Source organism: Xiphophorus couchianus, chromosome 23, assembly GCF_001444195.1.
Source record: "Xiphophorus couchianus chromosome 23, X_couchianus-1.0, whole genome shotgun sequence".
In the NCBI taxonomy this organism is placed as follows: domain Eukaryota; kingdom Metazoa; phylum Chordata; class Actinopteri; order Cyprinodontiformes; family Poeciliidae; genus Xiphophorus; species Xiphophorus couchianus.
This window is the reverse complement of record NC_040250.1, coordinates 11,418,339-11,557,572: the sequence shown is the minus strand read 5'-3', so window position 1 is coordinate 11,557,572 and position 139,234 is coordinate 11,418,339. Positions and strand designations below refer to the sequence as shown.

The 139,234-nt window shown below is 35.1% G+C and overlaps 16 protein-coding genes and 5 long non-coding RNA genes across 25 annotated transcripts; 4 read left to right on the top strand and 17 right to left on the bottom strand.

Moving 5' to 3' along the window:
- Positions 1-1,927: 1,927 nt before the first annotated feature.
- Positions 1,928-2,271, top strand: LOC114138714 (uncharacterized). The gene is made up of 2 exons (XR_003594275.1): positions 1,928-2,133; positions 2,208-2,271. It is a non-coding gene; the product is annotated as an uncharacterized LOC114138714 (long non-coding RNA).
- Positions 2,272-6,637: 4,366 nt separating this feature from the next.
- Positions 6,638-7,907, top strand: LOC114139443 (uncharacterized). The gene is made up of 4 exons (XR_003594447.1): positions 6,638-6,678; positions 6,751-7,089; positions 7,359-7,715; positions 7,799-7,907. It is a non-coding gene; the product is annotated as an uncharacterized LOC114139443 (long non-coding RNA).
- Positions 7,908-30,257: 22,350 nt separating this feature from the next.
- Positions 30,258-30,540, top strand: LOC114138876 (uncharacterized). The gene is made up of 2 exons (XR_003594336.1): positions 30,258-30,388; positions 30,490-30,540. It is a non-coding gene; the product is annotated as an uncharacterized LOC114138876 (long non-coding RNA).
- A 5,083-nt stretch (positions 30,541-35,623) lies between these two features.
- LOC114139637 (titin-like) lies at positions 35,624-40,004 on the bottom strand. Its single transcript, XM_028009674.1, has 6 exons — positions 39,962-40,004; positions 39,497-39,823; positions 37,913-38,263; positions 37,707-37,829; positions 36,135-36,181; positions 35,624-36,042 (listed from the first exon to the last, which is right to left on the bottom strand). Exons 1-6 carry the CDS (start codon positions 40,002-40,004, stop codon positions 35,938-35,940), a joined length of 996 nt encoding a protein of 331 aa, XP_027865475.1. The 3' UTR covers positions 35,624-35,937.
- A 1,766-nt stretch (positions 40,005-41,770) lies between these two features.
- LOC114138711 (uncharacterized) lies at positions 41,771-44,113 on the bottom strand. The gene is made up of 3 exons (XR_003594274.1): positions 43,595-44,113; positions 43,442-43,496; positions 41,771-43,086 (listed from the first exon to the last, which is right to left on the bottom strand). It is a non-coding gene; the product is annotated as an uncharacterized LOC114138711 (long non-coding RNA).
- Positions 44,114-48,573: 4,460 nt separating this feature from the next.
- On the bottom strand, positions 48,574-52,024 carry LOC114138825 (uncharacterized). The gene is made up of 6 exons (XM_028008250.1): positions 51,199-52,024; positions 50,730-51,056; positions 50,080-50,436; positions 49,848-49,973; positions 49,359-49,420; positions 48,574-49,274 (listed from the first exon to the last, which is right to left on the bottom strand). The coding sequence occupies exons 1-6, from the start codon at positions 51,272-51,274 to the stop codon at positions 49,152-49,154; spliced, it is 1,071 nt and encodes a 356-aa protein (XP_027864051.1). The 5' UTR covers positions 51,275-52,024; the 3' UTR covers positions 48,574-49,151.
- Positions 52,025-60,499: 8,475 nt separating this feature from the next.
- LOC114138717 (uncharacterized) lies at positions 60,500-63,534 on the bottom strand. The gene is made up of 6 exons (XM_028008107.1): positions 63,471-63,534; positions 62,987-63,316; positions 61,490-61,840; positions 61,250-61,369; positions 60,891-60,952; positions 60,500-60,783 (listed from the first exon to the last, which is right to left on the bottom strand). The coding sequence occupies exons 1-6, from the start codon at positions 63,511-63,513 to the stop codon at positions 60,661-60,663; spliced, it is 1,029 nt and encodes a 342-aa protein (XP_027863908.1). The 5' UTR covers positions 63,514-63,534; the 3' UTR covers positions 60,500-60,660.
- A 4,177-nt stretch (positions 63,535-67,711) lies between these two features.
- Positions 67,712-70,463, bottom strand: LOC114138716 (uncharacterized). Its single transcript, XM_028008106.1, has 6 exons — positions 70,372-70,463; positions 69,878-70,204; positions 68,564-68,911; positions 68,340-68,474; positions 67,992-68,053; positions 67,712-67,904 (listed from the first exon to the last, which is right to left on the bottom strand). The coding sequence occupies exons 1-6, from the start codon at positions 70,412-70,414 to the stop codon at positions 67,788-67,790; spliced, it is 1,032 nt and encodes a 343-aa protein (XP_027863907.1). The 5' UTR covers positions 70,415-70,463; the 3' UTR covers positions 67,712-67,787.
- Positions 70,464-73,492: 3,029 nt separating this feature from the next.
- LOC114138718 (uncharacterized) lies at positions 73,493-75,617 on the bottom strand. The gene is made up of 6 exons (XM_028008108.1): positions 75,550-75,617; positions 75,133-75,462; positions 74,692-75,030; positions 74,487-74,609; positions 74,359-74,396; positions 73,493-74,271 (listed from the first exon to the last, which is right to left on the bottom strand). Exons 1-6 carry the CDS (start codon positions 75,605-75,607, stop codon positions 74,149-74,151), a joined length of 1,011 nt encoding a protein of 336 aa, XP_027863909.1. The 5' UTR covers positions 75,608-75,617; the 3' UTR covers positions 73,493-74,148.
- Positions 75,618-78,050: 2,433 nt separating this feature from the next.
- LOC114138828 (uncharacterized) lies at positions 78,051-80,324 on the bottom strand. Its single transcript, XM_028008253.1, has 6 exons — positions 80,258-80,324; positions 79,764-80,090; positions 78,772-79,125; positions 78,476-78,604; positions 78,332-78,378; positions 78,051-78,243 (listed from the first exon to the last, which is right to left on the bottom strand). Exons 1-6 carry the CDS (start codon positions 80,298-80,300, stop codon positions 78,115-78,117), a joined length of 1,029 nt encoding a protein of 342 aa, XP_027864054.1. The 5' UTR covers positions 80,301-80,324; the 3' UTR covers positions 78,051-78,114.
- Positions 80,325-83,086: 2,762 nt separating this feature from the next.
- On the bottom strand, positions 83,087-85,158 carry LOC114138831 (uncharacterized). Its single transcript, XM_028008259.1, has 6 exons — positions 85,095-85,158; positions 84,626-84,955; positions 83,808-84,161; positions 83,512-83,640; positions 83,368-83,414; positions 83,087-83,279 (listed from the first exon to the last, which is right to left on the bottom strand). The coding sequence occupies exons 1-6, from the start codon at positions 85,135-85,137 to the stop codon at positions 83,151-83,153; spliced, it is 1,032 nt and encodes a 343-aa protein (XP_027864060.1). The 5' UTR covers positions 85,138-85,158; the 3' UTR covers positions 83,087-83,150.
- A 2,839-nt stretch (positions 85,159-87,997) lies between these two features.
- Positions 87,998-90,136, bottom strand: LOC114138751 (uncharacterized). 2 transcript variants are annotated; one of them, XM_028008149.1, is made up of 6 exons: positions 90,057-90,136; positions 89,586-89,918; positions 89,148-89,489; positions 88,930-89,055; positions 88,813-88,847; positions 87,998-88,734 (listed from the first exon to the last, which is right to left on the bottom strand). In XM_028008149.1, the coding sequence occupies exons 1-6, from the start codon at positions 90,127-90,129 to the stop codon at positions 88,606-88,608; spliced, it is 1,038 nt and encodes a 345-aa protein (XP_027863950.1). In that variant the 5' UTR covers positions 90,130-90,136; the 3' UTR covers positions 87,998-88,605. The 2 variants fall into 2 exon arrangements, with proteins under 2 accessions (XP_027863950.1, XP_027863951.1); XM_028008150.1 differs by having other exon boundaries at positions 89,586-89,957; positions 90,057-90,128.
- A 3,533-nt stretch (positions 90,137-93,669) lies between these two features.
- Positions 93,670-95,528, bottom strand: LOC114138752 (uncharacterized). 2 transcript variants are annotated; one of them, XM_028008151.1, is made up of 6 exons: positions 95,461-95,528; positions 95,000-95,329; positions 94,567-94,908; positions 94,333-94,463; positions 94,212-94,249; positions 93,670-94,128 (listed from the first exon to the last, which is right to left on the bottom strand). In XM_028008151.1, the coding sequence occupies exons 1-6, from the start codon at positions 95,501-95,503 to the stop codon at positions 93,987-93,989; spliced, it is 1,026 nt and encodes a 341-aa protein (XP_027863952.1). In that variant the 5' UTR covers positions 95,504-95,528; the 3' UTR covers positions 93,670-93,986. The 2 variants fall into 2 exon arrangements, with proteins under 2 accessions (XP_027863952.1, XP_027863953.1); XM_028008152.1 differs by having other exon boundaries at positions 94,338-94,463.
- Positions 95,529-99,538: 4,010 nt separating this feature from the next.
- LOC114138713 (uncharacterized) lies at positions 99,539-102,078 on the bottom strand. The gene is made up of 5 exons (XM_028008103.1): positions 102,034-102,078; positions 101,591-101,917; positions 100,697-100,873; positions 100,578-100,621; positions 99,539-100,504 (listed from the first exon to the last, which is right to left on the bottom strand). Exons 1-5 carry the CDS (start codon positions 102,074-102,076, stop codon positions 100,379-100,381), a joined length of 717 nt encoding a protein of 238 aa, XP_027863904.1. The 5' UTR covers positions 102,077-102,078; the 3' UTR covers positions 99,539-100,378.
- A 2,721-nt stretch (positions 102,079-104,799) lies between these two features.
- LOC114138712 (uncharacterized) lies at positions 104,800-107,001 on the bottom strand. Of its 2 annotated transcripts, XM_028008102.1 has the most exons (7): positions 106,936-107,001; positions 106,655-106,788; positions 106,462-106,545; positions 105,531-105,887; positions 105,304-105,423; positions 105,125-105,177; positions 104,800-105,021 (listed from the first exon to the last, which is right to left on the bottom strand). In XM_028008102.1, the coding sequence occupies exons 2-7, from the start codon at positions 106,701-106,703 to the stop codon at positions 104,893-104,895; spliced, it is 792 nt and encodes a 263-aa protein (XP_027863903.1). In that variant the 5' UTR covers positions 106,704-106,788; positions 106,936-107,001; the 3' UTR covers positions 104,800-104,892. The 2 variants fall into 2 exon arrangements, with proteins under 2 accessions (XP_027863903.1, XP_027863902.1); XM_028008101.1 differs by having other exon boundaries at positions 106,462-106,788; positions 106,936-106,995.
- Positions 107,002-110,788: 3,787 nt separating this feature from the next.
- Positions 110,789-111,947, top strand: LOC114138781 (uncharacterized). The gene is made up of 2 exons (XR_003594298.1): positions 110,789-110,840; positions 111,310-111,947. It is a non-coding gene; the product is annotated as an uncharacterized LOC114138781 (long non-coding RNA).
- A 22-nt stretch (positions 111,948-111,969) lies between these two features.
- Positions 111,970-115,081, bottom strand: LOC114138780 (uncharacterized). 2 transcript variants are annotated; one of them, XM_028008200.1, is made up of 6 exons: positions 114,749-115,081; positions 114,245-114,571; positions 112,729-113,082; positions 112,482-112,610; positions 112,303-112,352; positions 111,970-112,204 (listed from the first exon to the last, which is right to left on the bottom strand). In XM_028008200.1, exons 1-6 carry the CDS (start codon positions 114,789-114,791, stop codon positions 112,076-112,078), a joined length of 1,032 nt encoding a protein of 343 aa, XP_027864001.1. In that variant the 5' UTR covers positions 114,792-115,081; the 3' UTR covers positions 111,970-112,075. The 2 variants fall into 2 exon arrangements, with proteins under 2 accessions (XP_027864001.1, XP_027864002.1); XM_028008201.1 differs by having other exon boundaries at positions 114,651-114,784.
- Positions 115,082-118,185: 3,104 nt separating this feature from the next.
- On the bottom strand, positions 118,186-120,874 carry LOC114139636 (signal-regulatory protein beta-2). The gene is made up of 6 exons (XM_028009673.1): positions 120,829-120,874; positions 120,376-120,690; positions 118,914-119,261; positions 118,671-118,787; positions 118,502-118,548; positions 118,186-118,411 (listed from the first exon to the last, which is right to left on the bottom strand). Exons 1-6 carry the CDS (start codon positions 120,872-120,874, stop codon positions 118,283-118,285), a joined length of 1,002 nt encoding a protein of 333 aa, XP_027865474.1. The 3' UTR covers positions 118,186-118,282.
- A 4,849-nt stretch (positions 120,875-125,723) lies between these two features.
- Positions 125,724-128,551, bottom strand: LOC114138827 (uncharacterized). Its single transcript, XM_028008252.1, has 6 exons — positions 128,513-128,551; positions 128,043-128,369; positions 126,448-126,819; positions 126,201-126,329; positions 126,035-126,084; positions 125,724-125,934 (listed from the first exon to the last, which is right to left on the bottom strand). The coding sequence occupies exons 2-6, from the start codon at positions 128,302-128,304 to the stop codon at positions 125,812-125,814; spliced, it is 936 nt and encodes a 311-aa protein (XP_027864053.1). The 5' UTR covers positions 128,305-128,369; positions 128,513-128,551; the 3' UTR covers positions 125,724-125,811.
- Positions 128,552-133,470: 4,919 nt separating this feature from the next.
- On the bottom strand, positions 133,471-134,868 carry LOC114139635 (uncharacterized). The gene is made up of 3 exons (XM_028009672.1): positions 134,560-134,868; positions 133,789-134,145; positions 133,471-133,607 (listed from the first exon to the last, which is right to left on the bottom strand). Exons 1-3 carry the CDS (start codon positions 134,843-134,845, stop codon positions 133,471-133,473), a joined length of 780 nt encoding a protein of 259 aa, XP_027865473.1. The 5' UTR covers positions 134,846-134,868.
- A 37-nt stretch (positions 134,869-134,905) lies between these two features.
- On the bottom strand, positions 134,906-137,892 carry LOC114139634 (uncharacterized). The gene is made up of 5 exons (XM_028009670.1): positions 137,886-137,892; positions 137,023-137,373; positions 136,756-136,884; positions 136,628-136,671; positions 134,906-136,515 (listed from the first exon to the last, which is right to left on the bottom strand). Exons 1-5 carry the CDS (start codon positions 137,890-137,892, stop codon positions 136,396-136,398), a joined length of 651 nt encoding a protein of 216 aa, XP_027865471.1. The 3' UTR covers positions 134,906-136,395.
- Between the last annotated feature and the right edge of the window lie 1,342 nt (positions 137,893-139,234).

Here is a 139,234-nt window from a genome sequence, read left to right as displayed (position 1 = left end):
GCCACCTTTCAATCAAGATGCAGGGTTCCTTTTGTAGAACAAGTTCATTTTACTGGCATTTTTATGATCCCTCTATGAATGCTGTTTATTTGGTGAGTAAATTAAAATGTCTCTGATACAACCTGTTCAAAAAATAGATTGATTATTAATTTATCACATATTTAAGTGGCTGTAGTGGTTCAGGATGAAAGTTAATTCTGTATGTTTATTAAACAGTGGACTAAAGTCTAAGCTAAAATCTTCTAAATAAGAACTAAAAATATCTAGAAGCAGGGATGTTCTTTTGTTGCATTTTAATGCTTCAAAATAAAAATAAATTAAATACAAAATTACTGGATATGAAAGGATCATCACCACAGTAAAACATAGCGATGCCTGGCAGCTTCATACTTTGGGGATGTTCTATCTCTGGAAATGCAGATTTAGTGAAGTGGAGGCAGACCCGGCTGCATAGGCAGGCATTGGGGGGCATTGCCCGTCCATAGAGTCAGCAGTGCCCACCCTGGACTGGAAGCTGTTTTTTTATTATTATTATTTTTATCTCAGAGTGGCCACCTTTCCGTTATTCCTATCTCAATTTGATACAGTAGGGTCTTCCACATGTTATTAACATGCAGGCACTCTCTGTGGAAGTCCCAGGCCACAGGGATGCCAGATGTTCACAGTTGTAAGCCTATTATATACAGTTTAGTTTCTGACTGTCTCCTTCCTTTCCTCTGTCTTTGATGGAGAGAATCTCCAGTATTAAAAACACAAACAGTTACTTTGGCTGCAATATTTTTATTATTTAAAAACCAGCCACGGAAATTATTGTTCCTCGAATCTGACAAAAGCCACTGTGGTTTGATCTTTAAAAGGTTTACATTTTTAAAAGCAGGTCCAAACTTCATAGTATGCCTTACACTAGTAAATCTATTAATGGTCGCATTATGTAGTAACGCCACAATATGCAAAAATGTAATAAAATCTGGCTACGAAATGTAGTAAAATCACTTTTTGATGCAAAATGTAATAAAATCTTTGAACACATTTTGTAGTTACTGCTGCATTATGTGATGACATTTTTGTTCTGATTATTACAGAATTCTATTTTAAAGCGGTTTTATTTTGACGGCAGATTTTATTATATTAATAAATTGTTGCATTACTGCCTAATTCAGCAGAACAAAGAGCCATGGAAAACAAAATGCACGTTATTTTTGTCAAGAATTGATCTTGACAAATGTGCTGAAATGAGGGATGCAATGTTAACTATTTATCAAGGAAAGCTCTGCAAAAACGTTTGTACTCTTGACATGTGCAGATGGGTGTGAGATGGTATATAAAGTCAGAATCTGTGCGAACTTACAACAAACTGAAACAGAGTGTAAAAATTCTGGACCAGATAGCAGTGAGATCCAGAACTTCTGGATCTCATTGTTTCTGTTCTGTTCCTGAAGTGCACTGGCACCAATTGGCAGCTTTATCTCATCATTACTAAGTCTTTTCTAGAACTAAGGACGTCTGCCTTAGAGCAAGAAAGTCATGAGTTTGAATCTTGGTCTGGGCTCTTTCTGTTCCTTCATGTTCTTCCTGTGCATGTGAGGGTTCTCTCTGGGTACTCTGGTTTCCTGCCACAGTCCAGAAACATGATTGTTAGGTCAATTGGTCTCTCCAAATTGTTCTTACATGTGAGCATGTGCTCATGTAGTCAACTAAAATACAGAGATCCACAATAGAAAGTAGCATGACATTAAGAAATACAAAATATGTTTCAGTGTCTGCGTGTTTCTGCATTCGGTGAAATGACACAAACGAAGGAAATAGTGGAAATTTCACTGTTAATGTGTCTAAGTGTGTAAGCGCAACATTTTTTTAAATAAGTGTGTGAAAATAGAAGATTGAAGTGATATGCATTTCTAAGAAGTGGAAAAAAAAGTGTGGCAGGAAGAGCATACAACATTTACTACTTACAATCACAGAATCTATATTTTGTGACAACCAATGAGAACAATATGTTAATTTGTAACCTCAAAGACATTAGTACTGCGTGAAGCACCACCCAATACTATTAAACACCAGCAACTCTACTACCAACAGACAGGGTCAAGATGATTGTGTTATTGGTGACATTGCTTCTTCTTCATCGGGGCTGTAAGTTTTTTTAATACCTTTCTATTCATGCCTAAATAAATACATGTTATAATTCTTCTTCTTTTTTTTATTAGACACTGTTGTACCATTGATGCCGGTTCAGGCCGGAGAATCTGTGACCTTCCAATGTGCTCTGCCTAGTGAGTTTACGGAAAGAGATATCTACTGGTACAAGCAAATTACAAACGATTCTATGAGGCTGATTTCGAAAGTGTCATTGAGACAAAAGAAAAATACCCATAAATTTGAGCCGGAGTTTAATAACTCAAGATGGAAGGTGAATAATGATCAAAAGTTTAGCTATCTGACATTGCTGAATACAGCCTACAGTGACGAAGGTCTCTATCACTGTAATCTCATTTCGTGGACAGGGAGTTCCAATTGGAGTTGGACATATTTGATGGTGACAGGTAAAAAATAATTTATTTTTTAAATTTCTGCTTCTAAAGCTTCGTCCTAAGATATTGTAGGAAACTGAACAATATATACACTCAATAGAAACATACTGTATAAGCAAACCATTCAGACTGAATTTTAAAATTTACTTACTATATTTTTGTAAGTATGATATTCAAAACATTGACATGTATTAAGTGTCTCACTGAATCTGTCCATTAATTTACTTTTAAAATTTTCTTCTGTTGTGCAGAGAATACTGTGAGGATATCAGACAACACTGTCATTCAGCAACTTGCAGTATCCAATCCAGTCCGCCCAGGACACACGGCTACCTTTCAGTGTTCAGTTTTGTTTGACTCTGAGACGATGGCTTGCTCTGAAGATTTCAGGATGTTCTGGTTCCAAGCAAAATCAAATAATACCTATCCAAATATGATCTACACAGACGGAAACAAACATCATGAATGTGAGAAGAGATCTGACTCTGAGAAGAGTTGCATGTTTAATTACTCAAAAGTTGTCAACTCCTCTGATTCTGGGATATTTTACTGTGCTGTGATGTCGTGTGGAAAAATATTATTTGGAAATGGAACCAGACTGGAAATTGGTAGGGTTTTATCTCTGATATTTTAAATGAAATTACAAAAAAATTGTTTTAATCAATTACAAATATATTTTTTTCTTGTTTTCAGTGGACAACACAAGTTTTGAATTTACTGTCCCAATGATCGTATCCTGCCTCGTCTCTTCTGTGATTTTAAATATTGTTCTTATTTTTTTATCGAGCTCTGAGGGCAGGTCACAAAAGATCTCATGGCAAGTATTACAAAAATTTTAGATTATTGTTATTATTGTCTGTTTATTAGTTTATCTGGAACTATGTTTAGAAAACACTGACATAGCTAAAAAAAAAAAAAGTTTTACATCTGTAGTCCCTGTGGATTTGCCAATTCAGTGTATAGTGCTTTTTATTTCTTACTTGGCCACAATGTAGCACAACTGCAATGATAATTTTTCATTAAGTTTGAAATTGTGCATTTGCTAAATATGTTTTTAGGTTGCCTTTGTCTGCACATAATCTCTGAAACTTGATAGTCAAATTCGTAACTAATACTTCTATAAATTAGAAGTAACTAATTTGCTTCCGTGTCTAACCCTAAGTATTTTTTTTCTTTCCAAAACAGTCTTATAAAATGCTTGAAATTACACTTATATATATTTTATAGCGTAGCCTAGCCTTTATTCATGTCAGCTTAAAAAGGGGCTAAAGCTTTTGACACTTGTTACTTCTTTAAAATATGTTCCTCTTACTTCTGCATTTTTGCTCAGTACTATTACTTGACTTGTGTCACCATCCAACAGATTAAAATATCCTAATTAAATGGAGTGTATAACCTTCTGATTTTTTTACATCAGGGACGGAAATCATCACCTCACAGGAAGCATTGCTCAGCTTGAGACAAAGAATACTTGATCTTGTAAGTAATATGGATTCATGAAAACCAGTTTTTTCTTTGGTTTTCTTTTGTTCATATTCAACAGCTAAATGGACTGATTTTATTTTCATCTGCTTCACAGTCTGATGGTGGAAACAAAAAGTATGCTGCCTTGGATTTTTCTAAAAATGAGGAAAAATGTGGAAGCACGAAGAAGAAAATGGAAAACATGGAGTGCTATTACTCTGAGTGCATTTACTCAGAGATTGTCTTCTAAACATCCATAAACATTGACCTGACAAATCATGCATAATTGCTTTTTATGCCAAATGTTTTATGCATTTGGTAGTGTATATGCGCAATCTTAGAGGACATGCATTTCACCCTTAATTATACGAAATTATCTGTATTCTTAAAGTGTCACTGACATAATAAAACCACTTATGCAATTTAAAAAGATGAACTACTGTGTTTTCATTCTGTGCACACAAAAGCTTTTAATAAAAAATATTAATAAATATTCAATAATAAATATTAAGTTGTGAGCAATTTCAGCAAAGACTTGAGCAATTTGTCTGCAGTTTTGGAGGACGAAGCTATGGAGTGACGACGACGAGGGAGCTGGTTCTACTGAAGGACTGCAGTCTTTTTCTTTGAGCCATATTGTTCAGGAAGCAACGATGACTTCTGTGTTTCTTAGGAAAAAGGGTTTAACAGTGAAAGGTTAGGTTAGAGTCATCTGTCATCTCCAAATCATCTGAATGGGAATAAACAGGTCTATGAATATAATAATTATTCATGTTTAATCTTGGTTTAATTCAAATAATCCACAAACTTTAAAGTAAGTGGTTCAAGTTTTGGGTTTGTTCATTAACCAGCCTTTGTCATGTTCTGTGTTTTCTTTGTGTTAATTTCGAGTTTTCTGTGTCCTTGAGTCTCTTCGTTGTCCTGTCCTCCCCTTGATTGTTCCCAGGTGTGTCTCGTTCTGTGATTATCCGCTGTGTATTTAACTCCACCTGTGTTCCTTGTTCCTCGTCCGGTCCTTGTCAATGTTTCGTCAATTCGTTGTCAATGTGTCCATGTGCATGCTGCCAGTTGTTTGGACTGTGCTTTTTCTTCATTAAATTTCATTATTCATCTTACCTGGGTCCTCTGCGTCTGCCTCACCACCCCTCACCGCACCACTTCATGACAGCCTTCCCATTCCTCCAATTTTCAAATCTTGAGTTTGATTTCTTTTTTACTTCTGATAACTGTGGAGTTTTTCCGTTACGTTCAGAATAGAGAGATTATCAATCAACGTCATGTTGGGTCTTCATGATGCCTGCAGAAATACAGACTATTATTATTACTACATCAACTATTTACAATTAGGCTAATAAAATATTTACACCTTGAAGCCAGCACAGATCACCTGTGTTCAGCTGGTGTTCTGACGATCTGTGCTAGAAGCGTTACGGTAGAAAAATCTGACAAGGTACCACAGATCATCAGAAAACCAGCACAACTCCTGCATGCAGCTTTGCAGCGTCTGATGCAGATATAAGAGATTTTGCTTTTAGTGCAGCGTCTTTTTACAGCACACTACATCCTGTTCATCTTGCACTTTTAATTTCTGAGGCAGTTGACCGTCTGCCTTGATGACTGGAGCTGTATACTTATTTTTTATGCTTTCACTAGTGATTTTCATATGTGAATTTCATGGGAGACATATTAGGGGCCATTTAGGACAAAAATTATGTTTTGTCTCACATGCACACACAAAAGACTAAGATTGCGCATGTACATTATTAAAATATCACACACACACACACACACGTCCCCCCCTTGTCTCCATTTTAAAAGGCCACAGAAGTTGTTTTCAAATTGGATATTAGATAAAAAATTGTATGTGTGTGATATTTTAATAGTTTATATGCTCAATCTTAGTCTTTTGTTTGTGCATGTGAGAGAAAGATTTTAAGTGTATGTGACATTTTAGTAATGTATATGTGCAATTTTGATATTTTGTGTGTGTGTAGGAGTCTTTAGTAGTGTGTGTGAGACAAAACATAGTTTTTGTCCTAAACAGCCCCTCACACTTTACTGTTGGATTCTTCTTCCTCAAAAATGTTGGAGTCATTGTTGCTTCCTGAACAATATGGCTCAAGTAACAGGGTTGCAGACCTTCGGTAGAACCAGCTCGCTCTTCTTCATCACACCATTGCTTCTTCCTCCAAAACTTCAGATTAATTGTTTAAATCTTCGTTGAAATCGCTCACAACTTTCTCCGCTTTTGTTTACCCAGCCTTTGATCTGGGTACACATGTGTACCCCGCCTAGTTGTTTAAGGTTTGATTTACACTGATTATGTTACAAGCTGGCACTGGCAATTAAGCCAGTTAATGCAGACAAAGTGTTAACATCTGTAAGCATAAAACCTTTTGATTTTTTTTAAGTCGTGTGTAAAAATAGAAGATTGAAGTCATACGCTTTTCTAAGAAATGGAAAAAAAACTGTGTAGCAGGAAGTATGTACAACATTTGCAATTTGCAATCACCAGATATGGTTTTTGTGACAACCAATGAGAATAATCTTACGCTGTGACATACAGGATATTAGTACTAAGGAAGCACCACCTACAGTATTTAAAAATCTAAGAAATTCCTATCAAGAGACAGATTCAAGATGATCGTATTATTGGTGACATTCCTTTTTCTTCAGCGGGGATGTGAGATTTTATTTTTATCATACTATGTCTTAAAAATCTGCTTTTTTGTTTTAATGATTTTCTTTTCTTCAGATACCATTGTACCAATGAAGATGGTCCAGCATGGAGAATCTGTGAGCTTTCAATGTGATCTGCCCACTGAGTTTAGCGAAAGAGTCATCCACTGGTATAAGCAAAGACCAGGCGATATGCTGAGATTGATTTTGAAAGTGATTATAAGACAACAACAACCTAAAATCCCTGAATTTGAGCCAGAGTTTTCTAAGTCAAGATGGGAGGTAAAAACTAATCAAAAATTTAGCCGTCTGACATTGTTGAAGGCAACCTACAGTGATGATGGACTCTATCACTGTGCACTCGCTGCTTGGAAAGGGAATATCGAATGGAGAGGGACATATTGGATGGCTATAGGTAAAGAACTTTTTTTTCTAAATATTTGTTTCTAAAACTTCGCCTTTTGGACATAGTAGAACTGTAGGAAACAGAATAATATGCAGTCTTAAAAGAAACATAGCATAAAGCATATAAGGAACTATATAGCATTTTAAAATTCACTTTAAGCAAAGTTACATTTGTATAAGTATGTCTCACTGAACCAGTCTATTCTTTGTTTAACAGAAAACTTACAGGTGTATTTGACATACTCTAATTGACTTTGAAGCTTTTCTTCTATTGTGTAGGGAATGCTGTGAAGATGTCAGACTGCACTGTCATTCAGCAGCCTGCAGCATCCAATCCAGTCAGTTCAGGAGACACGGCTACCTTTCAGTGTTCAGTTTTCTTTGACTCTGAGACGATGGCTTGCTCTGAAGATTTCAGCATGTTCTGGTTCCAAGCTAAATCAAATAATACCTATCCAAATATGATCTACACAGACGAAAACAAACATCATGAATGTGAGAAGAGATCTGACTCTGAGAAGTGTTGTATGTTTAATTTCTCAAAAGTTGTCAACTCCTCTGATTCTGGGATATTTTACTGTGCTGTGACCTCATGTGGAAAAATATTATTTGGAAATGGAACCAGACTGGAAATTGGTAGGGTTTTATATCTGATTCTTTAAATTAAATAATACATTTAAAAAAGATCAATTACAAATAATATCTTTTGTTGTTTTTAGTGGACAACACAAGGTTTGGATCTATTGCCCTGGTTACTTCAGTATCCTGCCTGGTTTTTTCTTTGATATTAAATGTTCTCATCTGTTATGGAGCTTTGAGGGCAAGGCACAAAAGATCTCATGGCAAGTACTACAAAAACTTTTGATTTTTGTTATTTTAGTTTATTTATTTGGGACTATGTACTGAAGACATTGCTCTGATACATATATATAGCTCATTTTCCATCTGCATCCTCTGTAGATTTCCTGATTTGGTGTAAAGTTTGTTTTATTTGTTCATGGAAGGATCTTGGCATAATTGCAACAATAGTTTTTGATGCCAACTATGAAATTACGAATTTGTTAAATATGTTTTTGCATTGTTTTTATTTGCATTCATTATCTGTGACACTTGGTAGTCAAATTTTTAACTACACATAAGTAACTATTTTCTCCCTATCTCTAAACTTAACTAATTTGTTTCTTTCTAAGACTGTCTTTTAAAATGCTTGAAAATTTGCATGAAATTTACAGCAAAGTCCAGCCATTACTTATATAAAATTAAACAGGCTAAAGCTTTTGACACTTACTACACTAACTACACTTCCTGCGTTACTTATCTTAAAGTATGTTCACCTCTTTTTTCCGCATATTTGCTCACAACTATTTGTTGACTTATGTCACCATAGAAAATAACAGATTTAAACATCCATAGTAAATGGATGGAGTGTTCAGAAAAATCTGATTCAGATTTTTATGTGTCAGGAATGGAGAGCACCACTTCACAAGAGACATCGCACAGACAGCGACAGAGAATACCTGATCCTGTAAGTAAAATGGCTTGATAAACAATAGTTTTTTGATTTGGTTTCCTTTTATTCATATTCAACAGGCAAATGTGCTAATTTTATTTTCATCTGCTCCACAGGCTGACGGTGGAAACATAAACTATGCTGCCGTGGATTTTTCTAAGAGAAAGGAAAAACGTGGAGGCAAGAAGAAAAACCTGGAACCGCAGGAGTGTTTATACTCTGACATTAAAGTCAGAGTATAAACAATGTTTATTGATTCATATCAATAAATATCGATATGAAAATTCAGACATATGACATATGTCTTATTAACATACAGCGCTTGTCTTTTTGAATTGTTGTTTAGTGTTAAGGTTGTAAACATTGTAATGTTTTTGTAATCATCTGTAAACAAAAAAAAAATTTGAAATGAGAAATTGCCTTGTATAAGTGTATAACTTACAGAATTATTCCTCACAAATATATGAGGGTTCAACAATGTGTCTCTATGATCACCTTTCTGCTGAGAAAACATTTTGAAAATTGCTGATAAGATGATTAAAATGTTTTTTCTTGTTTTGCTTTTTGCTGCCTTGGATTTTATCCTCTGTACATGTCCCAAATAGTTGCATTATAGTCCAGAAGTAGTTGAATATTATGATTGAATGTTAAAGAAATTACAACTATTTCACATTAATCTTCACAGCTCATATTACTGACTTTGATTTTCTTCAAGATTAGATCAGAATTTAATTATTTTTAAAAAATGGAAATACAATATTTATTTTCTGTTTGCAGAATAACAGTGGAAACAATTTGCTGTATGTCATAGTATATGCGCAGTAAATAAATCTCATTTGATGCTCACCACTATAGATTGACTTAAGCTGTTTTTTAGTCCACATCTGTATTGTTTTTTTTTCTTATTTGTCTGATAAAATATTTTCACCATGACATTTTTTGTTTTTACTTGCTATGCAGAAACTCTTTGAAATTAATAGAAATAATGGTTTCTTCATTACCACTGAAGCTTGCTGCTTTCACCAAAGAAAACGACACCTCATAAAAATAATGAGATAAGCTGTCATAATTATGAGAAAAGATCTCGTAATTACAAAAAATTATCTTGCAATGACAAGATTTATAATAAGCGTTATCTCGTATTTATGAGATGGCTGTAAAGGTGCCATTTACTGCCCGCTACGGAAGAATCGAGAAACAGTGATCTCAGTTCTTAGCTGCCACTGCTTCGCAAAGGCAGCTTCTGTTGCCAGAGACTAACAGAGGTTCTACAAACGGGATCAAATCAGATGCAACGACTACTGTCTTTTTTGTGGGTGAAGCCATTGCTGAGCTGTGGCAAACAGGTTGTCATAATTTTTAGACATTTGTTAGTCAATAATTACTTTAAAATTAAAATTTTTGTACTTTTTTACAAATAAATAATGTTAGATCTATAAAATAAGGTGACAGCATGTACTTGAGATGGAATCAATGTACTAACTAGCGCTTTGTGTTTCCATGTATGGTGAGCGATACAAGCCATGCCGCAAATAGTTGGTTTTCAAGGGCATTGATGGTTACTGTAACTTTTTACTCTCAGAAAATGAATATCAATCAATTAGGCCTACTTCGTAAACGCCACAATATGCAGAAATGTAATAAAATCTTACTTGAAAATGTAACAAAACCACTTTTTGATGAAAAATGTAATACAATCCTTAAACACATTTTGTAGTTACTGCTGCATTTACGATGATATTTGTATTCTGATCATTACAGAATTCTTTTTTAAAGCACTTTTATTTTGAAGGCACATTTTATTATATTAATACATTGTTGCATTATTGCCTAATTCAGCAGTACAAAGAGCCATGGAAAACAAAATGCAAGTTACCTTTGTCAAGAATCGTTCTTGACAAAGGTGCTGAAATGAGGAATGCAATGTTAACTATTTATCAAGGAAAGCTCTGCAAAAATGTTTGCAGTCTTGACATGTGCACATGGGTGTGAGATGGTATATAAAGTCAAAGTCCGTGCGAACTTACAACAAACTGAAACAGAGTGTAGAAATTCTGGATCAGATAGCAATGAGATATTCAGTAATTAGTGAATGTGTTCTGTTCCTGAAGTGCACTGGCACCAAATGGCACCTTTATCTCATCATTACTAAGTATTTTCTAGATCTGAGGACGTCTGCCTCAGAGCAAGAAAGTCAGGAGTTTGAATCTTGGTCTGGGCTCTTTCTGTTCTTTCATGTTCTTCCTGTGCATGTGAGGGTTCTCTCTGGGTACTCTGGTTTCCTCCCACAGTCTAGAAACATGATTGTTAGGTCAATTGGTCTCTCCAAATTGTTCTTACATGTGAGCATGTGCTCATGTAGTCTACTAAAATACAGAGATCCACAATAGAAAGTAGCATGGCAATAAGCAATACGAAATATGTTTCAGTGTCTGCGTGTTTCTGCATTCGGTAAAATGACACAAACAAAGGAAATAGTGGACACTTCAGTGGTAACGTGTCTAAGTGTGTTAGTGCATAATTTTTTTAAAGAAGTGTGTGAAAATAGAAGATTGAAGTGATATGCATTTCTAAGAAGTGGAAAAAAAAGTGTGGCAGGAAGAGCATACAACATTTACTACTTGTAATCACAGAATCTATATTTTGTGACAACCAATAAGAACAATATGTTAATTTGTAACCTCAAAGACATTAGTACTGCTTGAAGCACCACCCAATACTATTAAACACCAGCAACTCTACTACCAACAGACAGGGTCAAGATGATTGTGTTATTGGTGACATTGCTTCTTCTTCATCGGGGCTGTAAGTTTTTTTAATACCATTCTATTCATGCCTAAATAAATACATGTTATAATTCTTCTTCTTTTTTTTATTAGACACTGTTGTACCATTGATGCCGGTTCAGGCCGGAGAATCTGTGATCTTCCAATGTGCTCTGCCTAGTGAGTTTACGGAAAGAGATATCTACTGGTACAAGCAAATTCCAAACAATTCTATGAGGCTGATTTCGAAAGTGTCATTGAGACAAAAGAAAAATACAACACATAAATTTGAGCCGGAGTTTAATAACTCAAGATGGAAGGTGAATAATGATCAAAAGTTTAGCTATCTGACATTGCTGATGTTGTTGCGCAACACCCCCCCCCTCCTTTCTGTCTCTACTCTCTCACTCTCGTACTTCCTCTTCTGAGAGGGGAGATGTGCTACCAGCTCTCCGTCTAACGGGTCCGTTGAGTTTCCTAAATCTGCTGGGATTTACCCTGTCCAGAACTGAAGTAAACTCTGTTTAAGCTGGTTTCGAGAAACGATTCGCCTGGTTATCTGACGGCCTACATCCAGGTGTCCCACCCTTCTTCCCCCTGTGAATTAGCCAGACTGAGCAGCCTACAGCCAACTAGTTTCACAGAGCACACCTGTTAACGGTCGCTCGTTCTCTATTTTACAACTTGCATTTGTTATTGAACCAGGTAGGTTTTAGTGACTCGGGCGAGTCCCAAGGATGAGGTTTTAAATATGGGCTACCAGCAACCTAAAAACATTTTCCACCTCTTCCTCTCCAGAATCAAACATCACAGCTATTTTACAACCATCAAAGAACTTTAAGGTGACTCATTAACTGAATGTCCACAACATCTTTAGATTTTCTTTATGCTAAATATTTTATTAGTAAGGCATTTTTGCAAGGGTCAGTACAGCTTAATTCAGTAGCAGAAATAATCAAATAAGTAAAATCAATCATCTAGTCTATCTTTCCCTACTGCTGATACTGAGTACTAAAAAAGGGAACCTTTGAGAGAGACGGACGGAGTTTGGCGTTTCGAACCCCAGACCTGGCTTGATGATGAAGAAGGTGCTGCAGCAGGAGGAAGATGTTGATCGGCGAAGGCCAGGATCTCCGCAGGTCCGATGAGCTTCTTCTCCGCATGGATGCTGAGGTCACACAGGACTTGGTGCTGGCAGGAAAAAAGGCACCAGTTCTTCTTCCTTGTCTTTGTCTTCATCTTTGTCTTTGGGGTCATGACCCAGCCGATGAGAGAAGTGCGATTCGAAGCCACAGATTGTGGGCCAGACGGGTTGGTCTCCATGTGCAGGACAGTCTCCGGCTCCGTGGCCCCGGCTCTTCTTCAGCTGCAGAGTTCTTTGTCCATCTCGATCTTGGCTCGAAGCTGCCCGGAGGATCCAACAAAAGGTTCCTCTTTTGCACCCACCTTATATAGGGGGTATCTGTCTGCTTAGACAGATGATCTCATATCCGTCACTGTCTTAAGAGACATCATGTCATGATGTCTGTGCCAATGTCTCAGGGCTGCTCAACCTCCTGTTTCCATATAAGGTGCTGATCATCTCTGCTCTCCTGTTAGTTCCCCTTTTTCCCTTCCTGTCACCTTTCACCTACCATCTACCTCCAACATATCAGTGATGTTTAATTGCAGTTTTACAACCTTTTACACCATTTCAAGTTCAATGTCAAAATCACATTTATATCACATTTATTTTCTTTAGCTTCTCTGATTTAGCATTCATTTATAATTTTATAACCATAACTTATATCACATTTATTTTCTTCAGCTTCTCTGATCTATCATTCATTTATGATTTTATAACCATAACTTATTAGTTACTCTTATTATGATCTTAATGTGAGTTATTACAGATGTTTTCTGAAAAGAAACCAAGAATAATCTACTATTCTAATTATTTGATACCAAAGTTACATTTGCTTGTTTTTCTTATAAGTGTTCTCACAAATATAAGTGTAAGTATTATTACAAGTAAATCAATATTAATATAAGTATTTTACTTTGAATCTTATCAAATTACTCAAAATGTTTAGATTTAATTTTTTAAAACTTTCATGCTTTAAAATAGTCTCAACTATTTTTATAAATCTGCAGGCTGGAAACTTCCTCTTTTTCCAGGAAACCTGCTTTTCCTGTTTAATGACTCTCTCTGACTGACTATGATTTTTTATGATTAGATAGAAAAAAGTAGAATTAAAGCAAAGTTTGCATGAGACAAAAACAACACACACAACTAGATTTATTTTATTGACACTTAAGTCTACTGTTGGGCCTTGATGTCACTTGAGTGATTCATTTTAAAGATAACTTTATTTATTATTACTGTTAAACTAACTTTATTGACACTTAAGTCTACTGTTGGGCCCTGATGTCACTTGAGTGATTAATTTTAAAGATAACTTTATTTATTATTACTGTTAAACTAAAATCTCCAGCATGGGGAAGTGGGATGAGCTCGGATTTTCTTGACACCCCCCTCCACGAGGTCAGACCTTTCACATGCTGGGAGTCCATCACCCTCCTGCAGTTCGCCGTCCTCATCCACTAGAAAGAGAAGAGGTTCGTCTGGGATGTGAAGATGCAGATTCTTCATCCTCAGTTTTCACAGAGGGCTCAGTGTAGTCATCAAAACTCCACTTCTCTTGACACCCCCTCTTTGGAGTTTTGATTTCCCCCATGAGGTGATGAATGTCGAAGAAAACTTGGATCGCTCTGATTCTTCTACAGGAACCTTCGCTGGATGAACTGTCGGTTCTTCAGGATGTGGAATGGTTCTTTAGGAAAGATGGGCTGAGACAGAAGGCCTCAAAAAAAAACACTTTTCTGGCTGTTCAGCAGAGCAAAGCAAAAAGCATAAGCATCATGACGCTTTATCCGTAATCATGATCCTTTTCCATTTTAATCCATCAGGTTGTGACAGGAGTTCTTCTTTAGCATAATCCAATTTCTTCACGGCCCTCCCAGTCCAAAGCCTTGAAGTTGTTCTTTGAACGGCAACCTTCCTGTAATAGTGGCCAGTCTAATATAGGATGGCATGGTGCTTGATTCTCTGGCCATCTTCTTGTAATGTTCTGGTTCGCTGTAGCTAAGAACTGGCTTGAGCACTGCTTCCTCATGGACCCCTTTCTTCATCAGTAGTACTGTGTTGAAGTTCAGTACTTACTTTACAAAATCTTGGGCGTTGAATCTCAGCTTGATCACCGTAGTTGCAGGCCGATCTTGAGCTTTAATCCAAACTCTCTGCCCTGTTTTCAGTGACACTTCAAGCTGCAACTTCCCTTTTCCTTCTCTAAGCAAAAAGGAGAAGTGTCTTCGCCTCCCTGCTTTCTGTGACGTGAACGGAGTTCCTCTGCAGGGGAAGACCTGCTCTTCTAGCAGTTGTCACTGTGTCCATCAGCACCAAGAGGTACTTCTCACCTCTCTTTTCTGTTATCCCCATTGGCTCTGCTACATCCATGCAGACTGAACCCCATGGGACTGTGCTCTTGATGAACAAACCTTCCATCCGCTGCCCTCGGCGACCTGCGTTGTATTGACCACACACTTCACAGTCCCTCAGCACGCGTTGGACTTGTTTCACTGGGATCCAAAGATCTTGCTCCTCCAGCTCCTTACGGGTAGGTCGCACGCCTGCATGTCCAAGGGCCTCATGCACGCTCCGCACGACCTCGACCACGTACTCTTCTGGGACCTCCCGTCCTCTGGGAGTACTGTCCCACTTCTCGGTACCGACAAAGACGATCTTCCTTTGTTGGACATAACAGTCCACTTCATCATTCCCACGCCAATGAGCTCCCTCATGCGTGTGTGCTCTTTGATGCTCAACTTCTATCTCCAACTGCATTTTTAGCTCAGCAATCTTTTTCCACAAATCTTTGTGTGCCACGGGCTTGCCCTTTGCAGTCTCGAAACCATTTTCTTCCCAAATGGCCAAGTCCTCTCTAAGGGCCTGAGCACAGTAGTAACTGTCAGTTACTAACCTGGCACTCTTGATTTTCCTTTTCACCAGCTCCAGCAATCCTTCCAGTACTGCCGTTACTTCTCCGGCTTGAGCACTACCGGGAGCTTTTCCTTTCTGACGGCATTTCTCTCTGCCATCCTGCTTCAGAATAAATCCCCAGTATGCCGACTGGTCGGACCCCTTTCTGGATCCATCGGTGTAGATTGTCCATTCCGGTTGTTCTGGCTTCTCAGATGTCTCTTACGGTCGTTTCTTACTGGTGGGTTGTGCTGGCCCAATTTCAAGCTCCAGGTCCAGCAGGATGTCTTTAACCATGTCTGCGTCTGTGTGATGATGTCAGCTGCTGGTGTTTGTTCCTCTGTTGCCGGATGTCTTCTCGATGGCTGCAGTGGAGGACGCGGTGTGCTTCCTCATCCATCGTCGGCTGATGATACTTTTCTCTCCAGCAAGACTGAGCCAACTTTCCTTTGTCTCGGGTTGATGTTTCAGTTCCTCATTCTTGGAACCAACTTCCCCACTTGCTTCAGGTCTGAGTCACAGTAGCTGTGCAGAAAGCTGATGCAGTTCTGTTGAGGTCTCCTCATTTTCCAAACGATCTGGACGGCCGGCTTCCTCCGGTTTCTTCCCCAGATTTTCCTCCTCGAAGTGATCATCCATCACTCCGTCTCTCTGTCGGTTCGAGTTGTCTATCCCCCAAAGCCTCTCTTTAGCCTTCGAGCAGGGATGGGTCTAGACTATGTTGGCTACTAGCTTCACTGTCTGGATCCGGTCATTTATCCTCAGTAGAAGCTTTCCCTCACCTGTATGCTATACAGTTACTGCAAGGGTTGTGACTGACGGCCTTATCAGTCACCATTAACTCTATTCCTTAAGAGTTAACAAGCCAAGTGAGCTATTCAGATCCTCACATCTGTTTTTACTAACTTGGCCATAGGGCCCTCCTACTCCGTTGGACTGGGCCCCACGTTGGGCGCCACTTGTTGTTGCGCAACACCCCCCCCCCCTCCTTTCTGTCTCTACTCTCTCACTCTCGTACTTCCTCTTCTGAGAGGGGAGATGTGCTACCAGCTCTCCGTCTAACGGGTCCGTTGAGTTTCCTAAATCTGCTGGGATTTACCCTGTCCAGAACTGAAGTAAACTCTGTTTAAGCTGGTTTCGAGAAACGATTCGCCTGGTTATCTGACGGCCTACATCCAGGTGTCCCACCCTTCTTCCCCCTGTGAATTAGCCAGACTGAGCAGCCTACAGCCAACTAGTTTCACAGAGCACACCTGTTAACGGTCGCTCGTTCTCTATTTTACAACTTGCATTTGTTATTGAACCAGGTAGGTTTTAGTGACTCGGGCGAGTCCCAAGGATGAGGTTTTAAATATGGGCTACCAGCAACCTAAAAACATTTTCCACCTCTTCCTCTCCAGAATCAAACATCACAGCTATTTTACAACCATCAAAGAACTTTAAGGTGACTCATTAACTGAATGTCCACAACATCTTTAGATTTTCTTTATGCTAAATATTTTATTAGTAAGGCATTTTTGCAAGGGTCAGTACAGCTTAATTCAGTAGCAGAAATAATCAAATAAGTAAAATCAATCATCTAGTCTATCTTTCCCTACTGCTGATACTGAGTACTAAAAAAGGGAACCTTTGAGAGAGACGGACGGAGTTTGGCGTTTCGAACCCCAGACCTGGCTTGATGATGAAGAAGGTGCTGCAGCAGGAGGAAGATGTTGATCGGCGAAGGCCAGGATCTCCGCAGGTCCGATGAGCTTCTTCTCCGCATGGATGCTGAGGTCACACAGGACTTGGTGCTGGCAGGAAAAAAGGCACCAGTTCTTCTTCCTTGTCTTTGTCTTCATCTTTGTCTTTGGGGTCAGAACCCAGCCGATGAGAGAAGTGCGATTCGAAGCCACAGATTGTGGGCCAGACGGGTTGGTCTCCATGTGCAGGACAGTCTCCGGCTCCGTGGCCCCGGCTCTTCTTCAGCTGCAGAGTTCTTTGTCCATCTCGATCTTGGCTCGAAGCTGCCCGGAGGATCCAACAAAAGGTTCCTCTTTTGCACCCACCTTATATAGGGGGTATCTGTCTGCTTAGACAGATGATCTCATATCCGTCACTGTCTTAAGAGACATCATGTCATGATGTCTGTGCCAATGTCTCAGGGCTGCTCAACCTCCTGTTTCCATATAAGGTGCTGATCATCTCTGCTCTCCTGTTAGTTCCCCTTTTTCCCTTCCTGTCACCTTTCACCTACCATCTACCTCCAACATATCAGTGATGTTTAATTGCAGTTTTACAACCTTTTACACCATTTCAAGTTCAATGTCAAAATCACATTTATATCACATTTATTTTCTTTAGCTTCTCTGATTTAGCATTCATTTATAATTTTATAACCATAACTTATATCACATTTATTTTCTTCAGCTTCTCTGATCTATCATTCATTTATGATTTTATAACCATAACTTATTAGTTACTCTTATTATGATCTTAATGTGAGTTATTACAGATGTTTTCTGAAAAGAAACCAAGAATAATCTATTATTCTAATTATTTGATACCAAAGTTACATTTGCTTGTTTTTCTTATAAGTGTTCTCACAAATATAAGTGTAAGTATTATTACAAGTAAATCAATATTAATATAAGTATTTTACTTTGAATCTTATCAAATTACTCAAAATGTTTAGATTTAATTTTTTAAAACTTTCATGCTTTAAAATAGTCTCAACTATTTTTATAAATCTGCAGGCTGGAAACTTCCTCTTTTTCCAGGAAACCTGCTTTTCCTGTTTAATGACTCTCTCTGACTGACTATGATTTTTTATGATTAGATAGAAAAAAGTAGAATTAAAGCAAAGTTTGCATGAGACAAAAACAACACACACAACTAGATTTATTTTATTGACACTTAAGTCTACTGTTGGGCCTTGATGTCACTTGAGTGATTCATTTTAAAGATAACTTTATTTATTATTACTGTTAAACTAACTTTATTGACACTTAAGTCTACTGTTGGGCCCTGATGTCACTTGAGTGATTAATTTTAAAGATAACTTTATTTATTATTACTGTTAAACTAAAATCTCCAGCATGGGGAAGTGGGATGAGCTCGGATTTTCTTGACACCCCCTCCACGAGGTCAGACCTTTCACATGCTGGGAGTCCATCACCCTCCTGCAGTTTGCCGTCCTCATCCACTAGAAAGAGAAGAGGTTCGTCTGGGATGTGAAGATGCAGATTCTTCATCCTCAGTTTTCACAGAGGGCTCAGTGTAGTCATCAAAACTCCACTTCTCTTGACACTGAATACAACCTACAGTGACGAAGGTCTCTATCACTGTAATCTCACTTCGTGGACCAGGAGTTCCAATTGGAGTTGGACATATTTGATGGTGACAGGTAAAAAATAATTTATTTTTTAAATTTCTGCTTCTAAAGCTTCACCCTATGGGGAAAAAATATTGTAGAAAACTGAACAATATGTAGACTCAATATAAACATATAAGCAAACCATTAAGATTGAATTTTAAAATTTACTTACTACATTGTTGTAAGTATGATATTCAAAACATTGACATGTATTAAGTGTCTCACTGAATCTGTCCATTAATTTACTTTTAAAATTTTCTTCTGTTGTGCAGAGAATACTGTGAGGATATTAGACAACACTGTCATTCAGCAGCTTGCAGTATCCATTCCAGTCCGTTCAGGACACACGGCTACCTTTCAGTGTTCAGTTTTGTTTGACTCTGAGACGATGGCTTGCTCTGAAGATTTCAGCATGTTCTGGTTCCAAGCAAAATCAAATAATATCTATCCAAATATGATCTACGCAGACGAAAACAAACATCATGAATGTGAGAAGAGATCTGACTCTGAGAAGAGTTGTATGTTTAATTTCTCAAAAGTTGTCAACTCCTCTGATTCTGGGATATTTTACTGTGCTGTGATGTCGTGTGGAAAAATATTATTTGGAAATGGAACCAGACTGGAAATTGGTAGGATTTTGTCTCTGATTCTTTAAATTAAGTAATACATTTTAAAAAAATGATCAATTACAATTAATATATTTTGTTGTTTTAAGTGGACAACACAGGTTTTGAATCGATTGCCCTGATGATTATTGCCCTGGTGACTACAGTACTCTGCCTGGGTTTTTCTTTGATATTAAATGTTGTTCTCATCTGTTGCGGAGCTTTGAGAGAAGGGCAAGAAAGATCTCATGGCAAGTATTCCCCCCAAAAAAATTTGATTTTTGTTATTTTAGTTAGTTGTTTTTATATCTGGGACTATGTACAAAATTCATTTTTTAAATAGATATAACTCTTTATCTGTATTCTCTAGATTTGCCAACTTGTTGTGATGTTTGTTTTACTTCTTCATGGAAGGATCTTGGCATAATTGCAACAATAATATTTGATGCCAACTATGAAATTATGAATTTGTTAAATATGGTTTTGCATTTTTATTTGCATTCATTATCTGTGACACTTGGTAGTCAAATTTTTAACAAATCATAAGTAACTATTTTGTCCCTATCTCTAAACTTAACTACCGTATTTTCCTCAGTATAAGGCACACTGCATTATAAGGCGCATAGAATAGACACTACAGTAGAGGCTGGGGTTACGTTATGCATCCATTAGATGAAGCTGCGCTAAAGGGAATGTCAACAAAACAGTCAGATAGGTCAGTCACACTTTAATAGATTACAAACCAGCGTTCTGACAAATCCGTTCATTCCTAAAATGAATAAACGGCTGTTTTATTATTTTCCCCGAGGTAAAGTAAGTGACATGGTATTTTCTTGACACAGTTTATCTTTTAACAATAGCAAGGTATAACATATAGTGGAGGGGAGCTTTTCCTCGATTCAGTAAACACATAAAAAACAGTCTGATACTGTTACGGTAAATCAAACATTAGTGCAATCACAATATATATCCACGTCCGCACCATTGATTCGTTCATGTTAAATTCTGTCGCTGCTGCTCTATTCCCGTGTTCTACTGTGTGACTGATCGCAAACTCTGCATCGTAAGCGTGTCTCTTAATAGGAGCCATTTTGGGGTCTTTACACAAACACACAATTGCTTAGGGATATATGACTGCTTTGCGCAGTCAAATATCCCTAAGCATGTCCCGCACGCTTCTTCTACAGGGGAAAATAAAGTTGGCGGCTGCTTACCGTAGTTGCGAGACCTATTGTGGCTCAATATTGGTCCATATATAAGGCGCACCGGATTATAAGGCGCATTGTCGGCTTTTGACAAAATTGAAGGTTTTTAGGTGCGCCTTATAGTGCGGAAAATATGGTAATTTGTTTCTTAATAAGACTCTTTTAAAATGCTTGAAATTGTTCATGAAATTTACAGCCAAGTCCAGCCTTTAATTATAACAAATTAAAGAGGTTAAATCTTTTGACACTTACTACACTAACTACACTTGCTGCGTTACTTACCTTAAAGTATGCTCACCTTTTTCTTCATATTTGCTCACATCTATTAGTTGACTTATGTCACCATCGGAAATAACAGACTTAAACATCCAAAGTAAATGGATGCAGTGTTTAACCTTCAGATTTTTATGTGTCAGGAATGGAGAGCACCACTTCACAAGAGATATTGTACAGACTGCGACAGAGAATACCTGATCCTGTAAGTAAAATGGCTTGATGAACAATAGTTTTTTGCTTTGGTTTCCTTTTGTTCATATTCAACAGGCAAATGAGCTAATTTTATTTTCATCTGCTCCACAGGCTGATGGTGGAAAGAAAAACTATGCTGCCATGGATTTTCCTAAGAGTAAGGGAAAAAGTGGAGGCAAGAAGAAGAAAATGGAACCGCAGGAGTGTTTATACTCTGATAATAAAGTCTAAGCATCAATAAATATTGATGTGAAAATTCAGCCATATGACATATGTCTTATTAACATATAGTGCTTGTCTTTTTGAATTGTTGTTTAAGGTTTGGGTTGTAATCATTGTAATGTTTTTGTAATCATCAGTAAAAACAAAAGAATTTGAAATGACAGAAATTGCTTTGTATAACTGGATAACTTACAGAATTATTCCTCACAAATATATGAGGGTTGAACAATGTGTCTCTGATCACCTTTCTGCTGAGAAAAGAAATTACTACTATTTCACATTAATCTTCATAGCTCATATTACTGACTTTGATTTTCTTTTAAGTTTAGATCAGAATTTAATTTTTTTTTTTTTAAAACTGCAGATCCAATATTTGTTTTCTGTTTGCAGAATAACAGTGGAAACAGATTGCTGTATGTCATAGTAAATGCACAATAAATAAATCTCATTTGATGCTCACCACTATTGATTGACTTAAGCTGTTTTTTAGTCCACATCTGTATAGTTTATTTTCTTATTTGTCTGATAAAATATTTTTATCATGATTTTTTTTGTTTTCACTTGTTATTCAGGAACTCTTTGTAATTAATAGAAATAAAGGTTTCTTCCCTACCACACAAGCTTGCTACTTTCACCAAAGAAAATGAAACATGGAGTGTTTTTACTATGAGATTAAAGTCTAAGCATCAAAAAATACTGATGTGAAAAATCAAATGTATCTGCTTTTTATGCAGAATATTTTAGATTGCATTTCACCCTAATCTATTTAAAATTATTTGTTTTCAAGGCATGTTACTTTTTTAAGCTGCATATAGTAGCAAAAACTGTATTTTTGAAATGTATGTTTTTGGTTTTTGCCTAAATTAGTTGCTTTATAGTTACTTCAACATGAGTAGTCAAAGCAGAACCCAGAAGTACTCAAGCATTATACTTCCATGTTAATAACATTCATTTGTATTGATAATCAGTTTGTGATCTTCAATTGTCTGTCATATTAGTTATTAATAAGTTAATAACTAGGTACAGGTTTTGCACTTGTGTATTATAATCCTCACAACATTGCTTGTTTATGCATTTTAAATACAATTTTTATAAACCAATAACAGTGATGCCATAGACAGGTTACCGTTGATGCATTGAACTCGACATGAGGGAGTACACATTAATAACAGGGTCATGCAATAGTCCTCTGAACTTTTGTAACTCAGCGTGGAGTGTGCATGCCACCTTTCACTCAAGATGCAGGGTTCCTTTTGTAGAACAAGTTCACTTTTACTGGCATTTTTATGATCCCTCTATGAATGCTGTTTATTTGGTGAGTGTGTTAAAATTTCTCTCTCATACAACCTGCTCAAAAATAGATCTCTTATTAATCTGTCACATATTTAAGTGACTGTAGTGGTTCAGGATGAAAGTTAATTATGTATGTTTATGGATTGAAGTCTAACCCAAAATCTTCTGTATAAAAACAAAAAATATTCTATGAGCTCATGATATTTTATGTCCAGTTAGCTTTTTGAAAATTGAATGCATGCAGTAACAAAATTACATCTCTGACAATATAGGTGGTGATTCAACACAATTTAAAAAATAATCTGAGGCTTCAGAGATGTCCTTTTGTTGGATTTTAAGCCTACAAAGCCATGTGTTATAATGGATATCAAAGGATCATCACCAAAGTAATGCACAGCGATGCCTGGCAGCTTCATACTTTGGGGATGTTCTTTCTCTGAAAGTGCAGATTTAGTGAAGTGGAGGCAGACCCTCACCTTGGTTTAACACCTGTGCTGCACTGACAGACATGCTGCTGCTGTGTAGAGACGGGTGTGTGTTAGAATTATGGCAGCAAACCAGGAAAAGGCAAAGACATTTGCACAGTTATTCCCTCAAACTAACTGAGCGAGTTGAGTTATGCTGTTGGATGCAGATAATGTTAGCTAAATGATTAGTAGATAATTGCAATGTGTCACATTAAGCTTGTTAACAAATATAGACTATTAATATTGTTATCAAAGTTCAAAAGTGAGTAATAGTGGTTACATTTACTTGAGTAATTTTTTGGAGAAAATGTACTTATAACAGTAGTTTTACTGTACTTTACTTTTTTTCTTTCAGTTGAGTAAAATTACATAGATTGATTTTGCATTTAAAGAAATAGACTTCAGAGATTGGAAACAGTAGATTCTTAGATTTCTGCAATGTGTGCGCTAATGTTTATGCAAATTTGAGCATGACTATTCAACATTTGACACATGTCACTCTTTACATCCTTATTGTTCATTTTGTAATAGTAAACATGGTTATTTGAAAGGTTACTTGAAGGTTTGTTCATGTGTTTATAGTAAAGTAAAAGTTTGTTTACTTTGTCACCCTTCCCCCCCAAAATAAGTCAATCTCCCCCGACCTCCTGCTGAACTCTTCTGGAGCTGGGACTGAGTGGAGGGAATTATAAAACAGTCCAAACACCATGAAATACAGCAGATCTGTGGTTTTCTGGTGACCAGTGAAGTGATGGTGGTAAGCAATTGTTCTGTGTGTTCAGAAGATTCAGTTTTGGGTCTCCGCAGCAAAACCAGAACTGAATCGAACTGAATTTTGGTGGGAAGAGCAGAAGGCGGCAGTGAACACTGTGGGGTTGCAGAAGTGAAACTGACACTGACACAACTCCAGACTCAAACTATTTTTCCCGTTTGGATTGCAGGTGGAACACCACAAAGAACTGAAAGGGAGAATGACAGGCTTGAAAGGTTTTGTAGAAGAAATAGCAATGATTATGCAGCATGAACTGAGTGTTGTATCTTATTTGGTTCTTGTGAAAAAGAGTTCATTTGGAATAGGTGCAGTCACTTATCGTCAGGTAAATGGGGTGGTGGATGGTGTGCTTGCCCTTTCAGCTTCTCAGTGGCAGGCTAAAGACATATAGGCAGTTGTGTGCTTATGAGTGGAACTGTGAGAGCTGAAGTGTTTCCTAAAGACAAGTTTGAATTATCTTTAAGTTGATGGAGGAGATAAGTGAATGAAGGAGGAAATGGATGAAATACTCCATCTTGTTGCTGGAAGAGAGTCCAGTATCAAGATGCCTGCTTTCACTATAAAATGAATAGCAGTCTGGAGACCTTACTTTTGTTCAGCTACTCTTTTATGCCGCCTCCTAATGAGCTAATGCTAATCTATTCACGCTATGAACAAAATGATTGTCAGCTCTGATGGCCGTGGCCAGGCAGGATGACCAATCAGATTTCAAGGGTAGCTGGTGAAAATGAAAATGTAGCTAGACATATTGTCAAGTTATCATGTGCCATAGTGATAGAGGTCCACCTAAAAATGTTGGGTGCCGCAATAAAATCAAAAAATACTTCAGTATGTGTCAGTTTAAGCATGTGCACAACAATGTTGCAGTTTTTCATAAATTTTTCATTTTGTGTTTTAATCAAGTTATACTGAGAATAGAACATGAAAAGAAATCTCTACACTTTTATCATTTCAGCAAATTGCAAAACATGAAACCAGTGTAGACTTTTCATATTGGCTTTACATCCAATTATTATTTAGACCTACAGAGCTGCTATAGGAGCCCTGTTGCTGTGGCTCTGAACAAGTATTAGTAGTTCCAAAACAAAACCGCAGATGATACTTCAGTGTTACCATCTGTAAGTGTAAAACCTTTTGATTCTTTTAAAGTTGTGTGTAAAGATAGAAGATTGAAGTGATATGCTTTTCTAAGAAATGGAGAAAACTCTGTGGCAGGAAGTATGTGTGACATTTTCAATTTGCAATCACCAAATATGGTTTTTGTAACAACCAATAAGAATAATCTTACGCTGTGACATACAGGATATTAGTACTAATGAAGAACCACCCACAGTAATTAAAAACCCAGCAAAATTCCTACCAAGACACAGGGTCGAGATGATCGTATTATTGGTGACATTCCTTTTTCTTCAGTGGGGACGTGAGTTTTTATTTTTATTATACTAGCTATGTCTTTAAAGCAGTTTTTTTCATTTAATGCTTTTGTTCTTTTCAGATACTCTTGTACCAATGAACATTGTTCAGACTGGAGAATCTGTGACCTTCAAATGTCCTCTGCCGAGAGAGTTTAATGAAAGAGATATCTACTGGTACAAGCAAAGACCAGGAGATGCGCTGAGACTCACTTTGAAAATGTTGAGAAAACAACAACCTACAACCCATAAATTTCAGCCAGAGTTTCCTGACTCAAGATGGAAGGTGAATAATGATCAAAAATGTAGCCGCCTGACATTGTTGAAGGCAACCTACAGTGACGAAGGATTCTATCACTGTGAACTCATTGCGTTGGCAGGGAATATTCAATGGAGTGGGACATATTTGATGGTGACAGGTAAACATGATTTTGTTTTGTTTAATTTCTAAATATGTGCTTCTAAAACTTCACCTTATGGACATAGTGGAGCTGTGGGAAACAGAACATTATGTAGACTCATAAGGAAGACATAACTTCATTTTAGTAAGTATAACTTTCAATATATTGGCAGGTATTAAGTGTCTCAGTGAACCAGGCTATTCTTTGCTTAACAGAAAACTTAAAGGTGTATGTGACATACTCTAATTGACTTTGAAGCTTTTTTTCTGTTGTGTAGAGAATGCTATGAGGATGTCAGACAACACTGTCAATCAGCAGCCTGCAGTATCCAATCCAGTCCGCCCAGGACACACGGCTACCTTTCAGTGTTCAGTTTTCTTTGAATCTGAGACGATGGCTTGCTCTGAAGATTTCAGGATGTTCTGGTTCCAAGCAAAATCAAATAATACCTATCCAAATATGATCTATTCAGACAGAAACAAACATCATGAATGTGAGAAGAGATCTGACTCTGAGAAGAGTTGTATGTTTAATTTCTCAAAAGTTGTCAACTCCTCTGATTCTGGGATATTTTACTGTGCTGTGACCTCATGTGGAAAAATATTATTTGGAAATGGAACCAGACTGGAAATTGGTAGGATTTTGTCTCTGATTCTTTAAATTAAATAATACATTTAAAAAATATATCAATTACAAATAATATCTTTTGTTGTTTTTAGTGGACAACACAGGTTTTGAGTCGGTTGCCCTGGTGACTACAGTATCCTGCCTGGGTTTTTCTTTGATTTTTAATGTTCTCATCTGTTACGGAGCTCTGAGGGCAAGGCAAAAAAGATCTCATGGCAAGTATTCCAAAGAATTTGATTTTTGTTATTTTAGTTTATTTGTCTGGGACTATGTAAAAATGCATTGTTTTAGATAGATATAACTCTTTTTCCATCTGTATTCTCTGTAGATTTGCTTATTTGGTGTAAAGTTTGTTTTATTTCTTAGCAGGAAGGATTTTGGCATAATTGTAGTAATTTTTGATGTCAACTTTGAAATTAGGAATTTGTTAAATATGTTTTTACATCAACTTTATTTGTATATAATATATGTGAAACTTCAGATTTTTTTGTGTCAGGGATGGAGAGCACCACTTCACAAGAAACCCTGCACAAGTTGCGACAGAGAATACCTGATCCTGTAAGTAAAATACATTGATGTACAATAATTTTTTGCTTTGGATTCCTTTTGTTCATATTCAACAGCTAACTGCACTAATTTTATTTTCATCTTCTCCACAGACTGACGGTGGAAACGAAAGCTATGCTGCCTTGAACTTTTCTAAAAGTAAGGAAAAACATGGAGGCAAGAATAAAAAAATAGGACGGCAGGAGTGTTTTTACTCTGAAATTAAATTCTAAGCATCAATAAATATTGATGTGAATAATTGGACAAACCTCTTCATGTAGAATATTTTAACATATGTTTCAACCTATGCTAAAATGCTACACTGTAAGATTTTATGACTTATTAAAATATGTTGCTTTGCTTGACAGTTTTTATAAACGTATAGCGCTCTTCTATTTGAAATGTTGTTTGTATTTTTACTTTTATTATTAAAACGATCCACTCCTGCTGTAATCATTGTAATGTTCTTGTAATAATCTGTAAAAACAAAAGAATTTGAAATGAAAGAAACTTACAGAATTATTCCTCACAAATATATAGAGTTTAACAATGTGTCTCTGTGATCACGTTTCTGCTGGAAAAACATTTTGAAAATTAGGTAATTACTGGTAAAAAGATGATTAAAATGTTTATTTCTTGTTTTGCTTTTTGCTGCCTTGGATTTTATCCTCTGTACATGTCCCAATTAGTTGCATTATAGTCCAGAAGTAGTTGAATATTATAATTGAATGTTAAAGAAATTACTACTATTTCACATTAATTGTCACAGCTCATATTACTGACTTTGATTTTCTAAGTTTAGATCAGAATTTAATTATTTAAAAAACATACCAATACAATATTTTCTGTTTGCAGAATAACAGTGGAAACAATTTGCTGTATGTCATGGTGTATGCGCAATAAATAAATCTCATTTGATGCTCACCACTATAGATTGACTTAAGCTGTTTTTTTAGTCCACATCTGTATTGTTTATTTTCTTATTTGTCTGATAAAATATTTTAATCATTTTTTTGGCTTTCACTTGTTATGCAGAAAGTCTTTGTAATTAATAGAAATAAAGGTTTCTTTCCTACCACATAAGCTTGCTGCTTTCACCAAAGAAAATGACACCTAATAATAGTAATGAGATAAGCTGTCATAATTATGAGAAAAGATCTCGTAATTACAAAAAATTATCTTGCAATGACAAGATGTATAATAAGCATTATCTTGTATTTATGAGATAACTGGAAAGGTGCCATTTACTGCCCACTACCGAAGAACTGAGAAACAGTGATCTCAGTTCTTAGCTGCCACAGCTTCGCAAAGGCAGCTTCTGATGCCAGAGAGTAACAGAGGTTCTACAAACGGGATCAAATCAGCTGCAACGGTATCAATGTCTGCGTCTTTCTTAATTCAGTAAAATGACACAAACGAAGGAAATAGTGGAAATTTCACTGTTAACGTGTCTAAGTGTGTAAGCGCAAAATATTTTTAAATAAGTGTGTGAAAATAGAAGATTGAAATGATATGCATTTCTAAGAAGTGGAAAAAACTGTGTGGCAGGAAGAGCATACGACATTTACTACTTACAATCACAGAATCTATATTTTGTGACAACCAATGAGAACAATATGTTAATTTGTGACCTCCAGGACATTAATACTGCTTGAAGCACCACCCACTACTATTAGAACACCAGCAACTCTACTTCCAAGACACAGGGTCAAGATGATTGTGTTACTGGTGACATTGCTTTGTCTTCAGTGGGGACGTGAGTTTTTATTTTTATTATACTAGCTATGTTTTTAAAGCAGCTTTTTTTTATTTAATGCTTTTGTTCTTTTCAGATACTTTTGTACCAATGAACATTGTTCAGACTGGAGAATCTGTGACCTTCAAATGTCCTCTGCCGAGAGAGTTTAATGAAAGAGATATCTACTGGTACAAGCAAAGACCAGGAGATAACTTGAGGCTGATTTTGAAAGTGCTGTTGAGAAAACAACAAACTACAACCCATAAATTTGAGCCGGAGTTTCCTGACTCAAGATGGAAGGTGAATAATGATCAAAAGTTTAGCAATCTGACATTGTTGAAGGCAACCTACAGTGACGAAGGATTCTATCACTGTGAACTCAGTGCTTGGACAGGGAATATTCAATGGAGTGGGACATATTTGATGGTGACAGGTAAACATGATTTTTTTTTCCTTATAATTTGCTTCTAAAACTTCAACTTATGGACATAATAGAGCAGTGAGAAATAGAACTATATGTGGATTTATAAGCAATACCTAAACCACTTACATTACATTTTAAAATTGAATTGAATAAAAACTGCATTTTAGTAAGTATAACTTTCAAAACATTGACAAGTATTAAGTGTCTCAATGAATCTGTCTATTCTTTGTTTAACAGACATATTACAGGTGTATTTGACATACACCTGACTTTAACTTTGAAGCTTTTCTTCTGTTGTGTAGAGAATAATGTGAGGATATTGGACAACACTGTCATTCAGCAGCCTGCAGTATCCAATCCAGTCCGTCTCGGAGACACGGCTATCCTTCAGTGTTCAGTTTTCTTTGAATCTGAGACGATGGCTTGCTCTGAAGATTTCAGCATGTTCTGGTTCCAAGCAAAATCAAACAATACCTATCCAAATATGATCTACGCAGACGGAAACAAACATCATGAATGTGAGAAGAGATCTGACTCTGAGAAGAGTTGTATGTTTAATTTCTCAAAAGTTGTCAACTCCTCTGATTCTGGGATATTTTACTGTGCTGTGACCTCATGTGGAAAAATATTATTTGGAAATGGAACCAGACTGGAAATTGGTAGGATTTTGTCTCTGATTCTTTAAATTAAATAATATGTTTAAAAAAATTGTCATACAAATAATATCTTTTGTTGTTTAGTGGACAACACAGGTTTTGAATCTATTGCCCTGGTGACTACAGCATCCTGCCTGGTTTTATCTTTGATATTAAATGTTGTTCTCATCTGTTACGGAGCTTCGAGGGCAAGGCAAAAAAGATCTGATGGCAAGTATTCCAAAGAAAATTTGATTTTTGTTATTTTAGGTTATTGTTTTATTTCATCTGGGACTATGTACAAAATTCATTATTTAAATAGATATAACTTTCTATCTGTATTCTCTAGATTTGTGTGATGTTTGTTTTATTTGTTCATGGAAGGATCTTGGCACAATTACAACAATAATTTCTGATGCCAATTTTGAAGTTATGAATTTGTTAAATATATTTTTGCATTTTTTTATTTGCATTTATTATCTGTGTCACTTGGTAGTCAAATTTCTAACTAAACATAAGTAACTATTTTGTCCCTATCTCTAAACTTAACTAATTTGCTTCTTTCTAAGACTGTCTTTTAAAATGCTTAAAATTGTTCATGAAATTTACAGCCCAGTCCAGCCTTTAATTATACCAAATTAAACAGGCTACAACTTTTGACACTTACTACAAAACTACACTTACTGTGTTACTTATCTTAAAGTATGTTCACCTCTTTTTCTTTTCTTTTTAAACATCCAAAGTAAATGGATGGAGTTATAATCTTCAGATTTTTATGTGTCAGGAATGGAGAGCACCACTTCACAGGAGACATCGCACAGACTGCGACAGAGAATACCTGATCCTGTAAGTAAAATAGCTTGATAAACAATAGTTTTTTACTTTGGTTTCCTTTTATTCATATTCAACAGGCAAATGAGCTAATTTTATTTTCATCTCCTCCACAGGCTGACGGTGGAAACATAAACTATGCTGCCGTGGATTTTTCTAAGAGAAAGGAAAAGCATGGAGGCAAGAAGAAAAAAATGGAACCGCAGGAGTGTTTATACTCTGACATTAATGTCAGAGTATAAACAATATTTATTGATTTATATCAATAAATATTGATATGAAAATTCAGACACAAGCGCTATGTTTTTTAACATACAGCACTTGTCTTTTTGAATTGTTGTTTAGGGTTTGGACAGTGAATCATGTCACTATTAATAAATGAATCATGTTAATAGTAACATGATTCACTGCTATTGTAATCATTGTAATGTTTTTGTAATCATCTGTAAAAACAAAAGAATTATCTGGGACTATGTAAAAAATTTTTTTTTTAAAATAGATATAACTCTTTTTCCATCTGTATTCTCTGTAGTTTTGCCCATTTGGTGTAAAGTTTGTTTTATTTCTTAGCAGAAAGGATTTTGGCATAATTGCAATAATTTTTGATGCCAACTTTGAAATTATGAATTTGTGAAATATGTTTTTACATTGCCTTTGTTTGATTATAGTACATGTGAAACTTGGCAATCAAATTTGTAACTAAACATAAGTGACTATTTTGTTCACATTTCTAAACTTAAGTAATTAGTTTCTTACCAAACCTGTCTCTTAAAATGCTTAAAATTGTTCTTGTAATTTACAGCCTAGTTCAGCCTTTAATTATCTCAAATTAAATGGGATAAAGCTTTAAATGCTTCTTACTTACCTTAATGTATGTTCACTTTTTATTTCTGCATATTTGCTCACAACTATTACTTGACTTGTGTCACCATCGAATATAACATATTTAAACATCCAAAGTAAATGGATGGAGTTATAACTTTCAGTTTTTTTTATGTCAGGGATGGAGACCACCGCTTCACAAGAAACCCTGCACAGGATGCGGCAAAGAAAACCTGATCCTGTAAGTAAAATAGAATTCTCTCCGGTCCAGTGCTTAACTGGTTTGAATCCTACATAAAGAACAGGGATATCTTTGTTTCAATTATAAACTTCTCATCAAAGAGGTCAAAGGTCACGTGTGGGGTACCCCAAGGTTCAATCCGAGGACCCCTCTTATTCAATATTTATATGCTCCCACTAGCTCAGATTATAAAAGGAAATAATATTAGCTACCATAACTATGCAGATGACACACAGCTCTACATTACGATGTCACCAGGTGACTCAGAGCCCATCCAATCACTGAACAGATGCTTAGAACAGATAAATGTGTGGATGTGCCAAACCTTTCTCCAGGTGAACAGAAACAAAACTGAAGTTATTATTTTTGGACCTAAAGAGGAACGATCTAGAGTCAATGCACAGCTTCAGTTATTACAACTGAAAACCAGCGATTAGGCCCGAAACCTGGGAGTATTGATGGACTCTGACCTGAACCTCCAGAGCCACATAAAGACAGTTACAAAGTCGGCCTTCTATCACCTGAAGAACATTTCCAGGATTAAAGGACTAATGTCTCAGCAAGATCTAGAGAAACTCATCCATGCGTTCATCTTCAGTCGTATTGATTATTGCAACAGCGTCTTCACAGGTCTGTCCAACAAATCAATCAAACAGCTGCAGCTGATCCAGAATGCTGCTGCTCGCGTTCTCACTAAAACCAGGAAGATAGAGCACATAACACCAGTTTTAAAGTCCCTACACTGGCTCCCTGTAGCTCAGAGAAAAGACTTTAAAATACTGTTGTTAGTTTATAAATCACTGAACGGCTTAGCACCACAATACATTAAATATCTGCTGTTATTGTATGAACCTTCCAGACCTCTCAGGTCTTCTGGTTGTGGTCTGCTCTGCATCCCCAGAACCAGAACCAAATGAGGAGAAGCAGCTTTTAGCATCTATGCACCACAAATTTGGAACAAACTTCCAGAAAACTGTAAAACAGCTGAAACACTGACTTCTTTTAAATCTCAACTAAAAACCCACCTGTTTAGAATTGTATTTGAAATGTGATCAATTACAAATTTATTGATGGAACTTGACTTAATGTCGTGTTTTGATTATTGATTCTATGTTGCTTTGTGTTTCTGTGTTTGTAATGATGTAAAGCACTTTGAAATGCCTTGCTGCTGAAATGTGCTATACAAATAAAATTTGATTGATTGATAGAATGATGTACAATAATTTTTTGCTTTGGATTCTTTTTGTTCATATTCAACAGCTAACTGCACTAATTTTATTTTCATCTTCTCCACAGACTGACGGTGGAAACAAAAGCTGTGCTGCCTTGGACTTTCCTAAAAGTAAGGAAAAACGTGGAGGCAAGAAGAAAAAAATGGAACGGCAGGAGTGTCTTTTCTCTGAAAGTAAAGTCTAAGCATCATTAAATACTGACGTGAATAATTGGACAAACCTCTGGTAGAATTTTTTTTTTTTTTTTTACTCCTCCAGGGGGTCTTTTTGTGGGCTCTAGTGTCCCTTATATGACAGTGGGCTGACAGGAAACAGGGAAGGAGAGGGGGGAAGACATGCGGCAAATGTCATCGGGTTCGACTCCCGGACCCGACGACATTTGCCGCATGTCTTCCCCCCGCGTCCTCGACGGCCGCTTCGAGGACTGAAGGCCTCCAAATACGGGTCGCGCTAACCCCTACGCCACCACGGCACGCCCCTCTTGTAGAATATTTTAACATATGTTTCAACCTATGCTAAAATGCTACACTGTAAGATTTTATGACTTATTAAGATATGTTGCTTTGCTTGACAGCTTTTATTAACGTATAGCGCTTGTCTTTTTGAAATGTTGTTTGTATTTTTACTTTTATTATTAACACGATCCACTGCTGTTTGTAATCATTGTAATGTTCTTGTAATCACCTGTAAAAACAAAAGAATTTGAAATGACAGAAATTGCTTTGTATAACAGGACAACTTACAGAAGTATTTCTCACAGTTATTGAAGGTTTTAACAATGTGTCCAAAAACCAGTTAGAAAATTAGGTAATTTCTCATAAGAAGATGATTAAAATGTTTTTTTTCTTGTTCTGCTTTTTGCTGTCTTTGACTTTATCCTCTGTACATATCCCATTATATGCATTATAGTACAGAAGTAGTTAAATATTATAATCACATGTTAAGGAAATTACTCCTATTTCACATTAAGCTTTACAGCTACCCATCTTACTCTGAATCTTCTTTTCTTTTAAGTTTTGTTCAGAATTTAATAGATTTTTTAATTGTAAATGCAATATCAATTTCCAGTTAGAAGAATAACAATGGCAACAGCTTGGTTTATGTCATGTGTATGCACAACATAGATTCTTATTTGATGCTAACTGGTATTGATTTATTTGACTGACTCATCAGAAGAAACATTGCAAAACAAAAGATTTGCAAAAGTATCGCTGATCATGCAGTCTGCAAGTTCATTATAAAACTTTCACCATTATTTTAGTTCAAATATTTTTTTTCTATGCAAAAATGCTTTTTGAAGATGGCTCAAAGATTAAGATTCAACACAGTCTCTGATTCAAATGATATCTCAGATTGTTAATACGCAAGGCAGCTATTTCAAATTGTTTTCTGACATAAACCAGTGCCACAGTTTATTAATATATTTTCAGTGCAACAAGACTATGTGGTTAATGTATGAATCCTTTACATCTTAAATAAATTTGTGTACTAAGGCAGTTTTAGCTATTTTAATTTTATAGTGTGAAAATAAAGGGAATGATGTGAGAAAGTTTTTATTAACTGGATAAGTTAATCAAAGTTAATCAGAAATTATAGTACCATTCAGGAAGCTTCTTCATAAATATCCATTTTAAACCAAAATTATTAGTAGAACCAAACTAACTTTTTAATTTAAGATAAATTGATGTTTTGAATTTGTGCTGGACAAAATGGCATTGATAATAATTTTACAATTGCATCAGTTTTCCAGCCTATGAAAGCTAAAATCATTTTTACGCCTATATTGAAACAAACAAATGAAGTATAAATGCCAGTATTTGGCAGCCGAGAACAACCAAAAAAGCTGAGCGTAATGTTACATATTGTATCAATGCACAACACAGTGGCAGTCAAAGTATAAAGACATAACAAAGGCTATGGTTTAGATATGTGGTAACAAGGTGAAGACTTACAGTATATAGCGAATTGTTTAGTGAGGAGGCAGAGGAAATTAGTAGCAACTTGCTGAGAGATTTAAAAGCATTCAGTGACAAGTTTAATCTCTCTATATAACCACAATTAAAACCGGTAGTAGACGTCTGACACATCATTGTGATTTGTACGCAAAAGCTGAATGGCCTCCTTTAAGTGTACGGAGAAACAATCATTTAATGATCCTGATGTATAAATCTTTACTCGGTCTAACCCCAGCATATTTATCCACTCTCCTACATAGAACTGTCAGTTCTCGTTCTCTTCGCTCCAATAACATTATTCTTCTGCATGCCCCACGCTTTCGAACTGAAAAAAGGAAGCAGGCATTCAGTGTGTTGGACCCCACAGAGTGGAATCAGTTGCAGTCTGAACTTAAGATGTCGGAAATGATTTCACTGGACTTATTTTGAGCAGTTCTTAAAGATAGGCAACAAGATTCTATGAAACAGTGTCATTGTTTTTAAATTGTTTTTATTGTTTTATACTTGTGCATATGTATTAATTGTTTTTATCTTGTAACCAGGTTGCTATGTATTGCAAATTTTTTGCTCAGGTCCCTCTTGAAAATGAGATCTAGATCTCAACGGGGTTTACCTGATTAAATAAAGGAATATGAATGAAAACAATGATGACAGACTGCCTGTCTTCTGTAGGCTGACTGTGTAAGCCTGCAACGTTTCAGGAACTGGTGAGAAAAGAAAGTAAATTGTGATGCTTAACATTTATTCCTGTTTGCACTTAGTTTATTCACCAAATATATGTATTTCAAGAGCTAAATGGAATTAATGTGCATTGTGTTTCTCTGGTCATACTCACATAAACCCACTCCCACCCATCAATGTACACAAACACTGATTCACAGATCAGCAGGCAACTTGGGGTGGAGTGCCTTGCTGAGGGGCACGTCAACATCTGACAGGAAGAAGCTGGAACCCACAACCTTTGCACTGAGGTCATTTACACACCAAGAATTGCAAAGCATTTCAGCATTTTCTACTTTAATGTCCTCCAAACTAAGATTTGTAAAACATATTTGTATTTCTAAGTTACATTGTTGAAAAAAAGCATTAAAATGTATGACAAAAGACAAAAAAAATAAACCTACGAAAAACAGTAGTTATATACATCTATTTTCTAAAATATAAAAGAAAAATCATAACTTCACACTTTTTAACAAATTAATAGCATAAAGAATTTTAAAGATAAAAAAGCTCCAATATATATGTTTAAATTGCTTTCAGACAATGTATTTACATGACATCAAACTGAATCTCTACATAGAGAAGAAGTTGTATTTAATATTTAACTTGTGAGTACACACTTTCATCCATTGGTTTCTTCTTTCCTTTCCCTCCTGAGAAATGCAACGCTGCATAGTTCACATCATTTTCAACATCATCCTGCACAAAATAAATAAATTGCAGTAATAATGCTCATGTTTCCACAACAAAAAGGTCAAGTAAATAAAAATGTATTAGATATGTTTACATACATTATTATCTTCTTGTTGGCCCAAATCATCATGTCTTGATGATGTGTCTAAAATAAAAGGACACGTAAACCATATTTTTTCCACAAGATCCAATACTTCACTGAAAAATTGTATCTTATAGTTCTAAAATTGATATCTCTAAACACTTCCAAGTCTTTGAAAATGAAGGTATGAACTGTGAAAAGGTATTCACAGTAAAGACTTTTCTTATTTGTGCATTTTTTTTCTAGCATATATATGTATGTATATACACTGCCTGGCCAAAGAAAAAGTCGCCACCTGAATTTAACTAAGCAAATAGGTACAAACCTCCTATTGGATAAGTACTGCATAGGCGACTATCTTTCAGCTGGCAACAAGTTATTTAACCCCAGCTGATGCAATGAGTAACTCCTCATTTCTTGAACAACCATGGCAAAAGACACATCCTGTGGTCGTGGAAAAGACGTTAGTCTGTTTAAGAAGGGTCAAATCATTGGCATGCATCAAACAGAGAAAACATCTAAGGAGATTGCAGAAACTACTAGAATTGGGTTAAGAACTGTCCAACGCATCATTAAAAACTGGAAGGATGGTGGGGAACCATCGTCTTCCAGGAAGAAATGGGGTCGGAAAAAAATCCTGATTGATCGTGATCGGCGATTACTTAAACGTTTGGTCAAATCAAATTGAAGAAAAACAACAGCAGAACTCAGGAGTATGTTTAATTGTGAACGCAAAAGCATTTCCACACGCACAATGCGAAGGGAACTCAAGGGGTTGCGATTGAACAGCTGTGTAGCCATAAGAAAACCTCTAATCAGTAAGGCTAACCAGAAATAAAGGCTTCAGTTTGCTAGGGAGCATAAAGATTGGACTCTGGAGGAATGGAAGAGGGTCATGTGGTCTGATGAGTCCAGATTTACCCTGTTCCAGAGTGATGGGCGCATCAAGGTAAGAAGAGAGGCAGGTGAAGTGATGCACCCATCATGCCTAGTGCCTACTGTACAAGCCTGTGGGGGCAGTGCTATGATCTGGGGTTGCTGCAGTTGGTCAGGTCTAGGTTCAGCAACATTGTGTGCCCAAAGAATGAGGTCAGCTGACTACCTGAATATACTGAATGACCAGGTTATTCCATCAATGGATTTTGTCTTCCCAAATGGAACGGGCATATTCCAAGATGACAATGCCAGGATTCATCGGGCTCACATTGTGAAAGAGTGGTTCAGGGAGCATGAGACATCTTTTTCACACATGGATTGGCCACCACAGAGTCCAGACCTTAACCCCATTGAGAATCTTTGGGATGTGCTGGAGAAGGCTTTGCGCAGTGGTCAGACTCTCCCATCATCAATACAAGATCTTGGTGAAAGATTAATGCAACACTGGATGGAAATAAATCTTGTGACACTGCAGAAGCTTATTGAAACAATGCCACAGCGAATGCGGGCTGTAATCAAAGCTAAAGGCGGTCCAACAAAATATTAGAGAGTGTGACCATTTTTTGGTGGCGACTTTTTTTTTGGCCAGGCAGTGTAAGATATATATATATATATATATATATATGAATTAGATTCAATAAATAACACTTACCTTTAATATGTCTTTTGGATTTTTTATGGGTTTGGTGACAGATGATGGTAATATGTAAAACAACTGAAATCAGGCAAATTACTACTGTAACCAGAATGATAAATGCTGAGTCTGATAATTTCTCTAGAAAAGAAAAGGAACAAATTGGTTTTTAAGGAATAATTTTGATTATTAATACAATTTATGTAAAACATCAATATTCTTACCAGCTTCAAAAGTAGTCCCATTTCCAAATAATATTTCTCCACAAGTGGCTATAGCGCAGTAGTAGGTCCCAAACTCTGAGCTGCTGACATTGTGAAAGAAGCTATAAATACATTTCCTGTCATGTTTCAAAGTACAGTCGTCTTGGTTGATTCCATCCGTGAAAATGACTTCAGGGTGAGATTTATGTGATCTGGCTCTGAACCAGAACACACTGAGGCCTCCTAGACAAGACCTATTCTTAGAGTGAGAGAGAACTGAACACTCCAGGGTTGCAGAATCTCCCAGTCTGGCCGTATTTGCTGGTTGTGACCGCTGCACAATTGTGTAGTTCATTGCTTTGTCATCGTTTCCTGCATAGTAAAAGAAATGTTTAGCAACATTAATGGTAACACTCAAGAGTGAAGCTTTTGAATATTCAAAATGCATCTAAAAATACAATCAGACTGTAAGCTGGCTTTTACTGTTCATGTAATGCACAGATTTTTTTCTTTTTTCAATTTTACACAAACATAGTATACATTACATTCTTTTTGTCTTGATTTGTGGTAATAGATAGTGAGGTAGACGCAGTGGAGCCAGGTTGTAGTGAGAAAATCAAGATTTAATGGCGATGAAGGTTTACAGAAAGTCCAGGCAGCACAGGTGAGCATTAAGGCAAGGTACTCTAACACTGGTAGCAACTGGCACTAAAATTAACCAACAAATACTGAGACACAGACGCAGGTGGGGTTAAATGCACCAGGAGTAATCAAGGGGAAACAAGAGGCAGCTGGAGACAATCAAGGGGAAGGCAGGACAATACGGAGACTCGACTGAACACAGAAACCTAAATTAACACACAGAAAAACCAAATTCTCACACTTTTGCAATTGCAAATTCCTAAATATTGTTAATTTATTTTTATTCAAACAATTAATTTTCTAATAGGCAGCTAGAATGGTATCTCTCAAAATAAAAGAAAATGACTAAATTTTGAAAAAATATATAGTTTTGTTTACATGCCATTAAAAAGCAGCATATAAAACCATGTGTCAAACTCATTTTAAGGTCTCAAATGTCCTCAAAGGGCCAATTGTGGCAAAATGTTTTGGTAAACTTACCATTAGCTAATAATTATTTATAATAATATATGAAACTGCTGTCTCTGTATTTGATAAGTATTTCTTAAAACTAAATAATATTGAACATCTTATAACATTTGACAGTATACAGATAAAAATTGCTTAGATTTTTTCAAAGTCTCTATTTGTGTGTCCAGCCAGGGTTTAGAAGACCACATAAAAAGTCATGGCCGCCAAATGGCCAAATCATGAACTATTCATTTTTGAGTATGACACAAGTTATATAAAACGTTCTCTGTTACCAAAACTTTTTTATTATCGCTGATGTTTCAACAAGTATTTTGACAATTTATCTTTGGTGATGAACTCCTCGTCTTTGAGGTTGTTATATCCTTTTGCCATCATCATAATATTTATCTCTGTCTGCAGATTCTCTATCAAGTCAGGGTTCTCTAGGTGGGCCACCATAAAATGTTACCATTACTTCCCATCAGAAGAAATATGTTGGAGTAAAATGAATACCTTTTATTGACAAATAGGTCCCTCTCCAGGTATTCTCAGTCCAGTCAAGGATTGCACAGTGATAGATTCCCTCGTCTTCTTTAGTTGTCCTCAGAATTGTCAGACTGGTGATTTTCTCATAATATGTTGTCTTCAGTCTTGAGGCCGACACCCCCGGTCCATACTTAGGGTCGGTATTTTTACGCAGCATTGTAATCACTTTCAGAGTATCACCTGCGCTCTGCTTGTACCAGTGGAGACTTTTAATACCAAACCATTCATTTTCCAAAGCACACGTCAAAGTTACAGGTTCACCGAGTTGAACTGTGATCACTGGAACCAATGTACCTAAATAAATAGATAAATAAAAAACAAGAATGAAGTAAAAATTACAAAGAATACAAGATTAAATTATACAGAGGAATGTAATTGCTAAAATATCTAACATACATAATAAAATATCTATTTACTTTAAGAAGAACTTACATCCCTGACGAACAAGGAGCAGTGCAAGCCACAAGAAAATCATCTTCACAATGTCTTTATTTGGACAGTTGATGATATTTAAATGAAAAAAGGAGGCGTGGTATTCAAAATGTTCATGCATCTGATTGGTTATACCAAAAAATACCCTGAAAGTTCATTTCCTCTGCTACTAGCTCATCCTTCTATAACTGCAATGTTTTCTATTCACTATTCTTACGATCTTATAAAATATGGGGGATGAAGGCATCATTCAGAGGCAAAAACAAACTGTTACAGTTCTACAGTAAGCTCATATTTTATTCATTTTTTAAAACATCTAATCATAATTTTAACATGATTGTTTCACATGTGAAACTTTTTTAAACCTACAATTGATTTAGTTTTGATTCTAATTCACAAACATAACATGATTTGCAAAGAAACCATGTAAATGTGTTTATTTGGGGGAGTTTTGTGTGTGTGTTGATAGGTTTATTTTGTCATAACCTGCAAAGAATCAGCCAGAGACAGAGATTAGGTTTCTTTTAATTTCTTTTCTGCAGAATAGGAGAATTGAGAACAGACGCGACGAATCGCTGTCAAACACTGTCTGGACTCAATTCTGCTAGATCTTTCTTTGCATTTCTCTTTATTGTATAGAAAAAGGAGGTTGGGCTTCTTCACACAGAGAATTGACCAACCGTCTTCACATTCTGGACCCTCCTATGGATATGCCCTTACAAGGGCATGCAACTGACCACAACTAATCAGTTACATATGGAACTAATAACACATGAATGTTTAACGTTTTTAGCTTCCAAGCAACCATCCTAAACAAAGTTAATAATATACTACAAAAGAAAGAGAAGTCAAGTAAATATAAAAAGAAGAAGAATATGAGAGTAATAATATAAAAAGAATAATATGAAAAGAATAATATGAAAAGAATAACTTGTAAAATAAACTCATGAGTAAATGAACAGGAGGATAATTTTTCTAACAGTGTGTTTGGTAATGCTCTTGAAACTCTTCTTGAGTTTTGATCTAGTCTTGACCCTTAAATTTAAATCTTTGATAACATCAGTATGTTAGTTCAATCTTAGAGGCTCTTCTATCTTTACAACTGCAAAATTTGCCAATGTTTCAGATCTAAGTTATAGGTTAACAGATCAGCTCCACAGATAACAGTTAACATGTTATCTGTGGAGCTGATCTTTCCTTTTAGCAGACCGAAACACCTCTGGTGACATATCTTCAAATCATGTCTTTAAATCTGGAGCACAGTCTTGGCTCTGAGTGTTGTGGTACTCTTTTACAAGTTGAAAATTGAAAGAGGATTGAAATTGGTGGCAGTCTGTCAGAGCCGTGTAAAAAGAAAACAAAAAAATGAAATATATAGAAAATGTAAGTCATTGACCAAGTTTCAAGTGTTCATCCTAACGTACCAAGTCAATTCTCAAGTCAAGACAGGCCACTGTGAAGTCAAGTCTGAAACTTTGAATTTTACATCTTTTGGAATTTCTCTTTTCAGCAGTGTTGTGTAATAGAGTTACACAACATTGTGCTTTTTTATAATTATTATTTCTAATTCATTTTATATTGAGAATTTGTGAATTTGATCTTATTCAGTTATTTTTATTTGTTGTTTTGCCTGCGGGGGTCGCCTTTCTGCACTCTGCCTCGTTTGTGTCTCCTTGGCTTCTGTAGTTCATTCCAGCCCTCGTAGCTCCTCCACTTCCCTCTTTTCCCTCACAGTGTTGTTCCGCGCTGCTGTGAGTAAGTCAGAGGAAAGTTCGCTGCTGCGATATATGTTTGTTTTATGTACGGATGTTGTTGTTCATGTTGAGGTCTCTACCATATGTTGTTTGTTAGTGTGTTATTTTGCAGTTTTGACCATTAGTGGGTTTTTATAAACAGTTTTTAAATAATGATAACTTTTTTTTATTTTGGCACGAACAACCGGTGCTAGTCCAGCACAGCTCGGTCGAACATTGTTTTTATTTTCACATTTAGGGCTGGAGTGCAGGGAGAGGAAGTTGAAGAGGAGGTTGATTTATTTTTACTCTTCTTCCCCAGGTATGTGTTTTTATTTTAAGTTATACTTTTTATCTCTGTTTATTTAACTCTGTCCCACTGTATTGTGTTGTTGTGGCCACCAAGTGGCGTTTTTCTCCTCTCCTTGTTTTTAGTTTATGATTTTTGTGAGGAGATTTTTTTTTTTTTTAGTTGACTTTTGTTGAATCTGACGGAAAAAAATGTTAGTACCCAGCGTTGTTCCTCGCTGCTGTGGGGCTGGAGTGCAGGGAGAGGGAGTTGAAGAGGAGGTTGATTTGTTTTTGCTCTTCTCCCCCAGAATAAAAGATCTCATTGAAACCTGGCTAAATGACTTCTAGAAATTAATTGATGCCACCCATTACAGTTGCAAAAATATAAACATCAATAATAGACAAAGTGTTCTTTTTTAAATCTGTATTTATCTCAAGTCAACAAGAAACATATGCAAATGAACTTAAAGTATAAAAATAATTGTACTTCTATATTGTACAGTTCAGCTAAACTTAGCAGTAAGAACAGTCTCATTTAAACTTACATTTTTCAGAATAAACTGAATGAAAATGCAAAGGCAGAACTACATGATTAGATTCAATGCACTGACTGCATGAAAAAATACATTTATTCTCTACATTTCTTGACACAGATGTATTCAAATACATAAATTAATCTACTGATGGAACTGGACCCCCTTTATCGTTATAATGGAGAGGAAAGAGATTATTTTTCCTAACTATAAGTTAAGAACCCGTTTTCTAAAACGGACTTCAGTTCTAATTCAGGTTTGACTCAATATCATTCACATGAGGATAATTTCCTACACAGCAGTTTGTTATAATGTCCCAAATAAAAACTTGTCCAAAATTCCAGGATGAAACAATAAAAGTGAAAAATGTCAGTCTGTGGTCTCACGCTTAACCAACTGTGTGTGAAGATGTGAGTGATACAGGCCTACCACACCGCAGGGTGCAGCAGGACTCCGAATGGAAAAGAAGGAATCCAGTTCTTTCTCTAAGTCCAGGTGGGAAGGCTCGCCATCAAATTCACAGGAGGAATCCACCTCAGGAACAATCCAGCACTCCAAAAAACCTGACCTGTCAACAGACAGGACCAGCAGAATGATAGATTTTTTTATTAAGCTGTACTAGCTTTAATCCTTAAATCATGTTTCTGTAGACATCATATTATACATTGTTTTGTTATCAAATTGCTTAAATTTGCAATAAACCAATTATCTTTTACCTCAATGCAGTATTTCACTGCATTATCAATTCACTTTTTTGTAAATTGCAAAATAATTTTTCAAACACAATATTAAGCATTACATTTTACCCAAAAGCAGTAAAAATTTACATTTGAATAATTAAATAGTTCAAATGAAGGCTATTATTCAACAACAATGTGATAAACAGAACAAAAACCTGAACGAAAGGGACAGAATATCCTCACCGATCTCAATGCGACACGTTTGGGACAACAATATGGTATCCGGACACGCAGGGCACTAGATAATGTAACAAGGCATATTTTCCATGGTTTAACCTCAATAATATGAACTTTCATCGTGAATAAAGTAAGAATATACTATATTTTAGTCTTTACCTTCAGCTGAACGGATAATAAGCTGAACTTCCAGGAAACCAATAGCCAATAAGAGCTAACGAGGCTAACAAGGTAGCTCTAAGTGCTCGGCAGAAAAACTGAAGTTCAGTCTTTTTAACTCACTTCTCTACTTCCAGCTCAGAAGTTGGATGATAAACAGTAATTCTATTTGCAAAAGGGTTTGTTTCGAGTTAGTATCTAGTATTTTTCCGTCTTAAACAACACAAACTCTCACGCTGAACAGCTTAGCAGTTTCTTCCTCATGTCGGATCTCTCCTGCACACACAAACATGCTGCAGACAAGGGGAAGAAAGGCGGGACCTACAGCGGCAGTCTGCATTCTGATTGGTTGATACACACTTAAAACTAAACTTCCTATTGGTTAGGTAGACTACCTAGCTTCCATAATCTCTGTTTCTTAAAGAGGCATCCCCATTTTATGTGGGTTATAGGTGGTTGGCTGCAATGTGGACTGGTACACTTGACAAAACACAGTAGAACACAAACATATGTAAATGCTGTACCCAGAGGTGGGGACTCGAGTCACATGACTTGGACTCGAGTCAGACTCGAGTTGTTAAAATCACGACTTGAGACTTGACTTGAAAAAATGCTCAAAGACTCGGACTTGACTTTGACTTTCATGCCATTGACTTGGGACTTGACTCGACTTGAAGCTGTTTACTTGAAAAGACTTGATATTTTTTACTCAGTCTTAAAATTTAAAACACATTATTTATAAAGTGGCGTCATTAATTAATTTCACTCATTCCGTATCAATATGCGCAGACCGTCACTATGGTTTTCCTCTCTCCTTATGTATGTATGTGTACGTAGCTGCAGCACAACCAATCAAATTAACAGGATTTGGACGTTTAAAAAAACGCGGCAAAGCTACAGAGCTCAGGGAACGAAATACGAAGTAACCGCTGGAATATGCTTCCGCGAGTAATTTCTTTTGGCTACGTAGGTTATGAACTTTCGACTAAAAAACGAACTGCAACTTGTAAAACATGCAAGAAGAGAATATCGGATGGAAATGCCACGACGTCCAACTTTGTCCGGCATTTGAAGCTTCACAAAGATCGGTAGGTGGCACTTTTCTTTTGCTGTAAGATAGCTGACTTTAGCTAACTTCGTGTTAGCATGTGTACTCCGGGTTAAATTGGTGATTATTTACCATAAATCCGGTCCTTCAAATGCCTCCACAAATAATGTGCACCGTGTTAGCTCAGGAAGTCGGTGGATAGTGAGCGGGGCTCTGGAACAGAAAGCAGATTCTGGACCTGAACACAGGGAACAAAGTCTCTCTGTCCCATCATGATGATGAGCCGGGTCTAGTATCATCTAAGGATGGTTGGTGTATTTGAAGACATCTACGTTGGGAAATTATATTGACAATATATTGTTTTGACAGGTCAGAGAAAAGAGGAAAAAACTGCTGTTATGGTTCTTTGTATTGTGTTGTGGAAATGTCAGCATTTTCCTCTTTTTTTATTGAATATCAAGTTTAACAGAACTGGGCAATAAAGTGGTCCAATTTAAAAATGTTTTTTATACTTTGTGTTCAGCTACACATGTTCTATCATTTGAGATAAATACATATCTTAAAACGAACAAATGGTCTATTATTTGAATTTTATGTATAATTGCAAATTATAAAAAAATAAAATAAAATAAAAACGACTCGAAATGACTTGAAATTAAAGGTTCCTGACTTGAGACTTGACTCGACTTTTGCCTGTCTTTACTTGAGACTTGACTCGGACTTGAGGACAGAGACTTGAGACTTACTTGAGACTTGCAACACAGTGACTTGGTCACACCTCTGGCTGTACCTACATCACTACTTTCTGTAGTGTAAAGAAATTAGCCAAAAATCCAGCCAACTTGCATGAAAACCTTGTGGAAGGATAACTACAATGTTTCTGTAAACATCATATTATACATCAATTTGTTATCAAATTGCTCAAATCAATGCCAAGTACTAAGGACATGAATGTATATGTAACCCAGGTAAACATAGCCCTCACTAAATATAAGCCTTTTCATAAAAATAGCTATAAAATGCATAAATAGGAAATAAATAGAGAATAAATAGGTCTTAAAATAGTTAAAAATATAAAAAATTATAATTACCAACATTAAGAATGCTTTATTTCATGTTATGATATTTTATTTGGTTAAAAAAAAATCTGTATAGAACAGTTTTATTTTGTCAGCAGCTAAAACGGTCAAGTTGAGTAAAATCTCTTATTCTGAAGGGCCACATTGATGTGTAGCCCATGTGACTTGCTCCAGCCAACCGGATTGCTACGTTCTCTGGCGCTCGAAGAAGAAGCAGAGAGAGCGAAGAAGAAGCTAAGTGTTGTGCTGTGAAAGAGAGAGAGATAAGAGAAAATAGACGATTAAAAAGTCTACCTGTAAAATCTATTATAAAACAAAAGGTTAAGGGAAGATGGCAAAAGCAGTGGGAAGAAGAAAGAACTGGTAGATGGCTTTATTGTATTCAAAGGACAGTTGGTGCAATGAGGGCAACAGAAAGAAGTAGAAAAGAAGAAAACATTATATCCAGATTACGTTTTGGTCATACAGGTTTAAACAGTACACTATTTAAAATGGGGAAACATCCATCAGGTAATTGTGATCTTTGTCTTCAAGAAGAGACAGTAGAACATGTTTTATTATTATGTCCAAAGTACTCCGAGGAGAGAAGGAAATTAGAATATAGGCTTCTAAAGAATAAGTTACAGTTAAAAATATCAGATATTTTGGGATATTCTTCTTCCTCTGAATATTTATGTTATTTCATAAAATTTCTTAAGAAAACTAAACTGATAGAAAGGATTTAGTGTTTTTTTTTTGTTTTTTTTTTAAGTTGCGTTCTGATCCACACTCCATACCAGTAGGTGACGGTAATGCACACCATTAAGTTGCTTGCCAACCGCCATTAAAAACAAAAAGAAGAAGAAAAAGTCTACCTGCTGACTGGAAACTTTTTCCATCTTTGGAGGAGAAGCTTTCCGCATTTTTTTTACTGACTGCATTCGGAGTGTTATATGTCACAGAACTGGACTTAGTGAGTTAAAAAAGTATTTTATTTTCTGTGTTTTATGTTAAAAACCCGTGGAAGTAACGGATGAGCTGGTGTGGGTGAAGCATGTTTCCTCCACACACACGATGTTCAGCCGCCAAATCAGCGAGTATATTATTTTATTCAGTACAAAGCAAAGTTAAACGAACTTTTGTTATGCTTTGTTGGTTATTAAACCAGGCCTTTTAAGGTTCTGCTGGAAATTGGACCGGGAAATTCCGAGTCGATGGTGAGTTGGATTCCGTTGGTGAGAAACAAGATGGCGAGCCGTAACCCAGGAGCCCTGTAACCGCCGTCTAGCAGGAGCTGCGCCCTCAACTGGACCTTGCAAATCATCCAAACTGGTATGACCTGCCCATGTTTTCCTGCTGAAATAGCACTGGATTCAGAGAAACGGGATTAACCCTTCAGGATCATCAGAGAGAAAAGACATTGATTTGAAGGACAAGTTATTTGGTCTTTTGCTGGATTGTTTCTGTTGTGTTTTATTGTTTTTCTTTTCTTGACACATTCAATATTCATTGTCGGTGTGTGGAATCTAAAATTGTCTGTTGGGCTATAATAGAAACAAGAATTGGTTAAAACAGGAAATTAAAAACCCTTAACTTCTTAAAAGAACTCTAAATAACTAAATTAGATTTTAAAAAGATTAGAATAACCAAACTGTAAATTAAATAGATTAACAGTATCAACTTGTACTTAAATAGAACTATAACCTAGGTTTAAAATAAATAGTATCCTTTAATACCTAACACTAGGTTTAAATTTTAAACAGGGATTAAATATTCTGAAAGAAACAGGGAAACTATTTTGGATTAAATTTTGTGTCATTGTACGTCAACTGTTTGTAATATTGTTGTGTCTTTTCTTTTTCAACAAATAATAAGCCGGCAGTTTGAACTTATTTCCTGGTCTGTGGTCATTAATACACTTGCACTACTATTTCTCTACTCCCGTAGCCGAACCTAGCACTGGTCTGATTGTCTGTTTTATTAACTGTACGCACATTGTGAGTGTTACATATACTTTGCTCACTCTTTATTCTGGCCTTTACCAAATATAAATCATGTTGGTAACCCTAACTGGCCTGAAACGGGGGGGGGGAAGTTGTGTATTTCTGCATAATGTATATTAATAGTGTGACACAGTGACTGTATGTCATCATTTTGGTTTAGCTATCACTCACCATATATTGGTGAGGGTCAGAAGTATGACATTATCTTGTAAAAGGTCTTAGTTTTGTCTTTCAGAAATGTTTTTATGTAAACGTGGATTGCTGTGTTTTATTACATGAAATAACAGAAAATGGTGTTATTTAATCTGACAGTTATGTGCTCACATACATCATCGGGTCACCTTCCATAAGTCAATTAAGATTGCATTCACACCAGTCTTGTTTGGTCCACTTCACTCAAACTCTAGTTTGGTGCTTAGATAGTCCAGTTCATTTGGAAAGATGCAAATACATAACCAAACTCTAAAGCAGACCAAAAAGGTGAATTCTGGCCTACGTAAAAATCTACGTCTCGACTTGGTTGAAATAAACTCCGCGGTTCAAATGCATATGTGACTGCAAGAGGACCAAAAGCAGGAAGCGCAAATAATTGTGGGTAAATACAACCAAAGCAAAGACTCACATGTCTAACGCTAGAGGGAGAAATGACTTGTGGTTTTTTGCCAAAGACAAAAGAGAAATCTTACAACGGCTATAATCTAACGCAGCTCCATTTTTCTTTATATTTTGTGAAGTAAAAAGTTGTAGTCACTGTTGTAACAGGCCCTTTAAGTACTTGAATGTACTTCTGCACTAATGTGCATTTTTGTTTAATGTAATCTGGTATTACTTATCATGTTAAAGTATGTCCAGGAAAAAAAAAAAGTTAGTCAAAAATAAGTCATCCTTTATTCTGAAACCAGAAAATAAGTTGTGGGTCACTGCTTAAAAAATGGAAACAATACACTCACAATTTTATTTAATCAATACATACATACATAGTCATAGCAATTATAAATGTTTATGATTACTATATGTCAAGCTTACTTATATAGCACATCTACAAACAACAATAGCTGACCAAGGTGCTTTACACTGTAAGAAATCAAAAACTCAAGCAAAATAATCAATAAAAATTTTTTTTGCACAGATATGTGCTTCTTAAGTAGAATTGCAAGCCACAAAAATGTCACAAAAAATGAGCAGATATTTAAAGTTATCAATGGTTTGAGCAGCTCTGATTTTCAAAGGCACCTTGTGGGTCACCACAGAAAAAGCTCTGTCGCCTCTGTTTCTCACTCTGAATCTGGGGTTGCCTATAAGCAGTGTACCATTGGATAGAAGAGCTCTGTCTGGATTATGACAGTGAAGCAAATTTAAAAAAAACAGCCACTAAATGAAAATTGCACCTTTTTTTTACACTTTCTGACTGGTTTTATTACCGGTAGTTCTCACACAGACTTTCCTATTCAAACTTTAACTTGTGCATATACACCTTCCTCAGTATTCGACTGCTTCTTCTTCGTCCATCGTGTGCTTTTTCTTCCAGAGAATTGCAAAGCAGCATAGTCCAGATTCTGGTTATCGTTGTCCTTTACAAAAAAACAAATAGATCAATATATAGTCACGTTGCTACATGAATTTGTTGGAAATTATTTAAATTATCCTTTACTTACAGTGTATTCTCCTGATTCAGTCATGTTATCATGTGTGGCTGGTGAAGAGGTGCTTTCTGTCCCTAAATATAAATAAAATCACTGACCGCACGTCACTGGGTACCACATTGCAAAACAAATTTACCTGCTTACACAATTTGGTAAAACATTTTTCAGAGTATAATGCACCATTAATTGACAGTTCTAGGTTTGGGAAATATATATATATTTATAAGAAACTATTTCTTGACTATATATATATATGCTACTGCTCAAAAAAATAAAGGGAACACTTTAAGTGTTAAACACCTGTTTAAGTGTTCCCTTTATTTTTTCGAGCAGTATATATATATATATATATATAGTCAAGAAATAGTTTCTTAACTACTTCATCTCATATTTAAGTTATACTTGAAAAACCCAAGCAAGTTGAAAGTTTTAGTTATTCAGTTTGAGTAATAATGACTATGAAGACATTTCACCTATTCAAATTCAATAAACAAAACTTACCTTCAACTTTTTTGCATGCTGTCTTTAGGGTTTGGTAGCAGATCAAAATAACATTTACAATGACCGAAATGACCAAACATGTTATTATTATCACCAGCACATTATTTTGTGGGTCTCTTGTTTGGTCTATACAAAAAAAGACAGAAACATACTGTCACCTTTAAAAAATACTCTTTTAGTAATACTTTCTATTACTTTATTAGCAACAATTTTTTCTATTCTAAAATCATACCAGGTTGTTGATTCTGTTTTGCTCTAGTTCCAAGAAAAATCTCCCCACATGAGGCCACAGCACAGTAATATTTCCCAGTATCAGACGCTCTGATGTTCTTGGAGAACACGCACCTCCTCTGGAAATCGAATTTCTTTTGACATTGATCATTTCTATCTCCATGAACATAGATGACATTTGGATGAGATTGATCTGATTTGACTTTGAACCAAAACACACTGATGTCTTCTGGACACGCATTGTGGTTAAAGTCAGACATCACTGAACACTGAAGAGTCAAAGAGTTGCTTTCGTGATCTGGAGTTAATGCTTTTGCCTCTTGCACAATTTGGTACTTTGGTATATTTTCAGAGTTTCCTGAAGCATAGAACACAGATTTTGTTAATTTTAACTATTCTGACATAAGACAGACATTTATTGAGATGTTGGTTTGTTATCTAATAATGCTAGTTAAGACAATATCATAATATTCCCTGTATGAAAAAAATGTTAAACCAGGGAGAAATGCTCTTATGAGGTATATGAAGCTACAGAAAATACATTTTTTTAAAACTCTTGACAATATCTTTTTAATATATTCTCATGTTTAACATGGTAAAAATAAGTATTTGAACACAGAGTCTAGCTTTCAGCAATTATTTGAACTTTACCTGTTAATAACAAATAGGTCCCATGCCAAGAATTCTCTATCCAGTCAATAATCGCGCAGTGATACATTCCTTCATCTTCTTGAACGGTTCTTAGAATTGTCAGACTTCTGAAGCCTTCATTTTTTGATGCATTCACTCTTGAGGCAGAAAATTCTGGCCCATAAGCAGGTTCTGCGTGCTTTCGCAGCTTTACAATTAATGTCAGCGTCTGTCCTGCATTCTGTTTGTACCAGTGAAGCTCATTATTGTTCAGCTTTTCAGCAGGAAGCGAACATGTAAAAGTTGCTGGTTCACCCAGAGGAACTGTGGTCACTGGTACCAAGGTATCTACATCGTATTTTAAAAAAGAGAACAACATGATAAACAAGGGAGTCACAAAAAGCCACAAGCCCTAAGGTAATAGGGCAACTGAAATCCCAAACAGGTACAAATGAAAACGGCACATATTTATCAAAGTATAAGAACTTACATCCTTGGTGAAGAAGAAGCAGTACAACCAATAACTGAATCATCCTGACAATGTCTTTGTAGGAGCAATTTTTCATATTTAAGTTACAGAAGGAGGTCTTATGTTCCTTAGAGAGATCTGATTGGTTATCTCAAAATATACAATGATAGAGCATTTCCTGTCACAGTGGTCTCCCCCCCTTTAAGGTCCGTTGTCATAAATTCTTGAAATGTAATGATGAAGCTTCAAGTAATTCTCACAGCAAGTTATAAATACAAGAACAATTTTGTTAAGACATTGCCAGGTAATTAAAGTCACTACTTAAATCTGGACGCCCATATGCAGTCAATTAATAGAGATGACAGTCATTGCATTTCAATCAATACTCTGTAACAAGGGGTAATACCTCAACTTTTCAATTTCTGGACAAGAGAAACTGTCTTAGTGTAGCTCATTTAATTACTTTTTCAAGCTTTTAGTTAGAAAAGTTTGACTTTTTCATTTTAATAAGAACCTATGAGTAGAATTAGAAAAAACTATTTGGTCTTGTCAAATGTGAAAATATTTATCATGTAAAATGTAGGCTAATTGGTCATTTTTAATTTTTTTAAATATTGAATATTTTTTTCTGAGAAAGACTGTCGAGTTGTAGCAATGTTGTTGCTCAGTGTTGCTTCCATGTGTTGATTCTGTGATTGGAGCCTCTGATGGAACTGACAAGATCTTTACAGATGATGTTGTGCTTAGTGTTAATGCTCCTGCTTTGTTTCAACTCCCTCTTACTGCTTTCAATTCAGTTCAATTCTGTTTGTTTATGTCAGAATAGTTTGTTAGGAACGACTATACACACGACTGTACTAATCACGTTTTAAAATGCTACAAAATCTAAAGTCCTTTTGTCAGATGGGTTTTTACCTCCTCACCCCAAACACGTATTTTAAGTTTATTTTACTCAAGTGTCTTTGAATATTTATTTTTTTAAACAACAACAAGGTCCAACTAATTGTCCAGTACCACGGACAGTGCCATCTCAGAAATTGGATTAAAATACACTGGAAGCCATTGTAAATATCAGTAAGCTGATATTTAGTGTTAGCAGCAAATCTCTAGAATTAGATAAACTTACACTTTGTGACCATTTCAACAAACTTTGAAATTACTACTGAAATCAACACATTTCTTAAATTTTCACTTTTAAATTACTAGGCTTCAGTAAAGCATTTGCTTGTCTTCTTTTTTTTTTTTTTTTGTCAGTCTGCCTTCATCTGTTCAAAAGACATGACCCCTGGCCCTGGTTTCCAGCCTGGTTTCACTTCAGCTCTTTTAGATCTTGATATGTAAAAGAGGTAACCTGGAAAGAAGAAGCCACACAAGCAGAGACTTGAACTTCATACCTGATGTTTACACAAGAAAAGAAAGTACTTGCTTCTGAAGCCCGCTCAATGATTCAAATAAGTTCTCTTTTGATGTCAAATATCATTTGAAGTCTAAAAAAAAGATGATAAATCTTTGGTAGTGGTAAGAGATCGTGGGGCCAGTGTGATTTCAGATTCTTTATTTGAGATTGAGAAAACAAAGGGTAATTGTTTCCAGCTGGCAACTTTTACCTACATGAGTATGACTTAGGGGGGATTTCCTAAGCAAAAGTCCCTAAAGGACTGAGCTCTATGTAGGGATCATCATGCAGGCCTTTTGAATGCACTCAGTGCTTTAACAATAGCAGATAAATTGTTTTTTTATCATCCTTTACATAAGATGCTGCTGGTCAGCTTATTTTTCAGATCAGAGAGAATCTAAGCATTATGTGGTGCCTCTCCTTTTTAGTGATGAACCTTTGAGTTGCTTCAACACATAAGTTATGGGACAAAAGTGGAAAATGGAGGACGTGAAAAATATTTCGCCCTGTATCCACTGTGACATAACCGGATAATTTGGCAACTTCAAATATTAATCAAGTCACCTATTGACTTTCGCTTTATTTAAGCAACATTTTACACATGAACCTCTACACTGTATAGACAGCTATTAGCCATGTCTTATTTTTTAGATTAATGTTTATTGATAACCAATTACAGTTCTATGGTTAATCCAAAATGTTAATGAACCTCAAACACAAATATTTAAGAAAGGAAAATGGATGTTTTAGTCTTCTGAGAAAAATATTTGTATGTTCACAATTTTTGTGAAGCCATTGTTGCACAGAATTATTAAATAACAAAATTAAAACTACACATTTTTCTATCTCACTTTTTAATTATTTTAGAACTAGAAACAAATACCTCAAAGCTTTCCAATAAATATTTGACATTTTGAGCAAAAATCAGTGACCAATATAGCCATCCTTCTTTTCACCAACACCTATAAGCTTTCCATTCATGTCAGTTTCTTGTTCTGTTAACAATCGACTTTCTGTGCAGCAGCAACCACATCCTCCCAGACAGTTCAGAGAGGTCGATTGTTTTCCTTCACTATGAACACCCTGCTTCAGAACTGCCCACAAGTTCTCAGTTGGGTTCAGGTCAGGTCAGTAAGGGAGACTTTACTAGCAAGCCATGCAAATGAATACTGAGACACCTGTGATGGAACATTGTCATCCAAAACAATCATTGTCTTTTTGGAAGATGCAAACTTCTTCCTGTACAACTACTTGAAGAAAGTGCCTTCTGAAAACTGGCAGTAAGTTTGAGAGTTGATTTCAAACCAGTCTTCAACCTGAAAAGATTCAACCAGGTCATTTTTAATATTACCAGTCCATACCAGCACCCCACCTCCACCTAGCTTCTGTATGACTCCCAAGTGGAGCTTTGTTCCCGTTTATCCAGCCCATTCATCTGGTCCAGTAAGAATCATTCTCATTTCATCCATAAAGTCCTGAAAAATTTGTCTTCAGATATGTCTTGGTTCAGATTAGACAAATCAGCTGATGTGTTATGTGCAGTAGTGGTCAGGTTTCAACCTTTCTTACCTTGGCAATATCTCTGGGGGCTGAAGATCTTGCACTTCTAGGTACTCCAGGTAGGTTGTAGTTATGGAATATGATGGAACTGGAGGATACATGCTCCTGGACGATTCATGCTTCAAACTTCTCAAATCCTTTGGAGTTAATTTGTGTCTTTTTTCTCAACACTTTTCTTGCAACCTTGTAGACTATTTGCCACAAAACATGTGATAGTTCTGTGATCAGACAATTTCAAAAGTGACACATCCATCTGAGATAATTGTTAACTTTTCAGAATCAGTTAAATGTCCTTTTTGCATCATTTTGCCTAAATAAAAGAGGCTGCCAAATAATTATGCACTTTGATATAAAATGTTGACCTCCCTAGGCCACATGCTCCCTCATTCACAGATACTCTTCACCTGCTATGCTTAAATCCATTAAGCCTGGGGTTAGAAAATACCCCTTTACTAGGATTATGGTAAAAATACTCACTTGCCTAGTAAATGTCCACACAGTGTATTTTAGCTTGATTGCATCAGGTTACAATGATATTTTCACATTTCCCAAAGGAATGTTCTACCATTTTCCTTGTGTTTTTCTTAAGAAAATAGTTTCAAGATCAAAACCTTGATCATGAATCTTATCAGTTCTTACTGTAAATGTTCTTTTTTTACGTATGAAAACATTTATTGAATGACAAATAGAAAACAAATACATAACACAGTCGGTACATTTTTGTTTGCATTAATTTGTTATTTTTAGAAAAATAATTTTGGTCACAAAAGAATTTAGGCTAGCAAAGAAATTCAGAAATGACATAAAAACCTGGACAAAATTTTGAACAAAGAATATTACATTTCAAGTATCCTCCAAGTAGGCAGCTCTATTAAAAGACAAAAAAAACTTGTACTATAAATATTTTCTTATAAATACAAAACATATTTATTAAAACATCAATTGATATATAATAGATCTTATTTTATTCACACTTCTCTCTATTTTACTAAGCACTATGATCTAAACAAGTATCTATTCAATTTTTAGTTACAGGCAACACCAAAGATCTCGAGTCCAAAAACTTTGATTCGTGTGAACTTTCTCTCTCTATGGCTGTTTTAGGGATCCACTTTCTGGTTTCTTATGCTGAAGACAACCACAGAGTACATCTGTCCATATTCAACCCCCTGGTAAAATAGAAAAGATTGGTCAAAATATATAAATACACAAAATTTAACTATTAAAATTAAAATATAAATTTTAATGCTTTACCTGTCTACAACTATAGTAGTTGTGTAGGTCAACCCCAGCTGTTTTTCGGAATAAAAATATATATTAGTAGGATTGATGCTCTTTTACACAGAAATTAACGGTTGACTTGTATTACCTTTGTTGTCCATATACTTGCTTGTGCTAATGGAGAATAACACAACAACTGTTGAAATAAGACTTAAAGCTAAAACCATGCAGAATGGAAGAACAACTTTGTTGGTATCTTGGAACCACAAGCTGAACCCTAAATCATCATTTAAGGAGGGGGGAAACTTGAGTTACAATGAGTAAAAGCTAATTGCCTTTGTAATTACTGTCACATTATCTGTTGCAATACACATCATACATAAAATATAAATTTATCATATATCAAACTATACAATTACCTTGAACTTTGGCTTTTGTTTCCTTTCCAATAAATATTTCTCCACATGTGGCCACGGCGCAGTAGTAAGTATCACTGTCAGTGGAACTGATGGTTTTAGAAAAGGCACATCTCCTCTGAGAGTCATTTCTCTTATTGCAGTCATCATGCTTGTTTCCATCTACATAAATTGTGTGTGGATGGGAGTTGTGTGATCTGGCTCTGAACCAGAATACACTGAGGTCTTCTGGACACATCTTGTCAGGATTAGAGAGGACTGAACACTGTAAAGTCACAGAGTCTCCTGGAAGGTGAGAATCTGCTGCCGTCAACTGTTGAACTATAGTATGCTTTGGTGTCCTCTCAGCGTTTTCTATTTAAGAAAAAAACACTAATCAAAACTTTTTTAGTATCTTTAAACACATTTTAGAAAATGAAGAACAAAGTCAAATTGAAGACATGTTTACTTACAGTTTCTCTCTTTCTTGTTTTTTCTTAAGTTCTTGGTCTCTGAGTGGCTTTAATTATTTAAAATTTTCATTCACCAAGTGATGAAGTTGCTTGTTTAGTTTTGGCTGTAGCTTATGCAATTCAAATATAAAACCTTATTCTGATTGTCCCAATGTTTTTAGAGCAATTACAGGTGAGCATATAGAATTGTGGCTGTATTGGGAGTGATTATCCAATCTCACCAGGTAAAATTATATCTCTTCCCTCTGATAATAAACTTATTGAGAAAGGTGATATTTCATCATAAGTGACAGAATTGGTCAAAGTTGCTGAAACAGCAACAATTATAAGTGCTTATATTTTTACATTACCTTTTAAATACAAATAGGTCCCATGCCAAGCGTTTTCTGTCCAGTCGATGATAGCACAGTGATACATTCCTTCATCTTCTGGAACTGTTCGGAGTATTGTCAGTCTGCTAACAGTCTCATTTTTTGATGCAGTCATTCTTGAGAAAGAAAATGTCTGCCCAAATGCAGGGTCTGCATGCTTCCGCAGCCTCACAATTAATGTAAGAGTATCCCCTGTACTCTGTTTGTACCAGTGGACTTCATTGTTGCTCAGCATATCTGCAGGAAATGGGCATGTAAAAGTTGCTGGTTGACCAAGGGCAACTGTTTTCACTGGGACCAACATATCTGCATTTTGGAAAGAAGTACGACATCATAAAAAGTAAGATTAGGTTAAAGAAAACAGACAACGTCAAAAGATATGTAAAATATAGACATTTGCTGTCATTAATCTAACAGTAATTCAACTAGATGAAAAATTTAAATGAATGTGGGTTTAACTTACATCCCTGAGGAAGGAGAAGCAGTGTAACCAACAAAAGAACCATCTTGACACTACCTTCTTTGACAGACTTGTTCTTGCCTAAGTTAGAGAAAGAGGTGTGGTGTTACAGGATGTCTTTGTTTTTTGGGGGGTTTTTTTTGTTTTTTTTAAATATCTAATCAAAGAACATTTGTCGCCACAATCGCTCTTCCTTCTTCCTGTTCTTTGTCTTGGTTATTGTACTTTAATGACCGTAAACATTTTACGGTGACATTTTATACAATGTCACCAAAACATTGTATAAAATTTATACCATGTCACTATATTATCTCATCTCATGCAGATGTATTAGTCGTAATTTGTCTGTAATCTGTGCAGGCAAATTATTTTGTTTATGCATCACTGAACATTTTTAGATTGCGATAATCAGAGCATATAGGAAATTGCTCATATTTAAAGGGTTATTTATAGACAGACACAAGAGTCTCTCCATTTTAACCAACAATTTGTTAAACTAATTAAACAAGAAGGTTGTTGGTTTAAATCCTGGTCTTAGTGTTTTTCTGCATGGAGTTTGTGTGTTGTCCTGCTGCATCCCTGGGTTCTCACTGCATACTCCAGCTTTCTCAAATAGTCCAAAACCACAATTGATTGCTCTAAATTGTCCTTACGTATATGTGCAAGTGTTGTAGTTGTTTGTCCTGTGTGTCTCTGTGTTGCCCTCTAAGGCAGTGACAATCTGTCCAGGGTGTATTTTGCCTCTCGTCCAATAACCGCTGGGGATTATTACCATCATCAAGTGCTCAGCATTTTAGGATTTGTAAGATAATCACTGATCATCTGACGGTCAGCAGTAGTTGGAGTAAATACTCTCCTAAATATCGTTTTTGCCAAATGATACTTACCTAATGTCTTCATTTGTTCTAAAACCCAAAGTTACAAAAAACCATGTACATCTGAAACTTACTTCAAGCTCCCAACAGGTAAATCCAATAGCACATGCATTGGCTTTTACAAAACAAACATTACATTAAACAATAGTTTATCAATGTATTTTCAACATTTCTCTGTGTTTGGGTCACAAAAAGCTAATAAAACATAGATATTGAATACAACACACATATACTGAACAACAGCATTCAATACAGCATCTTTATTGGTAGCAGACAAACAAGTTTTCTTCAAAATTTTCATCTTAATAATGATGTTTGAAAGCAATCACCAGGATGATAAGTCAGCAAACCAATAATTCCTGATGATTTTCTCAACCAATTTAAAGGCATCTTGTTAGAACTTAATTGATTTTCCTATTTACTATCATTTTTTTTCTTTATGTATTAATATTTTCAAATTTGTGTTTTTATGAAAGTAACTTTGAATAGCTAGCTGTAGGTGTATACTTATTAATACATATTTGATTAGGCCACAAGGCTGTCATTTTTTAATTACATTTTTCTGATGAAGAATTAACAGGTGGTGTAGACTTTTTGTAGCAGAGTAGTCCTACATGTCAGTACATCATCAGGTGGCTTCAGCAAGTTACATGTTTCTGTAAAAGGACTCAGAAAACAATACAGCAATGTTATATTAGAAAACATAATTTGTATATTTTAATACTTCAGTGTTTTCAAAAGTAAGTACAGTGTGCACCACTTCTAAGCTGGGATTGTAGATGCATGAAAGCTGAAACTGCAACCCTCCCCCCTGAGATCAATGTTGTTTTTTTCTTTTGACAAAGATGGCTTCCTTAATCCCTCTTTCAAACTATTCTCTTTGTCTTCAACCTGGACATAATGTAATCCCAGGTGTGGTGCAGTTGGCACAGTTGCCATGCATTGGCGTTTTGCTAATGCATGGCACGACGCTGGCACATGCTAAAAATAAAACTCTTTGGTTTAACCTGACATGGCCAGACTATCTATGAAGTTTCCAGCGGAAGCTTTATGACGACCCTTCCCCACCATTCTACTTCTTCCTTTTGCACACCATGTGCTTCAAGAGACAGAGCACACTGCCAGCATTCAACAATAAGGAGGTGTTTGTGGTGGAAGCTCCATTCGTGCACCAATTATTGAAACACATATATCTGTATCTGATCAAAGGTTTCACCCTCAACCGGCACACATGTTGACAAGTGAAACAAGTAACCTGGATACAAAAACCACAAAATAGAAGACTTGGAACTTTAGCCTCATGTTTGGACAGCAAAAGAAACTGTATCTCGTAGAAGCAGGACTTGTGCTTGACATAAGCCACATACAGTTGCATTGGGAGCAACATCTGAAGAGGGTGCTGCTGCAACAACTTACAAAAAAATCATAGACTGAAATAAATATCAATAATGTGCTGTCCTGAATGGTTCCATTTTCTTGTGCTTTGTCAAAAATACAAATTATGAAAATATAAACAAAAATCTTTCTTCCTTCACTATTGACATCCTGATGCTTCTCGTCTTGCTCTCGATCAAATTTGCCAAAAAGAAAATTCCACCTACCTACCGATGTGCCATAATCAGTTAATCCAAAGGAAGTAGGTAAAGAAATGTTTAAACCAATTAGGTTGTGTTTAAATAAGTTTGAAAACTGTTAGTGATTGCATGTTCCTGTAGAGCATGTTCCTTAAGTTGCTGTAGATGACTGATGAAACACTACTAATAAAAAGCACATGGCCAAACTCTCAAAGGATTGGCTGTAGGACCACTCTGAATATCCTGGAGTGGCCAATCCAAAGTCCAGACTTGAATCTGGTTGAACAGATCTTTGGAGAGGTTACAAAATGTCTGCACAGACCAGCCCCATCCAACCTGAGGGAGCTTGAGATGTACTGCAAGAAGAATGAGCAAAGCTGCATAAATATAGGTGTGCTGACTAAGCTTATGGTATCACATTTAAAAACACTTGAGGCTGTAATTGCTGCCAAAGGTGGATCACTCAAGCATAAAGCAAAGGCTGTGAATACCTAAATGAATGAGATTTCTTGATTAGCTATTTTTAATAAATTCACAAATCACTCAAAAGCAATTTTCTACATTTTTATAATGGGAAATTTGTGAGTAAAATTTTAAGGAAAGAGATTAATTTAAAAGAATTTGTAGTAAGGCTAATATGACAAAATGTTGAAAAAGTGAAGAAGAATGCTTTCTGGATGCACTGTATGTTACTACTTATTGCATTTCTATAAGGTTGCAGATTGTAGAGGAAATACAAGCAGAGCTGTTTCAGTGTGAAACAAATATAATTATTTCTTTCTTATTACAATCAAGATGTTTTTTAAGGCCTATGTGAATTAGGTGGAAAAGATTAATTTAGTATGTTAAAAATTACCATCTATCCACCATCATATCAACTTTTATACTTATGTTTTGGACAACAAAAGATGTTAGTATTTTCTTTTATTAAAGAAAAAAATGTATCTATAACTAAATATCTAGCTGAAATAATTTTTAAAGATGAAAAAAATACAAGTAAGAAGGTAGAAACTTTTAATTCTGTGAAAAATACTGCAAATGGCAAACATATGCGTTTATTGTATTCTTTAGGGTATAAAACAAAAAGAAGAAAATATTTTCATTTTATTCACTGGGAGATTTTGCTCCCTGAAAAGATTACAACCACATATTTATATTTTAGTGTTTCACTTGTGAATACACACTATCGTCGGTCTCCATCTGTCTCTTTGGGATTCCTTTCATCCTTTTAGCTCCAGAGAAACGTAATGCAGCATAGTTTAATTCATGTTCCTCTTCATTCTATCAAGCAAATGAAGGATTTATCAAACATGTTATTACCATACCAGATGGGTGGTTAATATTTCATTACACCTCAACAGTTAAATTGATTTTGTATTTTTACTTACAGTAAAATCTTTTGACTCCCTGCGGTTGCTTTGTTTTGCTCGAGAACAGGACGCTTCTTTCCCTGAGTGTCCGCAGAAGAGAAATAAGGTCATGTACTTAACCCAACATTTTGAAGAGCATCTACAGTTTAATTAGATTTTTCATAACTAACACAATAATTTTAACAGTACAAGCTGCTTTACCAGAAGCATGTTATTTCACACTGTGATAACGGAATGCCTAACTAAAAACATGTTAACCAGATTCTGCCACATTAATTTATAGTATTCTCCAAAACCATTTAAGAATATTTCTTGAAGAAATGCCCTTTTTTATTTCCTTTTATCTATTTTTATGAAATGTGTCATTTAGCACTTACCTTTAACAGGTTTACATGATGATCTTGGAATCTGGCAGCAGAAAAGTATATTTATAATAACAGAAATTACCAAGCAGGTAATTGTTATCACCAGGGTGACAAAGTCATCTTGAGATGTAGCTATAGATGAAAGACACATAAATAAAGTTTTAGCTTCTGAGGAAAAAAATAAAACCATTGTTTATCTACTTTCATCACTTGCTTACATTAATGTTATTAAATGTAAACACAAAATCATACCAACATCCAATTTTGTTCCATTCCCAAAAAATATCTCTCCACATGTGGCCACAGCACAGTAGAAAGTCCCATCAGATGCGTTGAATGTTTTAGAGAAGTTGTACACACATATCTGCTTAGAGTCCAGCTTCTCTTCACATTTATTTTTTCTGTTTCCATCAGTGTAGATGAAGTTTGGAAAAGATTTGTCACCAGCTCTTATCCAGAACAAATTCAGATCTCCTGAACATTTCTTGTTGTCAGAGCCAGAGAGGACCGAACACTGAAGAGTCACTGGGTCTCCTGGATGAACTGGATGCGATATTGTTGGCGTCTGAACAACTGTATAATTTGAAGACACCACAGTATTTCCTAAATAAAATTAAAAAAAATTGTTAGACACTACAATTCAAAAGTGCAAAAATTTTTCTTGATAAGTCTTAGCAAACTGTTCAGAATTTTTTATTGATCAGATCCATTGGGATAGTTTTGTTTGCACTATGATTAATACCTTAGTATGTGGTTAGTAGGTGACAATATTGAGAACATATTAAAGCACTTTTTCTTTCAACAGATTGAGTGTTACTTATTGAGTTGAACTCAACTTGAAATTAGATTCCTCTGTTGATTATCATTAATTCCTTAATCACTTACTGAAGTTGTTTAGACAAGCTACACATATTCTTTAATTTGTTCGTTTTGATACACTTTTATTATGTAAACCTCTTTGAACTTCTTTGCTACTGAAATATGTGTTAGAAATATATTAGACTTGAATTAAGATTTAATAAGCTTACCAAATAATAGACTTGCCTTCACTATGTGAAGATTACTTCCATTGAGAAGAAACATGTTGGTCAAATTAGGTGATTAATTTAATGATAAATCTGTCAGGATTACAAAATGTAATGTAAGTTTAAATGTATTATTGTAAGCAGAAATTACAATTTTTAAAAAGTCAAAATCAAGAATGCATTTCACAAATACAAAAAAAACTGTTATGATGGATCACTACATTTGATTACTTCTACCATCTGACATTGGCATTTACGTACACTAAAACTTGGAAAAGGTTAGGAGCAATCTCATCCATCTAGCTCCCTTTTCAGTTGACCTCTGGGAGATGCTAGAGGTCTATTGAGAACCACAGCTGATTTTTGAACAGTATATATAGTGTTGCCTTAGTCAATGACTAATCCCTGTGCCCACGTTTGCTTTTTGCTTCCTCACTTTATTTTACTTTCTTGTGCATTTGTAAAGTAAAACAATTAATAATTTTCAATAGTTCACCCAACAATATATCTATTCTACATACTGATTCATACTGAGGATTGATGACTAGGTGTTTATCTTTAAATCTTTAAAAGAAGTAGCTCAAATGTATGTGACAAACCGTGTTTTGGATAACCTTGTACTGGATTATTTATTAAGATGTCTTTTAATATTTATATAGATCAAAAGAAAAAAAAATATTTATAAGTATTTGTCTTGTTGAAGTAATTTTAATAATTAAAATACCTTGTATTAGCAAATAGGTCCCTTGCCAAATGTTCTTGTTCCAGTCAATCACAGCGCAGTGATACATGCCTTCGTCTCCTTCAGTCGTCTTAACAATCGTCAGATTGCTAATTTTCTCTGTATATGTTGCAGTCAGTCTTGAGCCCAAAAATTCAGGTCCATAAGTAGGCTTGGTATTTTCCATCAGCTTCAAAATTAATTCCAGTGCATTTCCTGCACTTTGTTTGTACCAGTGAAGTTCACTACTGCTGCTCGTCTTTTCTTCCGGAAAAGAGCATTTCAAAGTTACATTGTCTCCGAGCTGAACGATGGTCACTGGAACCAAGGCATCTGCAATATGAAGAATAAAACGTGTTAGCATTGTTTGCTATTCAGGACAAACAAATAAGACACAACCTGCAGAAAAAGATAAAATATGAGGATATATAGGTTCAAATTCTTACGCTCACAAAGACTCAGAGGTTTTGTTTGTTATCTAACTTACATCCTTGGTGCAGGATGATCAGTGCGAGCCATAACAGTTTCATCTTTAAGCTGTTTTCACTGAAACACAAGGTTTTATTCCAGTGACAAAAGGAGGAGTGGTTACGAGACCATCTGATTGGTTATCTCAAAATGCCATTTCCTAAGGCCATTTCCTGCTGCAGAAGTCTTTGTCTTCTAGGGGCCAGGCTTTGTAATTATAGTAATATTCATTCAGTTGTCATGTTGATGGTCAATAATTGAACAACACTTCAAATTGTGTTGTTTTCAAATGGAATCTGTTTAAGTTAGATTTTGACCTGAAAATCTTTTAATTGATGCACATCAGTAGCAATAATACAAAGGGGCTATATATGGCAAAGTGAAAGCCAATTCAGTTATACAGATGTTCTAACAGATGTATAGTGATGTACTTTAGCTTTTTAAGTATTTCACAAACCCTCTGCAACTACACCATTTAGATGAAGATATAAATACAGATATTCATCTGAAAACCGAGTGACATTCTGAATGCAGCAGGAAAACACTACTTACTTACTTCATCCCGAATTGACATGTTTCAAAAAGCTGTGATCTCTCAGGCTACACTTTACATCATGTGCATTGACCTATTTAAAGGTGCAGTCACAGAGGGTGATGAGGTTTACAACAGGCAAGCTCCACTGCAGTAGACATTTTGTTTCTCCTTTCCTTTATATGACTTTGTTTCTTCTTTTAGATTCTGAGTTCATAAAACTATATTAGAAAAACTATACTTTATCAAATCAGTTTTACAGTATTGTTTGTGCGTTTTAAATTCTTGCCTGAAAACAGCAGACGCCACAGTAATCTGCATAAACTATCTCATGTTCTCTGTGATGTGCCTTGCCTGACTCCCTGGTATTCCCTGTTTTAAGAAAGCCTCAAATCTTTAAAATATCTTGCTTTTTGTGAACAATACCAACAGACAAATTATAAAGTAGCATATATACTTCCAAATTATTCTGATTTGTAAAATGGTGCATCCAACAAAGACCTGAAAGTCATTTGCTGGAAAAAATCTCAAAGCAGAAATAATAGTAATAAGTTGGTTTTGTGTTGCTAATAAAGTTTAGCAACCAAAGTTTTATTGTTTCCAAGCTCACACACTCTAATCTTTCCTAAAACAGAATTTATGACATTGGACTTACAGAATTTATATGATCAAAGTCAAAATATTGATATACACCCATCTGATGTATCTTACTGCTCTCATTCACATGTGTTGCCACCTGTGCTGTTGCAAATATATGCTATTTAGGTATTTGTTTGTACGTGGTATGATACTTATGGTTTTGTAATTTCTTCATCACTTCACAAAAACCAAGATATATCTTGCACTGTATGTTGGACTTTCCAAAAATGAATCATATGCTGATTTAAATGAGGAGAGTTCAGGGAATTTCTATAAAACTTTAAATTTATGTCTTTTAAAGACTGATGCACAACATTTTAGTGCATGTTTAATGTAATCAGGGGTGAAACATTTACAGTGTTCTACCTTGTCAGAATAAGGAATTTTATTTTTGCTATGAGAGTACAGTCTTATTTAGTGTTAATTTTCATATTTCATGTATGATGTATGTTTAATGTCCTACACAAGTAGTTAAATATTCAGCAAGTGCCCAAAAGTGACCGAATAGTCAGAAGCTCCAGAAGCACTAACCATTCAGCTAAGTTGAGTTTATTTTTTCTCAGAGTTCCTCTCTCTAGCTCTCATTGAAGGCGGACGTTTTTTTCCTCTGCTCCCTCTCTACTCACCTTCACCCTACTTGCTCTGTTTTTATGTTTTTGTGCTGCTTTTTTGGAGTCTCTCTTTGCATATTCACCGAATCTACAAATTACGGATCTGGTCAACTGGCCTCTCAATGCAATTGATCACATTTTCAGGACAGGGCAGAAGAGAGTCCACTTGTCTTGCTGGGGTATATTGGTGTGATACACCCCAAATTTATTTGGATTCATGATAACAGGGTTTTTGCTGTTTGGAGTTATTGGATACCTGGCATATTGACAAATTTGTGATGGATTGTGCAAACAAGGAGCAAACACTCAGACTGACATGCTGTGGGACAGATGCGCAAGTTGGATGTGATTCTTGCTGAGATTTGCAGGCCAGCTGTAGACCCTAGGACTCACTATCAGAGAGGAATCGATGTTGGAGAAGTTGCTAGTTTTGGCCCTGTGGAAAGAACTGTACTAATTTGGATGATTGGAATCAACAGAGATGTACCGGTGAGTCTTTAGAGCAGATTGAAATTTTGAAGTCTGACCAATCTAAATATATGACCTGTATCTGAACTGGCTTCCGTGTGTCAGCTTTGGGTGGCTGGCTATTTCAAATCTCCTGGATGATTTATAAACATGACACTACTTTCCACCTCACTCCTGTCTGAAGACATCCGTGTGACTGTGGAACAGAGCACTCCCAAGGACCTACTCTTAGATAAGACCATCACATCAGAAACTGTTGCCTGGGAGAAGTACTGTACATGGCTTGTGGCCATACATATGCTTACACATTCACAGTAACAAGATACACGCCATGATTTTTAGGATTTTCACTGGCTCCATGTCTGTGCCTTATCTCACTAGATGTGCCATATTCTTCCTGATGCTGTCATTTCATCTCACTTATTATTATTAGTTAGAACAAACTTTAGATTTAGAGAAACTCCTATTAGTTTATCGAGGGAGGCTCCTATTATTTTATAAAATGTGGAGTACTTATTCTTGTTCCTTAGAGAAACTCTTACTAACTCATAATTGTGAAGTACTTTTGTTGTTGTTTTGTTTTTCTTTTGCTTTTCTTCTGTTTTTTTTGTTTTGTTTGTATTTCCTCTAATTCATATAAAACACTTTGAATTGCCTTGTTGCTGAAAATGTGCTATATAAAAAAATACCTTATCTTACCTTACCTTACCTCAGAGAAGACAGAGCTGCATAGCATGAGGATAAGCAACAATTTTGTCAGCTAACTGATGTGTGATATGATGGTGAAATGCGGGTATGCATGGTTGTGATATTCAAGTGGCTTATTTTGACAGACAAAAACAAAAAGGTGTGGGAGCATCTTATAGTACCAGATGCACAGAAAGGTGATGTTATTTATTGAAATCCAATGTTGTTTATTGAAATCCATTGAAATATAAACCAGAAAACAAGTGTGGTGAGAATGTTATAACTTCTACATTAGCAAACACAACAACAGGACAGTACAGTACTCTTAAGATTGCATTAAACAGATTCTAACAATATCCTCAAATTGCATGAATATGCAAAAGAAACGCCATATAAATGGTATTTAGAAGGTTGATGAAAAGTAGCAAATTTCAAAATAACTTCCTTAATTTCTCCAAAAGGTTACTCTCTTGCCTGTGATGGACTGGTGACCTGTCCAGAGTGTACCCCGCCACTTGCACGAAATGTCTCGCTGGAGATAGGCACCAGCACTCCTCCTGACCCCACTAGGGAGAAAGGTGTAAGAACATGGATGGATTGTATTGTATTGTATGGATGGAAATGGGTTGATGAATGGATGGATGGACGGATGGACGGACGGACGGATGGGTGGGTTACTCTTGCTTGAGCTGGTTTTTGACTTTTTTGTACATCTCATGTTGAAAAGTTACTTGTGTTTTGTCTAATTTTAAATGTACCAAAAACTACAACAAAAATACTTGGTAAGATTGTGTTGGGGCGTGCTGTGGTGGCGCAGGGGGTTAGCACGCCCCACGTTTGGAGGCCTTAGTCCTCGACGCGGACATCGCGGGTTCGACTCCCGGTCCCGACGACCTTTACCGCATGTCTTCCCCCCTCTCCTCACCCTACTTTCTGTCTGCCTACTGTACAAAAAAACACGAGCCACTAGCGCCGCAAAAACTCTTCGGAGAAAAAAAATGGGAAAAAAAAAAATAAAAATTGTGTTACTGCAGTGTCGTCCACTGAGGTGTTTTGCACAGCTGATGATTAAACAGAAGTAAATTATCCTTATTTATGTAATAGCTTTTACAAATAAAAACCGCAAAATATATGTGAAGGTGAGCACAAATATAAAAATTAAAAAGACAATGACCAGAATAAATTATACAAATGGCAGATTTAAGGGTGAAGTTTTATCAGCACTCTTAATAAAATAGTCAAATGAAAGAACTACAATTTTACTTACAAAGAGTAACAAAAGCAAAACTTGACTTTATGGCAAAATCAAAGAACAAACACACATTTTTGATGCTATATTTTTTATCACTCATTTTCACTAGATGGATATTTTAAACATCCCGCACATATAAACAGATTTTCAGAGTTTAACTTGGGAATACACACTGTCCTCAGTCTCTTTTCTCTTCTTTCCTGTTGTAGCTTTCCCAGCACTGAAGTGTAAAGCTGCATAGTTCAGATCCCATCCATCTTCATTCTGTACAGCAAATAAAAAGATCATTACAAGGCATGCTGATAGAAACTATTTCAGTAGGTGTTCACTTGAGATTTTAACTTGACTTACAATTTGATCGCCTTGCTGACTCAAGTTCCTCCATCGTTCTTCGGAAGAGGTGCTTTCTACTTCTAATTATGAGGAAAGAAACAAGAATAATCTGAATCTGACTTAATCTGATTATAAAACTTTGTTTTTACACTCATTGACACTTTTAAAAGAAACATTTAAAATGTCGGTTTTTCTGTCTAGAATCTGAAATTTGGCCGGCTTATTGTACATGATTATATGATTACAAAAGTGTTATTGAGTGTGAAAGTTTAGTATTATAAATTGATCAAGGGGATGTGTGTACTAAACAGGGCTTTACTAATGTTTCTCGTAGTTTTTAAATCCCAGAATTTCGGTGACATTTACCTTTGAATTGTTTACATGCTGCTCTTGGAGCTCGGTAAAAGATAAAAACAGCATTTATAATCATGGAAATAATCAAACAGGTCACAGCTATCAATAGTATGGGAAATTCAGGGTCTCCCATTTTGTCTTTTTGCTCTGTGAAGAAAAGACAAAAAAAATGTTTTTTCTGGACAAGATAATGGTTGAAAATGTATTCTTCAATGGAAAATATAAAATCATACAACCTTCCAGCTTTGTTCCATTTCCAAATAATATCTCTCCACATGTGGCCACAGCACAGTAGTAAGTCCCATCATCTGAGGAGCTGATTTTTCTAGAAAAATTATAAACCCGTCCAGTCTGATCATCAATTTTCTTCTGACATCTGTTAGTTCTGTTTCCATCTGTGTAGATGATATCCGGGTGAGATTTATCTGATCGGAACCAGAACACACTGAGGTCTTCTGAACAAGAGTTGTTCTCAAAATCTGAGAGGATAGAGCACTGTAGAGTCACATAATTGTCTGGACGGTTGGAATCTGATACCATCTTCTTCTGTACTACTCTGTAGTTTGACGTTCCCACAGTGTTTCCTGTAGATTATTGTACGGCATGTTAGAAAATGCAATATAGATTTTTGACATATTCTAGATTTAGAATTAAAAGAGAGCTTTGAGGACAGATAAGATATACAGAAAAAAATACATATTGTATCGAGTTCTCGCTAACATCTTGGAGTTTGAGCTCTCCACCATTTCTCTTTTCTAATTAATGTGTATCATGTTTCTTCTGAAGGCAACTCTCATTATTTAGCTCAGAACAAATCCAGTTCAATTAAGTAAAAAGCTAAATATTAAGATAAGGTAAAACTATAAAGTTTGTAAAGTTAAAAAACTAAATTTACTGGGCCACCAGAGGACTGTGATAAATAAATGGGGACAGATCATCTCAAGCGCTTTCTCAATGACCAAAATATAGAATTTAAAAAATTACAGTTTTACAATTTTTTTTTATCTTCAACACAAGATAAATAAGCTATTTTTATATTTTTACTTCATTTGATTAAAATAAATGTTTCCTTTCACCAGTCCTGGCCAAAGTTTGATATGAAATGTGTGTTTTATTGAAACTAGAATTTATTTAAAAATAATATATATATATATATATATATATATATATATATATATATATATATATATATATATATATACATACATATATATATGTATATATATTGTTTTTTTTTCTAATTTCTCTTTCTCAAAAATCTTCTAGGGATTACTTATTCACCTAAAATGCTAACAGTTGCAGTAGAAGGCATTCTGGCTTAGTGAAGTAATTAATCCTGGACTGTAGCGTAAAACATAACTTACTTTTTTTTCACTTTAAAGAAGGCATAAACATGCTCATTTTAATTAGATTACTTTAGCATTGCAAAATCAAACATAACTGATCCGAAATTTATATGTATTCTTGTATTAAAAATCTATAAATCTCTCAGGCAGTTTTGTAAATGTTTTGATATAATAAAAAGCTAAATACCTTTTAAAATACATTACCTTTTATTAACAAGTAGGTCCCCCGCCAAACATTTTGGCTCCAGTCGCTAAAGCCACAGTGATACATTCCTTCATCTTCTTGAGCTGCTTTTAAAATGGTCAGGTTGCTCACGTTGTCAGTAAGTACAGCTTTTACTCTCGAGTCAGAATAACCTGCTCCATACTCTGGGTTTGCAAGACTTATGAGCTTTACAACTGCTTCCAGAGAATGTCCTGCAGTTTGCCTGTACCAAAAAAGTTTATTACGTCTGTCTTTAGTATCGGGCAACTTGCATGTAAGTGTTGTTGTTTCACCAAGATGAGCTGTGATCACTGGAACCAAACCATCTGCATTAGATAGAAAGATAAGAACTTGTAAAATAGTTGCTCAAATAAAGTAAAAGCACTCCACAGTGTTCAATAAGACCACACAACTGGAAGCAAGAGCAGTCATAAATATAGCAGGCATTCAAATATTTACATGACAAATTTAAATGAATGGATATTTAACTCACATCCTTGATGAAGGAGAAGAAGTGTGACCCATAACAGAATCATTTTGAGACTGTCTTTGTTTGGCCACTGGTTCAAATTTAAGTAGGAGGTGGGTTCTGATTCCTGGCATCTGATTGGTTGTCTTAAAATATACCATTTTTGAGGCGTTTCCAGCAACACAAGATTTTTCCTCACATAAATGTTGTTCATTGTTGTAAAATTTTGTGTAATTTATCTTGTTCTTTAATATTCAAATCATTGTGTATAAGATTTGATCTTAACATCTGCACAGGATGGTGTTTTACAGAGTTTATGACCAAGAACAGCTTTATCTCATATGATAGTCATATAGTAGTTATCTCTAGACCAGCTATAACAATAGACCAATGAAGAAAATGCAGACTGACTGTACATAAAAAATATGATAGACTGATAACAATGTTAAACAAAATAACGTACCTTCATTCTTAAATTGACCTTTATTCAGTTTGAGGCTGACGGTATTCAAAAGAGAAGACAAAATATGCATAAACAAATTCTGCCTTCTTTCTGCAGACAAAAATATCCTAATCCAAAAAGATCATAAGGCACAAAATCACGTTCAAGTTTGATCAGATCATTGTAATTTATATTTTAACGAATAGTTACAACCTTAACATTTTGTGTGTTGGGTTGTGTGTCTTTCCTTGTGCTCCTATTTAGTCTTCTTGAATTTGTCTGTGCAATAGTTTTTGTTATTAATCTCTTATCTCTATCAAATGTTCCTTTTTTGTACCTTTACTTGTGGCACATTCTCCTGTTTTTTTTATGATTCCGAAAAACTCATCAGATGTTATTTTTAGATGATTATTGTTTTGTCCCAAACCTCTTCTGGAAAAATCAATGGCTTGAGGAGGACGTAAGTGAATTTTCTGGGACTGTCAGGCACTTTGTGTTCTACCAGGATGGATCAGTGACGGCAGGTTGTCAGGCAGGTGGAGCTCGATGTGGAATCCAGTTAGGAGCTTTTATGTGTAGCAGTGGCAGGACAATTTTTAGAGGAATCCAAAACCAAAGCAACAGGACGACGAATGGAACCAGGAATCTAAAAGGAGGAAATTGACAGAGGAACCAACACTTGAGATCAATAACACAAAGCAAATGTATCTTCAGGTCTGATTACCACTGTAAGTGAGTGAATCATACGGTGAAGGACACAGGAAAAACACTCCTTTGACGTTTGTATTTCTGCTGCATTTATATATATTTTTTGCTCTGTCTGCTTGTGGGGTTGTCTTTCAGTCAGTTGCCACAGCAACAAATTTGTAGAGCCAACAGCGAGAGAGAGAGAATGAGAGAGAGAGAGAGAGAGAGAGAAAGGAAGAATAAAAGTGGCTTTGAGTTGTTATTCACTTGTTCAGCATTGTTTTCCCTTTGATGTGGCTCACTGTGGCCATTCTACTTTGAGTTTGAGGCATTTACTTAAGTAAAATGAGGCTAGATATTTGTGTTTGCCATAGTTAACATATTGATGAGACTGTCTCTAAAAAAAATAACACTTTCAACCTGGATTGATCTGCTGTTGAAAATTATGTGACACAAATAAAATTGAGTATCTGGTATAATCTGAAACTTCTGGAACCTGCTATAGGAAAAATATCCCAACCTGAGAAGATATGTTTTCATCTTGACACTGCTCTTTGGATCCATTTATTTGTGGATTTGTATTTTCTCACATGACGATCATCAAATCAAAGTACAAATCTAGCATGACTGATTGACACCTGCTGGGCTGCCTGAGGCTTGCAACAAACTCCTAATCCTCAGACTATGAGAAACTACTTCCTCTCAGTGTCAGAATCCCACTAACAAGAAACTGCACTAAGTTTTCTATCACTTTAAAATATCTGTTGTAACTGGGATATATTTGCGTATAACATATGTCAATAAAGTTTAATTTATATTTTTCACATCTGTGATATGATAGCTCTCAGAAGACTATTGAGTTGTAGCTCTTGGTTCCCAAAGGGTTGGGAACACCTGTCTTTGTGTAACTTGCTGCCGTCTACCATACCTATCTTATTAGCATTATAACTTTCAAAACAGCCACTTTTTTGCCGTTTCATAAATGTTACCTTGATAAATGCCACAACAAATAAGGAGTTGATCTATTGAAGTTGTTTCTTTGCACTTCAAGTGATGCTGGAGTCTTCACCTTTGACATATATGTGTCACATACAGTTATGTAGTGTATCAACTGTATAGGTACTGTTGGACAATGTCCAGCAGAGTAGTAATTATTATTATTATTATTATTATTATTATTATTATTATTATTATTATTAGAGCACAAGTGCAGTGGCATCAAATTTGAAATGATGTTTTCCATATTTTTCACAATTTACAAAACCTTGAATGATCTTGGAGGTCATGGACACTGTAAGGCACCTCTAGTACAATCTGGTTGACTCTGTTAAAATCCATCTGGTAGAGTTAATCTGATATTTATCATTTGATAGATTTATTTTACATAATGGTTTATAGGAAAAAACATAAAATGAAAACTGAGCACATGACATGACTAATGGAAAAGTACTAAGAGTTTTGATGTTTTCGTTTCATTTCACCAGATGTGTACAAGGTCCAACCAACGATACCCGTTCAAAGTTTTACAACAAGTTAATGGAGATTCAGAAAATCTTAGTTATTATCTTATATGACTAATATATATATATATAAAAATTTTAAAGCTATAAATTTATAGCTTTAAATTTATATAAATTTAAAGCTTAAATGAAGACAAAAGGTATAGCATAAAACTTTTCTGCAGTATGCTTTATGTACTACGTCTTGTGTTTTCTGCATTCTTCAAAGCCGACATTTGAACACACAATTCCACTTTATAATTATTGTCTTTGAAATGCATATGTAAATGGTACTGCAAATAAATCCAGTTCATTTTAAAAATATTTTTAGAAATAATTTGTAATCAACTTATTAAAACGTAGCCATGGACACTAACTAAGCATTTATCAGAAAATTCTTCATATTCATCATCCTTTAAGTGATCATCAATCCCTGCTAATCATTTAGTCTATAAGCAATGAAAACAGATTTGTAATAATTTAAACAATGTCTTGTACAAGAATTTCAAAAAGAACAAAAATTTGACAAAAAGTTTTATTTTATGCGTATTTCCATAAAGACAGCGTACAAAAATCATGACATATACATTAGTTTTCCACAAAACCAAACAAAAATATCAATAGCAATGCGTTGATCTTTTAAAGAATAACTGCACTCTCTTGGGTCACTGAAAGTGGTCACAAAATCTTAATCATTCAACAATGGCGATATTTCAGTCTGAATTACATGTAGACTATCTTTTATAAGTGAAATTAGTGATTAAGAACTTCAGATCAACAGAAAAAAAATCAATGCAAACAACATAAAAAGCAAAATATATAACTATAAACCATATTTCAAAACATACCTTTGAAGATTTATTGCAGGCTACAAAATAAGTTCAGATTTTTGGTTATGCTACTCGCTGCTAAATTGTAATCTAATCTTTACTTTTAAATTTTAACATTAAAGAATTCATAGCATAATAGTCATTGGAAGAGTCAACATTGCATAAAAACATAATGCGCATTGAATAAACTGTGAAAATATATACAATGTTCTGTATAAGGATAGCTAGTTTGAATGGTGTAAAAAAAATCCTCTGAACTGGATACACTCGTCATTTTTCCGAGTGTTCACAAAAACAATGACTAGCATTACTTGGCTAAGTTAATGAGGCATTACTGAATCCCTCAATTCCTGACATGTGTGTAGATTGTCTCCTCATGTGTTGCTTTTATTTTCCGTCTTTCCGCTTTTCCAACATTGGTCTTGGTGAACGCTGGGGCAGAATAAACCAAACAGTGTGCATCTCTCTGTAGAAAGTTTTTTAAAAAAGCATAGGAAAGTATGTTAATTTACATATAAGCACTAAACACATGTTTATGTCTTTGCTCTTTTACCTGTTCTTTCTGCTGAGTACCACATTCCCTCACGGCATCTGTTAAACATGTGACAGAATTTCTCATAAATATGTAGAACCAATCATTTACTTCTACAGATCACCTTGAAAGTGATGTGTGAAACATACCATTGCAAGAATGTGAAGCTTTCTTCATCAAGGTGTAAATGAGGCACATAATGACAACTAGACATCCACCCACAGCCACGCACAACAGCAGAAGTATTTTAGACTTCCAAAAACTGAATTGTTCTAGAAAAAAGTACAAATAACTATTCTTGTTATTATCCGAGTTATTTTTATTCATCCCAACCTAGAAACGTTTTCTACATACCTTGAACATCCAAAAATGTTCCATTTCCGAAAAATAACTCTTCATGCGTGGCCACAGCACAGTAGTAAGTCCCAGCATCAGAGGCTGTAATGTCCTTGGAGAAACTGTAGACACACGTTTTAGGATCCAGACATTCATTTCCACTTTTTCCATCAATGTAAATTAAACTGGGATGAGACTCATCTGGTCCAGTTTTGAACCAGTACACCCTGTGGTCAGTTTTGCATTTTCTGCTCTCACAGTCAGAGAAAACCGAACAGCTTAGAGTCACCAGGTCTCCTGGAAAGACAGGGTAAAGTAGAGGCTCCTGAATTACAGTAGCGAGATCTGATTCTTGGCCTGGAAAATACAAAAAAAAGCAGAAAATAAATACATTTTACATAACTACCGAATAGAAAATTGTCTTCTAATATTTATGTACAAAAATACTGTTTTATGCACCTTCAATCTTCAGAAGAAATCCATTCACAAATATCAGCTTTAATGATTCAACTTTGATGCAATAGTAAAGGCCAGTGTCATTCTGCTGAGCTTCTTTTATATGCAGAACAAATGTTCCTTTCTCTTGTTTTGATGTAAAATGACGAATTTGGAGAACCCTTTCATAATCAACAGTTATTGTTTGTCCAAGAGATTCAGGCCAGTTTCCGGAAGAAAATTTGACCCAAAACAAATTTTGGGATTGACTGGTTGGCAGGCGAGGACATGTCAGGGTCACGTTTTCACCCACTTGAATAGTTTTTGTCTCCAAATTGTAACCATTTATGACACCTACAAAAAAAACAAAAAAGTCATGTATACGATCACTGAAACTCAAAATAATCTTACAGTTTTGATATTTGTACATTCTGTACTTACGTCTGTCTCTGAGCAAGAGTAGGAAATAAAATATGACCACCATTTTCATTTTAATCATCAAACAGCCGCGCAGAAAGATGAGCAGAACATGGATGGTTCAGCCTAATATAACAGTGAAAAGGGGAGGGGGGAGCGCGGAAACAGTCTGATTGGCCTTTTAACTCTGACTGCCACCACAGTGGAAATTATCAACCATGTTTCCAACTGAAGCTTACAAAATAACACCTACTTCATGTAATTTTTTCATAGTGCTGGTCTTATTGAAACAAACAGCATTTTAATCTAGGGGGTCTAACCAAAGCTACAGGGAGCTTTACCTATTTAATTGGCTTAACCTATTCTTCAAAGATTGCATGTAGGTTTACTCTCCATTAGCATTTTTATCAATGCTGATAGGTGAGAGATGGATGGGTACTCACTATGCAAACATTTTTATATAAGGGTATTAAAATACAGGAAAGGTAACTTGATGTTGACTTATTTGTTCATAGCTTTCTTTCTGGGTTCATTTTCCATTTACTCATGTATGATGATAGAGAGGATTAGACTACCATGCTACTTTTCTCTCTACTGTTGTGGAGAAAGTAATTTAATGCATATAATAGTGTAAACCGTAAAACCACTTGGTGTCATTTTGTCTGCTTATTGCGGAAAAAGCAAAACCCTGTAAAACTTATTTAGTTTTAATGTTGGTGAACTTCCTGATGAAGTTTGGATCATTTATTTTGAAGGGACAACTTCCTGTTTAACTGCTAGCACAAATGGAACTTAACAGTAATCAAAAAACAAGTTGTGACAGAGCTTATGAAATGTGTCTTGTTATGAGCAGCCCACTTGACAGAAACAAAAAGTATATTCATGATGTAAATAAGTACATGCTTTCAAACAGTGTGACTTAAACTGTGCATTCATTTAATTATGTCCCATAACTAAAGTTATTTTAAGTTGTAAACTTTTATTGCCATTAAACTTAAAAAGCTACAGCCTATGTGGCTTTAACTGATTACAGCACCTTTGCTTCTCTATCACCCATTTCTCTAATCCCATGACTACGGCAGTAAAGCTCATGGGAAAGCATTTCTGTCAAACTTAGAACATCAGCGTTCTTCAGAAACACAATTGAACATTAAAAATACCCACATGAACAATTATAAAGATGATAATAGAATAGGCAACTATCATAATGTTAAAATAATAATAATAATACTCAAACTTCAACAGGAATCAAGTTAATGCATCCTGATAAAAAAAAAAAACAGAAAGAAAACAGAATCACTGACAACACACATTGCTTTCTGGTTGGTGTGACTGAGGCACCAGGATTAACTAAGTCTGGCTATTAGTCTGGAGCAGGCTAACAGTACAGTATGAATCGCCATGGTAACTCATGTAATTCTGCTTTTATGAAACTAAGTCGAGGCTAAATTCAACCAGGAAATCTGGAGAAGCCCGTCTTAATCTACTGACCTGGTTTTGTGAAACAGCCATGTGATTTATGAACTCTAAAGAGGTCATACAAATTAAACTGGCAGATTTACTTTCATGGTTGTGCTTCAGCTGCTGCAGAACCTCATTAAAGGCTACAAAAAACTTTACTCTGACTTTGTTGTTTGCCATTCTTGCTTTCTTGTTGTGTTTACCGCTAACCACGTGTGGAGGCTTTATCTGCATGCCACACACTCCACGTTTACCAAAACGTAAAGGTCTGGGAAATTAAAAGGAGCATTTTTACCTGTTTTAAAGTTTCTGTGTGGATGAAAAGACTGCTTGTTTTAGAAATAAAAAAAACATTGCAATGTGGATAAGACTTAAAGTTTTTATCTGAGCATGAACAGATGATTCAGTTGCAGTTGGAGTATATGATGCAAGAGGAACATGTGAAACTGTGAGTTTTGTGGTAGAACTGACTGTGAGGCCACATATTCAGTGGTGCCTGATGTGCTACAAAAATTTAATTTGGAGGCAGCTACCTTAGATTCCTGTAAAATCAAAATGGAAAAATAATAATTTCTTCTTTGAGAGTTGTAGCTGCAAATGGCCCATATTCTGCTGATCACCTTTACATCGTCATTGTGGAGAACAATTATCTATTTTCACTTTCTAAAAGTAAACAGTGCAATACTGTTAATTTTGCTGTGCAGCAGTTCAGAACAGAATTCTGTTAAATAAAATCATTTTCCTTTTGCAAACAGCTTTATTTTTTATGTTTTAAACAAAGCAAAGCACACATTTGCAATTTAAATGATTTTATTCTGTAACAGAAAACCCAAGCCCTATTGAGGCAAAAACATGCTTGTAAGTCAACAAAGAATAATAAATATCAAACATGATTTTACTTTATTATGCATATCAAGATATTTTTTTCAGAATTTTACAAAAATCATTAGTAAGATAGCAAAAAAAGCATTTAAGAATTAAAAAATGGATCGATGACCAGAAATTACGAAATGAATAAAACAGGAAAAAAACATTATTGAAAAACTAAATAGATTTGAGTAATCCATTGCAAAAAAGAAGTCTTTATTTATTCCTTTATTTAGTTTAAGGTTAAAGCAAACAATTTCCTCAATTTAATCCAAAAGCTTCAACAGCGGCGTAGATCCTCTCTTTCTCTGCTTCTTTCTTCAGTCCTGCCCAGTCAGACTTTATTGTAGTAAAGATGGCTGCAGAGTAAATCCATCCATCCTTACATCTCTTAGAAAACAAACAATGTTATAATTCACTCAGTTTTAAAACCTGATCAAACATTTGACCTAAGAAAACCGTCTTGGGATTTTTTTACCTCTTGAGGTTTCTGTCTGCTGATGTTTTTCTGCAACTCTGAATCAGCTGGAATACAAAATAAAACAGAAATTAATTAATATTGATTCAGCAATTTATTTTGATTAAATGAACTACAGTAACTGCTTCAAGACTGCTTTCTTACCTGTACAGTGAACGCATTTATTTTTCAGGCTGAAGTAAATAAGAAGAGCGATCACAACCAGACTTACTGCCAGAGCAGCAGAGAGAAGAATAACGACTTTTCTAGCATCCTGGGACCACAAGCTGGATTCTGAAACATCATTAAAATAAAAAACAAAACAACTACAAGTTAGTAAAAAGGACATGTTTTTTAACGTTCTGATTATTTTTTAAAAAGAAAAGTAATATTTTACATTGAATGGTTCATCTGGTATGGTATACCAGATATGGTATAAAGAAATCAAATTATCCAGTTACCTTTAATATCAATATTGGTTCCATTTCCAAAATATATCTCTCCACATGTGGCCACAGCACAGTAGAAAGTCGCATCAGAGGCATTGACCGTCTTAGAGAAGTTATACACACATCTCTGCTGAGAGTCCAGTTTCTCTTCACATTTGTTTTCCCTGTTTCCATCAGTGTAGATGTAGTTTGGAAGAGATTTGTCTCCGGCTCTTATCCAGAACAAATTCAGATCTCCTGAACATTTCTTGCTGTCAGAGCTAGAGAGGACCGAACACTGAAGAGTCACTGGGTCTCCTGGATGAAGTGGTTTTGATATTATTGGCGTCTGAACAACTGTGTATTTTGAAGACACCACAGTGTTTCCTATGCACAACACAATTCTTTGTTAGACACTGTAAATTAAATTTGGATAATTAAGAGGAGAAGAAAATGCAATAGGATCTAGTGTTCAAAACTGTGGTGTATATTTTTCTCACTGAATGAATGCGGCTGAATTATCTTACACTGGACATGATAGACTTTATTTAACATGAACTTATTTACATTGATAGAAAACAATTTCTCACAAAATGTGTTTACATTGCTGATAAATATCTGTGACAGTGTGAAAGAAATATTCCTTACCTGTTTCCTTTCTCAGCATAAAGCTAAGACTTAGTACATTAAAGTAATTATGAATAGACCAAAAACTCTTGATATCTTTGAAATGAAATGACATGAAACCATATGTAACTATGTGACAAGCTGTGTTTTGTACTGGATTACATGTTAAGATGTTATATGTTAAGCATTTGTCTTGTTGAAGTAATTTTAATAATGAAAATACTTTAAAGAAGGCATAAACATGCTCATTTTAATTAGATTACTTTAGCATTGCAAAAACAAACATAACTGATCCAAAATTTATATATATTCTTGTATTAAAAATCTATAAATCTCTCAGGCAGTTTTGTAAATGTTTTGATATAATAAAAAGCTAAATACCTTTTAAAATACATTACCTTTTATTAACAAGTAGGTCCCCCGCCAAACATTTTGGCTCCAGTCGCTAAAGCCACAGTGATACATTCCTTCATCTTCTTGAGCTGCTTTTAAAATGGTCAGGTTGCTCACGTTGTCAGTAAGTACAGCTTTTACTCTCGAGTCAGAATAACCTGCTCCATACTCTGGGTTTGCAAGACTTATGAGCTTTACAACTGCTTCCAGAGAATGTCCTGCAGTTTGCCTGTACCAAAAAAGTTTATTACGTCTGTCTTTAGTATCGGGCAACTTGCATGTAAGTGTTGTTGTTTCACCAAGATGAGCTGTGATCACTGGAACCAAACCATCTGCATTAGATAGAAAGATAAGAACTTGTAAAATAGTTGCTCAAATAAAGTAAAAGCACTCCACAGTGTTCAATAAGACCACACAACTGGAAGCAAGAGCAGTCATAAATATAGCAGGCATTCAAATATTTACATGACAAATTTAAATGAATGGATATTTAACTCACATCCTTGATGAAGGAGAAGAAGTGTGACCCATAACAGAATCATTTTGAGACTGTCTTTGTTTGGCCACTGGTTCAAATTTAAGTAGGAGGTGGGTTCTGATTCCTGGCATCTGATTGGTTGTCTTAAAATATACCATTTTTGAGGCGTTTCCAGCAACTCAAGAATTTTTCTCACATAAATGTTGTTCATTGTTGTAAACTTTTGTGTAGTTTATCTTGTTCTTTAATATTCAAATCGTATATAAGATTTGATCTTAACATCTGCACAGGATGGTGTTTTACAGAGTTTATGACCAAGAACAGCTTTATCTCATATGATAATCATATAGTAGTTATCTCTAGACCAGCTATAACAATAGACCAATGAAGAAAATGCAGACTGACTGTACATAAAAAATATGATAGACTGATAACAATGTTAAACAAAATAACGTACCTTCATTCTTAAATTGACCTTTATTCAGTTTGAGGCTGACGGTATTCAAAAGAGAAGACAAAATATGCATAAACAAATTCTGCCTTCTTTCTGCAGACAAAAATATCCTAAACCAAAAAAATCATAAGGCAGAAAATTACGTTCAAGCTTGATCAGATCATTGTAATTTATATTTTAACGAATAGTTACAACCTTAACATTTTGTGTGTTGGGTTGTGTGTCTTTCCTTGTGCTCCTATTTAGTCTTCTTGAATTTGTCTGTGCAATAGTTTTTGTTATTAATCTCTTATCTCTATCAAATGTTCCTTTTTTGTACCTTTACTTGTGGCACATTCTCCTGTTTTTTTTATGATTCCGAAAAACTCATCAGATGTTATTTTTAGATGATTATTGTTTTGTCCCAAACCTCTTCTGGAAAAATCAATGGCTTGAGGAGGACGTAAGTGAGTTTTCTGGGACTGTCAGGCACTTTGTGTTCTACCAGGATGGATCAGTGACGGCAGGTTGTCAGGCAGGTGGAGCTCGATGTGGAATCCAGTTAGGAGCTTTTATGTGTAGCAGTGGCAGGACAATTTTTAGAGGAATCCAAAACCAAAGCAACAGGACGACGAATGGAACCAGGAATCTAAAAGGAGGAAATTGACAGAGGAACCAACACTTGAGATCAATAACACAAAGCAAATGTATCTTCAGGTCTGATTACCACTGTAAGTGAGTGAATCATACGGTGAAGGACACAGGAAAAACACTCCTTTGACGTTTGTATTTCTGCTGCATTTATATATATTTTTTGCTCTGTCTGCTTGTGGGGTTGTCTTTCAGTCAGTTGCCACAGCAACAAATTTGTAGAGCCAACAGCGAGAGAGAGAGAATGAGAGAGAGAGAGAGAGAGAGAAAGGAAGAATAAAAGTGGCTTTGAGTTGTTATTCACTTGTTCAGCATTGTTTTCCCTTTGATGTGGCTCACTGTGGCCATTCTACTTTGAGTTTGAGGCATTTACTTAAGTAAAATGAGGCTAGATATTTGTGTTTGCCATAGTTAACATATTGATGAGACTGTCTCTAAAAAAAATAACACTTTCAACCTGGATTGATCTGCTGTTGAAAATTATGTGACACAAATAAAATTGAGTATCTGGTATAATCTGAAACGTCTGGAACCTGCTATAGGAAAAATATCCCAACCTGAGAAGATATGTTTTCATCTTGACACTGCTCTTTGGATCCATTTATTTGTGGATTTGTATTTTCTCACATGACGATCATCAAATCAAAGTACAAATCTAGCATGACTGATTGACACCTGCTGGGCTGCCTGAGGCTTGCAACAAACTCCTAATCCTCAGACTATGAGAAACTACTTCCTCTCAGTGTCAGAATCCCACTAACAAGAAACTGCACTAAGTTTTCTATCACTTTAAAATATCTGTTGTAACTGGGATATATTTGCGTATAACATATGTCAATAAAGTTTAATTTATATTTTTCACATCTGTGATATGATAGCTCTCAGAAGACTATTGAGTTGTAGCTCTTGGTTCCCAAAGGGTTGGGAACACCTGTCTTTGTGTAACGTGCTGCCGTCTACCATACCTATCTTATTAGCATTATAACTTTCAAAACAGCCACTTTTTTGCCGTTTCATAAATGTTACCTTGATAAATGCCACAACAAATAAGGAGTTGATCTATTGAAGTTGTTTCTTTGAACTTCAAGTGATGCTGGAGTCTTCTCCTTCTCCATAAAATGAAAACTGAGCACATGACATGACTCATGGAAAAGTACTAAGAGTTTTGATGTTTTCGTTTCATTTCACCAGATGTATACAAAATCATTAGTAAGATAGCAATAAAGCATTTGAGAATTAAAAAATTGATCAATGACCACAAATGAAGCCTAGGCGCAAATTCAAACTGGAAGACTCTTTTATCCCCACCGGGATCCGTTAATTGAAGCGACCTGCCCACAATCGTCGACCTATCAACGCCGGACCAAGCCACGTCACGTCCAATCATCGACCAAGTCCCAGCTGATAAGGACCTTCATTCATGGCGTCCTTTGCTCTCCAGCCGAGCTCAACCCACCACCACCCCTTCTCCTCCATTCGCCCGGTCCTGAGGCCCGCACCTTTCTTCAACCTCCACCACCAGTGCCGGGCCCTGAGGGGATGACATTCCTAACAGCATCAGGGATGCTCATCTGAAGCCTATCGCTAACGCTGCGATAACCGTTATCCCCAGCCGGGGCCCGAGCGCCAAAGACTTTAAATTCTGTTTGTCAATAAACTCTCCTAATTGTCTTCTCATCTCCATCTGAGTCTCTCCAGATTGAAATTACAAAATGAATAAAACAGGAAAAAAACATTATTGAAAAGCTAAATAGATTTGAGTAATCCATTGCAAAAAAGAAGTCTTTATTTATTCCTTTATTTAGTTTAAGGTTAAAGCAAACAATTTCCTCAATTTAATCCAAAAGCTTCAACAGCGGCGTAGATCCTCTCTTTCTCTGCTTCTTTCTTCAGTCCTGCCCAGTCAGACTTTATTGTAGTAAAGATGGCTGCAGAGTAAATCCATCCATCCTTACATCTCTTAGAAAACAAAGAATGTTATAATTCACTCAGTTTTAAAACCTAATCAAATATTTGACCTAAGAAAACCGTCTTGGGATTTTTTTACCTCTTGAGGTTTCTGTCTGCTGATGTTTTTCTGCAACTCTGAATCAGCTGGAATACAAAATAAAACAGAAATTAATTAATATTGATTCAGCAATTTATTTTGATTAAATGAACTACAGTAACTGCTTCAAGACTGCTTTCTTACCTGTACAGTGAACGCATTTATTTTTCAGGCTGAAGTAAATAAGAAGAGCGATCACAACCAGACTTACTGCCAGAGCAGCAGAGAGAAGAATAACGACTTTTCTTGCATCCTGGGACCACAAGCTGGATTCTGAAACATCATTAAAATAAAAAACAAAACAACTACAAGTTAGTAAAAAGGACATGTTTTTTAACGTTCTGATTATTTTTTAAAAAGAAAAGTAATATTTTACATTGAATGGTTCATCTGGTATGGTATACCAGATATGGTATAAAGAAATCAAATTATCCAGTTACCTTTAATATCAATATTGGTTCCATTTCCAAAATATATCTCTCCACATGTGGCCACAGCACAGTAGAAAGTCGCATCAGAGGCATTGACCGTCTTAGAGAAGTTATACACACATCTCTGCTGAGAGTCCAGTTTCTCTTCACATTTGTTTTCCCTGTTTCCATCAGTGTAGATGTAGTTTGGAAGAGATTTGTCTCCGGCTCTTATCCAGAACAAATTCAGATCTCCTGAACATTTCTTGCTGTCAGAGCTAGAGAGGACCGAACACTGAAGAGTCACTGGGTCTCCTGGATGAACTGGTTTTGATATTGTTGGCGTCTGAACAACTGTGTAATTTGAAGACACCACAGTGTTTCCTATGCACAACACAATTCTTTGTTAGACACTGTAAATTAATTTTGGATGATTTAAGAGGAGAAGAAAATGCTATAGGATCTAGTGTTCAAAACCTTGGTGTGTATTTTTCTCACTGAATGAATGCGGCTGAATTATCTTACACTGGACATGATAGACTTTATTTAACATGAACTTATTTACATTGATAGAAAACAATTTCTCACAAAATGTGTTTACGTTGCTGATAAATATCTGTAACGGTGTGAAAGAACTATTCCTTACCTGTTTCCTTTCTCAGCATAAAGCTAAGACTTAGTACATTAAAGTAATTATGAATAGACCAAAAACACTTGATATCTTTGAAATGAAATGACATGAAACCATATGTAACTATGTGACAAGCTGTGTTTTGTACTGGATTACATGTTAAGATGTTATATGTTAAGCATTTGTCTTGTTGAAGTAATTTTAATAATTAAAATACCTTGTATTAGCAAATAGGTCCCTTGCCAAATGTTCTTGTTCCAGTCAATCACAGCGCAGTGATACATGCCTTCGTCTCCTTCAGTCGTCTTCCTAATCATCAGATTGCCTATTTTCTCTGTATATGTTGCAGTCAGTCTTGAGCCCAAAAATTCAGGTCCATAGGTAGGCCTGGTATTTTCCATCAGCTTCAAAATTAATTCCAGTGCATTTCCTGCACTTTGTTTGTACCAGTGAAGTTCACTACTGCTGCTCGTCTTTTCTTCTGGAAAAGAGCATTTCAAAGTTACATTGTCTCCGAGCTGAACGGTGGTCACTGGAACCAAGGCATCTGCAATATGAAGAATAAAACACGTATTAACATGTTATTCATAACAAACAAGACACAACCTGCAGAAAAAAATAAATTATGAGGATAGTTAGGTTTCATTCTACAAACACTCAGAGGTTTTATTTGTTATCTAACTTACGTCCTTGGTGCAGGATGATCAGTGTGAGCCATAAAAGTTTCATCTTTAAGCTGTTTTCACTGAAACACAAGGTTTTATTCCAGTGACAGAAGGAGGAGTGGTTACGAGACCATCTGATTGGTTATCTCAAAATGCCATTTCCTAAGGCCATTTCCTGCTGCAGAAGTCTTTCTCTTCATTATAGTCTAATAATAATAAATAATTAATCATTTTTTACAGTATCTCATGATTTTATAATAATCATTCAACTGTCATGCTGATGGTCAATACAATAATTAGACTTGTTTTGTTTTCAAATGGGCTTTTTTTGTTAGATTTTGACCTGAAAATCTTTTCATTTAGTTACTCCAAGCTGAACGATGGTCACTGGAATCAATGCATCCGCATTATATGAAAAGTGTAAACTGTTAATATTTAAATCAACGTATCAAAAATTCCCACAATTTAAAAAAAAATGACAAAGTATATTAACATGGCCTGTCCCAGCAGGTTTTCAACTGCATTACAAATGATTATATCAAGTCTTGTACATTTAACTTACACCTTTGATGAAGGAGAAGCAGTGTAAACCAGAACAGAGTCATCTTTACACACTGTCCACACCGAAGCTACTCTTCTTATTACTGACAGTAGGAGGTGTGGCTATGAAAGCATTTGATTGGCTACATAAAAGCTCACAGTCCAAGGCCATTTCCTGTCTTTTCAAAGCACAGTGTCTTCCCCCTAACTCTCGCTAACTGATTACACTTAAAGAAAGCCTGTATATATACGGCCAAGACTTTATGAATAAGCAGCAGTTCTAAGACATGAATGAACGCTTAGAACGACTTATTTGAATTTCTGTCTAAAGAAAACTCCTTGCTACCTCCATCTGGTTTCTGCTCTTTTTAAGATGCATATTTTATTTAAAAAAAAAAAGTTGTGGTAAAGTCTGTCTTTTTTGGATGCTTTATTGACCAGCGTTGTCTGACTGAAATGTTATTTGCAAATATGTTGATTTTGAGGTACAAAGTGTGAACTTTATAATAGATACTGTATAGTTTACTGAAAAAATTAGAATTGTAGCATTAACACCTCCTGAAAGGGCTCATCTGTTTGTTGTTGTCTATTGATTGTCTATAGATTTTAACAATGCAAGTTGTTATAATTTTAAAAATACTATATGGGAATTTTGAACTTCAAAGGTATTTATTGCTGCAGAGCTGAAGGAACCTTTAAGAGGAAATATGTTTATATGTTCTCTAAACTTCTGCTATATTGTTGAATATCTGGGCTGTGATTTTGTGTCATATGAAAACAAATGGCTTTCTTTATAAATAACACTCCAGCAACATCTTCTACAAATCTGATATTGTAGTGCTGATGAAAATATGTATGCTGATAAGTATGTTTAACTATATTTATCAGTGTGGGAACCTTTGGGTTGTGTAAGTAAAGAGAACAACGTTGTAGATTCTACTGAGAAGAATATTGAAGATGAAGTGACATCTTAAGAGGGTAGTAGGTCAGATAAGTTTGCTGCTTTGGGCACAGAGGTACGATACAAACCAGGTCATCTGGGACCTGGTTTACTCGTCAATACATCTACTGTGGTATGTGGGTGAAACTTATCTGAATATAAACTTGGTTGTAAGCCTGATTGTCTTAGACGCAGAGCAGAAGGTTATTATGCTGATCTGACTCTCTCACATTCAAGAATAAACTGAAGAACTGTTTCTTTGTTTAAAGTCAGCTGTTCTTATTGCTGCCAGTTCAGCAGTAAATGTCATGTGAGCTAGCTACATAAACCAACCTGCCAAAGATGTTTTTGGAGATGTTGAAACATTCTGTGTCATTTATTTACATTCATTTGAATTAATATTCTGCCCATATTTCACAATGACCACAATGCAATGACCTGATAATAACTTTTCTTTATTCACTGTGCTTCTCTGCACTGAATATTTACTTGGCTAGCATGGAAAGGAAGTTGGTCCTGTTTGTTTAGTGATTCAGCCAATGATTCTTTGAGCACTTGGGTGTCCTCATGCTCATGGACTGTGTATAGAGCATAAAACTTTCAGCCAAAGAAGTCCATGCAATCCCACAAACACCCTTCCTCCTTCCCCTCCATACATGCAGACACACATCCACACACGCACTGCATCTAAATCTAATAAACCAATTTTATATCAAAACTTATATTCATTTTACTGCTATCCTATGAACTGTGACATGGCCTCTCTAAAATTGATGTCTCCAGCTACAGTCTTGCCAAAACAAGCAAGAGAATGGGAAAAGGTATTTCATAGCAAATAGGTACAATATCTAAAAAATAAACAGGCTATAACTGTCATATTTTTTCCTCACTGCTTTCAGTTTCACTTACAGGCTTTATCTTGAAAAAGGAGTCAATCTTCTTCTCAAACCTCTACGGTTTGAGACATGGTTCCATATATGGAATAAACACAAACAACTCTCCTCAAGTTTCTAAATCATTTAAACTTCTGTAATCTGCATTTGACACTGTTCACCCCACCCTGACTTAGCTTAAACTGGTTTTGAATGCTGAGAAATCAAAAACTATGTTATTTTCAAAAGTTAAGCAGCACCCACGTCTCCTCTCTAGCTTGTTAATTGTTTAAGGGTGTTGTGCAACAATAGGTCTGGTTTTGGCTTGAATAATTATAAATAATTGCTTAGGAAAATTATTAACAAAACTAATAATTTAGTTAATATTTACCACGTCAGCGTCATCATGAAAATAGTAGCCAAATAGTTCAGTCTCAGTTATTGTGTATTAATCACTACCTGATAAAGTTTAGGTATTAAAATAATAGATGGAGGCATAAGTTCCAGCATGGATGGTTTTTGAACGCAAAGACACTGACACTACACAAGAATGGAATAAACACAAACAACTCTCCAAAATACAAGAGTTTATTAACAAAAAGAATTCAGCCGTACAGTTAAATACTTCAATTAACAAACTCACTAGTAAAACTCATCTGACTATATAGGAAAGGATGAAAGGATAATGAAAACGAATGAACCACCAAAAGCAAGGTAAAGGAAAAGAATTTACGACAAGAATAGAGTCAATAAAATGACACAATGTCACAGTTCAATACGAATTGTGAGAATTGAAAAACCAGATTTATTTAAGAGGAATTTGGAGATGAGGCCAAGTCAGTTTTCAATTAATTTAGATGTTTTGTGAAAAATAGAGGGGGAAACATACAAGACAAAAAAATTACTCCTAAAGGCAGCTGCAAAATTTGATTTTTTATATATATATATATATATATATATGAATCTGTTGTTCCTATAACTTCTGATGCACTCAATAAATTTTCTTTACAAAAGAAAATCCGATTTAGGACTTCATTTTAAAAATCCTAAGTAAAATAAACAATCAACCTACAGTACATCAGCTTGCATGAAACTTAGTGTATAAATTACACAAAATACAGATTTATTCATGAATATTTGTACTATTGGTTTTAAGAATGAGAAGCAACAACTTATAAATCTATCGAAATGTTTTAACGTCAGTGTAGACCGTCTCCTCCTGTGCTGTTCTTACGTTCCTTCTTTCTCCTTTTTTAGCTTTGTTCTTGTTGAATGTTGGTGCAGAATAAACCAAATGGTTTTCTTCACTCTGGGATAACAAAAAGTTCAAAGAATATTCTATAACTTCATAAAAAATGCAAGTTTACAAGAATATTTTGCCTTTTACCTGACTTGGGTTGTCACCACCACTTGTTGCCGGACCTGTTTGCATAAAGTGAAGAATATAAGAATCTCGAACCTATTGAAAACTCTTTGATGAACTGATGAATGAAACGCGCATTACCATTGCAACAGCCACACTTTTTCTTCTTGATTTTATAAATGAGCCAAGATATTACAACAAGACTTATAACCAAAGCCGAGCACAAGGAAGGAAGAAATATTTTGGAAAAATCCATAGAGCTGGAACCTAGGAAGGAAAAAATAAAAGAAGAAAAAATGCATTTTGAAAATTATATTCCAGTAGCCTGTCCATCATCATTATTTAGAAAAGTTCTGTACCTCCAAGTTTTGCTCCGTTTCCAAATAATATCTGTCCACATGCAGCCACAGCGCAGTGATAAATCCCACTGTCAGAGTTCTCTGAAAATTTGTAGAAACATTTCTGTGCCGACGGAGCTTTAGGACTGCTTTCACACTCATCTCCACTGATTCCTTGTAGATAAAGTAAACTGGGAGGAGAATTATCTGATCGAGCTTTGAACCAGTACACCCTGTTATCGGCTGGACATGTTTTCCTCTCAGAGTCTGAGAGAACTGAACACTGCAGAGTGTCTGAGTTTTCTGCATTGAGTGAGCCAGATGGAGGATCCTGAATGATGTCAATGATATCTGATTCCTGACCTGGAGAAAAAAAAAGATATGGTTTACTTTCACTGGTAAAAAAAAAAAGGAATAACTACGAATATGCAGTTACGTGTCATTAATAGATTTTTTTACTTTTAATTTTCAAAAGTGTTCCTTTCATAAATATGAAGTCAAGTTGTCTGACTTTAATACAGTAGTAAAGTCCAGTGTCGTTTCGCTTAGCTTCATTAATATGAAGATGAAATTCTCCTTCCTCTTGTTTGGTCTGAACATGAGGAATCTTGGAAACATCGTCAGTCTTGAAATTAGCTGTTGCTCCAAGAAATTCAGGCCAGTTTCCAGAAACAAGTCGGATCCAGTAAAAAGTTTCTCGGTAGAGAGCGGAGGTCTGGCGAGGACAGTTTAGGGTCACATTTTGTCCAGCAGTCACGGTCTTTACCTCAATCTTCAATTTGTCACTGCAAACTGGAAATAAATCCATGAAACAAATCTCACTTTAACAGACTACAATAAAAACAGAATTTAGCACAATTAAAAATAATAATACAGTTATATGTAAAGCTATAAAAAGGATATATATTTCACATTTGCACATATACTTACATCCAAATCTGAGCGTGAGTAATGCATAAAACAAGAATTGCACTTTCATATTAACCCACATTAGCGGCTTCATCAAACTAAGAGACTATCATAGGAAGATGGACCCTCCTAATATAATGCTGTAGAGTGGGAGTGGACAATTTCAGAACAGTTTGATTGGTCTTTTGTATTGTGAGGTGTCACTTTACAACAACCACAATGGAAATCTATAAACCCCTTTTTTCCACCCTTAACACAAGAAAGAAATTGCGCACACTTTACTACCAATGAAAACGTTGTTTATGTTTGATAAACAAAACATCTACATTCCATTTTGCCCAGCATGTTAATCTGAAAAACAGATTTCCTGTGACGCAAAACGAGGATGTTTGCTCCTTGTTGTAATATAAGATATGGTTCTAAAATCTATGAAGAACATGTGGTCAAGTTTCCAAATATCCAAAACAGATAACAGACTTTTCATTGACATTTTGAGATAATCTTTTAATGGAAATGAAGATGTGGATTTGAAATAAAGAGGGGTATGTCTGAGTAAAAAAGAAAGGTAGTGGAATCTGCTTTCATAAAATCAAAGGTTGATGTGATACAGCAGTGTTACAGTGTTACTAAAGTGCCCATTAGTTTTAAATGAAAAAAACGTTGACAGAGGGAGTTCTTGTCATTTATTTTAGTCTGTATTTACATCTTATTCACAGCCTATAGAGAATGAAGAGTCACCATTCACAATAACTAAAAAACCTTAATTAATTCTCATTTTTTAAAACTCCATATAAATGAGGACATAATGTCACTGTGGTTCTGCATGGAGGAAGCTGTCATAGGCCCCGCCCACTGGCTCGTGAACTTAGAGATTTTTTGACCAAACTTTCACCAAATGTATTGACCTCAGAGTCATAGCAAACATGTGTACCTACTGGTTGAAGCAGCCAATCAGATGTCAGTTTGCTTACTGGTTCAGGCAAATAGGTCAGAATGTGATCCAATTAAAATGGGACCAAATTTCATCCTGCATCATTTTGACTATCCAGTGTCAGCCCTCATCTGTTATTAGATCACATGCTTCCTGATTAAAGTTGTTTTTCTACTAGTGACTTTCATCTACTTATGTGTTGTCAGTGTGTATTTTTTTCTATTGTAAATAGTTTGCATTTTGCTGCTGTAATAAAAAAACTATTTGGTTGCATCTTGATTGTTCTATTTTCATTTTCTTTTCTCTGCTGCATAGATTCCAGTGGTGAGTGATTTTATGTGGCTTACCACTTTGTGTCTGACTTGTTGTTGCTCCTTATTACTTTCACTTTGTTAGAGCTCTGACAGTTAACGGTTAAAAACGTCACTGCTGAGGAATCTTTTGACAACGTTTTACATCGGTGGCATCTTATAACATCGCTTCACTAGAAATCACTAAGCTTCTGGGAGCAAATTGTTATTTCACCATTGTTTGTAGAAGTAGTCTGCATGGTGCATACTTGATTTTATACACCTCTGTCCATGGAATGAATGAATGAATGAATGAATGAATGAATGAATGAATGAATGAATGAATGAATGAATGTGTTTATTTTCATTGTATAGGTAAAACAAAGTTGGATGGAGTGCTCAAGGTCCTGGTTAAAGTACAATAAACAAATAATTAAACACATTCAGTAGGTACCGAATGTTCAGTATGTCACAAGATGGTTGTGTTAAGTGCAGCTACTGTATGTCTCTAGCATTGAAACTGTAGATCAGTCTTTTGTCTGGGTTTTCAGTAGACTGTAGCTTCTCCCATGTGGAGGAAGCTCAAAAAATGAGTGTCAGGGATGAAAGGACTTGAGTGATCCAGATAGTTGATTCAGTGATTTGGAGGGACAACCCAATACTTTTCACAATATGGCATATGTTGCAGGAAGAAGAAAATCCTCCTGAACATCATCATATGCTTTAGAGTTAGAAGCATCTCCGTCCTGTAGAAAGCATGCCGGTTATTGGTGAGTGTTGATATCTTGCACCCTATGAGTATGATTGGGTTTAATAAACATGTACTGTATATATCTAGCATATAACATCCAAGGATATCTAGAGTAAAACAGTCCAAAAGTTTCAAGTTTGAAGTCCTGATTTAGATATCTAATACATTTTCTACATTTAGCTGTGATTAGAGAGGATTAGTGAACTTGGGTTAACAAGTCTTGCATCCTAGCAGTCATAAGAATGTCTCATTACTCTCAGATACAACTAGATTCAGGTCAACTATCTTCTTAGGCAGTATGACATTATTGGGGAATTCAAACTTAAAAAGTAAAATGGTGAAATCCCAGAATAGATTGAAACCATACAAATATATAATGGCAATACCTTATCTTTTGATGCTTTTTCTAGTTGTCATTATTCCAGTGTTTTATTGACTTGGGATAATAATCTGGATCACAAGTTTGTTATTTTGTGAGATGAAAAGTTGTGAGATCTACTGTATGCAAATTATGTACAATATTTATGCAGGGAATTTTCTAGCAAGATTATCCTTCTTACTGAATTTAATTTATTTGATATAAATTCAATACTGTTCTTTATAATGTTTATGTTTATGATTGTAGACGTCTGCATTTCCTTCTACGCTTAGTAAACCTTCATCTGGTTATGCACATATTAAAAATGTGTGAATGAATATTTACTACATCAACCTTTATACCACTTTGCAGCCAAATCATCTTTCCCAGCATAGTCACAAAATATCCAGAATATATTATGAAAGAATCTTTCTTTGATAATGAAAGGTTTTTAGAATCAAAGTGTGTTCTCTGATAAGTCACATGAATGTCTGACTTCAGAAAGTCTAAATAAGATTTTTTAAAGTTGATTTTAATCTTGTAAGAAGTTTCTTTTTGTTATTTACCAGAGTTTAGTACCCTAAGATTTTGGTCAGTTTAGAAAACACAAACTCTTCCTGATTGTGATAAACATCATAAATATTAATATCATCTGTATTTTACATTTTTTTTTTTTTTTAAATTGAGTCAAAAGAAACAAATCAAAGTCAGGTTAAGATATTTGTAAGCAGTCAAAGCAAAAAAAAACATGGCAGAGAAGATTTGTGTTTGATTTATTTCAGCATATTCTTTACATTAAAGTACAATATTCTTATGAGCTATGTGTCATCAACATAACGCATTTAGAATCTGTTAATATGTTTCAAAGTCGTGTTGTTATTGATATAAACAGATCTTTATGTTAAGACATCACCTCAATGATTTCACTCTTTGCCTTTGTGAACTAAAAGAAAGTTAAATTTAATAAATTGCCACAAATAAGGGTTATATTTAACAACAAATGGTTTAACGTTTAACTTTATATGTTCCATATACTGTATATGCTACACTGGGTCTAATAAGACTATGAAAAACATTAATCGAAAATCTTAACCCAGCAAATGCATCACATGTTTCAGCAAGACAATTAAATAGTAAATCTTCATCCAAGCTGCACTTTTATTATATTTTCTTTAAATTTTTTATATATATCCTAAAAGTTATGACACTTTAAAACAACAAATTCTGTTGTTATGAAATAAACAAAATGAATTACATCCAATAAGGAACATCCCTTGAAAACTGCACATTGCGGAAAGAAACAATAAAAAAAGAGACAAACTAAGACAATACAATAAAAAATAACACTTTTCCTTTTGAAGGCAGCAAAAAAAATAGATAGTTTTTACCTGAATCTGCTTTTTCTTCAACTTCTGTTGCAATGAATATAAAATTGGTAACAAATGAAATTCACATAATTGAATTATAAGCTTGACCTTCATTTAAAAAAATCTGTTAATCCGAGGTTAAAAATAAGACATCAGCCTAAACACACTTGCTTAAAACTTAGTGTAAGGATTACACATAAGTAATATCTATATTACTGGTCTTAAGAATGAGAAGCAACAACTAATTCATCACTTTAGAGCAAAGTAAATCTATCGAAATGTTTTAACATCAGTGTAGACCGTCTCCTCTTGACCCGTTTTAACGTTCCTTCTTTCTCCTTTTTTAGCTTTGTTCTTGTTAAATGTTGGTGCAGAATAAACCAAATTCTCTTCTCTCTGGGAAGACAATAAAAAACTTAGATTATAATCCTAACCTTGAGTAAAAATGGCAAACTAAATTATTTTTTTTCCTGCCTTACCTGTTGACTTTGATTATCACCAGGACTTGTTGCCGGACCTGTTTGTACAGTGAAGAAAAGTAGTAATAAGAATGTCAAACCTATTGAAAATAGTTTTGATAAATGGATAAATGAAACCTACATTACCATTGCAACAGCCAAATTTTTTCTTCTTGATTTTATAAATGAGCCAAGATATTACAAAGAGACTTATGACCAAAGTCGAGCACAAGGAAGGAAGTAATATTTTGGAAAAATCCTCCGAGTTGGGACCTGGAAAATTAAAAAAATATTAAAAGAAGAATCAAATATCGTGAAAATTAAATTCCAGTAATATTTCCATCATAATTGTGATTTAGAAAAGTTCCCTAGATACCAAGACGTTTTGCTCCGTTTCCAAATAATATCTGTCCACATGCAGCCACAGCGCAGCTATAAATCCCAGCATCAGAGGTCTCCGAAAAGTTGTAAAAACATTTTTGTGCAGAAGGAGTTTCAGGAATCCTTTCACACTCATCGCCACTGTTTTCTTGTAAATAGAGTAAATTGGGATGAGAATTATCTGATCCAGCTTTGAACCAGTACACCCTGTTATCTGCTGGACATGTTTTCCTCTCAGAGTAAGCGAGAACTGAACACTGCAGAGTCTCTTGGGTCTCTGACTGAATGGCAAAAGATGAAGAATCCTCCAGAAAAACAGTTACATCTGATTCTTTTCCTGGAAAAAAAATAAAAGTTTTACTCTCACAACCAGAAGATTATTACTCAAAAGTAAAAGTATGATTTTCAAAATACGTTATTGCATTTACCTCTAATTTGTAGAAATGTTCCATTCATAAATATGAAGTCAAGTTGTCTGATTTTAACACAGTAGTAAAGTCCAGTGTCGTTTCGCTTAGCGTCATTAATATGAAGAAGAAATTCTCCTTCCTCTTGTTTGGTTTGAATATGAGGAATCTTTGACTCTTCATAATACTCAAAGTTAAATGTTGCTCCAAGAAATTCTGGCCAGTTTCCAGAAACCAGTCGGATCCAGTACAGAGTTTCTTGGTAGAGAGCAGAGGTCTGGAGAGGACAGCTTAGGTTCACATTTTGTCCAGTAGTCACAGTTTTTACCTCAAAATTATTTTCTGTGCAAACTGAAAATAAAACCCACAATTCAGTTTATTATTTAAAAACAACTCAATGTAACACAGAGACAAATATACATAAGAAAAATGCCTTCAGATCTAATTATTATTGTACATTTTCTGTTTGTGAATATACTTACATGCAAAATTGAACGTGAGCACTGCATAAAATAGGAAAAGCATTTTTGTAATAATCCACTATAGCGGCACATACAACTAAGAGGCGATCGTAAGATGGACCCTCCTAATATAAAGTTGCAGAGTGGGAGTGAACAACTTCACAACAGTCTGATTGGCCTTTTTAATCATGAGGTTTCACTGTACTACAACCACAGTGGAAATAATGTAAATCTTTTTTCCAACCTTAACACTTGAAACAAATGTGTACACTTTCTTTATGGTGAATTCCTTCACCAGTATATATGAAGCTCTGCAGAGGCCTGGTAATTCATTTGATTGAGGTCAATTGGAGAAGAGATGCATGTAAAAAAATCGAGGATGATAGCTCCTGAGGACTGAAGCTGAACACCTCAGGAGGGTTGAACTCCACTACCCTCACTCATGTTTAGTAATACTTGAATCCTCCGTGGCAACCACTCAGGGGTGCCTAAACGCTTGCTGTCACCAAGCAAGGCCTAATTTCACAAAGCTTCTCCTTGGAGCTGCAATTTCCAGCCAAGCTTTGCCTCACAGAGCAGCTTCCCCGACGCCTCCCCAGCTCAGCTTCTTCAGACTAGTGGCAGCAAGAAATAACAAACTACTTATACGAACTACTTTTCAGTTCATAGCTCCTAAGAAGGGTTGTAAACGGCATACTTGATGAACATTGTTGTGATGATGTGCTGAAGGTGGAGAGTTTGAAAGAGTAGGAACTCCTTAAAGAGGCAGAGTCACATTTTTAAGGTATTACATTGCAATGTCAAGTTTCTGTTACTTATGTCTGGCAGATGCTATTGACTTCTTCATCTCCTCTGCTTCTCCTTGCATAGTTGTTGGGGTAAAAGTGAGGTGTCTGTCTCCAGTCATTGGGTAAGAGGAAATACACCCACTAAAACACAAATAGTAAACAACCATGCACACAGATTTAGTCTTAGGGCAGTTTAGAGAGACCTATTAATCTAAAGATCACTTTTTTACTGCACTATCGAAGGAAGCCACATTACTGAGACTCATGTATGAGGAGAACATGCAAAGTCAATACAGAAAGGCCCAGCCAGGCCCTTCTAACTGCAAGGTAACAGTGGTACCAACTAACTTTTTTCATTGTTAATAAAAGGTAACAGGTACTAGTTGTTGTTTTTGTTTTTTTTTACAGTCATGTATTACTCCTGTATAGTCTGCCACATAAAGTTCCAATAAGATGGGCCGAAGTTTGTTATTGTAACATGAGCAAAGGTGAAAATGTTTAAGTCATATTAAAACTTTTCTAGGCTCAGTAAATATGCTAACTTAGCTGCTGACTGCAGAGAAGTTGAGTCATAGAAAAGGTTCTGTTGTAGCAGTGGCGCAAAAGGTGGCTATGCAGTGTATGCAACGCATAGGGGCGCTGCACTAGAGGGGGCGCAAAATCGATGTGGGAATTTTTTTTTCTAGTCAGCATTTTATGTACTTAACAGCTGATTGTGTATGAAATGGTCAATAACAGAGGAACAGCACTGATTAGGCGCCCCTCCCCTCCCTGCCAGCCGTTCTCCCTTCCCATACAGGTAGCTTGGTGAGATGTTTGCATCCACCTCAAAAATATGTAGTTGCGCCCCTGTGTCGTAGTCACACCCATTACATCTGAATGTGATTAACAGTAGACATGTGAAAATATCATGGAGGAATTATAATTACTGTAATAGCCCCTATAATAATAAATAATTTTGTAGAAATGTTCCATTCATAAATATGAAGTCAAGTTGTCTGATTCCCCAGCAGGGAAATAATTTCCCTGCTGGGATGAATAAAGTAATTCTATTCTATAAATTACTTGACAATACATGTTTTATCTTAGGTCAAATTATAAGAACATGGAAAATCTTTATTATGCACTTTAAATCTCTCCTTATGAATAAATAATAAAGCCATAAAACTTTGCTTTGTTTTTTAACAGAAGGTTTTATCTGCTGCAATTTCCAATGTTTCAGAACAGCCTGTGTTATTTCCATGATACAAAACTCAATGGCCAAAGGTGACAAGAACTTGTTTTTAATAAACAGTTTCTGAAACAAACCACAACACTTGTGTGACTGAAGGGTGTTTGTCCCACTGCAAAGTCACACCTCACGTTTCCTGTTTGTTGGCTATTGCTTGCAGTCTCAGAAATGCACCATGTGCACGTACAAAATGAGCACACACCCTTAAAATCGGAAAGGAAGACCACAAATTTGTTTAAAATACATGTACAAGTTAAGTTGGGTTCATTTTACTTTGACTCATTCTACATTAATGGCTCCAACTTTTTGTTGCTTGTAGCAGGCTATTGAAACTGAAGTTGGACTTCTGCGAACACGTGTTTTATTTCCTGTTAAGCTGACTGCTGTAGCGAGAAAAAGAAAGAGCCACAGAAACAGACCCTCACTCTCAGATGAGTAGTCATCTTGTGAAGTGATTAGAAAGTAATTTTTTTTGGTAAATGATTATAGATTAGAAAATCTGTTTCTTTCTGCAGTTAAAGAAAAAATGTGGTGTATACATTTGAACAGATTGTTTAATGCAGTGGTTCCCAAAGATTTTCTTCTGGGCCCCCCAGAGGTTCCCAAAGATTTTCTGGGCCTCCCTATGGATTACAATAAAACCCCACTGAAAAAAGAAAAAAAAAATCAACTGGGCACACACATCGTTCAGTCAGACATAAACCTATATACATATTTTGTTTTCAAACTCCACTGAAGTTTATTTCACACGTCAGGCTGCAACAAAACACACTACAAACCATCTTTACAGTGAAACACTTTTGTGTAACTGTTTTATTTTGTTTGTTTGTTTTGTTTTTTTCATTAATCCATACCGCTTCCAGCGCCCCCCCTGCAATGGCACTGCACCCCCCATAGGGGGCGCACCCCACACTTTGGGAACCACTGGTTTAATGCTTTTGGTATTATGCTTTTCTTCATGTAGCAAAAATATTAAAATATCAAAATAATTCTGCAGTTAAAAATAGAATATAGTAGAAAACATGAACTAATTAGTGTATTTAAAATCATTCTTTAGTTTTACATTTTGGTATGGATGACAAATCACTAGACCTCAAGGCCCTGATGGGTGTGTAGGGATGTAATAGTTCAGAGACGTAGATTTTCATTTGTAAGTGCCATGGACAGGTCTATCTTCTTAAATTAGAATAGTAAAGTTTATATATATGTACTTGGTCCTGTCAGCTGGTTTTATTTGCAGCTGTACTCATCTCACGTAAATAAAAAAGTCTACAAGTGTAGAAAGGAACTCAAAAAAAGCAGCACCCAAATGAACAACAAGCTTTATTAATTTTTCAAGAAAAGTGTAATATATTGTATAATTATTTAGGAAAATCCTTGATTAAAGCAACTTCGAGAAACTGAGGACTGATATGGTGGTGAGAAAAGGAAGAAAAAGTCAAATAAATTCAGAATATAAACAAAATAGCAGTAGAAAAAAAACAAATGCAGTTAAGATTAGCTACAAAATAAAATAATCAATAATAATTAATAATCAAAATATCAAAGTACTGGCGTATCCAAAAAAAGATAACAAAATCTATGAAAATCCAAAAAATCCCAAAGAAAAACAGGTTTACTTTGTTTCACTGTGTTGCTTGAAATTAAAACTTTAGGGATTATATGCTAAGATAAATCTTTTTTTTTCCTGCACAACAGGTCACTTTCTATACTTCCTTTACATCCCACTTCATCATCCAGTACAATATTTAAAATGTAGCTCCAGAAAATTTCACATAACATATCAAATCAAGCATGACACATTCATCCAATTAGTCCAAACCTTGATTGTTAAATTTAGGAATCTAATTTTAGATGTGCCACAGGCACAAAACACTGAAATGAAATGGCTTAATTATCTCCTTCTTGTGTAGATAAATTCTCCAGAGTCTTGCTAATGACCTAATTATTCTATTCAGGTGTGGTGCAGAGTCACATCTAAAAGTAGCAGAGCAGTGGCCCTCCAGGACTGGAGTTTGACACCTGTTCCCTAGTGCATCCTGTTATTTCCTTGGTAAAAAAAAAACAACAAAAAGCTATATGATCAAAACTGATAAGAACTTGTTTTTAATAAACAGTGTCTGAAACAAACCACATTATGTTTTCTGTTGGTTGGTCATTGCTTGAGGTCTCAGTATGTGCATGTACAAAATGAGCACACATACACGCACACGCACGCACGCACACATACATACTGTATATATCGAAAACACAAAAAACATCAAAACACAAAAATATGCAAGCTGCACCCAGATGAACAATTAGCTTTAATTGGTCATTGAAGGATCTGCTCAGGAAATTCATGTTTCAAGCAACTTATAATTCAAAATACCTTAGAAAACTAAACTTAACAGGGAACTAATAACAATACTAAATGTATGCTTGGGTATTGAGAAACAGATTTCTGATGGGATGGTGAGCAGAGGAACAAAAGATGAAAAAAAATGTCAGTAGAAGAATAAAATTGTTGCAAAAAACATACATTTTCACAGCATAACATACATCCTTTGTGTATGTTATGCTGCTTAATGACCAAACACAATATTTAAAATGCAGTTCCTCAAGTTTCACATAACATATGCAATCAAACATGACACAATCATCCAAAACTAATTGATCTGAACTTTGATTGTTAAATTTAAGAATCTTGTTGATGACCTACTTTGAGGATCCAGCAGTCTGGTGACACTATGAATGAATCCAATAGTAAATCAAAGAAAAGTTGAAAACAGTGAGACACTGGCATATAATCTGTACATGATGAAATGTTAAATTATATATATTGTATTTACAGTCATAGACACTTTCTTTAAAAAAACAGTACATACTGTCTTACATTGTGACATTATTCAATGCATGTGAAACATATGTTACATGGCAGCTATGACCTAAAGGCTTTTATAGCAGTATAAATCTTCTCTCTTTGAGCTGATGAGTTTATTGGTCCACTCTCCTGTTTCATCACAGTGAAAATGACAGCAGTGTAGATCCATTTGCTCTCATGTCCCTATAAAAATGATTGAGCAAGGAAATGTTATCAAAATAGTGTTAAGAAAGTAAGTGAAGATTTTATGCTTTACCTTTAGTCTTTCCTGACTGCAGTGTTTATGCAGCTCAACACCATCTGGATCATAAAATAAACTATGGTTATAGAAAGAAAACTGCTCTTGCTGCAAACTGAATATGTATTATATAGTACCTTGACAGGAGTCACTTTTCTTTTTGATGATTATGCATATAAGGACAACAATAACTGTCAGGCTTATAGCCAAGACAGTGCACAGAAGAAATATGACAACTTCCAGTGACCGTGAACTGGATTCTGACAGTCCTGACTTCTGAACAATAGTGCTGTTTAATATCCCCTCTGTGTTTCCTGTATGAAAGCAATAACAAACAGTTAACTTTGATAAAATATTGAAAAAAAAAAATCAAATTATCCTTGTTACCAGGACTGTACAGTATGATGGAATCTTAAAAATCAAGACTAAACTTAACCTTGATAAAATTATGGTCAAGTCATCAGACTACAGCTAAGTGCTTGTAAATTACATCCTTCATTAGATTATTTTTAAACACTTTCACCACATGCACAGAAAACCTCATCATTACAAAAACTACATGCTTAATATCAATACTACATGTTACAACTTAAGTAGTTTCTAATTATCCAGGTAAGTTTTGATTAAGGTAAATATCAGCTAATTTGTAATAAGATTTGCCAAAGCAAGTTATTCAGTACAAATGGAAATAATTTCAAAAAATGAAAAATACTAAACAAAAAATAGACTGTGCCGATCCTGTAACCCTTTGAAATGGACAAAAAACATTAAAAGAAAAGTTTTATGCGAGGGCATAGCAACACTGCAAAGCTATAATAATACTGTAGTTAAGAAAAAATTAATAAAATGAAAATAAGAAATAAATAAAATATTCAATTTTCAGATACAGGAAAAAAACAGCAACACACTCAGAATACCATAGTTCTCATGTTGGTAAAACAACAGAAGTCCAACTGCTTTAACTCAATACTTACAGTGTTTTTGTATTGTTAGGGTATTAAAATGATTCAAACCAGAGACTATATATCTACCTTTTACCATCAAATAAGTCCCAGTCCATGTAGATTCAGTCCAGCCTATGAGTGCACAGTGATACATTCCTTCATCTTGTTGAATTGTCCTCAGGATTGTTAGATTTCTAATTATTCCATCATTTGTTGCTCTGAATCTTGAAGTAGCAAATTCTGGTCCGTAACTGGGATCAACATTTTTTGGCTGCATTACGATTAATTTCAGAGTATCTCCTTTACTTTGCTTGTACCATTGAAGCCATGTGCTGGTCTGAAAGTTCTCCATAGTACCACAAGTAAAAGTTACAGGTTCACCAAGCTGAACGGTGACCGCTGGAACCAAGGCATCTGGGTAAAGTAACAAAAAAAGAAGTAATCTACAATAAAAATCATTCAGTAGGAAAATTATTGAAACGAACATCTAATTTTGCTACTTAATATAAATCTCAGTTAATATAACTTACAACCGTGGTGAAGGAGAATCAGTGTGACCAGCAGCAGACGCATCTCGAAACTGGCCTGCTTGCGTGTCCTGATTATCCTTTTAAGAGACGAAAGGAGGTGTGGTGTGGCAAGAGTAAAAACGCACATGACCTATAATAAAAGGCCGTTTCCTGCCACAAGATCTCTTTAGAAAAATGCTATATATTCCTATTGAAATTACAATAGCCATGTAAGTAATGATTTGACAAAAAAAAATAGTATAAGATGTAGATTATTATTATCTGTAGTAGTAGGAGTGGTATTTGTAGTCGTATTTCTGTATCATTTGCACTGCATTCTATGTAAATTTTTGAAAATCTGAAAGAATAAACCCTGTACTTATATTGATTTAAAAAATCTATTAATTGGCACCAACCACTCCATCACAACAAATGAATTTCTCTAACAACCTTTAACCACCACCACATCTACTCCATTAAAAAATTTTGAGAAACTGCAGAGACCTGTACGGAAGAGGATTAGGGCCACAGAAAAAAAAAAGAAAAAAGAATTCTGACTTTAAACTCAGAATTCTGACTTTAATCTCAGAATTCTGACTTTAATCTCAGAATTCTGACTTTAATCTCAGAATTCTGACTTTAATCTCAGAATTCTGACTTTAATCTCAGATTTCTGACTTTAAACTCAGAATTCTGACTTTAATCTCAGAATTCTGACTTTAAACTCAGAATTCTGACTTTAATCTCAGAATTCTGACTTTAATCTCAGAATTCTGACTTTAATCTCAGAATTCTGACTTTAATCTCAGAATTCTGACTAAGAGATTAAAGTCAGAATTCTGACTTTAAACTCAGAATTCTTTTTTTTTTTTGGTGGCCCTAATCCTCTTCCGTAGACCTGAGTATTATATTATCTAGTATTATTATCATACCCCAGACTGCAGATTTAGGTTTAATGTGATATTTTACTTCTACTAACATTTTTCTTCTAGAAGCAATATTTATGTTTTGGAATGAGCCAACTAATGTCTCACCTTGTATATGCAGAGAAAATTAAAGATAACAGAGATGGCACAGAATTCTTCTGAGTTTATCACCAAAGATTAAAGTACCAATGAAACCTAAAAAAAACTTTATCAGCAATTAGAAAAGGGTTTCACAACTTTAATGCCAATAAAGATTTCTCCAGTTATTACTAGAAGGATAACGACAACTTGAAAACAGATAAACACTAGAGTGATTTAACTTTTACTTTGTTTTATTGTCTTTTTGGAGATTCGTGTTTCATTTTTTGTCAAAAGTTAAAGCAGTTTATAACACATTGTAGAAGTGTTAATATCCTTTACAGAACTGTATACAGTAGAATAAGTTTATTCCTACTTGTTATTTTTGGTAGTAGTTTTGAGTACCACCATTTTTCTATCATTCCTATGTTCCTTGGAGAGTTGAATGAGTTAGTATCGACTGATCACCTATTAGTATAAATAGCTCAAAAGAAAGAGCTATCAGTGGTTAACATTACGGTTAAAAACAAATAATAGGCTTGCAATTAAATGTTGAATAATGGTTTAGATTCAAATTATTCTATTCGATAAACTACTAACGTCCTCTTAGACCTTCTTCCTGTGTCGTAGTGTGGACCCCATCCAGAAGAGGGTGCTGATACTCCTCCTTTAATGGAGTCAGTTGTTAGCCATCAGAGAAACAATCATGGTGGAGGCGTCCTAGAATAGGAGAGTGTAATGCTCCAAATTCCTGTGGGATGTGAAATGAGCAATTGTGTTTTGAATCTAAACACTCGACAAACTCCATAAGTTTCACCTTAAATATACGGAGCAGTGTCAACTTCTCTACCAAATACTGCTGATGTCCAAGGAAAGGATATGAGGATGTGATGACCGAAACGCAGAGGCATTGTGTGAGGAAAAAAATATAACAAGATGAAAAAAGACATGATGGCAATAAGAAAGATTGGTTTTGAGGGCTTTTGTGAGTAAATGCACCTCATGGAGCCAAGTTTTACCATTCCATAGCCATCCCTAGTTATCATTGTGATTTCCATTCTACCTTAATAGATGCTGGTCATACTTAATGTATGATGCTTTTCTTGGTTCAGAAACATTGAAAATACTTGCTTATTTAGTTCTGATTAAAGTTGAGTAATTTTATTTTTTTTTTAAAGACTGACACAGACTTTTTACTTTTATTTAACAAAGACACAATGTTCCAGGGTTCAATAGTTAGGACACTAATTCATTTTTAAAAAAATACAGGAAACACAACCAACTGCAAAATGGCACAACACAAGAATTAAAGTCCACAGGATGAGGTTTGGTTCTACTCTGTCTACTGTATGTTAACCAAGGAGAGTAAACTCTCACCAAATAATTGATTAAAAGAAAAGTGTTATATAAAACACCTACAACATCCTAGATGAAAACCTTTTGCATATTTGCAATAATTTACACAATTTTATGACGATTTAACTGAATGTATAAAGACTATTGTTTCTTCTAGTTATTTTTTGTTAAAAACCAATAATTAAGAGTAGAGCATTATAACTACCCTACATTAATTTCAAAAGCACAATTTAGTGTGTTGCATGCAGATTAACTTTAGAAACTATACATTTAATATAAAGTTGGAGTTGAAGATATTTAAATACATGGAGGTAATTCAATTTTAAATTTTTCTACTTAATATATTTAACATAACAAATCTGCCATGTAGGTAAAATCATCAAAGTATTTAACATTCTGATTTTACACACTTCACTTTCATTAGAAGTTCAAATTGAATCCATAAATCTTTATTTTTGATTAGTAACAGCATAAACATGTATTAATATTTGAGTTCCCATACAGGTTTACACACACATGTTCACCCCGATCCTTTAACCTTTGAATACACACTTTCTTCAGTCATCAGCTCTCTCTTCTGCTTTCCTCTTGATGCTCTCCCTTCAGAGAAATGTAATGCAGCGTAGTTCAGACCAGCTCCATCTTCAATCTGTTTAGAAAAATGTATTTTTATTTCAAATGTACCTTTTAATGTTCCGCTTCTTAGCATTTCAAACCACAAGTTTGGCAGTAGAAGTAGTGTTATTACTTACAACATCCTCTGGTTTTTGGTTAAGATTGCCTCTTGCTTGTGAAGAAGAGCTTTCTGTAAATATAGAACAAACAGGATTTCTCATTTTGAGTGTACTTTTTTATTCCTAAAAAGCTAAATTATCAATTCTTGTGCTCTAATCACTTCTTCAAAACCTACAACTCAGTGACTAACACAAACCTTTATAGCGTTGACATGATGATCTTTGCATTCGAAAGCAGAATAGAGCAATATTACCAGTCAAAGAAATGACCAAACAGATTACTGTGACCAACAGCATGCTGATTTTTGATGTTTTATCTGGAGAACAAGGGAAAGGAATGTCATTGCTTCTATAATAGATCATTTATTTGTTCTGATTTTCTCTGTTTTGTAGAATACTTTAACTGGTATAAACAAATTCATACCATTTCTAAGACTTGTTCCATTTCCAAATACTATCTGTCCACAAGTGGCCACAGCACAGTAATACATCCCGACATCAGAGGAACTGAAGCTCTTAGAGAAGTTATAAATACATTTCTCCTGAGAGTCAAACTTCTGGTCACAATTTCCAGGTTTTTTTCCATCAGTATAGATCATATCTGGGTATGCTTTATTTGATCCGGTTTTGAACCAGAACACACAAGGTTCTTCTGAACAGGTCGTATTTTTTGAATCGGAGAGGATGAAACACTGCAGGGTCACCAAGTCGTCTGGATGATGGGGATGAAAAACTGCTGGCTGCTGAACAACAGTGTAGCTCATGGTCCTCTCAGAATTTACTATAAAAAATGAGAAAACAAATATACTTTGATTATGATAATCTACATTCTGTACACCTACGAATTCAAAGAAATTGGGATATTAGATTGGTAACTTTCATCCTAAAGGACTTATTTCAGATATGTTGAAGTTATATTGTCTCACATATATGGAGAACAACATGGTTTTTTGTTCAGATTAAAATGCGGGGCAGATGAAAAATAGTCTCTAACACATAGCTATGACAAATCAGATTTTATAAAAAATATATGTAAAAAATATATACAAGATTACAAATAGTAATTAAATTAAAAATAAGGGCCTTTTTCTACATTTGGCAAAGAGTTTATTGGTTTTGGAAAAATAAAACAAGCTTTGAACCGTATTAGTGTGAGCAACTTTTTATCCAAAAATATTTGCAAACATTTTTATAAAGACAGTTTCATTGTACATTTGTTCTAAAACTGATTGTGTACTTGTGTAAAATATTAAAATAAAATGAATATTCATCATCATCTATCTATGTCCATCTGTTTTCATTGGACATTAAGATACACAGCAACAATGAATTTGTGAGCTTTTTATATTGTTTACCTTGTATCGACAAATAGGTTCCACTGCAGGTAGATCCATACATGTCCGTTTGAATACAGTGATACATTCCTTCATCTTGTTGCACTGTTTTCAAAATTGTTAAATTGCTCATTTTATTTGTGTTTTTCACATCAAATCTGGAAGTTGAGAATTCTGGTCCATAAATGGGTTTTATGAGATTTTGCTGACTCACAATCAATTTCAGAGTGTCGCCTGCATTCTGCTTGTACCAGTGAATCCATGTGGTGCTCTGAAAATTGTCAGTAAAAGCACAAGTCAAAGTCACAGGTTCACCAAGTTCAATTGTGACCACTGGAACCAAAGTATCTGCAATATGGAAAAAAAGATGCAGGTGAAAATCATGTAAATCAATAAGGTACAACATGAAAAGATGTTTACTTTGAACCAAAAAACATCTTTAACAATATATAACAAAAAGATTCCTTTCAAAATTTATACATCTGCATTACTTACATCCTTGATGAAGAAGTGACAGTATGAGCAACAGCAGAGTCATCGTCACAATGTCTTCATTCTGATTCTTGATCCTTTAGTGACCTGGGGAGGCGTGGCAGTCCCAAGTGTCAAATGCATGTGATTGGTTATCGCAAAATATGCAATGACAAGGCATTTCCTGTTTGTACAGTGAGCTTCTATTCTGGGTTTTGTGCTTTCATGTAGCAATTTGAATATTTGATGTTTTTTTTTGTTCTGATCTATAGGTAGCACATAGATCAAGAACTACAAGGAAGGTTTCTCACAGCATGGCAAAACTTTCTTACGCAGATAATTACAATGATTTTTATGCCATGAGCTTTTCAGTAGCACCGCCAGCAGGTTAGCTTTTCTTTTGTCTTTGAAGACCACAATGAATACAAATAATTTACAGCTATAATTGATTATCAGATGTTGAAATATTACTACAGTGCATACATCATCATATTTCAGAGAAGGGAAATCAATAAACATTTAAAGTATGAAAGAAATCACATGCTGCATTTCTATTATTTAAAGGGGTTTAGTAATTAAAAAAAATATGTTTCAACCAAAGACAACTATTAGAAATTCACCAACATAATTGGATGATGACGCTACAGCTTTTACAGCACTTTCATTATTTCCTGTGACTATCATTGGTTACACATAAAACCATAGAGTGAACAGTTTTACTGCACAGGTCATCTATGCAGGAGACATGAGTGAACTCTGTGGTAGTAAACAAGTAAAGATCAAAGGTTTCACCTTTCTAAAATGCACAAAAAGCTAAGGTAGTGAAGTAAAGGACTAAATCTCAAAGTCATATCATCATAAGAGGGGAAGGCTCATCTTAATGACAGAAACAATATTGTCTGTCACAACAACACCCAGTTATAACATTAAGTAGCTAAATGAAAAAAAAAAAACATAAATGGAAGCATACCTGGAAAAATACACAGCAGTGACAGTACAACATGGTCACAGTGCGCAGAGTGCACAGAGGAGTACATTTTAGTGGTATCTTGATTCTTAATTTGTCTTGAAAACAATTGTTATTAGATGAAATTACCAAATGTTTGCCTGGGAATGTTTCAAATTATACCTCTACTAAATTTCTGTGTATCATTTTTTTACATACATTTTGCACAGTAAATGGTCAGCCTGTATTGTGGTTTGCTAGAGGTTCTGGATTGCCACAGCACATTTTCGGAAGGCTATTCACTTCACGAAGTCCATTTTTCACAGTCTGCCATATTCATTTATTCTCTCTTATTAATATGAGTGTTTATTTTTAGATCTGTAGATTATTCTCTGGAACGTTCCATTTATTTTGATACCAGAACAAAACAAATAAACTCTGTAGTTCCTGAGATATGATGAATCGTCTTGGAGCATATCCTGGTTTCCATCCACAAAGCTGCTTCTCTTGGCCAACTACAATCTTGGCTTCGAAACATTAACTGATTGGACAGCAGAAAAGACTATTTTTATGTGCAAGTTGTGTAAAACAGTTAGCCTATTGCCAAAGCTATTAAGACCTAAAATACAATCGTGACACAAAACATGCTGTAGCAGCACAGACGTCCCCAAAGCTAAAGGCAGTATCCACAGTTCACGTAAAGAAGTATATTTTTAAAGACGTTAGATGAATGATAGTTGGTTCCTGAAACACTTGAAGCTTCCTCCCCAATCTGCCTTTCTTAATCCTTCCTCCTGTTACTCCTTGAGTTTGCACTGGATCCATAAGTAGGAAAAACTTAAAAAATATTAAATAAAATAGCAACAGAGTTGGGAGGTAAATAATTACTTTTGCTTAATTACATTTATTTGAGTGAGTTTTTCGGGGGGAAAAAAATCCTTTAGGAGTAGTTTTTCTACACAGTACATTTTACATTTTGTTACAAGTTATTATGAATTATTTTAACTTTTATTTGAGTAAAAGTTTTGGATACTCTATCCACTGTGAATAATTTTACTGAATCAAATTTGAACATGTTTTTACTAAAAAATGTGCCATATACAGACTTACAACTACAGCTTAAAGTGAGAACTCTGGATTGAACACAGCGTGTTGTTCTAATGTTAGTTTATATCTGCTGAGCCTGATGAGATATTTGAAAGTCAAAAAGATGCATTTTGTCACCATAAGTACTAACATATGGAGCCTTGGCGAAAATTCAAATTGGGAGACTCGACCAGCTTCACCACATCATCTAATCACTACGCCCGACCACAACCAATCCGGACCGGAGCTCCACGCCGCTCCAACCAATTGTCGTCCAAAGACACCTTCAAAAAGTCCAAGCTACCCTGGGGTCTTCCTGCTCGTCAGCCGTGCTTCGACCCACCTCCTCCCCATCTCCACCTTCACCATGAGGGTCGTCCTCCAGGATCCCTTGTGCTCTCCAAGCTCCGCTCCACCACCAGTTTCGGTCCCGGGGGGAAGACTATCCCGAGCTCGCCGAGCAGACCGCCTGCTCACGGCGATCCTCGGCTCACGGTCTTCTGCCAGGTCCGAGCGCCAAAGAAATTGTACCATTAAATCTTTTTAACTGCTATTTTCTTCTCTGTGTGAGTCTCTCCAGATTGAAATGCATACATGCCCTACAGTAACTATTAGTTTTATATAATTTTTTATTGAAAAAAAATGGAATGTTTCTCTTCTAAGTCAAAATGGAAAGGGAACAGAACACAAGAGATACAACCTTAACAACTGTAGTAAATAATCCAAGAATGATCAGAAAGTACAGATAAAACCAAAAACAGCACATATGGATTATTATAAAGTATTACTAACACTACTAAAACAAAAGCAGCCTCAGTTTCCTCAGAGGAATACAAAGTTTAGATGTAGAAGGATGTAAAGGATAGATGTAGAAACATTTGTCTTGTGTGCTATTTTTTATTTTCACAAAACCACTTCCTTAGATTTACATCAAAAGGTACAGTCATGACAAAAACATCATTATGTAATGAAATATGTGTATCTGCTTTGTTCTCTTACACCACTGTGGGTTATGTCAGACGACCAGGTTCTGCTGGAGGTTTTTCCTGTTAAAGGGGAGGTTTTCCTCACCGCTGTCACTGCATGCATGTTCTTTATGAGGGATTGCTCTAAAGTCAATGACACAACACAAGCAACTGTCTGCTGTTGCTACATGTTGCAAGAGCAGACAATTATTGACTGTGAATGGTGCAAGTCAAGAACTTAATTGAGTCTTAAATTGGAAAGTTTTAAAACTAATTTGAAAATTAATTGAACCTAATTGAACTTTGTTCAATTGGAATTTATGCATAATTGAATTTAGATGACTTTGTTGTAAAGTGCTATGAAATGACGTAGTGTGAAATGGCACTATATAAATTGTAACCAGAGTATTTTTTTCCAATTTCTGTTATATTTACTTTTATTTATTTATTTATTTATTTATTTAAATATTTATTTTAAAATAAAATCCTCCTATCCTTATTTTTTTTTAAAGCACAAAAATTAATTAAAGAACAAACACCATTAAGTGTGTCTGTTCTCGCGTGGTTTTAGTGTCGCATAACTAGCCCTATGTCAGCATCTTAATGGACCTTACCAAGCTCCGCCCACAACCGACCCACGTGACCGCAAGTCTCACAAACAAAGCCTCGCAGCCTGTTATTTCTATGTAAACATGACAGATTAGTGCATCATTTCTAGCGGATTTTCACGATATGTCAGCTACTAAATGGACAGAGGAACTAACAAGTTCATGTCATCATTTGGGAGGAGGTTACTGGTTTCTCAGACACAACCTGGTTGCAAACCTGAGGCCAGCAGGTGTCAGTCAGTTATGGTAGATCTGACATTTGGTTTGATGATGTCAATATGAGAAGCTACAGACTGATAGGAGGAACCAAAGAGCTCTGTAAAGGTAAAGGCAAATCTTCTGAAGTTGGGATATAATTAATTTAATTTCACATAATTATCGCGGTAGAAGCCATTTGTTTGTTAAAATTTTATGAAATATATTTGCTCTATTTGATGTTTGTTGTGAATGACGTAAACTAACAAACGAACGAGGTAATTAGTCCAAGGTTTAGAAACTACAGCGGCTGTAATGCGCCACAGCAAAGATAAACAAAGGTAAAATAACCCGAACAGGTGATCAACTCAAAACCACTCCTACCTTTTTACTCTCTCTCTCTCTTTGTAGTTTAAGCACACCTGTTACCGTGGCAACCACCTGCTCCCCGCAAGCCGAGCAAAGATTACGTTAGAAACATAACATTCAGTCCGTTACAATATCAATTTTCCAGGCTTGATATTTATTTCTCGATTATTAATCAGCGCTTTTTTGATATTGTCAAAACCCAGGGTTGATTATCAGGTTCCTGTTTCAGATCCAGATCCTGGATTCTGATGCCAACTGGACCAGCCTGGCGAGCTAAACCATACATCGAATTGAGAGAAACATCACATCCTGTCAACTCCTTCCAGTCTGGAACAAGGTATTCAAGCCCAAAGTCACACTTTCACCTTCACTCTGGACTGGACCAATTGGATATTTTTCCATCATCTCTCTTACCTCCACCAAGGAGCTGAACTGTTAAGTGTTTTAGATAAAGGAAAAAAAAAAAAATCATATTTCATGGACTATTTGAAAAACTTGTTTGTATATATTATTGTAAATGTTGTTTAATACATTCACTAATTTAGTTATTTAGTTGTGTGTGTTTTTACAAATTGCCACTCCCTCCAGCAGTCGAACCAATGATTTTTCTGATCTGATTTATTATTAATTATTAATTATTATTAAAGAACTGACAGACTTTTTATTACTCAAAAATACAACATCTAGAATTCAACAACACAGGTCTCAATTATATCAATTCTGTGTGGAAAATCAGAAAGATCCATTTGGATAGAGCTGATTTTTTTCCATTCATTATGCGTTTCACATTCATAAAAGATGTATGATAGGTTTATTTTTTTAAAAAAACAATACAATATGGTAAGGGTGGCAAACTTGTAATTTTTTTTTTTTTATTTCATCACATCTCTCATCTATCAAAGTTTTACTTGAATTCACAACTTTTGTGTGTTAGCAACAGTATGCTCTTTCATGTCAGAAGTGAGGTTTTCAGTGAAAGCTGGCATACATCACTTTCAAGCTGATCCTTTAACCTGTGAATACACACTTTCTTCAGTCATCAACTCTCTCTTTTTCTTCCCTCTTGATCTTTTGCCATCAGATAAATGTAACGCAGCGTAGTTCAGATCAGGTCCAGCTTCAGTCTATTTAAAGAAACATTTACACTCAGTTATTTTGTAATACTCAGATGTATTGATCCGGATTACAAAAAATAAATTCAGTGATTTAGATAATTACTTACATCATTTTCCATTTGGCTAAAGTTGTTTCTTTTTGGTGAGGAAGAGCTTTCTGTAAAAGTGGCAGCATCACATAATTAGTTGATTTCAATGTATATGCCGTTTTTATTTTATGTGATTTTATTAACATTTTTCTTGTATCTACATCTTTGAAAAATATAATTCAGTCACGGAAACAAACCTTTAACTCGTTGACATGCTGATCTTTGTATTCGAAAGAAAATGAAGACAATATTACAAATTACAGAAATGACCAAACAGATTATTGTGACTATTGTGACCATCAGCATGTTGTTTTCATCTGTTTTACCTAGAAAACAAAGAGAAAGTATGTCATTCCCTATAACAAGAGCATGTCATTGCTTCAGAAAAGATAACTTTTAGTGATTATTTTAGATATTTTGAATAATTGATTTATACAGTCATACCATTTTTAAGGTTCAGTCTATTTGCAAATAATATCTGTCCACATGTGGCCACAGCACAGGAGAGGGTCTTGGCATCAGAGGAGCTGATATTCTTAGACAAGTTATAAAAACATTTCTTTTGAGAGTCAGATGTTTTGTCACAGTTTTCGGATCTTTTTCCATCAATGTAAATCATGTCAGGAAAAGACTTTTCTGATCTGGCTCTGAACCAGAACACACTGGGTTCTCCTGAACAGGTTGCGTTCTCAGAGTCGGAGAGGACCGAACACTGCAGAGTCTCGGAGCCAGTTGGACGGGTGGAACCAGAGGTCGTTGGCTGCTGAACAACAGTGTAGTTTGATGTCCTCTTATATCCTGTGAAATTATATATAGTAAACTTAAATAATACAATTAGAGTACTGCAAGAAAAAAAAGCATTTTTGTGTTATTTGGTAGAGACATATAAACATGTTTGTCTATTTTTTTTAGTTTGGTTCTGTTGAATTATTAGTACTATTATAAATATAAACGGTCAAATACTGAAAAAAGCTAAGTCACAACACTTGGATAAGACAGCTTAAATATGGAACACTTAACTATATTTCATATCGATAGATGTGTGTGTTTGACAAAAGGGTCAGTATTTTTTAAAGTTCTACAGCTCTAACAATAATTACATATAATTGGTATTTCTTTTGTTCTTTATCTTCCAAATTTTATCAAATGTGAAAGATAGTGGTTCCACTATCTTTTTTTAATCATATTGAAAAGCCAATTTAACCACTTTGAAGTTCAGTTTTTATTAAAACAATTCTAAACTTTATCTCCTTTTAAAATGCAAATTATTTAAATTACAATCAAGACTTGTATAATATTACAAACAGTAAAAAATAGAAAAAAAAGTAAATACCAATAATTTGTTTGGGCTTCCATCATTTTTGCAGAAATCTACAAACAGGGTTCTGCAGTTGTAGATTTCTGCACCTTTTCTTATTGATTTTATAATTGATTTCATAATTGTTTAGTAAGTGATAACATTTTTGGTGTGTGGTTTAGCAGAGTGAATAGTAATTTTCAAACTAGGCTAAGACCAGATCATTTACAACCCAAGTTCTCTAGTTCTCAATATACCCGCTGCAGTAGAGCAAAACATTTCGCAGTATCAAATACAAACTAGAATTTTATCATTTTCTTTATCCTTTGAGAAACAATTTAAACAATATAATAACTGCTGATGCTGGAACTGAAATAAATTTATTTTGCCTTTCAGTCTACATTTATTTCAAATGTTATGTGATACAACACCATAGACAAACAAAAAGGACATGTTATATACAAAAATATTGAAGATAAACTTTGCATGCTGGTTCTTAAAAGTTACAGACTGAAAATGTGGTCCGAAGATACCTCTTCAGACCACATGAGTCATTCTTCTTGTATGCATCTTTCAGAAACATGATCCTGTATAAAGATGCACATGGGTCTCTGTGAGTTAAAATATCTGTAAAATAATGAAAGAGAAGGATGTCTGATTTACCTTTAATTGATAAATAAGTCCCATTCCATGTAGATTCAAGTGTATCCCTTTGAGCACAGTGATACATTCCCTCATCTTGTTGAACTGTTTTGAAAATTTTAAGAATGCTGCTGTCCCCGGTGTTTGCTACATTGAATCTTGAAGCATCGAATTGTGATCCATAGGTTGAGGTTGTTGTTCGCTGCTGCATTACGATTAAATTCAGAGTATCCCCAGCACTTTGCTTATACCAGTAAATCCATGTGTTGCTCTGATATTTCATATTAAACTCACATGTCAAAGTCACAGATTGACCAACTTCAGCTGTGACCACTGGAACTGATGCATCTATATCAGGAAAAAGCAGAATTGAAACATTAAGGAACAACATAAAAAGAAGAATATTAGATTGTTGAAGTAGGTGTACCTGTGTGTGTGAAGTATACATTTCAAACATATGTGAAATGTATGTCTCACATACGTCAACAAGAAAATATTCCATCTCAGTTCATGAAAAGTACTTACAGCCTTGATGAAGAAGTAACAATATGAGCCATAACAGAGTCATGGTGACAGTGTCTTCGTTCAGAAAAAATATCCTGTAGTAACTGGGGGAGGTGGGGAGATCATGAATGTCAAATGCGTCTGATTGGTTACTTCAGAATATACAATCAAAGGGCATTTCCTGTACAGTGAGCTTCTCTTCTCATTTTTATGATTTATTTCATTTTGTTAAATATCTTTGGGTTTCCATGCATTGTAAGTAATTCTCTACTAAAGTCAAAATATAAACAGAAACAAGGTAATGAATAATCATGACACAATTCTCTGGAACAGAGAACAAAACACTATTCAGTTCCTTCCAGTGGGACTTTTGATACTGGGAGGAGGCTGCTAGTTTCTCATAGTAAGAGCAGTAGGACCTGGTTGCAAACCCTAAGTAGGCCAGCAGGTGTCAATCTTCATGTGATAAAATGCAAATTAGCTTAAATAAATGGATCCAAAACCCAGCTGTGGAGGTTCTAGACCAAATTTACCAGGAACGGCAGGGTGAGGCCAGTGGTTTTTTTTCATGGAGGCACGGAAGAATAGAATGAAACAAACAAAGAAGAACAGGGCAATATTTCATTCTTTATTGTACTGGGAGAACCAAAGAGCCACTTGCAACTCCAGAGCTGTAGGTCAGACAAATTAAAATCCCTATGTTAGTACCTCGTTTGTGAGATATCTGACTTTTTTATATATTGTTCTTATGGATAGAAAAGCACCACAAACCTATGTGCAAAATACAAAAGCAAAACAAGTCAAACATGGGCTTTTGCAGGCCTTCTAAGATATAAACAAAAACTTTTTATAAGAAGAAAAAGGGGAAAAAAATATATCCAAATTATTTGGACTATTTCTGAGTCACAGGGTAATAAAGTTATCTGACAGTTTTGATTGTCTGTTTTTTGTTGGTAGTCTGGTTAATAAAGGGCCATTTTCATGTCCAGTTCCATCTTAGCCTTATACAAACAAACATAAACATGCGGTTAATAAATCAATTTTCAATCTGATTTTTGCACCAAAGGGGAAAGGCTCAGTAAATGTGTATAAATTAGCAATTTTAAATTGACATTTGTGACTTTATACAAAATAGACCAGGGTGTATTTGCTAATTTATTCCAAGGGAACACAAAACATATTGTGAGGTATCGCTAAAGAATTCCCCACATCCCATCGGGGGCTCCATAGCTGATAATTAATAAACATATTTATTACAGGTAAAATTTTCAAATGTGTTTAGAAATGCCCTTTGACTTCCAAGTGCTCTATTAAGTGTTTCTCTAGAGCTATGCTTTTATGTTAGAAAATCATAATAACATAATTATGGTGATTTTACACTTGATACTGAAATATTATGTCACAAGTTGTAAGTTAGCAACGTGACTCCTTATCGGGAGAATTAAGGATTGCTTTTCTGGTAGAGTTAAGTGGATTTCATGAAGGTGTGAAAATCAAGGGTGGAAAGGCAAATAGTTTCTGTTTTGTTTTCTGAAGCAGTACTTTATTTGAACAACCAGGCACCAAATGCAGGTAAGAACTGCTAGTGATCTGGAGTGTTGTTTCCAAATTTCAGCTTGATGTTAGTTCCAGCTTTTCAAACCCACACAGACGCATGATATTTAATCAATGGAAAGTTGAAAAGGGGAAATTTTCAAAAATTAACTTAATAGAGACTACAAATGATTGGGCAATCAAGCAACTGGTGAAGAGGAGCACAGATTCTCATCACTTGATTGCTGATGGTCGACCAGTTAGTGTTTTGCAGGCCTTCTAAAATATAAACCGAAACTTTTCATAAGAAGAAAAAGGGGAAAATATATATCCAAATTATTTGGACTATTTCTGAGATGTCCAGAAATAGTCCATTTCAGCAGAATAACTGCTGCTTCAGAGAAAAAAGGATGACTTAGAATATGCAGAAGACCAGAACAGTCCTGAATAATGACATCTGCATTTGGGCTCTTAATGAAAGCCAGAGATTATGCTTTTGATGGAGTTGCTTAACTTCCTGGGAACGTTTAGACAGAGTCTATGAAACATTAGTCTGGTCATTGCTTTCCTATGCAATTCTCCTCAGTTGCTGTCTCTCTTCAGTGCTCCTTCTGGGATTTCTCCCATTGAGCTGGATTACTCCTGTAGAATTTCAGTCTGGCCAATCGGCAAACAGAAGGAGAAGTTGTGAACGATGACGATGATTTTGTGCGTTTTAGAATTGTAGTCTGCCTGTAGTTTTACAATGGCAGCTGAAGAAGTGAACAAAGTCATTCAGTCCACGTTGGCCATGCTTCAAAATATTTAACATCAACCTCTGCTTCGTTCAGCTCAGCACTTCTGCCTTCGCAGTGAGGGATTGTTGTTGACAGTGCAGGCAATTTCCAGGAAGCTTCATATTGTCGAGCTAGCGCATTACACATGTCTCAGACAAACCCTGGTGATTAGGTCAAATATAAAATTTCAACAGTCCACTCCTCAAGGAACCAATAGTTTCTCAATAGCTGTGGGAGAAAATAAGACAGTGATGAATGGCACTTGAACCTTCATCCTAAATCATGTGGAATACAAATGTAGATGCATTAAAAGTGGCATACAATCTTCCTAGATGTGGTGTGGCTAGATGTTCAACGAAAGGCACATAGTTTCTTTATATCCGGACTCGTGTATCTGATGTGTGTAAATAAGACTAGAAGAACAAATTGACTTTCTGATGTCATCTCAAAATTAACATTTTCTACTTTAGGTCAGTTAGGTTTAACCATTTCTAAATGCTTGATAAATGCTAAAATAATTTCTAAATCTCTGCAGTATTTAATAAAAATGTATTTGAAACTGTATGACTTGGGTTCAGCATTTTGTGTATCCTTCAACAACTTCTCACAATAATTTACTGGAGTTTTGGCCCATCTTGATGTAACCAAATCAGGTTTGCTTCCACCACACTTACACACAACTTTGCCAGTTCTGACCACAAATTTGATGGTCTCAAAAAGTAGCTTTTTGTTCACATGTGCTTTTGCAAACTTTAGTCTTGTGTTTTATCTTGCTTTTGGTGTGTTGATGTCCTCCTCTTTTCCTCAGAGGACTCTTTTCTCTGTCGAAAAGAAGATGATACAAACATTTCTAAAAAAAAAAGAATAAAATTGCTCTCTGAAACACAGAATCTGGCTCTTCCCTGGACAGACGATTGAAACTCTTCAAAACTCAAAGATACACCATCCACTGTTCAACAGTAAAGAGAGGTCTGTATTGTCGTACTTTTGAAAATCAGATAGATCCATTTGCATAAAGTAGTATTATTTTCCATTTCTAAGACATACATACAGTGAGCCATCAGGTTTAATTTTTCAAACATAATATGTAGTTGAATTTGACATAAAATGTTGAAAATGATTTATTTTATTCATTACATCTCTCTTTCATTGAGTCCTGTTTGACTTCACAACTTTTGTGTATATGTCAGTAACAGTATGCATTTGCATCTCACAAGTGGTTTTCTATACAAGCTGATGCATATATTCAGGCTGATCCTTTAACCTGTGAATACACACTTTCTTCAGTCATCAACTCTCTCTTCTTCTTTCCTCTTGATGTTCTCCCTTCAGAGAAATGTAACGCAGCGTAGTTCAAATCAGGTCCAGCTTCAGTCTGTTTGGAAAAACACATTTACACTCAAAGTTATTTATCTAATTTCTTCATAGTGCTAAACAATTTATATGAACATTACTAAGTACTTACATCATTTACTACTTGGCTAAAGTTGTTTCTTTTTTGTGAAGAGCTTTCTGTAAACATGGAAGCGATACACATGATTACTCAATTTCAGTGGTTTATTTAATGTGATTCTAGAAAAATGATCTTTGTACCAAACATCTTTGAGATATATAATTCAGTCGTTGAAACTAACCTTTATATCGTTGACATGCTGATCTTTGTGTTACATAGCAAATGAAAACAATATTACCAATTACAGAAGTGACCAAACAGATTGTCACCACCAGCATGTTGTTTTCATTTCTGTTACCTAGAAAACAAAGATAAACTATGTCATTTCCTCCATCACTATAACGTTATTGCTTCAGAAAACAATGAGTTATTTTGATTATTTTGGACATTTTGAATACTTCAAATGATGTATGCAAAGTCATACCGTTTCTCTGGCTGATTTCATTTCCAAACAGTATCTGTCCACATGTGGCCACAGCACAGTAGTAAATCCCAGTATCAGAAGAGCTGATATTCTTAGAGAAGTTGTAAAAACATTTCTTTTGAGAGTCAGATCTTTTCTCACAATTTTCAGCTTTTTTTCCTTCAGTGTAAATCATGTTGGGAAAAGATTTTTCTGATTTGGCTCTGAACCAGAACACACTGGGTTCTCCTGAACAGGTTGTGTTCTCAGAGTGAGAGAGGACCGAACACTGCAGAGTCTCTGAGCCTGTTGGATCTGAGACCGTTGGCTGTGAAAAAACCGTGTAGTTTGATGTCCTCTTAGAGATTCCTGTGAAATATTATATTGAAACAAAGTCAAAACTAGGGTTGTGTTCGAAAAATGCCTTTTTGTATCAAATTTGGCAATAAGAGCTTGATTTAATTTACGGTTAATTTATTGAAGATATGTCAGTGAATTGTTCACATGTGCTTTTGCAAACTTTGATTGCTTATATTTGATTATATCAATATATTTGACTATATTGATACAATATAGTCAAATATTAGGACACTTAATTCATAGTCATAACAGACTGATGTGTGTGTGATACAAAATGATCAAGTTACAAAAAATATACAGTTTTCTTTTTTTTTCATTGATTTCAACTTTGGTGTTTTATAATATTGTATTAAAGTGTCAACACTCATCTCATACAATCACTAAATTCACACAAAAACCTCAGCTTTTTTAAAACAATAATGTTCACACTTTTAAAAATGTATATGATTAACTTTTTTGATTTCAAATTAATTTACAAATTGAGTGTTTTTTGGGTTGACATTGTTTCTCCACAGAATTTCATACTATCTTCATTATTGTTTCACAAATAAGGACATTTGTGAGTTTTTGGTTCTCCACAGATTAAAATATTTTTACTTAATTTTGAAACCAAGTAAAAACCAGGTCATTTGCCTGTTACTACTGAAGATCTTTTAAAAGGTCTACTTTCTCCATATGATTATATGCACTGTAGTGAAAAACATTGCACAGTATCAAATATGAATTAAAATATGGTAATTTACTTTTGTACATGGAGGAACAATTAATGGTTATTTGTAGAATCTATAGTTCACTATAATAATTATAGATGCAGAAACTGCAATAAATTGTTTTTGTCTTTCAGTTTGCATTTATTTCATAGGATATAAGATGATAATAAAAACACCAAAAAAAACATTAATATTGAAATTAAACATTGCATGTTGGTTCCAAAGACATCAGAAACTGTACACTAAAAGTTTGGTTTTAGGATGCCTCTTTGCACCTTCAGCCATGCTTCTTTCCTAGATTATATATTTTTCAGTAGCATCATTATATCCAGTTGGAATTCAAAGATACACACTGATTAATCTATCAATTAAAAAATAGCTAAAATACTGCAAAAGAAAAATTATTAATTTACCTTTTATGAATACATAAGTCCCACTCCACATAAAGTCAAGTGCGTCCATTTGAGCACAGTGATACATTCCCTCATCTTGTTGAACTGTGGTGAAAATTGTAAGACTGCTGTAGTTTGTCACACTGAATTTTGAAGAAGAGAATGCTGGTCCATAATTTGGGTTTGTCATTCCCTGCTGCATCACGATTAAATCCAGAGTATCTCCAGGACTTTGCTTGTACCAGAAAATCCATTTGTTCTGATATTTCAAACTAAAAGCACAAGTCAAAGTGACAGTTTGGCCAAGTTCAACTGTGATCACTGGAACCAAAGAATCTATATTGGGGGGAAGCAGCAATTGAAACAATTAAGAACAACATGAAAAGAATATTACATTGAAATGAACCAGAACATAGATATCATATATTTCAACAAGAAAATGTTTCATCTCAGTTCATGAAAAAAAATACTTACATCCTTGATGAAGAAGCAACAATGTGGCGAGCCGTAACAGAGTCATGGTGACACTGTCTTCATTCAGAAAGGAGATACTTTTATAGTTGTGGGAGGTGTGGAGATCCTGACTGTCAAATGCATCTGATTGGTTACCTCAGAATATAAAATCAAAGGGCATTTCCTGTATGTACATATGCTTTGTTTCCGTTGTTGTGCCTTTATTTCATTGTTATGTTGGCTGTTTGTGCACCATCAATAGTTCTTTGCTAAAGACAATATAACACAGAAGAAAGGTTGCGATCAAACATGTCACAAAAATCGGATACAGGGAACCAATCGCAAAATGTTTATTAATCTCACTGTTTATGACTAGCGCCACCTGCAGGTCAACTGTTGTTGCGTCTTTGAAAACAATATGATCACAGCTGTTTGAATTTATGTAGCTCCGACAAATGTTCAGGATTTTAGATGCTGACTCATTAACAGCAACTTCATGAGTTCTGACATCTTATAACTACCAAAATTATTAGACAGGCTTAGTTCATTATTTTGTCGCCCAAGTTATTTTGACATTTTGAACCTCTGCATTTTAGAACCCATTAAAATGTACAGGCTTAAGAAGCATTTTTAGCTCTATATAACACTTTAGCATTGTTCTATGGTCAATCAGTTTGTGATCCCTGCCTTTTTCTTTCTGAACGATAAACCAATTGATCAGACGTTGAACTATAACACTATACATACAGTAAATAGTGAAACAGCAATAGTATAGGGTTAGGGACAGAGTTACCACACCTAGTTACTGATCAGATAATGTTCTCTGATGTCTAAAAATCACAATTACACAAACCTGATCTAAAAAGAATTGATCTTTAACGCTTCATATCAGTAGAAATGTGCTGAAAGTAGCTTGGAGATGAAAAGAATGACTTGAATTCTGGAGATTCAGCCATTGGGACAAAGAAGCACACCTTTGGTTCATTTTTAAAGTTATACATGGACAAAATTGTTCATATCCCTCTGTTAATGACCGAAAAGCCCACAATGGATTCTAAAATAATATAAAACGGACAAAAGTAATAATGAATAAAAATATACTGAAAATTACCAAATGAAAATCAGACATTGCTTCTGAATTGTTGTTCAACAGAATTACTATAAAAAACGATAATAAAACAGGCCTGGTCAAAAACTATGGTACGTGTAATTTAATTGTTGTGCAACCTTCTGAGGCAATGAAATGCAATCAAACAATTACTGTAACTGCTAATGAGACGTCTTCACCTGCCCACAGGTAATTTGACCCACACCTTTTGGGCAAACTGCTCCAATTGTCTCAGGTTTGAGTGCTGCTTTCGCCAGACAGCACATTTTGTCTCCTTCCATAGATATTCAATATAATTTAGATCAGGGATCATAGAAGGCCAGTTCAGAATCATCTAGTGTTTTTCTCCTGGGTATTTAGAGATGTGTGTTTTGGGTCAATTTTCTGTTCAAAGAACCTTGACATGTGACTGAGGACAGTATAATTTTCTTCAGAATGTTTCAGTCATCAAACCCTGCAAAGATTTGAGACATACTGGGCCAAATGTAGCAAAGTAGCTCCAGAAAATAAACAGTTCTCATTCATGTTTCAAAGTAGGGCCACTGTTTTTGTCTTTCCATGCTTCTCATCTGTAGACATAGAGATGATATGCCTCGCTTCTGTCAGACTGCCCCAGGGCAGCTGTGGGTGCAATCCACATTATCAGCATGTGAATGAATGTGTGAATGGCAATGACTGATTTCATTGTAAAGCATCTTAGTGTCCTGAAAAGTGCTATGTAAGTGTGATCTCATTTAACTTCTTTGGAGGTTGTTCTGGGGTCTTTGGCTGCAGTTATTGTCCTTTTCTTGAATTTGTCATCAATTTTCCACTCGCAGCCAGGGAAGTTGGCTACAATCCGCTGGACTTTAAGCTTCTTAATAATATGAGCAACTTTTGTCACAGGAGCAACAAACTGCTTGGAGATGGTCTAGCCTTTACTTTTAATATGTTTGTCTATATACTTTTTTTTCTATTATCCTGGGTTAGCTTGCTCCTTTGGTTCCTGTGCATCATGTTCAGTGTGGTTGCCACCCTTTAAATAGGCAGACTGAATGATTACAAGCTTGAAGGCATCTGTAGTGCTAATTAGAGGAGACACCTTGGACCATAACATGTCCCTATGGTCACATTATTTTTGGTCAATAATTTTTTCCAGGCTTGTTTATTTAGTTTATTTTTATAATGATTCCGTTGGACTAAGAAAGTCCAGTAAAGCAAACATTAATACAAAAACTTTAAAAATGTACAGATGGCGTTCTTTTTATCATGTCTTCCAGATAATTGTAGTCACTCTCAGCAATATAAAGTTAGAATCTTGTAACTGGTCTTAGTTGGTGTGACAAAATTAAAGCTCAAAAGGTTAAGACATATTTAGCATGTGTCTCAGAACTTCATACTTTGAAAGATTGGTGATTCAAATTCATGAAGCAATGGGAGACCAGAATTAGTAGAGATTAGCTGTTGTTGTTGTCATCACAATTTAGATCACAATCTAATTCAGATTTGAAGAATCTGAATTATGAGTAACACCACCATATAATTTCCCTTTGAGATCAATAAAGTATTTCTGAATTTGAATTTCAGTTGTTTTTGGAATTTGTCTTTATTGTAGCTGAAGGTTGGTGTTATGACAATATGAGATTAACAATTAGAAGGTGCTGATGATCTGCTGGAGCACAGTGACTGTGGGAAAGTGTGTGTTGCATATATGCATTCCAGTTCTTGTCTACTCAGACCCATTAGTTTGAATTTCACAGTTTCATAAACTGTCTTTTATGAAGCAGGGATAAAATAGTTACTGGTTTAAATTGTCATCATAGTCATGTAAGAATAGTTAGCACAATGAAGTATTTAGTAGGTTGTTGCATTTCATGGGTAATACATGGAAACTCTGCATAATATGATATATTTGATGAGTTGAAGGGGCTTTTTCTGAAGCTGTGCAGTCTTGGTTTGTAATAATTTTTGAAAATTGAATTACCATTAAAAGCATATAGAATAGCTTCCCATCTAATTGAGGTTTTTGCCATCCATCACATTGTTACAGATGCAAGCAGAAAGCAAAAGCAGTTTCAACCACCGAAAAGCATCAATTGTTACATGTTGCTATATGTTGAACTTCATGATTGAGCAAGGATAATTTTTGATGTTTTGTCCTTTCCTTAAACAGCTTCTAGATGTGTCCTGCTTACTGCTAAAATGGTAAAAATGTAGTTGTTTACCAACTCATAATATTTACTTGACTACCAGCATTGCATTCAAAAATCTATTTGTACCCGGCATGACACCCAAAAATAATAGCACAAGGGATAACAAGTCAGTAACAGAAGTCTATTCAAGACAGTAAACCTTCACAATAAGATCCTTAAACATGTGTAAAGACCTCTTAACTTCAAATATATTTAAAACAAATGCTCCACTTTTGACTGTGATGCTACTTGGAAAAGAAATTTGGCCACCCTTGTTAAATGCCAGAATAATGAAATGTTTTTATCACTTTCTTAAAAGTCAGAAGTTTATATAACTCCTCAGTATTTTTTGAAACAGTATGGCTAGAGTTTAACATTTTGTGTGTCCTTACACAAGCTTCTCTTCATAATTTACTGGAGATTTGGTAAATCCTAACAGAACCAAGTCATGTTGGGTTCCCCCTCACTCACATACACTTTGTCATCTCTGGCCACAGAGTTTCTACTGATCTAAGATCAGCATTTTGTTGTTCCTTCAACTTTCTAACTGAGGTAGCATTATGCTTTGGAAAACCCATTTATGCCTAGGCTTTGACTTTCTGTTTGACTTAAGATGTCGCTTCAAAATTTTTACATGGCTTCCTTTCATCATGAGGCCATCTGTTTTGTGAAATATAAAATATGTTCTCCAGTAAAACACCAACATAACACAAATCTGCCATCACTATACTTTACTCTATAGACAATGGGATAAGTTTGAAAAGCTTCCCCCTTTTGCCTCTGAACCTAAAAGTATATTATTACTTAACACTTCAATTTCAGCTGCCAATTAGAGGATGTCTCCTACGTTTTTGTTTGTATGTGCTTTTTCAAACTGTAATCTTGTGCTTTATGCTTGTATTGATGTCTTCCTCTGTGGATAATGACACTCTGATAAATCTCAACCAGCATTTTTTACAAATGCTTTTGCTCTAAAGATGATTATCACATTTTTCAACAAAACTAATTCATCTTTAGAAAACAGAACATGTCTCCTCTCTGCAATGTCTTTGTTGGACATCTCCATAGTGTTTATACTTGCACATCATTGTTTGAACAGATGAGGGTGGAACCATAAGACATCTGAAAGCTGAACCCAAACATGATCAGGAGTTAGTCCACAATTCTCTTCATGAGATCTTGACTAATAACCTTTTTTTGTTGTTATTTTTGGATGCCAAAAAAGGAACGTATGTTCAAAAATATCACAAGAATGTGATCCTGTAATAAAATGCATTATGCAGATATGATGTGAAGTAAGAGTGACAGATATATTTTATTATTTAAGAAAAATTAAGAAGAAAGTTTAAAATGGTAAATATGCATTATTTAGGTTTTTTTGCAGGGAGGAGGGAGTCAGAGGTCTGACATTGTTCATTATTGAAATACACACCAGTGTTCAAAAGTTCAGAAATCTGTTACATAAATTTAGATGAATCAAAATGGTCCATCAATCAAAATCAAAAGGATCCATAGAGCGTTTTTTGTTTTCCACTACTAAGGAAAATACAAGCCATCTTGTTTACTTTTTATGTAGGCAAACATGACAAAGTATTGAAACTGCACAATTTTTTCATTATATCTTTCATTCAATCATCTTGAATTCACAACTTTTATTTCTGTCAGTAACAGTATGCATTTGCATCTCACAAGCGGTTTTCTTTACAAGCTGACAGATATTCAAGCTCATCCTTTAACCTGTGAATACACACTTTCGTCAGTCATCAACTCTCTCTTCTTCTTTCCTCTTGATGTTCTCCCTTCAGAAAAATGTAACGCAGCGTAGTTCAGGTCAGGTCCAACTTCAGTCTGTTTGGAAAAACATTTACCATCAAAGTTATTTAGTAATGTTGAGATGTATCTTGTAGTATTAAAAAGAACAAATTAGGCAACTAAGATTTTTACTTACATCATTTCCTATTTGGCTAAAATTGCTTCTGTTCTCTGAAGAAGAGCTTCCTGTAAACATGGATGCAACACATATGATTACTCAGTTTCAGTGTTTGTTTCATGTGATTCTATTTTTTCTGGCATCACATATGTTTGAAATATATAATTCAGTCACTGAAACAAACCTTTAAATCGATGACATGCTGATCTTTGTGTTCGAAAACAAATGAAAACAATGTTAAATATTACAGAAATGACCAAACAGATCATTGCAGCTATTGTGATCACCAGCTTGTTGTTTTCATCTGTTTTACCTGGAAAACAATGACAAAGTATGTCATTTTCTCCATCAAGAGAATGCTGTTGCTTCAAAAAACACTTATTTGTGATGATTTAAGAAATTTTGAATATCGCAAATGGTGTAATTTATACCGTTTTTAATTCCATTTCCAAATATTATCTGTCCACATGTGGCCACAGCGCAGTAGTAAGTCCCGAGATCAGAAGAGCTGATATTCTTAGAGAAGTTATAAAAACATTTCTTCGGAGAGTCAGAACTCTTCTCACAATTGTCTGAACTTTTTCCATCGGTGTAAATCATGTCAGGAAAAGACTTTTCTGATATGGCTCTGAACCAGAACACACTGGGTTCTCCTGAACAGGTTTTGTTCTCGGAGTCGGAGAGGACCGAACACTGCAGAGTCTCTGAGCCTGTTGGACGGGTGGAACCAGAGGTCGTTGTCTGCTGAGCAGTACTCGTTAGCTGTGAAAACACAGTGTAGTTTGAAGTCCTCTTAGACATTCCTGTAAAATAATCATATTTATTTGTTAGTGAACTGTTGAAACAAACTGAAATATTAAAACTAGAGTAAGATAGATCAAAAGCGGTTTTCTTTACAAGCTGACAGATAATGAATAAATTCGTTTAAGGTAATAAAGATTTTTTTAGTTCCAAAGGGACTAAAAAGCAGCTTTATTAGTCCCTTTGGGAGTTTCCCTGTAGAATTTCTACAATTTTTGGAAATTGTAAAATAACCAGGAATAATTCTAAATTGTAGAATTTAGAATTATAGAATTGTAATAATAGAAAAAAGTTTTTTTAGGTAAATAATTTAGCAAAGACTTTCAAAATTTTTTATGGCACATTGATTTACAAAGTTGTCCGTCATGACAAAAGCACAAAAGTCAAATATTGAAACAAACAAATTAAGTCACAACATGGTTATAGCAGATGTATTTAATATGGGATATTTATTTCATAGGTGTATTTTCTATAGACAGATAGCGCCAAAAAAAGGTCAGGTTAAATATTTTCACTGGTTTAAGTTCTACAGTTCGAACAAAATATTTGTACTCAGTTTTTTTATTCATTTAATTTAACTTCAGGACACTGTTTGGTCCCTGACAGTTTGATAATTTTGTTGATTTAAAGTTAGTTTGTGCACTGTAAAAAAAAAAAAACATCCCTAATTTATGGTAAAATACCAGCAGATGTGGTTGCCAGAATTTTAAAATCCGTGTTTATGCGGAGCTCGTGATATTTTACCATGAATTAGAGACTTTTTTTTAACAATGTGGTTTTGCACAGTTTGCAAAGATTTATTTACTTTTCCAACCAGGCAAAGAAAGATCCTCTGAATACAACCCTGGACCCTAGACATAATAAAGAGTTTACTTACTTACTAGTGAAAAATATTGCACAGTATCTAATATACACTAAAAACTTTTACCTTTTTTGTACTTTTTGGAACAATAATGACTACAGATGCACAAACTGGAATAAATTGTATTTATTTCATATGTAAAAAAAAAATACATATGAAAGAAATGCTTGTATTGACTTTATAATAAAACACATTCACAAAAAATGTGGTTCTTTTGTCACCCTGAGTTGTACTTTATAATAGATTATATATATTTCAGTAACATAATCATGTCTAGTTGGATTTAAAGACAATGATACACACTGGTCAATTTGTAAATTAAAAAATATTTAAAATAGTGGAAGATAAAAATGACTGATTTACCTTTTACTGATATATAAGTCCCACTCCATACAGAGTTAAGTCTGTCCATTTGAGCGCAGTGGTACATCCCCTCATCTTCATGAACTGTTGTGAAAATTGTTAGACTGCTGCTATGCTCATTTGAGGTTGCATTGAATTTTGAAGGAGAGATTTCTGGTCCATAGTTAGGGGTTATGGTTTTCGTTATCTTCACAATTAAAGTCAGAATATTTCCAGGACTCTGCTTGTACCAGTAAAGCCATGTGTTGCTCTGATATTTCATGGTAAAATCACAAGTCAAAGTCACAGACTGACCCAGTTCGACTGTGACCACTGGAACCAGAGTATCTGTATTGGGGGTACAAATAGCAAGTCATTCAGTAAAGAACAACATGAAAAAGAACAATACAATATAGATAAGAATTCAGGCCAGTTTTTCAGGAACATATTTTGATGTAAACAATATCTCAATTCAAGTAAATAGTACTTACATACTTGATGAAGAAGTAACAATGTGAGCCATAACAGAGTCATGGTGACACTGTCTTTATGCAGAAAGAAGATCTTTTAGTAACTGAGGGAGGTGTGGAGATCTTGTCCGTCAAATGCGCCTGATTGGTTACTTCACAATATACAATCAAAGGGCATTTCCTGTATGTACAATGAGCTTTTGTTCTCATGTTTTGAATCTATTTTTCATTTTATATACTGTAAATGTTGGTTTTGCATGCACCATTAATGGTTCTTTACTAAGGATAACATATACACAGAAGCAGGATAATCAGCAAACATGATACAATATTTTGATGCAGGGAGTAAATTGCAAATGTTTTAGTCTCACAGCTTTATAGCCAGCACCACCAGCAGGCCAGCTTTTGTTGCATCTTTGAACTACACTATAATCCCAGATTTAAATGTAGTAGTTTTTGTCTTCCTCTTCAGAGGTTTTCAGAGGACTCATTTCACTGTGGATAATGACACTGACCAACCTGAACCAGCATCTTTAAAAGCTCTATTGCTTTTGTTTTGAAGATGTTACACAGTTCTCATCAAACTTTGACATACTGTGTCCATGGTGTCCTTGAATAAATTCGTTTGAACAGATGAGCATCTGGAAATTGTACCCAAAGATGAATAGGAATTGGACCAAAACTAATGTATGTGTATAGGACTACAAATTCTAATAAAAAAAAATTAAAACAAAGAAAATCTTTTGACATAAATAGCGTAACCTTCCATGCAAAAACGTTTTTTGAAGCAAATATTTTCCTCTGCATTTGCTTCAAAAGTAGTAAATGCGTACTGCAAGAAAAGAAAGTAAAAGAAAAATAAAAAGAACCATTAAAGACATTCACCACTCATCTAAAGCCCGTAAATGAAGTGGAAGACATTTCTCTGCTCTGTCAAATAAGATATCCTTTTATATAAACTGCCATCAATTAGCGATAACATGCATACATACTGTATAATGATGTTTAGCATAGCTACCCTTCACTGACAAATAAATTCCTATTTATGTGTGATTGAAGTGATGTAGCTCAATGTCAGCACATTGATACATTCCCTCATCTTGTCCTTGAAATTGTGAGATTTTCTTGCTGATTGAAGAAAAGTTCTGGTTGATGCGGGAGGTTATGAAATTGTCCTGCGTCATTATTCATTTCAGTTTCTCCTGCACTCTGCTTGTACTGTTAAAGCTCTGTGGTGCTTTAATGTTCATCGGTAATAGCACAAGTCAAATCACAGGTTCACTAAGTTCAACTGTCACTGACCCAAAAGTATTTGCACAGTGGTGAAAAAATCTGATAGTGAAAGTGTGTGAAACGATAAAAGATGGCATAGAAAAATAAACAATATTAGATTGTGGGGAACCCAGTTATACATAGTTGAGTTTGGACATATTCTGTCTAAATTTATACATGTACTAGCATATCTGATGATGAGATAACAATGAGAACCACATCAAAGTTATTGTGAATCTGTCTTCATTCCAATACTGGGTTCTTTAGTAAGAGGTGGAGGTGTGGTGATCCCAACTACCATATTCATCTGATTGGCTATCTTAACATAACTGCATGAAGGACATTTCCTGTATGTACAATGCATATTCTTTTTCTGTTTCCATCTTTTGTTTCTTCATTAGGTGATATCTGTTGTGTTTATACACCTTTTAGAGCAGGGGTCCCCAACGTTTTTAGTTGCTGCGGACCGGGGGGGGGCGTCGTAAGTATCGACACATCTCACATCGTAAGTACCCCCCTCGTTTTTCGCGGGGGTTAAGTTCCAAAAAGAACCCGCGATAGGCGAAATCCGCGAAGTAGGAACCTTTATTTTTTTACAATTATTATACAATAAAATACTCCATAATACATTGAAACCAAAGAACAAAACCTTTTTACAGGCCCAAACATTTGTTTAACAAATAAAAAGTACTGTATAAACAATTTTATTTTTTTTACAAATAACTACTGTACTGTAAAATAAGAATTTTAATATGAACTGAAGGCGGATTCCAGTGCCCGAATTGCGGAGATCAGCGCCGCCCCACCGCGACCTGAGTTATTGGATTAGAAAGGGAGAAAATAAAAAATGATTATGAAAAAAAAACAAAACAAAGTACAGTAGCACAAATAGTGACTCACGTGTATTTCACTGCTCTTTTCACTGAGCCGCTGCATCCTGACTCCGCTCTGTAGTGTTTTTTTGTTTTTCTTCTAAAGCCCGCGGTGCAGGTGTGTTTTTTCGAGAGAAGAACATAGTTATCAGTAGTTGTTGTCGCTCTTTTTTCTTCTGGGCAAAAAGATTCTTATAAACCGACATGCCACCATCGATTATGTTAAATTTGGCAAGCTGTTTTACATAGTGTACATTTTAAACCGCAACGCTGTTGACACACAGGTAGAGAAGAAGCGGAGAGACTGTTTAGCCAATCAGAATGCAGAACACAATGCACGACTGAAATCCGTGAAGCAGCGAGACCATGAAAGGTGAACCGCGAAATAGCAAATAGCAAGAGTTCACTGTACTCCGATGTTGTTTTGTTACTCATTCTGCTGCAAGTTGGCTCAATTTTGACGCACAATACGTAACCAGTAAAATCCGGTTTAGGATTTTCAAAATAAAAGATCCGGAAGTAGTTCATTATTTCTTGCGTGGCCTGGTACCAATTGGTCCGCGGACCGGTACCGGTCCGCAGCCCGGTGGTTGGGGACCACTGTTTTAGAGGACTGTCATGACACTAAATGGAAAACAGTTGTCGACTATTCTCGTAAGAGACTTTCTTAGTATTTTTTTTTTTCATATGCAGGCATGTGGATGTTTTTTCACCACTTGTTTAGGATTAATTAGGTGTCAATATGTGTCAAGATTTTTTTAAATGTGTGACTAAAATAATATAATTTGTGTAGTTGTACATGAGAATCTGAAGAGATATACCAGCAGTTTTGTATTTCTAAAAGAAAATCTTCAAATATAGTTACAACTCACAGGATTTTACTGACTTTATGTTCACAATTACAAGGCACAAATAGATTTGCACCAAAACAAACTCCATATGTGGGTCACTTTCCAAAAAAACACTGCAACTGGTGGCTTGTGCATCTGTTTGCAAATGAGAAGAAGGAAATTGTGCAATGTAGCTTCTTAACCGGAGAAACTTCAAAAGAAAGTGTCCAAAGTAGTTCTTAGAAACTCGATGAAAGATTGACAATGTTTTTTAGACGGAGAGTTCTGTGAAAGCATGAGTGAGACAGCCCACTACCTGTAGGTGAGAATGTGGTGAATAAAAGGAAGCTATTAAAAAGAAGAAAACTATTAACAGAACATGAAACTTTTGTTGTACACGTGAGAACCACACAAGTGTAAAACAAAAGTTTTTAAAAATATGGGTTAAAGTTTGTACTTAGGGCTTTTTAAATAACTAGTGATTCACTGTGCAAAGAAAAATATTATGTCTCCACAAAAAGAGAAGATTAAGCAAACTGTTATGAATTGTATGTGTTAGGTGTTAAACAATTCACTCTGAGTTTGATTGATCTTGGTACTTTAGATTTAGGACTAAAATGTAATCAGATGGAAACGTCAGTCATTGAAACTGTTTTTACCATTTCTAACACATTGAGATGGTGTGGCTGTTTGGTTGTTGGAGAAATTAGGGACGTTTTTTTATGGTAAAAAGTAGTTTACAAGAATCAGGATGAGATGAATTAATATATTTATTAAAAACTTTCAAAGTGAGAACAGACCAGTGCAGTTCATTCTGGCCGTCTTTTACAGAGTTTGGTCAGTAGATCTTAAAAAAGACATTAATTTGAACACATCCTATGTAAATAGGTTGTTTACATATTAACAGAACAAATCACAAAGAAATTAAGTAACAGCTGAAAGAAATGATGGTTATTTGGGTTTGGTGGGCTATTCAGAACAAAGGAATCTCCTAAATATAAGTGTCTCCGTGGGTAAAGTAGCCATTGTACAAGTGAAAGGTTGTGGGTCTGATTCCAGCTTCCCCTGGGCCCATGGGCAAGGCACTTAGTTCCAAAATAATGTGAAATAGGAAATAGACACTATCACAAGTTGTCAGCGACGGAAAATATATGCTAAACACATTTAGAACAAAAAGGAAAATGTTTTATACATATTTAAATCTGAGTAACATGCAACAAACATTGAAGAGAATTACAGCCAGACATTGCCTTTTGTTTGTACACGTTTAGATTATTTCAACACATATCTACTAACCATTATACTGTGTCGTCTTTTGAATAGAATAGAATCCATCTTGTTGAATTATAATAATGTCCAGGAAAACCCTAGATTCTGTAGCTTACATGGATGTAACACACACTTCCTATACATCTAAACGTTTCTGCTGACCAATTAGTAACCTGATATCTTAATAATGTCACAATCAATGGATATTAATCAATAGATGAATGACTATGTCCTAGTTCAATAAAGAAAAGTCTAAATTCAGTAATGAAGTCTACTGTCCTTATATAATTATTCAAACTAATACTCTGCACAACGTTTTGAAATGTTGCTCCAAATAAACGTAAATTGGATTTAGATTATTCAGCAGAAAAACTTGTATGACATATTTTAAAGACCAAAAGCTTCTACGGCAGCAAACATCTTTTTTTCTGGTGATTTTTTAGTTTCAGTATCCGTTTCCATCACGGTGAAGACTGCAGCGGTGTACACCCTTCTGTCTTCCACTCTCTAAGTAGAAAAATTACAACATAACTTATAAGGTCAATCAAAGAAGAAGGTAACTTGTTTGTGTCTTGCAAAATGTGTCCAAACATTCAATGAAAAGCAGTGTCAACATTTTACCTGTTGGCTTTTCTGACCCGGAAGTTTTTGCAGCTTAGCAGGAGCTGGACAGCAAAAGAAAAAAAATAATTAAAATACAGAATTAACACTTTCCTGTTAGAGATGTACAGAATAATTATCTTGTATTACCTTGACATTGTTCACATTTGTTTTTGTTTGAGGAGCAGATGAGGATAAGTAGGGCTATTAAACTTATGGCAGTAGACAGAACAAAAGTGACTGTGATGGCCTCCGACGGCCACAGACCCGATTCTGTAACATTATTGAAGAAACAGCAAGAAAGAGAATAATAATTGAACATTAATGATCATCAAACTCATCTTACATCCAAATTGGCTAAGAGTAAACAAGTGACTTAAATAAGTGATGTAGACTTCTTGTTCTCACGCAAACTCAAGTGATTCAGTGAAAATATATCAAACTGCACACTTACCTTGAATATTCAGGTTGGCTCCATTTCCAAATAATATCTCTCCACATTTGGCGACAGCACAGTAGTAAGTCCCAACATCAGAGGAGCTTGCTTTCATCGAGACGTTATAAATACATCTCTTCTGAACGTCGGCTCTCTTTTCACAATTACCTGATCTTTTTCCACCAGTGTAGATGAGAACCGGGTAAGATTTGTCAGATCCAGATCTAATCCAGAACATACTGGGTTCCTCTGAACAAGACGTTTGGTCAGAGTCAGTGAGGAATGAGCACTGCAGAGACACCGAGTCTGCTGGATTAGCAGAATGTGAAACTTCAGGCTGCTGAACAACTTTGTAGTTTGATGTTCTCCTTGATCCTGATAAAAAGAATTAAATGTGTTTTTACTTCCATGTTTTTGGGTTTAAATCTAATTTATTTAATCATTTTAACTTATAATGTGTTAAGGATGCAACAAGATAGTGACAATTTTTTTGATTTTGGACTAAGAAGAAGCTGACATTTTAATTTTACACATATCTATATCGCAATCAACATTTGATCAAATTATACCTTCATTTATATACATGTGGATTTTTATACATATGTTATATATATTTAACACCATGGGAGAAAATGTTTCATTAGAACAGCCTTACAATCGTTTTGTGTGCTGAGAGAGAGAAAACATTTGAGTACTTCAACTCATCTCAGTCACAGGCCTTAGCTTCACATTGAAAAATACACAAAGATCATTTCCATTTTTAAAATTTTAATTTTTTGCATTAATTACCTTTTAATGACAAGTAAGTTCCACTCCACTTAGTTTGGAGCCAGTTAATGTAAGCACAGTGATACATTCCTTCATCTCCTGTAGCAGTCTTCAAGATTGTCAAGTTGCTCATTTTGTCATCATAAGTTGTGTTGAACCTTGAGGCAGAAAATCCTGGTCCATAAGTGGGGTTTGTGTTTTTACGCAGCATTGAAACTAATTTCAGAGTGTCTCCTGCGCTCTGCTTGTACCAATAAAGCCAACTGACGCTCTGAAGCGCCTCGCTTAAAACGCATGTCACCGTCATAGGTTGACCCAGTTGAACTCTTATCACTGGAACCAAAGTATCTGTATTGGATTACAAATGTACAGCAAAAGGTGCTTTAATAACAAAATTTAAAAAAGATGTACACACTTTAATGAGAAGATTTTACTTCACAAAAATGATACTTACATCCTTGATGAAGCAGAATTAGTGTCACCCATAACAGCATCATGTTGCCAAGGCCTACTTAAGAAACCTCACGCTGTAGCAACAGGAGGAGATGCGGTTTTGTAGATGTAGATTTAAGCTGATTGGCTATTTCAAAATATACATTCAAAGAGGACGTCCTGCCACAATGAGCTACCTTTCAGTGAGACGTATATTTTTTTAAAACGTTCTAGTTAAGTTGACATGTTGGCTCTTATATTATAAAATTAGACAAGAATTGCAGAGCAGATGTTATTCCTGGTTTATAGTATTATCTTAAGGTTGCTTTATGTGCTGGTATATAAATAAATCACACAAAATCAACTATTTTATTGTGCCCTGTGTGAAAAGAAACATACAGTTGTGCATATCTTATATTGCAGAAGACATTTTTGCTGTCTTCTGCAAGAAGTAGCTTTAAACTAAAATGCATACAGACATATCTTGATTTTCAAATGTAATTTCTAGAACTTCTTTTCATCATACTATTTAACCATTATTGTTGAATTATAAAAAGCTAAAAGTGTGATGTGGCTGAAGAAGGTTAAATACAAATAAAAATTAAATCAGCTAAATTTAATGAAAATTAAATTTTAATGAAGCACTGAGGAGATTGGGAGGATTACCAGGGAACATCTGACAGCGATGCCACAGAACAGGAGCGTATTGATATCAAAGACAGTGAAATGATGTGACAATAATCTAAAGAAAATTAGAATTAAAATTAGAATGTTGATTCTATGTTGCGTTGTGTTTCTGTGTTTGATATGTAAAGCACTTTGAAATGCCTTGCTGCTGAAACGTGCTATACAAATAAAATTTGATTTTGATTTGATTTGAAAGAAAACCTATGGGAACATCAAACAATAAGAAATTGGTACTGAGAAATAAGAAACATATAACATGTTGGGCAACAAAAAAAAAGTTGTTGATTTTCAATGCATGAACTCGCACTACACTAGACATACAGTGAGTAAAGCTACTACAAAATGTCTAATGCACACAACAGAGCAAAGTCAGTGAGCATATTGATTTGAAAACCAAAACCAGAAAACAAAACAGAAATCAAATAAACAGAAACACATTATACACAATGTGACAACATATCATTGTTTGTAAAAATGCAAAAATGTCTTTACTCAAATTCATAAAACACAATTAAGCAATCCAGAAGCACTATTTTGTTATTACCACATCAATTACCACATTATGTATGTGTCCGCAACAATAGCTTGATTTCAGCAATGTCTATGTTAACAAAAAAAAGCCTAAATTAAGTAAAAGCAATTGCAAACAGTTTAATCAAAATTAATCTGTGATTTGAAACATAGTTCAAAACAATCATGAACTGGATTAATCAACACAAAGGTCAAAGGGTATCTTTTTTAAAATCCGAAGGCCTTTACTGCAGCAAACATCATCTGTCTTTCTGCTGTTTTCTTTGTGCTGTCAGGTTTCATCAGGGTGAAAACAGCAGCAGAATATATCCTTCTGTCTTCTCTTCTCTAAGAAGATCAAATAAAAAAAATATAGATAAGGCAAATAAAAATTCAGGAAACTCGTTTGTTACTTTAAAATGTGTCAAAACATCTGAAAAGAGAAGCCCCCATATTTTACCTGTTGCATTTTCTGGCCACAGTTTTGGTCCAGGATAACGGCTTCTACACAATTAAATAAAAAAAAAAGATTAAATAAAGAGGTAGTAGTTTACTTATTGAGAAGTAAAAGAAAGTATTTTGAATTACCTTGACAATGTCCACACTTGTTACTTTTGATGGAGCATATGAGGACGGCTATACCAATCAGACTTATGGTCAAGGCAGCAGACAGGAAGAAAATAACTATAATGGCCTTCTTTGATCCCAGACTGAATCCTTGAAGATTAGAAAACAAGAAGATCATACATTAAAAAAACTCCAATTACACTTAGGCTAAATTACAGCTAATCCAAAAAGACTTAGTTTATCAAAAACGTAAATTATTTAATTATTAAATCAATGTATATATTATACCTTCAGTTTCCAGATTACTACCATTTCCAAATATTATCTGTCCACATGTGGCCACAGCACAGTAGTAAGTCCCGAGATCAGAAGAGCTGATATTCTTAGAGAAGTTATAAAAACATTTCTTCGGAGAGTCAGAACTCTTCTCACAATTTTCTGATCTTTTTCCATCAATGTAAATCATGTCAGGAAAAGATTTTTCTGATTTGGCTCTGAACCAGAACACACTGGGTTCTCCTGAACAGGTTGTGTTCTCAGAGTGAGAGAGGACCGAACACTGCAGAGTCTCTGAGCCTGTTGGATCTGAGACCGTTGGCTGTGAAAACACAGTGTAGTTTGATGTCCTCTTAGATGTTGCTGTGAAATAATAATCACAATATTTGTTAGTGAATTATTGAAACAAACTGGAATATTAAAACTAGAGTAATACTAGAAAAGGTTTTTTTTGTAATAAATTTAGCAAATACTTTCAACTTGATAATAGATAGATTTAAAAAAAAACATCAATTATGACAAAAATACAACATAGTCAAATATTGAAGCAAATTAAGTCACAACACTGTTATAGCATTTATTTCATAGTTTTATTTTCTATAGACAGATTGTGCAACAAAAAGGTCAGGTTAAACATTTTCACTAGGTTAAGTTCTGCAGTTCAAAGAAAATATTTATATTCAGTTTTTTTATTCATTTAATTTAACTTCAGTGTTTGATTTTTTTTATTTTTTAAGTTAGTCAGCAGTTTTCCACAGGAAAGTTTTATTTACTTTCCAAAGCAAATTAAACTTATTTTAGTTTTATTTACTTTGCCAACCAGGCAAAAACAGATCATTTGAATATTGATACCATTAAAATAATAAAAAGTTTACTTACCATGATTACCACCAATGTAATAAAAAATATTGCACAGTATCAAAAATACACAAAATATTTGTAATTTTCTTTGTTTGCAGGGACAATAATTACAGATGAACTGAAATCAATTGATTTTGTCTTTCAGTCTGCATTCATTTCATGTAAAATATAAGTTGATAATAAAAGCACAAAAAACATATTAAAATTAATTATTTTATGCTGGTATCAAACAAATTACCCACTAAAAACTTTGTTCTCTTGTCCCCCTGACTTGTACTTTTTTTTATAGAAGATTTATTTTTCAGTGACATAATCATGTCTAGTTGGATTTCAGATAATGATACACACTGGTCAATTTGTGAACTGAAAAATATTAAAAATGCTGGAAAATAAAAAATGACGGATTTACCTTTTACTGATATATAAGTCCCACTCCATACAGAGTTAAGTCTGTCCATTTGAGCGCAGTGATACATCCCCTCATCTTCATGAATTGTGGTGAAAATTGTTAGACTGCTGCTACGCTCATTTGATGTTGCGAAGAATTTTGAAGCAGAGATTTTTGGTCCATAGTTAGGGTTTATGGTTTTCGTTATCTTCACAATTAAAGTCAGAATATTTCCAGGACTCTGCTTGTACCAGTAAAGCCATGTGTTGCTCTGATATTTCATGGTAAAATCGCAAGTCAAAGTCACAGACTGACCCAGTTCGACTGTGACCACTGGAACCAGAGTAACTATATTGGGGAAAAGACATGTAAAACAAAAAAAGGACAGCATGAAAACAAAAGCAATGTTAGATTGAACTGAACAAAAATACACATTTCAGAAACTTAAACAAGAAAGTATACGTGTCTCAGGTCATGTAAAGAATACCTACGTCCTTCATGAAAAAGCAACAATGTGAGCCACAACAGAGTCATGATGACTGTGTTCGTTCAGACAGTAAACCTTTCAGTAAAACACAAAGGTGTGGCGATCCTGTGAAATGTGTCTGATTGGTTATTGCAGTAAACACCATCAAAGAGCATTTCCTGTCACAATGAGCTTCTGGGGTTTTGGTTTTTTTCTGCCATTATTTGATCACCTAAATACCCAGCCATTTGTTTTTTCTGAACTGTTGCTTGTTATTTGGTCAACACTGAATATACCAACCAAGGGGGAGTGGAGTTCAAACCACTGCCATTAGAGAAAATCAGATTTGTCAGAAACATTTTGACACCAGTTTTACAAAAAAAGTCACAATCTAGAAATGCAACTGAATGGTTTTTGTAGCGTATGCAAGAAAAGTCTTATTTTTTGCTACAAACATCTGTGAGAAATATATTCCCTTTTTCTCTTAAATATTCTTTAATTATGGTTTC

Bases quoted from the DNA above. Each gene is read 5' to 3' on its own strand.
- LOC114138718 (XM_028008108.1), bottom strand. From the start codon at position 75,607: ATGATTAAAATGAAAATGGTGGTCATATTTTATTTCCTACTCTTGCTC. The intron at 74,610-74,691 runs GTATGTAGAAAA...ACTTTTTTCTAG, and splicing joins AACATTTTTGGATGTTCAAG to AACAATTCAGTTTTTGGAAG. The intron at 74,272-74,358 runs GTAAAAGAGCAA...AACTTTCTACAG, and splicing joins GTACTCAGCAGAAAGAACAG to AGAGATGCACACTGTTTGGT.
- LOC114138825 (XM_028008250.1), bottom strand. From the start codon at position 51,274: ATGAAAAATTGCTCCTACAAAGACATTGTCAGGATGATTCAGTTATTG. The intron at 50,437-50,729 runs GTAAAGTTCAAA...TCTATGCTTCAG, and splicing joins GACCTATTTGTTATTAACAG to GAAACTCTGAAAATATACCA. The intron at 49,275-49,358 runs GTAAGTAAAGGA...TTTTTTGTAAAG, and splicing joins CTGAATCAGGAGAATACACT to GACAACGATAACCAGAATCT.
- LOC114139637 (XM_028009674.1), bottom strand. From the start codon at position 40,004: ATGATTTTCTTGTGGCTTGCACTGCTCCTTGTTCGTCAGGGAT. The intron at 39,824-39,961 runs GTAAGTTCTTCT...CTATTTATTTAG, and splicing joins GCTCCTTGTTCGTCAGGGAT to GTACATTGGTTCCAGTGATC. The intron at 36,043-36,134 runs GTATGTAAACAT...TATTTTGTGCAG, and splicing joins GCCAACAAGAAGATAATAAT to GATGATGTTGAAAATGATGT.
- LOC114138712 (XM_028008101.1), bottom strand. From the start codon at position 106,978: ATGACTCTGCTGTTGCTCATACTGTCACTTCTTCATCAAGGAT. The intron at 105,424-105,530 runs GTATGAATTTGT...CTTGTTCTCCAG, and splicing joins TGGAACAAGTCTTAGAAATG to ATAAAACATCAAAAATCAGC. The intron at 105,178-105,303 runs GTTTGTGTTAGT...CTATATTTACAG, and splicing joins ATCATGTCAACGCTATAAAG to AAAGCTCTTCTTCACAAGCA.
- LOC114139635 (XM_028009672.1), bottom strand. From the start codon at position 134,845: ATGACGGTGACATGCGTTTTAAGCGAGGCGCTTCAGAGCGTCAGTTGG. The intron at 134,146-134,559 runs GTAATTAATGCA...TCTTTTTATCAG, and splicing joins AACTTACTTGTCATTAAAAG to GATCAAGGAGAACATCAAAC. The intron at 133,608-133,788 runs GTAAGTGTGCAG...ATAATGTTACAG, and splicing joins AGCCAACCTGAATATTCAAG to AATCGGGTCTGTGGCCGTCG.
- LOC114138717 (XM_028008107.1), bottom strand. From the start codon at position 63,513: ATGAAACTGTTATGGCTCGCACTGATCATCCTGCACCAAGGAT. The intron at 61,841-62,986 runs GTATTTTAATTA...AATTTTATTTAG, and splicing joins GACCTATTTGCTAATACAAG to GAAATACTGTGGTGTCTTCA. The intron at 60,784-60,890 runs GTAAGTAAAAAT...TTTGCTTGATAG, and splicing joins GGGAGTCAAAAGATTTTACT to AATGAAGAGGAACATGAATT.
- LOC114138831 (XM_028008259.1), bottom strand. From the start codon at position 85,137: ATGAAACTTTTATGGCTCACACTGATCATCCTGCACCAAGGAC. The intron at 83,415-83,511 runs GTAAGAAAGCAG...TTTGTATTCCAG, and splicing joins TAAATGCGTTCACTGTACAG to CTGATTCAGAGTTGCAGAAA. The intron at 83,280-83,367 runs GTAAAAAAATCC...TTGTTTTCTAAG, and splicing joins GCAGACAGAAACCTCAAGAG to AGATGTAAGGATGGATGGAT.
- LOC114139634 (XM_028009670.1), bottom strand. The intron at 136,885-137,022 runs GTATAATATATA...CTAATCTTCAAG, and splicing joins TAGTAATCTGGAAACTGAAG to GATTCAGTCTGGGATCAAAG. The intron at 136,672-136,755 runs GTAATTCAAAAT...TTAATTGTGTAG, and splicing joins CAAGTGTGGACATTGTCAAG to AAGCCGTTATCCTGGACCAA.
- LOC114138752 (XM_028008151.1), bottom strand. From the start codon at position 95,503: ATGCTTTTCCTATTTTATGCAGTGCTCACGTTCAATTTTGCAT. The intron at 94,250-94,332 runs GTAGGTTTCATT...CTGTACAAACAG, and splicing joins TTGGCTGTTGCAATGGTAAT to GTCCGGCAACAAGTCCTGGT. The intron at 94,129-94,211 runs GTAAGGCAGGAA...TTGTCTTCCCAG, and splicing joins GTGATAATCAAAGTCAACAG to AGAGAAGAGAATTTGGTTTA.
- LOC114138716 (XM_028008106.1), bottom strand. From the start codon at position 70,414: ATGATTCTGTTATGGGTCACACTTCTTCTCCTTCATCAAGGAT. The intron at 68,912-69,877 runs GTAATGTATTTT...AATAATCTACAG, and splicing joins GACCTACTTGTTAATAAAAG to GAAACACTGTGGGAACGTCA. The intron at 68,054-68,339 runs GTAAATGTCACC...CCTCATAATTAG, and splicing joins AGCATGTAAACAATTCAAAG to AAGTAGAAAGCACCTCTTCC.
- LOC114138713 (XM_028008103.1), bottom strand. From the start codon at position 102,076: ATGCGTCTGCTGCTGGTCACACTGATTCTCCTTCACCACGGTT. The intron at 100,874-101,590 runs GTAGATATATAG...GCTTTCATACAG, and splicing joins GACTTATTTGATGGTAAAAG to GAAACACAGAGGGGATATTA. The intron at 100,622-100,696 runs GTACTATATAAT...TTTATGATCCAG, and splicing joins GAAAAGTGACTCCTGTCAAG to ATGGTGTTGAGCTGCATAAA.
- LOC114138780 (XM_028008200.1), bottom strand. From the start codon at position 114,791: ATGACTCTGTTATGGCTCATATTGTTACTTCTTCATCAAGGCT. The intron at 113,083-114,244 runs GTAAATCAGACA...ATAATTTCACAG, and splicing joins GACTTATTTATCAATTAAAG to GATATAAGAGGACATCAAAC. The intron at 112,205-112,302 runs GTAAGTAATTAT...TTCTTTAAATAG, and splicing joins TTAGCCAAATGGAAAATGAT to ACTGAAGCTGGACCTGATCT.
- LOC114138827 (XM_028008252.1), bottom strand. From the start codon at position 128,304: ATGAAATATCAGAGCAACACATGGCTTTACTGGTACAAGCAGAGTCCT. The intron at 126,820-128,042 runs GTAAATCAGTCA...ATTATTTTACAG, and splicing joins GACTTATATATCAGTAAAAG to GAATGTCTAAGAGGACTTCA. The intron at 126,085-126,200 runs GTTTGTTTCAGT...CCATGTTTACAG, and splicing joins AGCATGTCATCGATTTAAAG to GAAGCTCTTCTTCAGAGAAC.
- LOC114139636 (XM_028009673.1), bottom strand. From the start codon at position 120,874: ATGACTCTGTTACGGCTCGCCACATTGTTGCTTCTTCATCAAGGAT. The intron at 118,549-118,670 runs GTTAGTTTCAAC...CCATGTTTACAG, and splicing joins AGCATGTCAACGATATAAAG to AAAGCTCTTCACAAAAAAGA. The intron at 118,412-118,501 runs GTAAGTACTTAG...TTTTCCAAACAG, and splicing joins TTAGCCAAGTAGTAAATGAT to ACTGAAGCTGGACCTGATTT.
- LOC114138751 (XM_028008149.1), bottom strand. From the start codon at position 90,129: ATGAAGCCGCTAATGTGGGTTAATATGAAAGTGCAATTCTTGTTTTAT. The intron at 89,056-89,147 runs GTACAGAACTTT...TTTCCTTCCTAG, and splicing joins AAACGGAGCAAAACTTGGAG to GTTCCAGCTCTATGGATTTT. The intron at 88,848-88,929 runs GTAATGCGCGTT...TTATGCAAACAG, and splicing joins AAAGTGTGGCTGTTGCAATG to GTCCGGCAACAAGTGGTGGT.
- LOC114138828 (XM_028008253.1), bottom strand. From the start codon at position 80,300: ATGATTCTGTTATGGGTCACACTTCTTCTCCTTCATCAAGGAT. The intron at 78,605-78,771 runs GTAACTGGATAA...ATGATGTTTCAG, and splicing joins AACCAATATTGATATTAAAG to AATCCAGCTTGTGGTCCCAG. The intron at 78,379-78,475 runs GTAAGAAAGCAG...TTTGTATTCCAG, and splicing joins TAAATGCGTTCACTGTACAG to CTGATTCAGAGTTGCAGAAA.